Source organism: Rhinatrema bivittatum, chromosome 19 (genome assembly GCF_901001135.1).
Source record: "Rhinatrema bivittatum chromosome 19, aRhiBiv1.1, whole genome shotgun sequence".
Taxonomy (NCBI): domain Eukaryota; kingdom Metazoa; phylum Chordata; class Amphibia; order Gymnophiona; family Rhinatrematidae; genus Rhinatrema; species Rhinatrema bivittatum.
In genome coordinates this window covers 25370371-25494785 of record NC_042633.1, presented here as the reverse complement: position 1 = coordinate 25494785, position 124415 = coordinate 25370371, and the positions used below count along the sequence as shown (strand labels likewise).

At 48.0% G+C, this 124415-nt stretch overlaps 5 protein-coding genes across 10 annotated transcripts; 4 read left to right on the top strand and 1 right to left on the bottom strand.

Moving 5' to 3' along the window:
* The first annotated feature begins 16868 nt into the window (after positions 1–16868).
* BCL2L12 (BCL2 like 12) lies at positions 16869–36428 on the top strand. Of its 3 annotated transcripts, XM_029584563.1 has the most exons (7): positions 16869–17025; positions 21046–21222; positions 26512–27109; positions 27270–27413; positions 29361–29464; positions 35135–35404; positions 35842–36428. In XM_029584563.1, the coding sequence occupies exons 4-7, from the start codon at positions 27308–27310 to the stop codon at positions 35887–35889; spliced, it is 528 nt and encodes a 175-aa protein (XP_029440423.1). In that variant the 5' UTR covers positions 16869–17025; positions 21046–21222; positions 26512–27109; positions 27270–27307; the 3' UTR covers positions 35890–36428. The 3 variants fall into 3 exon arrangements, with proteins under 3 accessions (XP_029440423.1, XP_029440421.1, XP_029440422.1); XM_029584561.1 differs by lacking the exons at positions 27270–27413; positions 29361–29464; positions 35135–35404; positions 35842–36428 and having other exon boundaries at positions 26512–27111; XM_029584562.1 differs by lacking the exons at positions 16869–17025; positions 27270–27413; positions 29361–29464; positions 35135–35404; positions 35842–36428 and adding an exon at positions 17038–17420 and having other exon boundaries at positions 26512–27111.
* Positions 36429–38464: 2036 nt separating this feature from the next.
* On the top strand, positions 38465–45205 carry PRMT1 (protein arginine methyltransferase 1). The gene is made up of 10 exons (XM_029584560.1): positions 38465–38617; positions 39836–39937; positions 40062–40217; positions 42346–42409; positions 42497–42639; positions 42772–42859; positions 43085–43200; positions 43307–43457; positions 43637–43758; positions 44301–45205. The coding sequence occupies exons 1-10, from the start codon at positions 38588–38590 to the stop codon at positions 44382–44384; spliced, it is 1056 nt and encodes a 351-aa protein (XP_029440420.1). The 5' UTR covers positions 38465–38587; the 3' UTR covers positions 44385–45205.
* Positions 45206–63176: 17971 nt separating this feature from the next.
* On the top strand, positions 63177–74889 carry LOC115080120 (tetraspanin-4-like). 2 transcript variants are annotated; one of them, XM_029584155.1, is made up of 8 exons: positions 63177–63648; positions 69216–69295; positions 70176–70367; positions 70763–70837; positions 71352–71453; positions 72687–72815; positions 72939–73022; positions 74346–74889. In XM_029584155.1, the coding sequence occupies exons 2-8, from the start codon at positions 69227–69229 to the stop codon at positions 74412–74414; spliced, it is 720 nt and encodes a 239-aa protein (XP_029440015.1). In that variant the 5' UTR covers positions 63177–63648; positions 69216–69226; the 3' UTR covers positions 74415–74889. The 2 variants fall into 2 exon arrangements, with proteins under 2 accessions (XP_029440015.1, XP_029440016.1); XM_029584156.1 differs by lacking the exon at positions 63177–63648 and adding an exon at positions 67738–67857.
* A 246-nt stretch (positions 74890–75135) lies between these two features.
* AKT1S1 (AKT1 substrate 1) lies at positions 75136–84215 on the bottom strand. The gene is made up of 5 exons (XM_029584154.1): positions 83850–84215; positions 81372–81876; positions 80969–81043; positions 76274–76419; positions 75136–76062 (listed from the first exon to the last, which is right to left on the bottom strand). The coding sequence occupies exons 2-5, from the start codon at positions 81850–81852 to the stop codon at positions 75928–75930; spliced, it is 837 nt and encodes a 278-aa protein (XP_029440014.1). The 5' UTR covers positions 81853–81876; positions 83850–84215; the 3' UTR covers positions 75136–75927.
* A 133-nt stretch (positions 84216–84348) lies between these two features.
* TBC1D17 (TBC1 domain family member 17) lies at positions 84349–123313 on the top strand. 3 transcript variants are annotated; one of them, XM_029584153.1, is made up of 17 exons: positions 84349–84501; positions 84973–85071; positions 92549–92623; positions 92780–92900; positions 93161–93371; positions 93653–93764; positions 94953–95114; positions 95416–95547; positions 98985–99088; positions 99261–99355; positions 107253–107369; positions 109866–109966; positions 115596–115695; positions 116595–116692; positions 121342–121458; positions 121612–121698; positions 122311–123313. In XM_029584153.1, the coding sequence occupies exons 1-17, from the start codon at positions 84484–84486 to the stop codon at positions 122521–122523; spliced, it is 1962 nt and encodes a 653-aa protein (XP_029440013.1). In that variant the 5' UTR covers positions 84349–84483; the 3' UTR covers positions 122524–123313. The 3 variants fall into 3 exon arrangements, with proteins under 3 accessions (XP_029440013.1, XP_029440012.1, XP_029440011.1); XM_029584152.1 differs by having other exon boundaries at positions 84442–84534; positions 95419–95547; XM_029584151.1 differs by having other exon boundaries at positions 84448–84534.
* The last annotated feature ends 1102 nt before the right edge of the window (positions 123314–124415 follow it).

Genomic DNA, 124415 nt, shown 5'->3' with positions numbered 1-124415 from the left:
CTTCCTGTGTGCAGTGAAGGGCAGAGGCATCGCTAGAGAGAAGCAGCCTTTACTTAGAGCTCCCCTGTCTGCCTGGCCACCATCTGAAAAAGTCAAATGCCTTTCAGGGGGAGTAAGAGAATGAGATGTATAAACATGAAATTTTTTTCTTCTCTTTATTTTTTTTCCCCCTTAAGGTTGACCATTATCTTGTTATTACTAGAAATTAGGGAAAAGTTGCTTCCTGTTCAGCTTCTCCATCTGTCTCTTTGCATTGTGCACTGTGCAACTGAACCAGTGCAAAACAGGTGGAAGAGGAGTAAAGGGCCAGGAAGGGAAGAAGAACCACAGGCAAGGGGAGACCAGTTCAGACCCCTTTGGGATCTATTCAGTCCTTCTTCCAGGAGACAAACTGCAACCAAATACTGTGTTCTCCCATAAAAGGGGACATTCGGCTGCTATTCGATGTATTTTGAAATACCCCCAAAAATATTTAGCAGGACCCCAATAAAGATATTGGGAGAAGCAGGAGGCCCAGCCCACCTACACCCCCTCTCCCATTACTGAGCTCCTCTCCTGTCCTCAAGAACTATTCATCTAGAGATGTGGATTTTATTCCCCTCCCAGCTTAGAGCAGGAGTAAATCCAGACGGCCTCCCGTTTCCCCCTCTGCCTCCTATTATTTCCCATGGGAGGAAGCATGGACATTTTCTTTTCTTCAGCTCTCTTGGAAAAGGAGGGGAGCTGATCCTGGCCATGTCCAATAGACCCATTCATTAAGACATGCATGGAACTGGTAATGAAAGGTTTAGTTGAAATTGAAAAGCATAGTTCGAACAGGTTTAACAATTTTAAATATTCAGAATGGCAAGCTTTGAATCAATTAAGAGATGGTTAGAATCTAAGAATATACCCCAGTGGTCACATTTCAACCCTGTCTCCAACACTGAAGCCGAAAAAATGCTAAATAAAATAAATCCTGCGCGTCATGATCTTGACTCAATCCCGACGCGGAACCTCAAAGATATGGCACATATCATCGCCCCCACCTTAGCCGCCATCTTGAACAAATCACTAGAAGAAGGCGAACTCCCAACCGAACTAAAATCTGCAACCATCACTCCCATCCTAAAAAAGAAGAACCTAGATCCGTCTGACCCAAATAACTACCGCCCCATATCCAATCTACCCCTACTAGCCAAATTGACAGAAAAAGCTGTTTTATCCCAACTAAACGAACATCTTGATTCATACAACATACTACACCCGAATCAACACAGATTTAGAAAAAATCACAGCACGGAAACACTTCTCGTCAACCTATCTAATGAAATTCTAAGAAGTGCTGACATCAAGATTAACCACCTCCTAATACTCCTAGACCTCTCCGCGGCATTCGATACCGTAGATCACAAATCCTTCTATCTAGCCTCTCAAACATCGGCCTCTCCGGCATCACCCTCAAATGGTTCACCTCCTTCCTAAATACAGATCCTTCAAGGTCACTATGAACAACATCTCATCAAAACCCCTCCCTCTAGACACCGGTGTACCACAAGGTTTCTGCCCTTTCGGCCACCCTCTTAACATCTATCTAATTCCTCTCTGCCACCCTCATCTCCAGTCTTGGAATAACTTTCTTTCTGTACGCCGACGACATTCAGTTCATCATACCTGTCACCAACTCAATAGAAGACGCTCTTCGCACAGCTGCCAAACACCTAACCACAATTAGAAACATGCTCAACAAGTTAAAATTATGCCTAAACATGAATAAAACTGAATGTATCCTCATTGGAAGAAACGTCTCAGACCAAACCATCTCCCACAACTCTCTTCTAATCAACAACATCTCCATACCTCTAAAAAGCTCAACAAAGGACCTCGGCGTATGGATCGATAAAGATCTCAACCTAAAAACATACATAGCAGCCAAAACCAAGGAAGGTTTCTATAAACTTCATGTACTAAAACACCTAAAACCGCTCCTCCACCATCAGGAATTCCGAAAGTATTACAATCCCTGATCTTCAGCAGCTTAGACTACTGCAACTCAATGTTATTAGGTCTCCCCCAAATCCACCTTTAAAACCGCTACAGTTACTGCAAAATTGCCGCTGCAAGAGTACTGACCGGAAATAAAAAATCGGATCACATCACCCCAATATTAAAAAGTCTACACTGGCTACCAATCATTCAGAGAATTGAATACAAAACCCTGACGATCATCCACGACGCATTACACAATACAGTTAACTCCGCAGTCAGTAAAATGTTCCACCCCCACAACCTCAACGGAACACCAGAACTTCTGAAAACGTCTACTCGAAATACCCCACATATCCCATGGCTAAACTTACTAACACCAGAAATAGAGCTCTCTCCATAGCGGGGCCAAAACTCTGGAACGCCCTACCATGCTACCTCACCACTATCATCGCAACACAAATCATTCAAAAAAGAACTGAAAACCTGGAATCTTCAGCCAGACTTTCATTGATGATTTAAGCAATCCACAATTGTGATGCCTTAAGCCTTCCCATCCTTCTCCCCTCTTCTCTTCTCCATACCTACCCCTTCCTCCTTCCATTGCCTACCCCATCCTCCCTTTTTTCCTTCTTTTCCCCATTCATACTTTCTTGTATTCAGAGCACGAGTTTGTATATACCTTCCTCGTTTTTCGTTTCTATTTTCATTTTCGTTATTTGACTTAAGTTATTTTTAGTTATTTCCTGTTACAACCTACTCCATATGCTATTTGCATATACTTTTGTTTCTCAAATTGTTCTATGTATCATTGTTTCGTTTCAATGTAAACCGGGGTGAAGGCATGTGCTAAACCTCGGTATATAAAAGCATCAAATAATAATAAATAAAATGCCAAAGATCTAATTAGAAAAGCTGGGCCGATAAAGAGGGGAACGATAGACGTCTACAAAATCATGAAAGGGCTTGAACAGGTTAATGTAAATTGGTTATTTACTCTCTCACATAATAGAAGGACTAGGGGGCACTCCATGAAGGTAGCAAATAGCTCATTTAAAACACATCAAAGAACATTCTTTTTCACTCAATGCACAGTTGAGCTCTGGAATTTGTTGCCAGAGGATGTGGTTATAGCAGTTAGTGTAACTGGGTTTAAAAAAGGTTGGATAAGTTCCTAGAGGGAAAAAATCTATAAACTGCTATTAATTAATAAGGAATAATAAGGAATAGTAGCTTGTGATCTATCTAATGTTTGGGTATTTGCCAGGTACTTGTGACTTGGATTGGCCACTGGTGGAAAACAGGATTCTGGGCTTGATGGACCCTTGGTCTGACCCAGTATGGTATATCTTATGTTCTTATATTTTTATGGTATTGATTATACAGTTGAGATTGAATATTAGTTAAATGACCCCATATATTATGTATGTCTTGACCACAATCTTACTACTGAAATTGCTCAGTTAATTGAAATAGAAATAGACAGTGCAGTACAATTGGGATTTTCTCATGCAAAGAGAACAAACATTTTTGATTAAAAAAAAAGAGCTTTTCCCAAGATCCATAAAAAGATTGGACCGCCCTCCGGGACGCCCTATAGTGTCTTCAATATATTCTATTTAGAACCGTTATCAATCTTCGTGGACCTATTGCTAAAGGAAGAAGTTCATCAATCAAGATCTTCTGTTTGTGCCACAAAGCACATGTTGGTCAAAACTGATTCTATTCAGTTGGATCCGGAATCTATGTTATTAGGGTCTTTGGACATTCAATCACTTACACTAATATTCCACAAATGGATGCTTTAAAGATTGTGGATATGGTGCTAGACAACAGACCGAGACCGCAGCGAATACCTACATTTTTTATCACTCATCTAGCAGAGATTGCACACTCAAGAAATAACTTATTATTTCAAGAAAAATTCGGTCTTCAAAAACACAGTATTGCAATGGGAGCCACTATGGCTCCTAATGTAGCAAACCTTTATGTAAGTGCGTTCAAAGAACGCCATCTCTATAGAGCCTTTTGGTTTTAGTATATACATTTGTATTCCAGATGCACTGATGATATATATTTTTTGTGGACATCTGCTTTACAGGATCTTCAATTATTTATTCAATGGTTAAATTATCTGGATCAGAATCTAAAATTTACAATGGAGTATCATATAAATCAAATACCCTTTTTAGATATTTTAATCTACTCAAAGGGTCACAAGCTGGAGACTATGAGTTATTGAAAGCCTATGAATCGGAAGCAACTTTTGAGATTCGACAGTTTTCATCCAGTAAATATGAGGAATAATCTGCCAGTTGGCCAGTTCTTAAGATTACGCAGATTATGCTCCGAAAACCAGGATTTTATTTTTTATGCTAAAAATTATGCTCCAGACTTTACAGTGGGGATTATCCTATACGTGTAATAAAGCCAGCATATAAGCAGGCATTTAACGCACAGAGAAATTGGCTGCCTATTGGATAATCAAAAGAGATCAGACAACCATTAAAATATTCACACTCTTCTGAAGAAGTGGTCATTATCTGCTTCGGCATTGGCATATATTGAGTTTACATATAATTTTTTTCGGGTTTATCCACTCAATGGGGCGGATTTTCAGAGCCCTGCTCGCGTAAATTCCGCCCAAAACCGGGCGGATTTACGCGAGCAGGGCCCTGCGCGCCGGAAGCCTATTTTACATAGGCCTCCCGGCGCGCAGCAGAGACCCCGGGACTCACGTAAGTCCCGGGGGTTCTCCAGATGGGGCGTGTCGGGGGGCGGGGCCCGGTCGTCGCGGCGTTTCGGGGGCGTGTCGGCAGCGTTTTGGGGGCGGGTACAGGGCGTGGCTACGGCCCGGGGGCGTGGCCGCGCCATCCGTACCCGCCCCCAGGTCGCGGCCCGGCGCGCAGGAAGGCCCGCTCGCGCGCGGGGATTTACGCCTCCCTCTGGGAGGCGTAAATCCCCCCGACAAAGGTAAGGGGGGGGTTTTAGACAGGGCCGGGTGGGTGGGTTAGGTAGGGGAAGGGAGGGGAAGGTGAGGGGAGGGCAAAGGAAAGTTCCCTCCGAGGCCCGCTCCGATTTCGGAGCGGCCTTGGAGGGAACGGGGTAGGCTGCGCGGCTTGGCGCGCGCCGGCTATACAAAATCGATAGCCTTGCGCGCGCCGATCCAGGTTTTTAGCAGATACGCGCGGCTCCGCTCGTATCTACTAAAATCCAGCATACTTTTGTTTGCGCCTGGAGCGCAAACAAAAGTAGGCTATTCGCGCGCCTTTTTAAAATCCGCCCAATTGCGTATACTAGGGACGCAATCTAAAAGATATGCTTGTTCAGTCTTGCTATCCAATGATAAAAAACAGTCAAATGAAGAAGAAAAAGGTCATCACCCTTGTGGCAATTGTATGATGTGTAATAACACAGTCACGATTCATTCCTGGGAGGATCCTGGATCAGAGACTGTATTGAACATATGCAGTTCCACTAATTGCACTTAAAAAAAAATTGTTATTCATGCAGTTGAATGTCCTTGCAAGCTTTTATATATAGGAAGAACAAAGTTTATGATAAGAACACAGTTGACAGAACATAAGAGCTGTCTAGCAACTTGCAGACAGAATGCTTCATTAGTCCACCATTGTGTTGCTAGTTCACATACATTGTTAGACCTGAAGTGGTAGTTTATTGAACAAATACACATCTTCTAGGGAAGAAGAGTGTCAGTACAAACTTGCGTTTCATGAACAATTGTGGATTTTTACATTTAATACCGTCATTCCAAATGGGTAAATGCTGAGCTAGAGAAGTATTCATTGGTTTGAGTACTACTCGGTGATCATACTATGGATACTTCAGACGTCACATTGAAAAGAATTTGGTTTTGGTGATGCTTACCTCAGTTGATGACACAAAACATTAAAAAGATGGGGGTGTTTTAGTGTTCTTCTGACAGCAGGATTTGATTTCGACACCATGATTGACTTCCTTTCTTGACTGTAAAGAGGCATGTATACCTATGTCAGGTGAGCTAGAAGGTGTTTTCCATAATATATCTTAACATCATGTTCTTCTTTAGAGTAAAAGGATAACAAGAATTTAACAAATGATACCCCTGATGGCAGCGGTTGCTTCGAAACACGTGGTTTGTGTTTGTGTTCTGACGTTGATGGCACAAGATTGTGGTTTTGAGAACTAAGAAATGTATCACGAATAGATCTAAGTGCAAGCATGGATTTACTATGAGATAAGTAATCCATAAAATATTTCAAAGATAATTTTATTTGCACAACAAAAAAATTATAAACAAGAAACTTGGTATAACTAGGACAGATGATTAAATACAAAGCTATGAAGGTGATATACCGGTAAAGCATATTATGATGGTCCATTAACATTTAAAGTATATTATAAGAAGAAAATTCTATATTGTTTTGTATGGTTAACCCATAAGCTACAAGACACAATTGATCGAATCGAATGTTTGAGCTAAGCCCCATTGTGCCACTTGATCCCTGACTGAGCGTCCCCTGGGCTGCCAAGAAGCCGGTGTGGCTCCGTAGAGCACACCAGAAGCTCCCTGGCCCTGATGCCAGTGAAATCAGCAGCACGGTGTTCGTGGTGCACAAATACGTTACACAGTACTTCTGTATGGCAGGATCCTCCTTGCCCAGAGTCAGTAGTTGTGCAGGCAGGAGGAAGCTGAGGATGAAGAAGGGGGCCAATGACACAGTTGATGAGATTCTTTGTTCCTAGCCCCACTGTGACATTGCTGTGACCATTTTTCAAGAGCTTCTGTGTTAAAGGAACCTTGGTGTGCCATGCAGGGCCACATGGGGGGCAGCATAAGCAGTCCTGTCATGGGGTTAACTGGCTTACTCTTCTGATGACACAGCCATGCAGTGGCACCCACGAGAAAGCAGGCTATACTGCCACTATAGCAGCATCAATAGCATGAAGTGCTAGCACCCCCTTCCCTGGCAGTCTTATGTTTCTGAAAGATCACTGGTCTCAGCCCTGCAAAGCTGGAGTGCTGCAGCTTTGAGTTCATTTATTATTTTTATCAAGTTTTATATACCGTCATTCGGTTTCGCCATCATAACGGTTTACAAGTTTTGATCAGTGCAGAACATTTTAATGAAGTAATACAGTGATCATAATAAAAGTAAGATAACAGTTAAAGTTAGAAGGGTATAATTATGATAACATTTGATAAGAGTAAGCATAAAGGTATCATGGCTGAGGGATATGAGAACCCAGGGACCCCCCCCATCAAATCCAGTGACGGCAGAGAGGGGGTTTATATTCATGTTGGCTTGTAAAGACTGCAGATCATAACTCTTGCTGCCTTTCCAAGCCCTGGATGGTAGTTTGCCTTGCGATAAGCACTATGTTCTGTATAGGATGAGTGCTAGGGTTTTCTCTATTGTCTCTTATACAACTGACTTGAATTAATGTTTCAAAGGCAAATCAAGTGGTCTCAGCAGGCCTTTCTGACTTCTTGCCTTTAAAACCTGCTGGCATCATGGCCCAAACATGCTCAGGGCAGATTCTTCTCATTTTTCTGTAGGAGACTCGCGTCACCAGAGAGACTTTGCATGCCTAAAAGATGGACATGGGGAAATTAACCAGATTGGAGCAAGATGGGCTCAAAATGTTTCAGTATATTCCCCCCTTTTTGTTCCAGAAAGCTTCTGCTCTACCTTTGAAAAGAGATTAGTTTTACTCACTGCTCTGTCCAAATAGGTATTTGCCTTCATGCCCCCTCCCCTTCCTAGCCAGGGTCAACTGGGTGAATCAACATCTTTGTTTCTTATTTTGAACTTAGTCAAAGCCATTTTTAAACTTGACAAAAAAAGAAAAAAAAGAGTTTTGAACGGTGGGGACTGCGATAGAGCTGTGATTTGCAAGGGCTTATTACCCCCAGTATAAGACTCCTCAGTTTCTGCAACTGGACTTGGCACGGGGCAGCTGGATAACTATGGAAAGCAGGATATAGGGGCTCCTGGCGGCAGCCTCTCACATTAATGAAGGCAGCACCTGAATCCCCAGCATGGCCTGCAGATCTGGCATCTACAAAGCTCTCTCTTACGGGCCGATACAGTAAAGTCTACCTTTGGGTAGGCGCTAATTTCTGAAAGTAAAATGTGCGGCTTGGCTGCACATTTTCCTTCTGAATTGCACGGGAATACCTAATAGGGCCATCAACATGCATTTGCATGTTGCGGGCGCTATTAGGTTCAGGGGGGTTGGACGCGCGTTTTCGACCCCTTACTGATAAGGGGTAACGCTAGCGCGTCCAATCGCACGTCCAATCGCGGGTTTAACAGTGCGCTCCACTGTATCGGCCTGTTTGAGAGCCAGTGCTGACATCGCTTTGCCCTGTCTCTCTCAGTGGCAGACGATAAGGGCTTTCTATGCAAGCATGACTGGAAGGGGGTGGGGTCAAAGGGCTTTGATAGAGGTTACCTGGAAAAGAGATCAGGAAGGAACACTTTTATTTTACATAAGAACATGCCATACTGGGTCAGACCAAGGGTCCATCAAGCCCAGCATCCTGTTTCCAACAGTGGCTAATCCAGGCATAAGAACCTGGCAAGTACCCAAAAACTAAGTCTATTCCATGTTACCGTTTGCTAGTAATAGCGGTGGCTGTTTTCTAAGTCAACTTAATTAATAGCAGGTAATGGACTTCTCCTCGAAGAACGTATCCAATCCTTTTTTAAACACAGCTATACTAAATGCACTAACCACATCCTCTGGCAACAAATTCCAGAGCTTAATTGTGCGTTGAGTGAAAAGAACTTTCTCCGATTAGTTTTATAATGTTGCCCCATGCTAACTTCATGGAGTGCCCCCTAGTCTTTCTATTATCTGAAAGAATAAATAACTGATTCACATCTACCCGTTCTAGACCTCTCATGATTTTAAACATCTCTATCATATCCCCCATCCAGCCGTCTCTCTCTCCAAGCTGAAAAGTCCTAACCTCTTTAGTCTTACAGGTTTTTGATTTATCTTTCAATGGAGGGGCATACAATTTGACAAGATTCAGTTCCTTGCAAACTGATCTCAATGTGCATATGCCTTTTTCAGAACCTCTGACTACAGACGGCATCACACTGTCAGTGTGATGCTTTTACAAAGCCCTATCAGTAACTGCTGGTATTAGGGTTCAGGTTCTCTGCTGCTGGGGAACAGGTACCCTGACAGTAATGGCCAGGTACTCATGCTGGGTCCGTCAGTAAACACAGCTGCTGGGGCACAGGATTCTTGTCAGTGATGATATTTACCCGGTCCTGGATCCTGTCAGTAACTGCTGGTACTAGGGTTCAGGTTTTCTCTTAGTAAGAATTGCTACCAATATTGGTTTCCTGTCAGTAACTGCTGGTGCTAGAGGATGGGATTCCTGTAATGGCTGCTATTGGTGCTGGTTTCCTGTCAGTAGAGGTTGGTATTGGAGTTCAGGTTCCCCTTCGGTAATGGCTGGTACCGATGCTGATTTCCAATTGGTAACTGGAGGTAGTGGTTCAGATTTTCTGTTAGTAATGACTGGAATAGATGCTGATTTTCTATCAGTAACTGGTGGTATTGGGATTCAGATTTTCTGTCAGTAATGACTGGCACAGGTGCTGGTTCCCTATCAGTAACTGGTGGTATTGGGGTTTAACTTTTCTGTCAGTAATGGCTGGTACTGGTGCTAGTTCCCTGTCAGTAACTGGGATCCACCGCCACAGTGAAAGATAAGACTATACAGAAAAGGAACACTCCGGTACAAGATATTTCTGCTGGGGAAGATGCATTTATTTACAGGTGAATAATGAAGTGCTTACATAATTAAAGCTGGGCTTCAGCTTATCTGTCAGTAATGACTAGTCAGTTTCCCAGTTAGTAAATGCTGATACTGGAGTTCAGGTTCTCTGTCAGTAACTGCTGGTCATGTTCCCTGTCAGTAATGACTGGTATAGCTGCTGTCTCCCTATCAGTAACGGCTGATTCTGGTGTTCAGGTTCATGTTAGTAGTGGCTTGTGCTGGGATACAGGTTTTCATGTCAGTAATTGCTGGTACTGGTTCCCAGTCAGTAACTGCTGATACTGGAGTTCAGGTTCTCTGTCACTGTTGGTGCTGGGATACAGGTTTCATATCTGTAACTACTGGAACTGGTGCTGGTTCCTAGTCAGAAACTGCTGGTGCTATCTCCCTGTCAATAACAGCTGGCACTGGTGTTTAGATTTCATGTTAGTAGTGGCTAGTGCTGGGATACAGGTTTCATGTAATTAATTGCTGGTACTGGTGCTGGTTCCCAGTCAGTAACTGCTGGTGCTGGGGTTCAGGTTCCCTGTCAGTAATGACTGGTACAGGTGCTCTCTTCCTGTCAGTAATTGCCTGTACTGGTGTTCAGGTTTCATGTTAGTATTGGCTGGTGCTTGGATACAAGTTTCATATCAGTAACTGCTGGTGCTGGGAAATAGGTTTCATGTCTTTAACTGCTGGTACTGGTGCTGGTTCCTAGTCAGTAACTCTTGATACTGGGCTACAGGTTTCATGTCAGTAAATGCTGGTGCTGGAGTACAGGTTTCATGTCAGTACTGGTGCTGTCTCCCTGTCAGGAACAGCCGGTATTGTTGTTCAGTGTTCATGTTAGTAGTGGCTGGTGCTGGGATACAAGTTTCATGTCAGTATCTGCTGGTGCTGAGAAATAGGTTTCATGTCTGTAACTGCTGGTACTGGTTTCTAGTCAGTAACTCTTGATAATGGGGTTCAGGTTCCCTGTCAGCAACTGCTGGTGCTGGGATAGAAGTTTCATGTTAGTAACTGCTGGTACTGGTGTTCAGTTTTCATGTTAGTAGTGGCTGGTGCTGGGATACAAGTTTCATGTCTATAACTGCTGGTACTGGTGCTGGTTCCTAGTCAGTAACTCTTGATACTGGGCTACAGGTTTCATGTCAGTAACTGCTGGTGCTGGAGTACAGGTTTCATGTCAGTACTGGTGCTGTCTCCCTGTCAGGAACAGCCGGTATTGTTGTTCAGTGTTCATGTTAGTAGTGGCCTGGTTTCTGGGATACAAGTTTCATGTCAGTATCTGCTGGTGCTGGGAAATAGGTTTCATGTCTGTAACTGCTGGTACTGGTTTCTAGTCAGTAACTCTTGATACTGGGCTTCAGGTTCCCTGTCAGCAACTGCTGGTGCTGGGATAGAAGTTTCATGTTAGTAACTGCTGGTACTGGTGTTCAGTTTTCATGTTAGTAGTGGCTGGTGCTGGGATACAAGTTTCATGTCTATAACTGCTGGTACTGGTGCTGGTTTCCTAGTCAGCAACTCTTGATACTGAGGTTTCAGGTTCCCATTCAGTAACTGCTGATATGGGATTCAGGTTCCCTGACAGTAACCGCTGGTACTGGTGCTGGTTCCTAGTCAGTAACTGCAGGTGCTGGGATTCAGGTTCCCTGTCAGTAACTGCTGGTACTGGTTCCCAGTCAGTAACTGCTGATACTGGAGTTCAGGTTCTCTGTCACTGTTGGTGCTGGGATACAGGTTTCATATCTGTAACTACTGGAACTGGTGCTGGTTCCTAGTCAGAAACTGCTGGGTGCTATCTCCCTGTCAATAACAGCTGGCACTGGTGTTTAGATTTCATGTTAGTAGTGGCTAGTGCTGGGATACAGGTTTCATGTAATTAATTGCTGGTACTGGTGCTGGTTCCCCAGTCAGTAACTGCTGGTGCTGGGGTTCAGGTTCCCTGTCAGTAATGACTGGTACAGGTGCTCTCTTCCTGTCAGTAATTGCCTGTACTGGTGTTCAGGTTTCATGTTAGTATTGGCTGGTGCTTGGATACAAGTTTCATATCAGTAACTGCTGGTGCTGGGAAATAGGTTTCATGTCTTTAACTGCTGGTACTGGTGCTGGTTCCTAGTCAGTAACTCTTGATACTGGGCTACAGGTTTCATGTCAGTAACTGCTGGTGCTGGAGTACAGGTTTCATGTCAGTACTGGTGCTGTCTCCCTGTCAGGAACAGCCGGTATTGTTGTTCAGTGTTCATGTTAGTAGTGGCTGGTGCTGGGATACAAGTTTCATGTCAGTATCTGCTGGTGCTGAGAAATAGGTTTCATGTCTGTAACTGCTGGTACTGGTTTCTAGTCAGTAACTCTTGATACTGGGGTTCAGGTTCCCTGTCAGCAACTGCTGGTGCTGGGATAGAAGTTTCATGTTAGTAACTGCTGGTACTGGTGTTCAGTTTTCATGTTAGTAGTGGCTGGTGCTGGGATATAAGTTTCATGTCTATAACTGCTGGTACTGGTGTTCAGTTTTCATGTTAGTAGTGGCTGGTGCTGGGATACAAGTTTCATGTCTATAACTGCTGGTACTGGTGCTGGTTCCTAGTCAGTAACTCTGATACTGGCTACAGGTTTCATGTCAGTAACTGCTGGTGCTGGAGTACAGGTTTTCATGTCAGTACTGGTGCTGTCCTCCCGGTCAGGAACAGCAGGTATTGTTGTTCAGTGTTCATGTTAGTAAATGGCTGGTGCTGGGATACAAGTTTCATGTCCAGTAAACTGCTGGTCATGTTCCCTGTCAGTAATGACCTGGTATAGCTGCTGCTGTCTCCCTATCAGTAACGGCTGATTCTGGTGTTCAGGTTTCATGTTAGTAGTGGCTTGTGCTGTGGATACAGTTTTCATGTCAGTAATTGCTGGTACTGGTTCCCAGTCAGTACTGCTGATACTGGAGTTCAGGTTCTCTGTCACTTTTGGTGCCTGGATACAGGTTTCATATCTGTACTACTGGTACTGGTGCTGGTTCCTAATCAGAAACTGCTGGGTGCTATCTCCCTGTCAATAACAGCTGGCACTGGTGTTTAGGATTCATGTTAGTAGTGGCTGGTGCTGGGATACATGTTTCATGTAATTAATTGCTGGTACTGGTTGCTGGTTCCCAGTCAGTAACTGCTGGTGCTGGGGTTCAGTTCCCCTGTCAGTATGACTGGTACAGGTGCTCTCTTCCTGTCAGTAATTGCCTGTACTGGTGTTCAGGTTTCATGTTAGTATTGGCTGGTGCTTGGATACAAGTTTCATATCAGTAACTGCTGGTGCTGGGAAATAGGTTTCATGTCTTTAACTGCTGGTACTGGTGCTGGTTCCTAGTCAGTAACTCTTGATACTGGGCTATACAGATTTCATGTCAGTAACTGCTGGTGCTGGAGTACAGGTTTCATGTCAGTACTGGTGCTGTCTCCCTGTCAGGAACAGCCGGTACTTGTGGTTCAGTGTCATGGTTAGTAGTGGCTGGTGCTGGGATACAAGTTTCAGTCAGTATCTGCCTGGTGCTGAGAAATAGGTTTCATGTCTGTAACTGCTTGTACTGGTTTCTAGTCAGTAACTCTTGACACTGGGGTTCAGGTTCCCTGTCAGCAACTGCTGGTGCTGGGATAGAAGTTTCATGTTAGTAACTGCTGGTACTGGTGTTCAGTTTCATGTTAGTAGTGTCTGGTGCTGGGATACAAGTTTCATGTCTATAACTGCTGGTACTGGTGCTGGTTCCTAGTCAGCAACTCTTGATACTGGGTTCAGGTTCCCACTCAGTAACTGCTGATACTGGGGATTCAGGTTCCCTGACAGTAACTGCTGGTACTGGTGCTGGTTTCCTAGTCAGTAACTGCAGGTTGCGGATTCAGGTTTCCCTGTCAGTAACTGCTGGTGCTGAGGTTCGATCCCTGTCAGGAATGACTGGTACGATGCTATCTCCCTATCAGTAAACTGCTGGTACTGGTGCTGGTTCCTAGTCAATAACTGCTTGTGCTGGGATTCAGGTTCCCTGACAGTAATCGCTGGTACTGGTGGAAGATTCCTAGTCAGTACATGCTGGTGCAGGGATTAAGGGTTCCCTGTCACTAACCGCTGGTACTAGTGCTGGTTCCTAGTCAATAACTGCTGGTGCTGGGATTCAGGTTCCCTGTAACTGCTGATACTGGTTTCAGTTTTCATGTTAGTAGTGCCTGGTGCTGGAAATGTTTCATGTCTGTAACTGCTGATACTGGTTCTGGTTCCCACTCAGTAACTGCTGATACTGGGATTCAGGTTCCCTGACAGTAATCGCTGGTACTGGTGACGGTTCCTAGTCAGTAACTGCTGGTGCTGGGATTCAGGTTTCATGTCAGTATTGGTGCTAGCGTCTCCCTGTCAGGAACAGCTGGTATTGTTGTTCAGTGTTCATGTTAGTAGTGGCTGGTGCTGGGATTCAAGTTTCATGTCAGTATCTGCTGGTGCTGGGAAATAGGTTTCATGTCTGTAACTGCTGGTACTGGTGCTGGTTCCTAGTCAGCAACTCTTGATAATGGGGTTCAGGTTCCCTGCAATAACTGCTGGTGCTGAGAAAGCAGTTCCCTGTCAGTAACTACTGGTACAAGTGTTCAACTTTCATGTTAGTAGTAGCTGGTGTTGGGATACAAGTTTCATGTCAGTACTGCTGGTGCTGGGAAATAGATTTCATGTCTGTACTGCTGGTACTGGTCTGGTTCCTAGTCAGTAACTCTTGATACTGGGCTACAAGATTCATGTCAGTAACTGCTGGTGCTGGAGTACAGGTTTCATATCAGTACTGTGCTGACTCCCCTGTCAGGAATGGCTGGTATTGTTGTTCAGTGTTCATGTAGTAGTGGCTGGTGTTGGGATACAGGTTTCATGTCTGTAACTGCTGGTACTGGTTTCTAGTCAGTAACTCTTGATACTGGGATTCAGGTTCCCTGTCAGGAACTGCTGGTACAGGTGTTCAGTTTTCATGCTAGTAGTGGCTGGTGCTGGAATATGTTTCAAGTCTGTAATGCTGATACTGGTGCTGGTTCCTAATCAGTAACTGCTTGTGCTGGGATTCAGGTTCCCTGTCAGTAACCGCTGGTACTGGTGCGGGGATTCATGTTCCCTGTCAGTAACCGCTGGTACTGGTTCCTAGTCAGTAACTGCTGGTGCTGGGATTCAGGTTCCCTGTCAGCACTGCTGGTGCTAGGAAATAGGTTTTCATGTCAGTACTGCTGGTGCTGGAGTACAGGTTTCATATCAGTACTGGTGCTGGTCTCCCTGTCAGGAACTGCTGGTATTGTTGTTCAGTATTCATGTTAGTAGTGGCTGGTGTTGGGATACAGGTTTCATATCTGTAACTGCTGGTACTGGTTCCTAGTCAGTAACTCTTGATAGTAGGGTTCAGGTTCCCTGTCAGCAACGGCTGGTGCTGGGATAGAAGTTTCATGTTAGTAACTGCTGGTACTGGTGTTGTTTTTATGTTAGTAGTGTCTGGTGCTGGGATAAAAGTTTCATGTCTATAATTGCTGGTACTGGTGCTGGTTCCTAATCAGCAACTCTTGATACTGGGGTTCAGGTTCCCAGTCAATAACTGCTGGTGCTGGGATACAAGTTCCCTGTCAGTAACTGCTGGTACAGGTGTTCAGTTTTCATGTTAGTAGTGTCTGGTGCTGAAATATGTTTCATGCCTGTAACTGCTGATACTGGTGCTGGTTCCTAGTCAATAACTGCTGATACTGGGATTCAGGTTCCCTGACATTAACCGCTGGTACTGGTGCTGGGTCCTAGCCAGTAAATGCTGGTGCTGGGATTCAGGTTCCCTGTCAGTAACTGCTGGTACAGGTGTTCAGTTTTCATGTTAGTAGTGCCTGGTGCTGGAATATGTTTCATGCCTGTAACTGCTGATACTGGTGCTGGTTCCTAGTCAATAACTGCTGATACTGGGATTCAGGTTCCCTGACATTAACCGCTGGTACTGGTGCTGGTTCCTAGTCAGTAAATGCTGGTGCTGGGATTCAGGTTCCCTGACAGTAACCACTGGTACTGGTGCTGGTTCGTAGTCAGTAACTGCTGGTGCTGGGATTCAGGTTCCCTGTCAGTAAACCGCTGGTACTGGTTCCTAGTCAGTAACTGCTGGTGCTGGAGGTTCAGATCCCTGTCAGTAAGGACTGGTACGATGCTATCTCCCTGACAGTAACCGCTGGTACTGGTGCTGGTTCCTAGTCCGTAACTGCTGGTGCTGGGATTCAGGTTCCCTGTCAGTAACCGCTGGTACTGGTTCCTAGTCAATAACTGCTGGTGCAGATCCCTGTCAGTAAGGACTGGTACGATGCTATCTCCCTGTCAGTAACTGCTGGTACTGGTGTTCAGTTTTCAGGTTAGTAGTGGCTAATGCTGGGATATAGGTTTCATATCAGTAATTGCTGGTACTGGTGATGGAGTTCGGGCCTGGCTGTCAGTAACGATGGTATCGGGGGTTCTGCGTTCCTGTCAGTAATTGCCGGTGCTGGGGTTCGGACCGGCTGTCAGTAACGATGGTATCGGGGTTTCTGCGTTCCTGTCAGTAATTGCCGGTGCTGGGGTTCGGACTGGCTGTCAGTAACGATGGTATCGGGGTTCTGCGTTCCTGTCAGTAATTGCCGGTGCTGGGGGTTCGGACTGGCTGTCAGTAACGATGGTATCGGGGTTCTGCGTTCCTGTCAGTAATTGCCGGTGCTGGGGTTCGGACTGGCTGTCAGTAACGATGGTATCGGGGTTCTGCGTTCCTGTCAGTAATTGCCGGTGCTGGGGTTCGGACTGGCTGATATCGGGGTTCTGCGTTCCTGTCAGTAATTGCCGGTGCTGGGGTTCGGACCGGCTGTCAGTAACGATGGTATTGGGTTTCTGCGTTCCCGTCAGTTATGGAACGTGTTAGGGGGCGGGTACGTTCAGGTTTTTGCCTCGCGCTCGTTAAGGTTTCTCCTTCCCCGCCTCTTTCCTGACTGACACCGCCCACTAACGTGTGGCTTCAGCCCCGCCCCCTTCTGGGTGTCCGCAGCGCAGGGGGTTTCTGGTTGTTATCGCTGTTAGCTCCGCCCCCTTCCATCCCTATTATCCTTTGCACTTGGGGTATGCGCACCGAGATTATTCTTTTTTATTTTAGAAGTTGAGAGGGCGGGAAAACTGACGCCGGTGGGTTTGCGCATGCGTGGCGTTCTTCTCCGCTACCGGGTGCCGGCGTCAGAAGGCAATACGGGGGCGTGTAGGGGGGGTCGGGAGAACCGGCCTGGCAACAGGTGAGTGCCGGTTACCAAGCTCCGTAGGGGCCCTGATGCGTAATAAGTCAAATAGGAGACCGTCAGAGCTCCCTTCCAGGGATCAAAGGGGTCTCCCTCCCCAGCCCGGTAACGAGGAGAGCACCTGAAGCTCTCGTCCCTTCCCTGAGCTCCCCTCCCCAGCCCGGTAACGAAGAGAGCACTTGAAGCGCTCACCCCATCCCATACCAAAGGGATCGCCCTACGCTAGTTATCTCAAGGAACTTTCACCGACAGTGCAGGCTCAATTACAAAGTGGAATAACAACTAGAAGTAGAGCACGAGCGCACCTGCTCTTGCAAAGTAGCCAAGAAATCGCTGGCTTTGCGAGACCGTCTCAAGCCACAACAAGTGCACAGAATTGAACTGCCGTTAAGGTAACACCAAGCAACGTTGCTATGAGCATGGCGATAAGACTGCTGCTCTGTTGGTGAAAAAGAGACAGTCTCGTTATTTTAGCTGTATATTTAAATCCTCCAATGAATAGATTGGACTTTGATAACAAGAAGCTGGGGCCCTGGTTAGAGATTACTTAAAAAAAAAAAATACATGGCGCCTCCTGATCCTGTCTCACTGGATCCATTTTTAAAACTCTGTGCAAATTGCTGAACCCATTGAGGAGATGGCTGAGCAATTGAAGGCCCCCAAAACATAAATCATGAGAGCGATTGCTACTTTGCCCCGAGGCAAAAAACCAGGTCTGGATGGTTCCAAATACTGTAGATCTCTTCAAGAAATGTAAAGACCTTTTTGTGTTTTATTTTAAAGAATTTTTCAATTATCAGCAAACTGCCCTTCAGCTACAGTGGATTTAAATTCAGCCCATATTGTCCTTTTATACAAGAAAAAGGGAGGAAGTATATTGACTTATCTCTTTAATCAATGCTGATATCAAAATACTGGCTACAATTTTGCAATTACATTTGGTTTATGCCTACCATCATCCACCTGGATAAGTCAGGTTTTATTAAAGATAGGCAGTCTGTTAATATTAGAAAACTCTGCAATATCATTCATATAGCTAAAGATTTAAAAATCCTTAGTGCCATCTTGGCTCTCAATGCTAATAAGGCATTTGATTGTGTTCAATGGCTGTACTTATTCAGGGTGCTAATGGAATTCAGGTTTTCTGAGGAATTTAATTGTTGGATATTTGCTATGTACTCATCCCCAGGGCCTATATATTGGTTATTGGATGCTTGACTGACAGATTTTTTATTTCCAGTGGCACACAAGGTTGATATGTCTCCTCTTTTCTTTGCCTTAGCTATTGAACCCCTGGCTCAAGTTGTCTGGGAGTGGGTGGGGATTAGAGTTGATGGAGGAGAACATAAAAGGGGTTTCACATTGGCATCATAAATTCTAACAATATCAGATGGAACTTTAATCCCCAGATATTGCATTTCCTCTTCAACCCAGTGGAGGAGATGTCTAATACCTCAGATTTATCTTGGTTTATTTTCAGTCCCGTAAAGGAATCAAAATCCAGTTGATGATGTAATACTTTATGTAAAGACTCCAGTGGGTTTATAAGAAAGACAAGGACATCATTTGCAAAGGCTGCTATTTTAAAAGAATGCCCATCTCTGAATAGAGTCATCTGTCTTAAGTTTCCTGAGGAGAGGGCCTATTGATAAAATATATAGTAGCGGAGAAAGCGGACAATCCTGTCTCACTCCTTGCTATATCTGAACATCCTCAGATTTGGAACCATTGGTCTTGATGTTGGAAATTGGGGAATTATAGAGACAAGAAATATATTTTTTTAGAAAACCCATTTATTCCAAATCGTCACAGTGTTGAAAACCTATACGGCCAAGAGGACCCTATCAAAGGCCTTTTCCGAATCAAATCCTATTGCCACTGCCTTGATATTACTGGACTTGCATATGAGTATGTGCCAAAGCTAATTTCACTGTATGCGAGCAGGCCGCCCGACCCTTAACAAATCCTATTTGATTAGGGGAGATAACAGATGGAGCTTAATCTGTCACTAGGATTTTTGCAAAAAATCTTCAAATCACAATTTAACAAGGAAATGGGTCGATAAGAAGCTGGGGAGAGCGGATCCTTCCCCTCCTTGATCAATATTGTAATATATGCTCTATTGAAATTGGGGGGGAGGGGGTGTGTGAACAATTGTCTTTCAGAGCTCCCAAGAAAAAATTCCCCAATGATTCTACCAAATGGGAACTAGAAAGCTTGTAATAGTCATAGGAAAAACCATCTGGCCCCAGAGTCTTACAGGACTTACTCTTTTTAATAACGTGGAGAATGTCAGATAGTTGAACAGGCCTGTTCAGAAACTCTAACTGTTGGCTCGAAAGTGAAGGGATCGACAGATTCTGAAAAAAAATTGATCATCTCTGTACTGCCCCTCCGTATAAAGAAACTCGCAAAAGACCTTTAAACTGCACAGATATCAGAGTGTTTAGAGACCATGGGTCCCTTTAGGGCGACTTAAGCTTTACAGTAAAGGACCTTCCTCTCATTACCCGTATGGAATTAGCTAAGAGTTTCTCAGCCTTGTTACTGAACTGAAAAAAATTGTGTTCAGTTTTCTGTAACAGTCGTTGTGCCCTTTGATGCAACACAGTATTTAGGCTTGCAAGCACATTCCTATATTCCTCCTTACAATACTTGAACCAGTGCGTATCATCCTGTCTTTTAACAATTTTAATTTATGGTCTAATTGGAATATTAATTCATTCAATCTCTTAGTTCTGGCTATCATATATGTTCTCTGTAGTACCCAGATCAGTCCAGACTCCTGGGTTTTGCCTCCCCTCAAGCAGATGGAGACAGAAATTTTTACAGCCAATGGCATAAAACCTGGGCGTAGCACCTGCAGTCCTCTCTGTCTCCAGCAGATGAGGAGGTGCAAAACCTTCAGTTCTGAACCTCAAAAAAAAAAAAAAAAAAAAAAAAGCACTAGAAGTCTGCGAATCGTTAGGGTGCTGACAGAAGATCCCCTTCCAGGAGGTGTTCTGGTCCTGGTGGGACCATCCATCCTGGTTGTAGGGCTGAATGGGCAGGGTTTGGGGACGCTAATCTGCTCTTGGTGACCTGGTGGTCCAGTTTCCTGATCTCCAGGAGCCTGAGGAGGATCCCTCTGCCACTCTTCAGCTAAGCTTCTCTGAATTTTTCTGTTCTTTTCTGTGGCTGTTCATAGCTTTTTTTTTTTTTTCTTCCTTATAAAGTTAAAAAAAAAAAAAAAGCTGTACAGAGAAAGGTAGGGCTGATTGAGTTTCCTGGTTTCTCTTTTCAGTCAGGTTGGGACACGTCTTGGGGTTAGTTTATTTTTTCTCTTTCTTCTCCCGTTTGTTTCCTCTGCCTGTGTGGTCACCGCTGCAGGCCCGGTATGTCTCGTGAGCTCCAATGCTCCTTGTGCAGGCCGGTGAGTCCGATGCCTCACCGTTGGTGAGGGTACATCGGGGGGGGGGGGGTCACGACGGCATCTCCCCGGCAGCGCAAGTTGGGAGGATTAAAAGTTGCTTGGAGTGAGGCCGTGGCTCCGTTCCCCCTGAGTGCAGGAACGGTGGCCGTTTTGGGGACATTCGCGCTAAGGCAACGCTCGCAGCAGGAGGAGGGTATCACCCCCCCCCCCCCCCCCCCCCCGTGCTTTCACCTCCCAGTGTTTGGGCTGCACCCAGTGCAGTGTTTGCAGTGAGGTCTATTTCTTTGCATCAGCTAAAGCTAGAATTGATATCCTAAATGTTTTGTATTGTAAATGATATCAGGAGCGCTCTGCAAAGGCGGTCTTGATCCCCTATAATAGCATAAATGCAGGTTGTGATATTTTTTATTGGGATTATTTAAGAACTGTTGGAGACCACAAAGGTTCTTCAGCTGTGTCAAGAGCTCAATTGCCTTTATTTTGCTTCTACCCCCTCTGCAGGGAAGACTTTCATGTCTCTCTTTTTTTTTTCTTCCTATGGTTTTTACCTCTGGTCTCCTAGTGTGGCTCTTGTGTGACAGTCATTGGATGCTTTCTTTTTCTAGGTCTCAAGGTGGCATGGAGAACCATTGCCAGACATCTGATGAAATCCGTTTCAAGGTGAAGGAGGACACCAAACTAGTGCTAGAAGCCTTCCTGAAACATTCCTTGAGCACAGGCGCAGACTCCACTGTTGGCCATGTGGGACGCACTTACCATGACCCCAAAAAGTTTGCTCATAGGTAAGGGTGAATGACGTTCCCCACCCCCATCCCTGACTCCTGGGCTGCTCCCCTTTTCTGGGCATCACTTTCCATGGCCTTGAGATTGAGCGAAGCCCAGTATAATCTGGAAAGGTGCAGACTTCCCGAAGCTGAACCTGTAAAGAAGACTGTACAGAACTCCCCGGGCGGACCTTATTCTTAGCTGTTCCATACTTGCACCTCCCGAGAATCCTCCCAACACACGCACGCAGCTCTACCAATGCTCCCACGCTCCTGCTCTGCAGCATCCCACCTCTGCCAGTGGTACCTCTCTTCTGCCTTGCAGCACCCACTGTTGTTTCAGTACTGAGACCACACACGGGTGAAAAAGTCATTCTAAAGAGACTGGCATAATTCAGATTGGGACTGTTGGGGGGGGGGGGGGGGATTCAAGAATTTATGGGAGACCTGGCAAAGGCCATAACACTGTCTGGGGTATTACCTCTTCATGGTAAGAGGGAGAAAAGGCTCAGCCATATTAATGAGTTGACTGTTTTGGTTCTAACTTGATATAAAAAAAAAGAGGGCACGAGATATATTGGGAGCTAGGGCCATACATGGAACAATAAAAGGCATTCCAGTAGTGGCAGCCTACATCTGTCTGTGAAAGGAGAAAGATGGTGAGGGATTCAGATCATGTATGGATAGGTTTTCAAACTAGAGAGGAGTGGCAGATGAAAGCTGTCAACCCTGATGAACAAATGAAGACTCAACGCACAATTAAACTCTGGAATTTGTTGCCAGAGGATGTGGTTAGTGCAGTTAGTATAGCTGTGTTTAAAAAAGGATTGGATAAGTTCTTGGAGGAGAAGTCCATTACCTGCTATTAAGTTCACTTAGAGAATAGCCACTGCCATTAGCAATGGTTACATGGAATAGACTTAGTTTTTGGGTACTTGCCAGGTTCTTATGCCTGGATTGGCCACTGTTGGAAACAGGATGCTGGGCTTGATGGACCCTTGGTCTGACCCAGTATGGCATTTTCTTATGTTCTTATGTTCTTATGTAAAAAAATGATGAACTTGCTAGTCTACTATTGTGCAACAGGATAGATGAGGGGAGAAACTGCTGGAAGGCAAGAGCATAAAGACTCAGTCGAGGCAATACAATTCTTGATCTGCAAGCCTATCATGGTGGAGGCAGACCTGAATATTTGCTGGTATCATGGAAACATGACTGTGCGTCCCAGAAATGGAGTTCAGCCATACTGAGTTATAATCTGTTCAGGCAGGCTCTTTCATGTAAAAAATCAATGTCAAAGCTACTGAAATGGAGGGCACCATGTGCGGCCTACAGACCTCTGACTCGGTTGGAGAAACCGGACAGAGGCCTGGCCAAAGACTTCCAGAATGAATGAAGGGAGCAGTATTCTTGGTGGGAGATTTTAACCTCAGGATGTGGACTGGAGAGTCTGCTTGGTTGAATTGGTTAGAAGTAGGGAGATCCTGGGCCTGGAAACTCATGAGGGAAGGTGCGATATTGGACCAGTGATGAGCAGATTGTCTGGTCTGAGATAACAGCCAAGTGGAGAGGAATCACACACAACTCAAAGTGCTGGATTTGGTAAAATAGTCTACTTAAAGGAGATGCTGGCAGGGAGGGAGACTGTAGGTGACGTGAAACGTCTCTGTTTAGAAAGTAAGAGGAAAATGGTCTGGCTTGTATTTATTTATTACTTGCACTTCCAGAACGATGTACAGCACAAAATTACAATTATAAAATGCACAAACTATACTAAAAGTAGACAGAAAATGAAAAATGAGATGACACCTGGCTTCATACAACCAAACAAATCACAGAGCAAGAAATATTCAAAACTATAAATTACTCCAAAAATCTCTGCCCCTGGAAAGGAAGATCACTCTGAGGGGAGAGAGGTGCTGAGTAGCCTGCCTTCAGGATTAGTCCATTCAGTATCTCTGAGTGATATTGCAGAGGGATTAGAAGGAAAGGTTTCTCTTTGTGGGTGAAATAAAGATCAACAACAAAGTGGTTACCTACAAGGGGCTAGAAAGAAGGAAACATCGAAGAAAGCTCGAGGAATGGTTCAATGCTTGGCAGCTTATGATTCAATGCAAAAAGTTATACATTTGGGTTGCAGAAATCCAAGGGAGCTGAAGGAATGGGGGTGAGAAACTGATATGACAGAACAGAAAAGAGATCTTAGGGTGATTATATCTGATTTCAAGGTGGTGGCCAGAGCTGGATAGATGCTAGGATGTATAGCGAGAGGCCAAACTTGTAGGGAAAAAGAGGCAATTTTGCCTCTGTGCAGATCATTGGTGAGCCCTCATAAGAACATAATATATGCCTTACTGGGTCAGACCAAGGGTCCATCAAGCCCAGCATCCTGTTTCCAACCGTGGCCAATCCAAGTTACAAGTACCCAAACATTAGATAAATCCCATGCTACTAATGCCAGCAACAAGTAGTGGCTATTCCCTATTGATTAATAGCAGTTTCTTGTACATACCCAGATCAGTCCAGTCTCCTCAGTTTTACCCAGATAGAGACAGAGAGAGTTTCACAGGGCACCGTCTCTTAACCCGGGCGCCACCTGCAGCCCCTCAGTATTTCCCTGTCTCCAGCAGATGGAGGAGGTGCAAAACCTGCAGTTCTGTGCCTGAACAAAAAAAAGGAAGAAAAAGAGAAGGAGAATTTCTTCCCAGGAGGTTGCAGGTCCTGGTGGGACCATCCCTCCTGGTTGTAGATGTGGATGAGCAGGGATTGGGGACAGTGGCCTACATCAACCATCAGGGTGATACCAAGAGTGGAGTGGTGACTCAGGAAGCGGTTATTTACTCTCTCAGATAATAGAAGGAGCAGGGGGCATTTCATGAAGTTAGCAAGTAGCTCATTTAAAACAAATCAAAGAGAACCTTTCACTCAGCGCATAGTTAAGCTCTGGAATTCATTGTCAGAGGATGTGGTTACAGCAGTTAGTGTAACTGGGTTTAAAAAAGGTTTGGATAAGTTCCTAAAGGATAAATCCATAAACTGCTGTTATGGTAATTAATAAGCAATAGTAGCTTGTGATCTGTCTAATGTTTGGGTACTTGCCAGGTACTTGTGATTTGGATTGTCTATTGTTAAAAACAAGATACTGGGCTTGATGGACCCTTGGTCTGACCCATATGGTATATCTTATGTTCTTATGTACTAACTGCCTTAACCACATCCTCTGGCAATGAATTCCAGAGTTTAAGTGTGTGAGTGAAAAAGAATGTTCTTCAATTTTTTTTATTTTTTTTTTTATAATTCTTTTTATTGACTTCCAAACAACAAAACATAGAGGCAATCCAATAAACAGAGATTGAAAGAAGTCAGATCAACATATACAAAGTAGAACCCTTTGCCCTCAATGTTAAAAAAACAAAACAAAACCCAGTATCGTACATGAATGGCATATCTACAAAATAGTTAATAACTAACCAGTGTAGAGTGCTAAGTGTAAGAGGATAGTCTTCAGTTTGTTTTAAATATTCTACTTGCTAACTTCATGGAATTCCCCTTAGTCCGTATATTACCCAATAGAGTAAATAACCAATTCACATTTCCTGTTCATACCCCAGATCAGTCCAGACAGGTGGGTTTTGCATTCCTACCAGCAGATGGAGGCAGAAGAAAAACTTTTCAGGCACTGCTATATAACTGAGAGCGCCCCCTACAGTCCCTCAGTATTTCTCTGTCTCCAGCAGATGGTAGAGGTGCAAACCTGCATCTGAGAGAGATTAAAAACAAAAAAATGAGAGAGAAGGTATCAGAAGAAGTGCTCCCTGAGGTGTTAGACACCATCATGGGCCATCTCTCAGGTAGAGCCAGGCGAGCAGGGGGTTGATAATCCCTGTCTGGGATTACCAACATCTGGAGGGATTGATAGCCAGGGGTCCGGCTCCCTGTCTCCTCCCCAGTGCCTTCGTCCAGATTCAGGGAAGTTTGCCTCTTTAGTGAGGGTTTTTCTCTGAAAGGGAGCTGTGCCTTTTTTTTTTTTTTTTTTAAACAAATTAGTCTAGGCTTTCAGCCTGCAAGGCCTGTCAGAAGGTGTGAGACTTCAGCAGGAACTGATAGTGCCGTGGGGCATGAGATAAGAAAATGCCATACTGGGTCAGACCAAGGGTCCATCAAGCCCAGCATCCTGTTTCCAACAGCGGCCAATCCAGGCCATAAGAACTTGCCCTGGGAAGATGCAGCTAATTTGACTGAGGCGCGCAGTAGGAAGCAAGTGGATTCCGGAGGGGCTAGGGACTCCCCCGCCCCCCCCCCCCCCAATCAACAATGGTCCAAGCAGCAGCAAAGGATTAGGAACGTGGGGGGAGAGTCTGGCAGCACCCAGCCAAGGATTCAACGGAGATGGAAGATTTCTCAGCGGATTTTGTCTGCTCCTTCACAAGGCCTATTGGGCAAGGAAGGGGACAGGGAGGAAGCGGCCCCTAAATCAGCAACCGTGGTGCCCCTCTAAGAGAGCAAAGATGGCCCTAGCGGGGGGGCTCTGGGGGCTTGCTCAGATGTCTGGGTTTGGGCTGTGCTGCAGTTCATGATGAGGACAACTCTGATCTGCAGGAGGATCCGGGGGATAATGGTCCTGTGGATGATGGGCCACAGGGGGATCTGGATGCCGATCCAGATGTGTACAAGGACGCTGGGATATATCCTTGCAGTGTGGACAGGAATATCTGGGCAGATTGATGGGCTAGTTGGTCCTTTTTCTATTGCTGTATATGTAAAAAACTCTGTCAATGCACCTCACTCTTGCCCTGCAGCACCCCTGCTGTTCTAGTACTGAGACCCCCCATACGTAGCTCTCCCAATGCACCTCACTCTTGCCCTGCAGCACCCCTGCTGTTCTAGTACTGAGACCCCCATACGTAGCTCTACCAATGCACCTCACTCCTGCCCTGCAGCACCCCTGCTGTTCTAGTACTGAGACCCCCATACGTAGCTCTACCAATGTACCTCACTCTTGCCCTGCAGCACCCCTGCTGTTCTAGTACTGAGACCCCCATACGTAGCTCTACCAATGTACCTCACTCCTGCCCTGTGGCACTTCTTGCTGTTCCCGTACTGGGGCTCACCCCCCCCCCCCCCCCACACACACACACAGCGCTCTACCTTAGCTGGTGGTGATATTGGGACTGGCAGATAATTTAGAAGCATAAACTTTTTATCAGAATGTGGGGCAGGGGGGAGCTGGCAGGGGGATGTACCCATTTTTAAAGCAAGAGGGAACTTTAATAGCTCAGGAACACGCATTATTTTCTTTTTGTTTAGGTCATTGAAAGAGAGAGTTCCGGATGCCCCATTAAAATGGAGCAAAAGGTCCCCTGAGAGGAGAGAATTAAGGGAGAAGGGTGAGAAAAGACAGAGCCTGAAGCGACATGAAGGGAAACCAGAGGCCAACCTGAGCGGCAGCTCTCTGCGTGAAGAGATCAGCCGTGTAGAGGAGAAGAAACACGGCTTGGGGACCAGCATAAAGCAGCTGCTGCGCCAGTCCAAGAAGGCAGCACTGCCAGCAAGTCTCACGAGTCTATTGATGGGCAGCTGGAGGACTTGGGTAGGGCCTCGGGCAAAGCAGACTCCCTCAGGAGGCAGAAGGACCTTCCTTCTTTCCAGGCATCCACCCAGCCCGAGGCTCTGGAGGCAGCAGGGCAAAAGCCAGCAGATGAGAGAGTGGCCGCAGATGGGTATCCGGGGCCCGGGGCTCGCCGGAAACAAGGGCACACCTTTTCCTTCAAGAATCTGCTAAAGAAAAAATCCACCCACAAGGGTCAGGAGTACCAGAGGGATCGAGAGCAGAGTCCGCCCTCTCAGAGGCCCAGCAGCCTGCCCGTGACTCCCTGCTACCCCCAGGACGCTCCCGAAGTCACAGGTAAGAGGACCGTGTGCTGTCCCCTGAAAGAGGGCTGCTCCTGCCTTTGCAATTGGGCTGTTTTTCTGATCCAGTACTGTGCTGCACAGATGTGTTCTGTCCTCTGATCCAGGGCTGTATTGGATATACGGGACTTCTCCACGTTTCTTCCTTTCTCTAGGCTTGAAGGGGGAGGCCGATGACCCGGAGTTCTACCTCATGGCAGCAAAGAAATTGGATAAACTTATAAAGCAGCAGAAGCTGAAGTCCCCGGAGACCCCCAATGGATTGTTCCATGCAGGATCCAAAGAGAACATTCAAACTGGTGAGCTTGGGAAGGGAGCCCATCTCCGCAACACATGAGTTAGCAGGAAACAGGGGGGCCCCGACTGAGATCCAGCCTCCAAAGGTCTGCAAGCAGGGGCCATATACCCCGAAGATTGACCCAAGTTCTCCAAAGCCACCCCTTGTCAGCTCCTTAGAATCCCCCTTGCATGCATGTTCATGGGTAAATCTGTGAACTCGTTGGGGGAGGGGGGGGGCCTTGAGAGCAGCGGCATGACCTGCGTAGGCACTGCGCCACATAGTGAGAGAACATGTACGGGAGGGGCCATATACCCCGAAGATTGACCCAAGTTCTCCAAAGCCACACCTTGTCAGCTCCTTAGAATCCTCCTTGCATGCATGTTCATGGGTAAATCTGTGAACTCGTTGGGGGAGGGGGGGGCCTTGAGAGCAGCGGCATGACCTGCGTAGGCACTGCGCCACATAGTGAGAGAACATGTACGGGAGGGGCCATATACCCCGAAGATTGACCCAAGTTCTCCAAAGCCACCCCTTGTCAGCTCCTTAGAATCCCCCTTGCATGCATGTTCATGGGTAAATCTGTGAACTCGTTGGGGGAGGGGGGGCCTTGAGAGCAGCGGCATGACCTGCGTAGGCACTGCGCCACATAGTGAGAGAACATGTACGGGAGGGGCCATATACCCCGAAGATTGACCCAAGTTCTCCAAAGCCACCCCTTGTCAGCTCCTTAGAATCCCCCTTGCATGCATGTTCATGGGTAAATCTGTGAACTCGTTGGGGGGGCCTTGAGAGCAGCGGCATGACCTGCGTAGGCACTGCGCCACATAGTGAGAGAACATGTACGGGAGGGGCCATATACCCCGAAGATTGACCCAAGTTCTCCAAAGCCACCCCTTGTCAGCTCCTTAGAATCCCCCTTGCATGTATGTTCATGGGTAAATCTGTGAACTCGTTGGGGGAGGGGGGGGCCTTGAGAGCAGCGGCATGACCTGCGTAGGCACTGCGCCACATAGTGAGAGAACATGTACGGGAGGTCGCGGCTCTTGTTTGTAAACATTAGATATTTTTTACTTTTCCAAGCTAATGGGGTGAATTCCTATTACAATACGGCACAGTGAACAATCAACATTGGGAACAGGAAGGAGGGCATGTAGAGAGAAGATTGGAGATACAAGGGGATTAAATTGGTCATGTGGGGTGGTAGAAGGAATGGTGGCAGTATAGATCATTAGATGGATTAGGGAGTCGGGGTAAATGAAAGATGCAATAGTGTAGGAACCTAATATGATGGAAGAGAGAGAGTCTTTGATCCTATTTTTGGACTGGAGCCCATCTGCCTACCGTGCAGTGAGTCCAGAAGATAGTAAATTGTTTCTTGTAAAACATGAAAAAGCAAAGAGCAAATCCCTGAAAATGCCCCAAAGAGGCCAGTGAGGCCTGCAGGAATTGTGCTCCTCCCCCAGAAGACCTCAGGACCAGAACCTTCCCTCACTCTCGATCTTTGCTCTCATTCTGCTGTTTGAAGAATGTGCTCGCCTTGGGGCAGGGCTCTTTGGGGGTCCTCCTGATATGTTAAGGAGCTTTCAGAAGAGAGAGCGATGCAGTGCTGCACTGAGCTGAACGATTCCCTCAGTCGGTGCCTATCCTAGACTCTGGGCTTTGGTAGAGGAGCCCTGGATTGTCATGGGGTGGGGGAAGGGTGGCTTAAAGCCAGCCAGTCAGAGAGACTGGACAGACTCAGCCCCACCCTGCTCAGCCAGGCACATAGCCATGGAGAGTCCCAAGCAGAAGAAGGGGGTCAGGGCTGCACTGTAATTGACACAGCTGCTGGAAAGGTGTGCTTCATGCCTCTGCAGCTTGCCTTTTTGCCTTGCAGGTTCAGGTAGGCAGAGTTCTGTCTTGCTGTGGTTTTTGGCACCATGTGCATAAGGTCTTTCCTTTTGTTTTCCTTCCCTGTTAATGGCAGAGAATAATAATTTACCAGCGGAAGACAGCGCCCAGACAAAGGAGGAAATTATCCACAAGCTGGTGGCCCTCTTAAAGGAACAGGCCGCAGTCATCAACGAGCAGGTGAGAGGCACTGACAGGGGAATGCATGCCTCTTGGAATGAACTTCCACCTGTCAGTGCCTCAGCCAGAGACTGACAAAGCAATCTGTGCTGCCTAGGCAGAACCCAATGAAATCAAAAACTGGTTTTAATCTAGCTTCCTCTTCATCCTCCAGGCCAGTCCGTACGAATGGCTTTTTCACCAGCCCTACCAGCAGATGGAGACTTAATATTCAGTGTCGCCTGCACTTCCCTCTGTATTGCTCTGTCTCCAGCAGATGGTAGATGTGCCAAACTTGTCATCTCAGGAAAGTGTTTTCTATTTATAATTTTGGCTGGTTGGCTTTAACTAAAGTTACTTAAAAAAAAAAAAATCATGCAAAACAATTGTTGGTGGGAGTGAGAAGTGGCTGCCTCTCCTGTGGTGGGGGCCTGTGACGGGCTGGGTGTTAGCCAAGGAGAGGGTAAGTGGCATTGCACGGTGCTGCCATGGCTACTCCAGCTGAGCATGGGAAGAAGTGCCCCGTGGGCAGAGGTCGGTGCAGCTCAATCCTAGCCTCTGGTTTGTGTTTCTCTAGAGTCAGGAGAACCCCTCCCTGGATCCAGCAATGAGCTCTGAGTAGCAAGCAGGCAGCGGCTTCACTGCTTGGCTCTGCCAGGGGAGATCTTAGTGGAGTGGTGGCCATTTTAAGTTTTGCCAGTTATGAGGGAGAAGGCTCTGAGCTATTTGCAGACCCCCCCCCCTCCGCCCAATTATTTCCCCTTTGGAAAGACAGGGTAAGGCAAAGAATTCTGTTCTTTAGGAGGATTTGTAGTGGTCGTCTGAAGAGCCTTTATCTCCTGAATTTGTTGTACTAATGCATAAAGGGTTTTGGTTAAGAAATCAGGGGCTTCCGGGAGGTATTTCTTTGGGGAACCCTGCTGTCCCACCTCCTAAGCATCCTAGGCTTGAAAATGACCTGGATTTAGGCTCTCTCTCTCCAGGGAGAAATTCTTGGGAGAACGCTTCAAATGGAGTTCCTGTGTGGAGGAGGGTGAGCTCCCCATGATAGAGGGAGATGATCCTAGAGCCAGCAATTTAAGAGAAGAGTTGACAACCATGATTACTGAGGCACTTACTGAATTGGATATTATGGAGAAAAAAAGCAGAACTGGAAAGGAAGGGGAAGATCCCATCTTAGAGGGTCTCAGAATTCCTGCTAAAGCCTTTCCTAGGACAGGTAAAGCCCTGTTCCTCTGCACTCAGGCAGGCCAATCCGCACTAGTGGGTTATGCACTCCACCAGCAGATGGAAACAGAGTAAAGCTGACTCACTGACATCATCCCGCCAGTATTCTCCATCTCCAGCAGATGGTGGACATGCATCTCCCTTTGTGGAGATTGCTTGTGGTAAAGAACAAAAACTGAAGATTTAAGAGAAAATTCAGAGGCACTGCTTGAGCTCCTGAGTTGCCACCCATTTGGTCTCTCCCTTAGTTGAGCGCTTTGTCTGGAAGCCTGGCCAGGCTCTGGTCTGAAGAAGAGCGGTGAGAGTTCTGTTGGACAATGCAACCGCAGTGGCATATATAAACAGGCAGGGAGGAGTCGGGCAGTGCCTTGGAGGTGAGTATGCTATTCCAGCGGGCAGAACATCATTTGATGGCACTGTTGGCCTCTCATCGCTGGGATTTTTTATTTGTATTTTTTGAGTTATATTCCACCTTTCTGCACATGGGATACTACTATACCAGGATATAACTTATTAAGGAAGGACAGAGATGACAGAAAAGGGGGAGGAGGGCTCTTTATGTCAAAAACAATATCCAAGCATCCGAGCTGCAGGGAAAATGGGGCAAAGAAGAAGCTTTATGGACCGTCCTAAAAAAACAAACGATGGGGCATCTTTTTATTGGCGTGGTTTACAGGCCTCCAAATCAAATGGAAGTACTAGACAGAGATCTGATTGAAGACGTCCAAAAGATGAGTAAGAAAGGAGAAGTGGTGATTGTTGGAGATTTTAATCTGCCGGACGTAGACTGGAGAATCCCTTCTGCGTAATCTAACAGAAGTAGAGAGATAGTGGATTCCCTACAAGTGGCTCTGTTCAAACAAATGGTAACGGAACCCAGGAGGGAGGGAGCTATACTCCATCTAGTGCTCACTAACGGGGAGAATGTCTCTAGTGTCCGGGTGGGTGCCCACCTCAGCACCAGTGATCATCAGACGGTATGGTTTGATATCACTAATACGTTACGGAGAAGTCACACAAAGACCAGGGTTTTGTGTTTCAAAAACACGGACTTTGTTGAAATGGGGAAGAACTAGAAGGATGGGAGAAAATGAGAGATGTGGAACAACAGTGGGCCAAACTAAAAGGAGCAATTACTGAAGCGACTAATATACATGTAAGAAAAGTAAAAAAAAAAAAAAAAAAAAGAATGAAACCTATCTGGTTCACAAAGGAGGTGGCTGATAAAATAAAAGATAAAAGAACAGCGTTTAAGAAATGTGATCCTCCCTTTGGGATCTTTTATAAGGAAGAATATCTGATAAAACTGAGGGAGACTAAGAAAGTAATCAAGAAAGCGAAAAGTCAAGTGGAAGAAAGGATTGCCAAGGAGGTAAAGCGAGGTGACAAAACTTTTTTCAGATACATCAGTGAAAGGAGAAAACTCCAAAGTGGTAACGTGCTGGCGGCTCTGCTGCGTGACCTTTTCAATAGATCCCTGGAAACAGTGGTGCCGAGTGATTGGAGAAGAGCGATGGTGGTCCCTCTTCACAAGAGTGGGAGCAGAGAGGAGGCTGGTAACTACAAGCCGGTGGTGGGAAAAGTATTGGAGTCGCTGCTGAAGGAAAGAGTAGTGAACTATCTATAAGCAGCAGAATTGCTGGACCAGAGGCAGCATGGTTTCACCAAGGGAAGGCCCTGTCAGACGAATCTGATAGACCTTTTTGATTGGGTGACTAAAGAATTGGATCAAGGAAGAGCGCTTGATGTCATCTACTTGGACTTTAGCAAAGCTTTTGATATGGTCCCGCACAGAGGCTTGTGAATAAAACGAGAAGCTTGGGAGTGAGTGCCAAGGTGGTGGCATGGATAGCAAACTGGTTGAAGGACAGAAGACAATGTGTGATGATAAATGGAACTTACTCGGAAGAGAGAGCTGTGATGAGTGGAGTGCCGCAAGGGTTGGTGTTGGGACCGGTCCTATTCAATATCTTCGTGAGTGACATCGCGGACGGGTTAGAAGGTAAGGTTTGTCTATTTGCAGATGATACTAAGATCTGCAACAGAGTGCACACGCCGGAAAGAGTGGAGAGAATGAGATGGGATTTAAGGAAGCTGGAAGAGTGGTCGAAGATAAGGCAGCTGAGATTCAATGGCAAGAAGTGCCAAGTCATGCATATGGGGTGTGGAAATACAAAAGAAATGTATTCGATGGGGGGTGAAGGGCTGGTGTGCACGGAGCAGGAGAAGAGACCTTGGGGTGATTGTTTCGCTGACTTCAGATCATTAGACACTGTGACAAGGCGATAGCTAAAGCCAGAAGAATGCTGGGCTGCATAGAGAGAGGAATATCGAGTAAGAAAAGGAAAGTGATTATCCCGTTGGTGAGGCCTCACCTGGAATACTGTGTTCAGTTCTGGAGACTGTATCTCTGAAGGGACAGAGACAGGATGGAGGTGGTCCAGAGAAGGGCGACCAAAAAGGTGGAGGATCTTCATCGAATGACTTATGAGGAGAGATTGAAGAATCTAAATATGTAGACCCTGGAGGAAAGGAGGAACAGGGGTGATATGATTCAGACTTTCAGATACTTGAAAGGTTTTAATGATCCAAAGTCAACGACAAATCTTTTCCGTTGGGGGGAAAAAAAATCAACAGAACCAGGGGTCAAGTTTTAAAACTCCAGGGAGGAAGACTCAGAACCAATGTCCTCCAGTTAAAAAAAAAAAAAAAAAAAAAAAAAAAAAAAAGTCCCTGTATGGACTCTCAACTTAGTTTTAAAGGCCTTGTGTATGAGTCCTTTCAAGTCCATCAGAGAGGCATCTGTAAAGGATCTTACTCTGAGGACAACTCTTCTGATTACAACCTATTCAGTGAGGCGTATTTCTTATAGGCCTTGTCGTGCATACATCTTTCTTTCAAAATCTCTGAAGATGGTGTCTCAATTTGTATGGTACTGTCCTTTTTTCCTAAGGTGGTCTCTTCCTTCCATTTAGATCAATCTGTTGAATTAGAGAGTCAGGATCTGGGGATAAGTCTAAGGAGCTTCATGCTTTGGATGTTTGTAAAATTCCCCTGTGGGTATTTGAAGGTGACGAATGCTTTTAGGAGATCAGACCATCTCTTTGTGATGTTTAGAGGTCTTAAGAAAGGAGAGAGAGCTGCTAAAGCTTCTGCTGTCAGATGGATTAAAGAAACTATTGTTTCGGCTTATATTCGTGGTGCCAGAGGATCTACAGGCTCATTCAGCTTAGGGGGCAGGTGACTTCTTGGGCTGTCAGATGGTGTCGCCACAAGAAATCTGTAAGGCAGCAACTTTTCCAAACATTACAGATTGAACATGAGGGGCTTCAGAAGTGGTGGTTTTTGGAGCAGGTCTGGCAGGGTCCCTCTCAGTGTGAGAGTGGCTTGGGTACATCCCATTCATCTGATCTGACTCAAGGAAATATTTTCTTTCCTTGAGTCCTACCAGACTAGTCCAGAGTCCCTCCTGGTGGTCTGCAGACTGCTTTTATATGATTATATTTAATATTCAGAGATGTTAAATACTGTTGGTTTTCAATGTTTTTCAGCTTCTCTCAGTTGAAGGAAGTAAAGTCTGATTTAGGGTTCACTAGACAGTTTTGCATATCCTCGATCGTAGAAGGGTATTTGGTTAAGGTTTGATACAGGAATACAGAGGAACTGCAGGTGCCACAGTACATGAAATAGTTGATACAGTGAAGCTTTTATTCTGTCTCCATATGCTGATAGGGGAGAAAAGAAAAACATTTGTCTGCTCTGATAGGATTCAAGGAAAGAAAATTAACAGGTAAGAACCACTTTCTCCTTCTCCCAGTGAAATCAATCAACTAAGACTAATCTGAGAAAATTCTTTTTCACTCAACGCACAATTAAGCTCTGGAAGTTGTTGCCAGAGGATGTGGTTAGTGCAGTTAGTGTAGCTGGGTTTAAAAAAGGTTTGGATAAGTTCTTAGAGGAGAAGTCCATTAATGGCTATTAATCAAGTTTACTTAGGGGAATAGCCACTGCTATTAATTGCATCTTCTTAGTGTTTGGGTAATTGCCAGGTTCTTGTGGCCTTTGGCCTCTGTTGGACCCTTGTCTGACCCAGCATGGCAATTTCTTATGTTATTATGTTCTTAACTGCAGTAGGTTGATACCACTGCAGAGATGTAGGCAGTGCAGTATAGGTGTTGTATTTTTTTTATGGCCAGTGCAGATACTTCAATGGTAACATGAGCCTTGTAGCCAGCTGGAAATCTAGATTAAGGATGAACTACATGAGGGTTACTCCTTTCATTTGGGCCCTGACTGGGGCTCCCTCTACTCGCAGGGCTGGCAATTCCCCATCTTGTTGGGCTCTGACTGGGCTGCTTCACCATTGAGGTCTGAGTGGGGTTTCCCCCTCTCCCTTTAGACTATTGTGACAAGGGCTTGGGAGCATGAGGCAGATGGTTTCTAAGATGTCTCTACTTGTATCAGATCAGTGAGAATCCAGTGCTGAGGAATACATTGAACAGAATGTCCTACAGAAGCTTTACCAGGCTAGCTGAAGCCTTCACTAGCCAGGCTGACAAGACTGAGAACAGGGCAGAAGCTGCTGTCAGCCCCAAGCTCATCAAGATTGCCCTCACCATGGAACTGACCAGGAAGGTAGCAGGATTCAGTAATCATGCTGTCCATACGCTGATGGGCTACAGTCTGCAGTACATGGACATGTTCATCCCCTGGCTGCAGCAGCAAGGAGGCTGGGTAAGTATTGCAACCGTGGGCCATATGAGTGCAGCAGCCATAGGCAAGCTCTCAGGGATCAACCCAGGGGCACATGATAAGGTCTGCAGCATCCCCCAGCACATGAGCTAAGTGCTGCAGCCAGGTGCAAGGATATGGGGATTGTTCCTGGGCCATGTGCGTTGAAGTAGTTTTCCCTGTATGCTGCATGTGTTGTGCTACATCCAAAGAGCCTGTGCTCCGATATTACCTGTAATTCTCAAGTCCTGCATTGACTCGGGTGCAGAGCAGCTTGTGCCTGCCAGAGGACAAGAAAAATGTGCGTTTGGGGTATTGGAAGTCATGGCTAGTTTTGGCTGCATGGTTCCTGCTGTGCCATTTTTGCTTACAATTTCCTCCCTCCTGCTTTGCATATGCTCCTTTTTACACCACTGAATCTGTTCTCTCTTATGCAACAGGAGAACATCATTTTGCAAGAAGACATCCCAGATTTCCAGATTGATTAAACATGGAAAGTCAGGATGGGTTTGAGACAGAAACTGAGAACGAGCTTGCCTTCGGCTGGTAACCTCATTAGGGTGGAAGTGCTATCTGCTCCTCTGTCCCAGGCTAAGGTGCCTCCCCTGCACAGTGATAGAACACACAGGACCGGGAAGCCTGCAGTTGTCATTTCCTTAGGAGGGACAGGATGGAATGGACTGGCCCCTCGCATCCCTCAGTAAAAGCGGCTGTGCCAATTTGCGACGTTCACAGCCTCCTTACAGACTCTGTGCATTACACACAACCAACCTCTCAGGGAAAAAGCCTTATACAAACATTTTTAAAAATTATTTTTATACTGATCACTATGTGTAAGGTTTTGCTGCTGTGCCACAAAGGAAGGGTTACAATCTCTTACCCTTCCTGCTTCTCACCATATCCCCTGTCATTTATACTACTGCTAATTGTAAATAAAAATCCAACGAACAAATAAAAATCTTTGCTACTAAATGAGATGTGCTGATGTACTGGGGGATTGGCCTCTGGCTGTAGCCTCTCCCTGCCTGCTGATGATGCTGTGAGTGTGGGCTATGGCCTTTGGGCATTGCCTAGGCTGTCATATTTTGCTTTGGGTTGGCTGGGGCTGCTATGGAGATGTTTAGTCTTTTTTTTTTTTTGGGGGGGGGGGGGGGGAAGTGTCCTGGTGTGTGGCCCCCGGTAGGGACCATCACTGCAGTGACCAGATGAAAGATGGGAGGGATATATTAGGGGGAAAATGGTGCAAGGAGCTGTAAGCGGAGGCTTAGGTGCTTGCTCTTTTCCAAACAAGATTGATGGCTGCTGCAGGAGGCTCTTTTCACCCTATAGAGATTTATAAGCTGAGGAAACTGGACAACTTTGCTATTGGGTCAGGCAGCCACCATACTGGGCTTTAATGGAGCTGTAAATGAGTTAAATGAATAAAGGTGAGCCGGTAGATGTAGTGTATTTGGATTTTCAGAAGGTGTTTGACAAAGTCCCCCTGGAGAGACTCCTGACAACATTAAAAACTCATGGGACAGGAGACAATGTCCTATTGTGGATTCCAAACTGGTTAAAAAGTGCCACCTGCCTCTTGTCATTTTTGCTACAGCAGACTAACATGGCTATCTTGGTGAAGATCTGACCCATGTAAAGAAAAGTAACCCACACTATAGTTACAGGGCTTCCATATTAGGAATTAACACCCAGGAAGTGGATCTGGGTGTCTAAGTTGACAATACTTTGAAATCTTCAGGTTGGGGTGGAGTGGTCAAAAAGGCAAATGGAATTGAGAATAAAATAGGGAATGTAATACCTCCTTTATCATTCCATGGGGACACACCATACCTGAGTTTGTAAATGTTGCATCTCAAAAAGAGATATAGCTGAAGTGGAAAGGGTACAGAGAAAGGTAACCAAAATGATAAAAGTGATGGAATGGCTCTGTAGGGCACCCTGAAGTTAGTAAGTAGCACATTTAAAACAAATCAGAGAGAATTATTTTTCGCTCAATTCACAAGCTCTGGAATTCATTCCTGGAGGATGTGGTTATGGCAGTTAGCATAGCTAGGTTTAAAAAAAAGATTTGGACAAGTTGCTGGAGAAGTCAATAACTAAGTAGGAAAAGCCACTACTTATCCCTGGGTGTTAGCAGCATGGGATCTATCTACCGTTTGGGATCCTTCCAGGTACTTAACTAGATTGGCTATTGGAAAAAGGATACTGGCCTTAACGGACCCTTGGTCTGACCCTGTATGGTAACTTTTTATGTTCTTATAGTCCTGATAGGCAATCATTTTATAAGGGTTTGGATTTCTGATTATTTGCAGGCTGTGTGTGTGTGTGTTCCTCTCTCTACATTGTGCTTTCTGCACTTTGTTATAGTCTTGTTATTTTCAGCTTCTGCACTCTGCATTGCCGCGAGTATTTTCAAGCCCTGTGCTCTCTGTATTATGCTAATCTCTGGTATTTTTCTATTCCTATGTTTTCTGCATTGTGCTTTAGTGTCTGCTATTTTTAGACCTTACTCTCACTGCATTGTGCTACAGTGTCTCTGCTTTTTTTCAATCCTTGTTCCCTGTATTGTGCTATACTCTCTGCTATGTTTAGCCCTGTTTCTCTGCACTCTGCTATAGTTTTTGCTATGTTTAGCTCTGGTTCTCTGCATTGTCTTCTTGTCTCTGCTATTCTCACAGTCAACCATGCGCAGCACTCCCTGCTCTTTTTGACATTCCTGGCTCAGGTTTGCACTGCGCAGGCGCTGTATTTACCGGGCTAGGTCGGTACGGAAACGTATCCAATAAGAAGAGCAGTTTGGGAAGAGGGTGGAGCCTGTGCAGCTGCCCCTGCCATTTTCAACGCTTTGTCTTCAAATGAGGAAAGTCTCCGCCAATCGATTTCCTCCTCACAGGAAGGGGCGGGCGGCTGGTCACGATTGGCAGCCTCTACTCCCAACTGCTCGCATTTCCCACTCATCAAGCAGGTCGTTCGCTGTAGCCAATCCTGCATCGGGGATATGGACCAACGGCTGCATGAACCAATGGGAGGGCGGCGGGCGGGTAGTGTGTATTGATGGACATGCACTGGGGCCAGTAGAGCGGTGCGGCGGGGGCGGGCACGCGCCTTTTCTATATAAAGGGGCGGGCACCTCATGTCGCAGTTCTTTCAGACGGTCTCTCCTTGGCTTGGTGGTTGCTTCGCAAAATGGCGGAGGCCAGCACCTGTAACATGGAGGTAAGGTGTAAGTCGCGCGGCGCGGGATAGAGCGGGACGGTGAGGGTGCGTGGGAAGAGTGGCGCGCGCGCGGTTTCTCCCTGTCACGTGGCGGCGATTGGGTTCTATCTTCCCTCCCTCTCCCCCCCCCCCCCGGTTCTGGTGAAATCGTGCCCCAGATGGCAGTTGAGGGGGGGGGGGTTCCCCTTCTTCCTCCACCTTCACTCTGGGGGAGAGACTACAAAGAAGCAACGGAGGGGGTGGGGAGGGCAATGAGGGGCTGTAGCTGGGCGGCTGCGGAAGTGACGTCAGAGCGCGTGGCCCTGTCTCCGGGATGGGGAAAGGAGTAGAAAGCTTTTGCAGTTTCTTTTCCCAGCTCTGGGCTGGGAGTGTGGGGTATGTAGGGAGGGAGCGTAAAGGGTTTCTCTTGTGTGCAGGTGGTTAGGAGGGGGGTGCTCTTGGTGGGGTAGGTGAAAATGAGGAGGAAGTGTCATGTCTTGGGGGCTCCAGTGGATTCTGTCATTGTAGGGGTTGTGGAGGAGGGATGGATCGGTGTATTTGGAGAACTTGGCTGCGGCAGTAAGGGGGTTTCATTTGAGAAATGGTAAGAGTACCTATTCTGTGGGAGTGCCGGGGACAGGGGTCTGTCTTTAGCTCGGGGAAGAGGTTTGGCCTGGGCTGTGGATCGTGTGTTATTGGGAGGGAGGGCTCTATCTTTGATCACTGTGGTCTCTATCTTCTGCTTCACAGCATGCAGCATTATCCTTGCGTGAAATGCTGTGGTCCCATCCATGTCTGGTCCCTGAGTGTCCAGCTATGATGGGAGACTCTCTTAATGAACGCTACCTTTGGAACTGGAAGTATTGGCCTTTGGGAGGCAAGAGACTTCTGAGTCATTTTCATCAGGGCAGACTACCGCTGTTCATAGAGATGCATGCAGTGGGCATAGGAGCTGAGCACCAGTTCTGTCTATAAGAGATTTGACCGAGGGTGGGAATTTTCATTACTTGTGTGGCCTGCAGCTAGATGAAAGGAGAAAGTCAGCTGCTGTCTCATTGCCTTTTTCCGCCACTGAATCACTGCAGGTTTGCTGCAAGCTTTACCATATGCTGGTACCAGTATACTGTCCCTGTGACAAAGTATTCTATAGAGATGGTGTTTGGGATCCTCTAGTCGTCTAGTAAAGAAACATTCCTAAAGTTGGAAAGGCAAAGCAGAGTGAAATATCTTGTTGTTTAGGTGTCCTGCACACAGCCAGAGAGCACGCTCAAGCCCACAGTAGAGGAAATGACATCAAAGGATTACTACTTTGACTCTTATGCTCACTTCGGGATTCATGAGGTAAGGAGCTTGTAAACAGGATAGAAAGACTTGGAGAGGTTTTAGTGCAGGGACTCTGGGGGAATTTTTCATCTTCTGTACTGCCATCCCTGTATTTGTCACTTGACTCTTCCTCTTCCCACAGGAAATGCTGAAGGATGAAGTGCGTACCCTTACCTACCGGAACTCAATGTTTCACAACCGGCACCTCTTTAATGACAAGGTTGTCCTGGATGTGGGCAGTGGAACTGGCATTCTCTGTATGTTTGCAGCCAAAGCTGGTGCCAAGAAAGTCATTGGGGTAAAGTTTAAAAATTATAAAAACCAAAGTACATCAGCTGGAACGATGCTGACGAAAAAGTCCATCTCAGAAAATAAAATGCCTACTTACACTCATAAAAAGCAAATCGCTTTAACCAAAAAATCATTCTTTGCCAGTAAAATCCAATTTGCTAATGGCAATCATGCCGTCTTATTTAATATTGTTAAATCCATTACCAAAACTAAACCAAAAAACGGTGACTGTTTTGACTATAGTCTTTGTATTAAAATTGCTCAGCATTTCAAAACAAAGGTCAATAATATATGATTTTTCTCATGTACCCATTCTAGATTCAAACTTACTCTGTACCTCATGTTCCTGGTCTACTTTTGACAATATTGACCCATCTATCATTTCGCTGGTCTTATCCAAATTAAAGATTTCACATAGCCAGATTGAAGGGGCTATCTTTTTTACAAGCTTCTCATGACAACCTTTCTACGCACCTAGCTTTGATCAATCTTACTCAATTCTGGGTTCTTCCCAGACTCTGAGTACATCCATTTTACCAATTCCTAAGAAAAGTAACTTGGATCCCTTAGACTTAAATTTCTGTCCTCTTGCCTCTCTAACGTCCCTTGCAAAAATCATTGAATCTGTAGTCTTGCATCAGCTATCAGATTATATTACAGAAACTCCATTCTTCACCCCAACCAACACGGATTCTGAAAAGGTCATAGTACCGAAACTCTTTTATCCACTTTTGACACTATCATTCATAGGTTTGAGAGACACTGATTACGTTCTGGTTTTACTTAATTCTGCAGCCTTTGACATCATAGACCATCAAATTCTTAGAGGCCTACAATCGATTGGCATTTCAGATACAGTACTCAGTTGGTTCACTTCCTTTGTCTCTAATCGCCCTCAATGAGTTAATGTTGGCCATTCTCACCGTGACTGGTATACCATTGCCTCCGGCGTTCCACAAGGCTCGACACTATGTATTACCTTTGTCTACTGGATGGTCTCGGAGTTAATTTTAAAATCTACGTGGGTGACATTTTTTCATTTCTTATTCTTGGTCTTCTACTTTATCTTTGTATCCATTCTATTAAAATCTGGCTTCCAAACAATTGATTGAAATTAAACATCAGAACTGAAATATTACATCTCTGATACCATCATCACCATGTTGTCCTCTCATCTTCTAGTTGACAACTGTTCCATCCCAATGTCCACTAAGGCCCATCACCTCCGTGTCTTACTTGATTCAGAATTATAAATGACTCACCACATCTCCTCTAGTGTAAAAAAAAAAAAATAAATAAATTTTTTTTTTTACAAAATTCACCTTTTAAATCTAAAATCTTTTTTTACAATGATTGCCAGCTAATCCCTCCAACTTGAATTTCTTTTCTGGTTTTGATTATTGTAATGGCCTACCTGATTCCTCTCTTTGCCCTTTATAATTAGCACAAAATGCTGCAGCCCAAATTCTCTGATCGACAAAACCATGATCACATTTCCCCTGTTCTCTTTTCCTTAAACTGGCTTCCTACTCCTCTACATATTCATTACAAAGTTCTTTATTCATAGCTTAATCTACAATCATCGGCTATTTGGCAATGCACTCTTCTCAAGCTCTATCAACCCTCAAGACAATTACGATCATCTAACAAATGCGTACTTGAGGTATCACCTGTACCTCTGGCTAAATTAGACCGTACCAGACACTGAGCCTTTTCTGTTGCAGGCCCCTCATTGTGGAACTCCCTTCTGACCATCTCTGCCCATTATCTGACCTTAAGGAATTTAAGAAACAGTTAAAAATTCACCTATGCTTGCATATAAATTTATCTTTTCCTGCTTCCCTTTCCTTTTCTCCTTTATTTTTGTTTTAATGTATTGTGTGTATATTTTATAGTTACTTTGTTACACTGTTTTATGTATGATGTGTAAACTGCCTAGGCCTACCTGCATTAAGTGGGGTATAAAAGTTTTTTAAAATACAAGACTCTGTGGCTTGACTTTATCACGTTAGCTTCTCTCTGCTTAGGTTGGTCTGGTGCTGACTTAGCTCTGTGATCAGGTGCCTCTTGGCAAACTGGATGCCCCGGTGTGGACATAACATCTGACTCCTGGAGCTTTTTTTCCCCCTTTTCAGATCGAGTGTTCAAGTATTTCTGACTATGCGGTTCAAATAGTGAAAGCAAACAAGCTGGATCATGGTGAGTTCCCTTGCCCTTCTCGCTCCCACTGCTTTCTCTTAGCTGCTTCCTGGTGACTGATTGCTCCTCGGCTCTGTTTCTCTGCAGTTGTTACCATCATTAAAGGCAAGGTGGAGGAAGTGGAGCTGCCAGTGGAGAAGGTGGATATTATAATCAGCGAGTGGATGGGATACTGTCTCTTCTACGAGTCCATGCTCAATACAGTTATTTATGCCAGAGACAAGTGGCTGGTGAGTTTACCTCTGGAGTACTGTTTGGCAGCTGGGTAGAGCTTGGAGAATAGCCTGAACGTGGGAGCTGGGTTATATCGGTATATCTTATAGGTTCCTGACTGTGGTCTTAAACTGGGTCTTTTTTTGCAGGCTCCAGATGGCTTGATATTCCCAGACCGTGCAACCCTGTATATTACTGCTATTGAGGACCGACAGTACAAGGACTACAAGATTCACTGTGAGTGGTCCCATTCTCTCTTTGTAGTCTGGAGGAATGTTTCTCCTCCACGGAAGAGTGTGTGCTGTAACCCCATTCTCTGAAGCAGACAGTGGTATAGGGGAGTGGGGGTGAACTTATTCTCCTTTGACTGGGCTAGGGGTATGATGGGATCTGGGTATCTAATCTGCTTCTCTGACCAGGGGAGTGGGGGATACTGTATCTCATGCGTTCTCTTTTTGACAGGGTGGGAGAATGTGTACGGTTTTGACATGTCTTGCATCAAGGATGTGGCCATCAAGGAACCTCTGGTGGATGTGGTCGATCCCAAGCAGCTGGTGACAAATGCCTGCCTTATTAAGGTGAGGAGTAATGGTAGCACCTCCATGTGGTTTGAAAGATGGTGGAGTATAAAGTTGACTCCTGTAATATAACTTCCTTTTTTTTTTTCTTCTTCCTGGCTCTCAGGAAGTGGACATTTATACGGTGAAGGTGGAAGACCTCAGCTTCACATCGCCCTTCTGTTTGCAGGTGAAACGCAATGACTACATTCATGCTCTTGTGGCATACTTCAACATAGAGTTTACCCGCTGCCACAAGCGCACCGGCTTCTCCACAAGTAAGTGAGGGGGTGATGGGCATGAGGTGACAGCCTGGAGGGGTTAACAGGATGACCCCCCCTCTCTCCTATTGTGCCTTTTTTTTGGAGTGGGGGGGAGGGGGGAAGTTTGAAGCATCCTCCTTTAGGTTGTATCTTTGGGTAAGGGAGTAAGCTCTGTTTTGTCTTTTTTCTTGCAGGCCCAGAGTCTCCATACACTCACTGGAAGCAGACTGTGTTCTATATGGAGGATTATCTAACTGTGAAGACTGGTGAGGAGATTTTTGGCACCATAGGCATGAAGCCCAACGCCAAAAACAACGTGAGTCTTGGTGGGGGGAGCTGGGGGCTTTAACGGGATCCCTTTTTACAGAATCTGTGTTAGTGAGCACCAGTTTTCCTGATGGCTTGATTAGCTCACTCTCTGCCGCTCCGATTGCTTGATATTGTGCCGTGCAGGGGAGAGAACGGTGGCCTTTACCCAGCAAGCGGTTAGAGTGTAAAACTGTCTTGCAAAGAGTTGTGTACACAACCCTTAGCATCCTGTAACGAGGTCAGTTGGGGTGTAGTAATGGTGCTTTTTACCTTTCCCCCCCTCGCAGGACTCTCCTGCCTGTAGGAATGCTAATGCCGGAGGCTTCTTGCACACTGCCTCGCCTGCCGGCTGAGCATAAGCTGTTTTACAGCTCTGTTCCTTCCTGTGCCCCTTAGCGTTGGGGCAGCTGAGCCTCTGGTGCCCGGGGTGGAGCCTGGGTCTTGGTTGCTGGGTGCTAATGACCAGCCCCAGCAGGCGGAAAAGCCTTCATGTCTCATCACCACCCTCCTTCCCCCCCCCCCCCTCTCTTTTTTTTTCTCTCTTGCCAGCGAGATTTGGACTTCACTATTGACCTGGACTTCAAGGGACAGCTGTGCGAGGTGTCGTGCTCCACGGACTACCGCATGCGCTAGGGGGGGGGGGTGCCACCTCCAGGTTCCCACGGTGGGAGGCAGCCTGAAGAAAACTCAAAAGTCACTAACATTTTTTAGCTGTGTGGCAAACCATGTTTTAATCCCTGCTGCTAGCACCATTACAAGTGGGGGAGGGCCAGGGCAGTGTTACTCTCCCATCCTGCCTCCCTTCTCCATGGATTTCAGACACATGTCCAGTCCTTTTTCTAAAACCAGTATAAACGCACGCTCTGAGCCCTCGGCTATTACATGACCTTCAGTTTGTTTGTATTAAGGCGCTGTCATGTCCTTGGAGTGACCTCTGTTTGATGTGTTGGGTTAGTCCAGTCCCTCTCCCTCTAGGGGATACGTTCTGTTCCTGCGGTGGGTGTAGTCTTGCCCCACAGCCTTGTATCCCCCCTACTCTGCTGTGTTCTGGGAGTGGGGAGAGGTGGCTCTGTTACACCCATCCTCGTGGCCCTGCTATACTGATGGTACGTCCTCTTTTCTTTTTTTTTAGTGAGGTAGGACCTATTGCCACTTGTCCCTACCTGGGCCAAACCCTTCACCTCATTGAGGCCTTCAGGGTATTTTTAATGAAGGTTTTAGCAGGAAAACGGTGGGAGCAGAGCATGAGGTGATGTCGGGTTTTTTTTTTGTTTATATATATTTTGTGTGCATAAACCATGTGTCTTGGTTTGAGAAGGTCGACCAGGTTTTGTTTTTTCCCTTAACCCGTTTGATAGCTCCGAGGTGCTGGAACATTGTGACTTTCATAACTTATGTTTTTTATATGGTTACATTCATGATGAAATAAAGTGAACTCTACATTTGCCTTTTTATTCTAGAGTCTGGGAAGGGGCCTGATCTTGTTGGTATCCAGGAGGAAGTTCCAGGATTTTCTTTTTTTTTTTTGTGGGGGGGGGGGTGAAGTTACTTCTCAATCCTTGCTATCCTGCCTTTCCCCAGAATAGTGGATTACAATGAAAGGTACAACTACTATCCAATGGGTACATAAATCATATGAGTTCCACAGGCAGTTGCTCTCTGCGTTAGCCAGCAAGTTGACCTGGCTAACTAGTGCTGTATATTTAGCAGCTCTGCCGCACCACTGAATAGACCTGGTTATCTTAGCCAGAAAAGGTTGGCTTGGAAGTCTGAGGCAGCCTTTTTAACTGATTTTGTGCTAGGGACGCGCACAGCTCTTTTTTGGCAAAGGGCTGTTGGGGGAAATGGTCCTGTTCTAAGCCTCCCGTGTCTGAACAAAATCTGCCACCTATCCAGAGGGCCCCTGCAGCATGCCGCTTTATTTAAAATAAGACCCTACACCTCAGTTGGGCGGAGCAGGAGTCTGAAGTGTGCAGGCTCCAAAAGGGCTTAGATCCTTTCTGACTCTGCCCCTGGGAAGGAGATCACCCCAGAGTCGTCTGGCTCTGCTGTAGGGAAGAACTATTTCCCATGTTTGGCCAAGCTTTAAAGGAGCTTGGGGTTAAGGAGGATTGTGGAGGGCCTCTGGCTGTGCCACCAAAAGCTTTTCCCTTCTCTGGTCCAGCTAAGAAGCTGGGTCTTTAGGGAGTGCGCCAGGTTTGAAGGTTGGTAGAGCGATGGTGAAACTTTTACCCAGTGCCGGAAGCCATGTTGGAGCGCTTGAAGCTGCGCAAGGTGCATTTCCCTGTACGTACCCAGATCAGTCCAGACTCCTGGGTTTTGCCTCCCTTCCAGCAGATGGAGACAGAGAAAAACTTCTAGCGTACTCCCTCTTTAGGTGATGTGCAACCTGTACAGTATTTCTCTCTCTCCAGCAGATGGAGGTGGGGCAAAACCTGTGCTTCTGAACTAATCTTCAAAAAAAGGAAAAAGAAGACTTGGCTGTCAACCACAGGGGCTTGGCAGGTTCTGGTGGGACCATACCTCCTGGTAGCAGGCTTTAATGGAGCGGGGCTTGGGGACCCAAATTGTCTGTGTGCTGGGGCGGCGGGGGTGACAGCTTCTGGCCCTGTTCCCTCCCCCACCAGCAAGGATCTGCAGGAGCCTTTGCACTTGGGTGGGGTGAGTTTTAATCTTTTAAAAAAAAAAAAAAGCCAAACTGTAAGGACTGCTCGGAGCATGGAGCTTTTGAGCGGGGTGGCAGGCTTTTTGCTGGACAGTGGGCGGAGTTAAGCAGTGACAGTCCTGTGGTTTTCAGCTGCTTCAGCCCCATTGTCAACAACCGGCGCCTGGCGTGCTCCGTTATGCACGGTGGTCATGCTGCATGCCTCGTGCTGTGAGACTCCCCCCGCTCGGGTCTTGCCCCCGGTGGGGAGGGTTTTTCAGACATGGCCGTCAAGGCAGCTGGGAAGCAGCGTGGTGCAGGGAAGCTGCAGGCTGCCCCAGAGGATAAGGCTGATCCTGCTGAGTGTGGGAATGGCAGCCATCTTGAAAGCTTTCCATGAGGCTGAACAGAGAGGCAGGGGCTAAAGGATCTCCCACCAGACCTGTCCCCAGCGGATTTGAGCCCTGCAGAGTCTCTCCAAGAGCACTCTGTGGATGATCCTGATACGGGATTTCCGGGATGCAGTTGGTTTCTCCCCTGTCTTTGTGCTCGTGAACCCTTTTTGTGAATATCAGACTCTAGAGTGTCGTTCAGAATGGTTCCTTTCTGCTGAAGGTCGTGTTTAGTTTTTCGAAATCAGTAGGTGGAGCTTCTGACTTTCTCCATTTTTGACAGGGAGTCGCCATATGCTATAGAATTAGATGGCAGGAGGGTTCTGTTGCAATATCTCGAGGTCACTAATAGTTTCTGGCTGCAGACCATCTTTCGTGCTCTGGAGTGGTGCTAAGAAAGGCGTCAAAGGCCGGTTGAAAGAGGTGCTTGCTTTGGTGTATATCTGTCCCGGTTGGCCTGTTCCAGAGGATTTGAAGGCCCATTCGATGCATTCGTAGGCCACTTACTGGGCAGAATGCCAGTTTGGTTTCTCCACAAGAGATCTGCAGGGCAGTGACCTGGAAGTCCTTGCATACCTTTGCCAGACACTCTTACAGTCCCACCCCAGATACGGAAGCTCAGCAGTCTGGACTGATCCGGGTACGTACAGGGAAAGGAAAATTGGTTCTTACCTGCTAATTTTCATTCCTGTAGTACCACGGATCAGTCCAGACTCCTGCCCAATATGGTGGGTGAAGGGTCATTGAAGGAGTATTGGAGAGTCTGCTCGTATTTGGCTGATCACTGTATTACTTCAATGTAAAGGATATCTTCTCCTGTTCATGTAAGGTAATTATAAGTTGGGCTTGGTATTCCCTGATACGTTTTGAGGTTTTCTGCTTTGGTAATGTTTAATACTGAATAGATACAGGTTGCACGTCACCTAAAGCAGGGGGTACACTCAAACATTTTTTTTTCGTCTCCATCTGCTGGAAGGGAGGCAAAACCCAGGAGTCTGGACTGATCTGTGGTACTACAGGAACGAAAATTAGCAGGTAAGAACCAAGTTTCCTATGTCTGTCTTTGTTGTGACCATGAAGACTTCCATTCGGGTGGCAGGTGTGACTGCTGAAAGATACAAAAGAGTGGAAGATGGAAATACATTAAAATGTTTCAGCCTTGGCCATGTGGGCTGCTGTGTGCTGTAGTTTCACGGTATGGACCTGTTTGTGCTGAGTATAGCTCCTTCAGGTAGAGGGGGCAGGAGCTCCCCTTTCATTGAAGCAGGTGGAGCATTTTGAATCGGGGCTAGCTGATATCCCAGATGCTTTGTATAACTTGTGCATTTCAGCCTGCAACATGATCGCTGCTGTTTTGGTAAGAGATTCTTAGGGTTGTGTAATTGGTTGGCAGATGTCTGGGCTAAGTCACAACTTGGCAGTCTTCCCTTCAAAGGCAAGCCTTTTGTTTGGTGAAGCATTGGCATAAGTCCAAGGGACAATAAATACCCGACAATAAGCCTATGGGAGCAAGAAGAGCTCCACCTAGAAGACAAAGCTACCGGAAGGCGAGAAGGTATTGGCTGGGTAGAGGAGCTTCTGCTGAGGCTTCTGCTAGGCCCCAGTCTTCAGTGAATCGCGTAAGCAAGAATCTGGCCAAGAGCAACTACGAGTATGTTTTGACATCAAGCTGGGCAAAGTATTCCTCACAGAGGAATGTGAAGTTGCGAACACAAGTTCACACTGAGGCTTCCGAAGCGTGGAGTCGGGCATTATTTGTGGTGTCTAATGCTAGATCTGGTTCCTTGGGTGTTTTGTGCATACATCTTCCCTATCGAAGGCCCTTTTTTCCTGCTGGAATCCTCAGGATTTTCAACTGTTTGCTGAACTGGGATAATGTTCTTAGTGCCAGTGGAGACTATAGCATCAACGTTGGGCACCTTCAACAATACTCTTTTGGAAAAGGATACAAATCTGCCATGGCTCTGTTTGCTTTCAGGCCTGTCTTGGGAGTATACCCTTCTTTAAAAACTAAAGGCGATTAAAATGAAAAGGCCTTAATGGGAACTTTAAGCCCCTCCCCTAATGGGATTCTCCTCTTCCTCCATCTATTCTTCCCTTTTCTACCTACTTCCAAAAGCATCCGCGTGCTGGTGGGCAATGGTTTCGTGACTCAAGCCTGCATGGATTGGGCTTAGATCCCAATAGCAAATTCTGATGAGGCTCCTTCGGAGCAGGAGGCAGAATGCCTGGTATCTGGTCTGGCTTTTCTTGCAGTTGTATTGGATGATTTACTGTGCAGAGTGGCTAGATATCTGTAATCCATGGTAACTGTGTGACATCTCTTTTGGTTGTATAATTGGGCAGTGGATCTATGGTCCAAGTCCTAGCTTGGTAACTTCTCCTATAGAGCTAAACTGTTTTTAGGGAGGAGTTGAAGAAGCTGGTGAAATGGATGGGGGAATCTAAGACTCTTATGTTGCTGGTAGGATTCCTGCAAAACCTTTCCCAGTAGGCTGAAGTTTCAGGAGACCTGGAGTTATGTCCCTGAGAACGAGTTCTTCACAGAGGCAGTATCAGACTAGTCTTGGTCCTCTTCTAACTCTTTATTTTGTGGTGCCACAAAATCTTATAGATTTAAAAGAAGGTAAATGCATACTTGTATGGAGACTCTTCCCTTCAGTCATTGTAGTGGTCAGGAAAGGAGAATTTCTAGAATCCTTGGTGCACATCTAGTTGGAAGGTTCCAACAGTTTCTCAGATTTGTAGTATTGAGTGGGCATTTTAATTTTCAAGCTCTAGCCTTTGACCCTGGTGCTTGCTTATACATTTTTCAAGGCCATGGTGGTTGTAGCAGCAACTCTTCACCAAGGGATTCATGGTACATCTTTCCTTGGATGATTAGCTGATTTGGATGAAGTTTGAAAGAGAGGATGTTGGCATGGTGCACAAGGTAGTTGTCTGCTTGTGCCAGTGTCCCTTCCCAGATTCTGGAATATCATGCTCACTTCACGATGCAGATGGAGATAGTTCCTTACAGGAGTAAGAAGTTGAAGAGTTGAGATCATCTCAGTTGAGTGTTGGCGGCTGAAGATTCCCAGGGTTTGGGATTGTTTTCAGGTGCTGGGATCTAAGGTATCCACTCTCTTGTCCCTTAAGCAGCAGTTCAAAGAGGCCCATTGCAGAAGCCTCTTCTCTCCCACTGGCATCTCTGGTCAGAGGTTTATGAGAGGTTGTGTCTCTTTCCTGGTGCCTTTTGCAGGACAAGCCTGTCGAAAGGTATAGAGTAATAGATTCGGGATTGGGTGATAGTGACTGTAGCTGCTAGTCTGAGCCGATGAGGAGCCATTGCTCAAGGATGAATGGCACAGGCTCCTTCAATGGTAGCAGAAATTTCCTGGTCCAGCAATCATTTGGAAGCAAGGGCAATCCAATGGTGCTGGGGTATGAATTGGGCAGGTGCATTTTTTTTGAGTAGCCACAGTCTGGTCCTTGTTGAATGGAACTGGCATAAGCAGAGTTTGCGTGTTCCTGGGCCTCCGCAGTTGATTTTGAGGGCAGCAAGTTTGACTGCCAGGCTCCAGGGGTTTTTCAGTCAGAAACAACATCGGATGTCTTGATTGCCTAGTCTCGGCCATGGACTTGAGACGTTCTACCCAGGGCCACACAGTGCTGTAGACCAGAAGGGTTTGAGGTAGGGTGATGCTGGTAGCTCCAGTGTGGCCTAGATGCCCATGGTTTGTGGATTTAAGTAGGCTGAAGAAGTCATTACTATGTTGTGGCAAGTTAGAAAGACATCACCTTCCTTGGCTTAGGTACAAGTCTCAAAGGAGTTTGGGTCCTGCAGTCAGTAGTTGGGAGTTTCTCCTTTTCAGGTTCCTGCTCCAAGCTCCTGTGGACTACTGTGTACAATGCTGGAGCCTGCATCTTCAACAGGCTCTAAACAAGATGGAGTCCAGCCAGAATGTGGCCACTAAGAAGGTTGATGACCTTTGTCCTAAAGCATATGTGGATAGACTTAAATATCCAAACATGTATACCTTTAAAGGAAAAGTGAGAGGGGGAGAAAAATACCTCCAAGGTTTCCATGCACAGGAGCTGACCATCTTTCAATGGAAAAGAGACTTTAGTACGAGGGGGCATGCAATGAGGTTGACAGAGCCTAAATGCAGAAGTAATCTTAGCAAATGTTTCTGCATGGAGCGGGGGGTTGAATGTATGGAATAGGACCCCAGTGCTGGAGCAAAAACAGTATCTGAATTCAAGAAAACTGTGCTTAAAGAGGGAGGCTCTCTAAAACAGGGATGGGAATGGTAAAGTAGTATTGATTGGCTGGATGGGCTACCGCATGATCGTTTGCTGTATCTTAAAAACTCTAATCTAAAATATGTAAAACAAAAACTAATCAGGGGTGTTTGTGTCCAGTTTGGGAAGTAAATTTTCAATGTCATTCCCTAATCCTGTAAAATCCTATTTAAATCCTTCAATTTTCAGTGTCTAGCATATTTCTCAATTATGCAAAGTCTTATCTGACTACCCTAACAAGGGCCCCATGTTTCCCCACTACTGTGGTTTTGGCAGGGTGTAGTGCATGTGGGCCTGCTGTGGCCACAGGAATATGAGTGGACCAACTTCGTTATGATGCAGATATTAATTTACAGTGCCTCAAGGATTCAGGCATCAAGATTGTAGCTCACTTTTTGGGCCAGGCACAACTGGCATGCAATTGGCCACCGTCTGGCTATAGTGTGAGGTGCTACTGGCTCCCTGGGCCCTCTCCCAGCTTTTTCTAGGCCTGCGTTCCTATGGTATGGGAATGGGACCCTCCCTTCCTGTGTATCTGGAATCCAAGCAAGCTGTAATGAGTCATATATCGGAACGCAACTTGGGATGAACTAAGCATTGGAGCAGGATTGTAAATGTGTAGTATAGCATTATTTCCAAGCAACTTGGGAGCCATCATTGCTATCTTGTATTTAACTTTCCATGGGTAGCCAGTGGCGGTTGTGTACGATTGGTGTAATGCAGATTCTAATGCCTAATCGGAGCAGCTGACTGCTGTGGCATTTGGAATGCTCTTAAAGCATTGCCTGGCATCTTCCTAGATGCTGGATTAGGGTAATCCAAACTGTACCATGCCAAAACCTGTAGTATAGTTCAGCAGTTTGCAGAGTCAAGTAATGGCCTGAATGTGTGCAGTAGGCACAGTTTAAAGAAGTCAACCTCTATTGATTGAACATGACTACATAGTGTCAGGTTGGAATCTAATATGACCCCTAGGCTCTTCACTCAATGAGACAGTGGCTAGCTCACTCCTAAGTGCTGGGCCATTTTTTTTTTTTTTTTGCAAAATACCCATTGTGTCACCATAGACAAACCACTTGAAACCAGTTCAAATGTTGCTACCCAACCTGGTGCTATAGTGGTGAATTGTAATATCGTGTATATCTGATAACCTGGACCAAGACCAGCACGCAGTTGCCAAATTTGAGGCTATGTGTATATTGAATAAAGTGGCAGACATTAACCCCCTGACAATGGGATGCCAGCTGTGAATGGAGCCAATGCTGAGGTTTTGTATTCTTCTATCACCAGAGAAGCTAAACCAGTCCAAAACCCCTTCCTACAGTGTTCGACTCTCTCAAGAGCTAGATTAAAAGTGGGAGGGTACTGTTTCAAACCCAGCAGCTAGAGTGAGTAACACAGAAACAACTGTGCCAACTGACTAAACCTCTTCTTTATGGCAACCAGATGGTTGGTGCTTAAGGTCTCCTGCAAAGCAAAGTGATACTGGGCATGGATGGAATGGGGATGAAGTCATTTAAATTTTATTTTATTTATTTGAGATGATTTAAATTTAAATGATGCAACACTGCTGATTCAATAATTCCTGAAAGAAAGAGGAGGTGAGATGATTAGTTGCCGAGGTTAACATGATCTAGTGCCAACTTTTTCAGTAATGGTTGAACAGAGGCTCGCTTTAACATGAGATGGTAGACTCCCGTTGCCAAGTGAGAAGTTGACTTTTTTTTATTGTTGTTAAAAGTGTCAACCTTACTAAAGGCTTTCAAAAGGACCATAGTGGCATAAATTTAAAGAACACGCAGATGAATGCATGGCTGCAGGTGCCAGGCTGATGTCAGTCTCCACAGAGAAATTTCTCAGGTCTTGTCAGCACCTTCAAAAGAGGCCAGAGCTCTGTTGGTATTGGTTTAAAAAAAAACAACAAAAAACTGCACCAATGTTTGCAATTTTATCTATAAAATATTGGAAAAAGGCATCCTAATGAGACTGTTGAAATGGAATCATGAGCTACGGGTGCAAGATATGGTGGACAGGTCTGCTAGTCTACCAAGTGCAACAATGCAGACGCGTTAGTTCCAGTTTGCTGGAACTGTGAAGCACAATAAGTCTCTTACAGCAGAACAAGGGTTGATAGAGTGAGATGGGGCTATTCAGCCAGCTGCAAGGCTAGTAGTTGTGGCAAGAAGTAGCCTATGCACTGCTTTTTGGCCCACCTGTTTGTGGTGGATAGAATCGGCCAGAAACTCTCGTGCTAAAATGTGCTTGCCTGGGTGAAGAAATAGAGAATTATGGTGCAGATCTTACATAAAGACGAATGTTTACTGTCCACCCTTCTGCCTTATTCCTTATGAGCAGCAGCAGTAGGCCTCGTTCATTCAGTTATTGGATTTATCTTCTGCCCTTATAAAGAATAAAACAGTCCTGTGCACCGACAATAACCTACAGGTAGAGTGTACTATGGAAATAAAGGAATCTGTGTTCCATCCATCTTTTAATTTTTTTGTAAATCTTTTTATTAACATTTAATCGTGCACAGAAGAACATGAATAAAACCAGATCAGATGGATTACAAAGGAAACTGTGCAACATTTCACAAAGCAAGTTTGATTTATAATACAACTTCTGTCCCCATTTAAAATGGGGTGGGGGAAAGCAAAAAGAAGTTTAGCAGCCACCCAAGCAGTGTTAAAAAAAAAACATATGATCTCAATCTCTTTATAGGCGTTCACACAGCTTTATCATAAAATGTTTCCATATGAGCTCCCAGTACCGCTATATGCGTTCGCACAGCTTTATCATTATGAAATGTTTCTAGATGAGTAAAGTCTGAAAAGATAAACTTTTTACCCTAATACATCAAGATACACTTACAGGGATATTTTAAGACAATGGTTGCAGCCAGTGAGAGGACCTGTTTCTTAAGATGTAGAAAAGCTCTCTTCCTCAACGGGGAATATTTGTACCCTTTGACCACACAACATCTGCTTCTTATTTTTTACAGATTGCATCAAAATGAAATCCTTGTTGTAGTCTAGAGCACAAGTGATCATTAAGGTAGCTCCAAATGTAATTATGTCTTGTGAATCTGGAAGAAAAGCAGTAAGATCAGAACTCAAATTGTGCTAGAATAGCTAAAGCTCTTCCACTGCAGGGTTTTTCTTCATGTCAGGCACATGAAAACATGGGGAGAGCTGAATTTGTTTCTCTTGAGTCAAATTGCAATATCTCATGGAAATATATTTAAGTAAATCTATAGCAGGTAGTAAGCTTGTTTTTGGAAAATCCAGTTTTCTATTCTAGCATGTGATGAACTATCCTTCATGCCTGGTATGACAGCTCCTTGCAAGTTAGGGGGAAGGACTTGAGCTTCAACTGCTTCCAATCTGTGCTCGATATCAGACAATTTTGCCACAGTTCCAGCAAAAAAACCTCACACTATTGAGTCACTGTGTGGGCTAAGGAGATCTCGGGGCTCAAGGTGATGTCAGCTGGTTCAGAAATATTCTCACCAGCCTGCAACACTCCCAGGTTCTGTGGAGAAGGCACAGCTGGGACTAATGCGCTGGGATCTACAGCGCCATCATCATCAGCAGATGGAGACAGCATTCTTGCTTGATTTTTACTCAACGGGGGAATAATAGGTGAGGACCTCATGGCTGGATGCTCTCCTTCATCACCTTCTAATAGGCCCAAACTAGATTCCCCAGGGCCTATCTCAACAAAGAGTTCCTCTCAAATCTTACATGGGGTAGAGGTAATATCAGGGCATTGTGCCGATGCGTCTTCACTAAATTTACCCAGCACGGGGCCATTTGGACCTGTAATAGGGGAAGGTAAAACTTTCCCATTCTTCTTTCTTCCCATTGATCCAACGAGTGTCAATTTGGCACAAAGGAGCACATCCCTTTAGTGCACTTGCAGTTGCACAGTGCAGGGTGCTCACTTTAATTGCTGGAGCTAGAGCAATCTCAGCTCTCCTGCCAATGAACCTCCTCCAGGAGAGAGACTGTGCGAGGCCTCGGGACCTCTGGAAAGCACGGATGGTGCAAAAGTTCTGTGACTTCCCCCTGTGTCCCATAATTGTAATCATTAATAAAAAGTAGTGAGAAAAGGACAGTGCAGTAGCAGGCCAACATGGGATCAAGATGTCATGGCTGCATATTAGAGAGACAGGTTAGGAGCTCTTCCATTAATTGTTTTCTTTCTTTGAAGAGCTTCACCCTCTGTTCTCGTTCACTCCAGGCTCTAGCCAAGTTAACCACCTTGAGGCCTGCACAAATGCATAATTATGAGCCTCCTGGAGAGTTAGGCCTAAATGCTTATGACCACCCATAGATAGGGAAGCCTGGTTTATGGGAAAGGGGCAAGAAGGAAGCCACTGCTGAAGAAAAGCCATATTGTAGTATTTGCAACAAAACATTTATTTATAAAATGTATAGCCCACACTATCATCACTCTTAGGTGGTTTTACAAATAACATCCATAAAACATTGAAATAAAAGACATCATGTTAAAACTAAACCATAAAACCAATTAAAAATGTTACACAAAACTGTTAATAACTGCAGCAAGCCCTACTGAACTCTAATAAATAGATAAGCTTTTAGAGACTCCTAAATCTTAACATCGAATGTTCTATACGCAGCTCAAAAAGAAGTTCATTCCACCATGTTGGGCCCACCGCCAAAATAAACGTTACCTCATTACACTTAATCTAACTTAAGAATATGTCATACTGGGTCAGAGCGAGGGTCCATCAAGCCCAGCATCCTATTTCCAACAGTGGCCAATCCAGGTTACAAGTACCTGGCAAGTACCTAAACATTAAACAGATCCAATGCCAGTAATAAGCAGTAGCTATGCCCTAAATCAGTGGTCCCCAACCCTGTCCTGGGGACCCACCAGCCAGTCGGGTTTTCAGGATATCCACAATGATTATGCATGAGAGAAAATTTGCATGCTATTGGTGCCATTGGTCGGCCCCTGTCACATGGTAGCAATATGGTGCCGGCTGTCCATTGTTCCTACCATGTGACAGAGGCTGATCAATAACACCGATAGCCCCTGTCACATGGTAAGGGCCATCGGTGCCATTTTGATTAGTGGCAGCCGACGGCCTGAGAGGGGGAAATCGCTCCCAGGACCCTGCTGGACCACCAGGGACTTTTGGTAAGTCTTGGGGGGGGGGGGGGGGGGGGTTTGCAATTAAGTTTGAAGGGTTGGGATGGGTTTGGGTTTTGTTTTGTTTTTTAAATCTGAAGGGTTAGGGCAGGTTTCGGGGGGGCAGACGAAATAAAATTGGCCTGAACTGTGGGAAAACAAAATTTCCCATGGTGGGCCGATAACGAAAGCCGAATCGAAAGGTTTGGCTGAATCACATCTCTACTAATCGTCATTTTATTCCAGCCAGGAGCTTTATGGCTCTTGCATGTCCTGATGTTACATTTACCTGGTCAATATTAGGGTAATTGAAATCTTCCTTTAATACTACACTGCCAAATTGGTTAGCTTCCCTGATTCCTAATAGCATTTCATCATCCGTCTCATCATTTTGATCAGGTGGATGTTAGTATACTCCTATCACTATACTCTTATCCTACACACATGGGATTTCTACCCATAAAGATTCAGTTGTGCATATAGTCTCATGCAGGATCTAAATCTTGTTGGACTCTATGCCATCCCAGACATAAAGCACCCCCCCCGCCTCCAAGATTGTCATTGCGATATAATTTGTACCCAGGTATAGCACTATGCCTTTGGTTATCCTCTTTCCACCATGTCTCTGAGATGCCAATTAAGTCATCATTCCCTGCTTTACACTCTAACTCTCCCTTCTTAGATTTCTGGCATTGGCATACAAACATTTCAAAGTGTGTTTTTGTTTGTATTAAAAGCCTGCTTTTCAGTTGCCAGGGATAATTTGGAATCCTTTAGCTCAAGGGATTCGCACATGACTACTTTCGCTTTTATTGGAACCTCTCTTTTGGGATGCCCTATTTCATTAGCATCCTTTGATACCTCTCACCGAACCATGCACTGCTGAGCTTTCCTCCTTTTTCTAGTTTAAAAGGTTTTCTATCTCCTTTTTAAAAGTTAGCACCAGCAGCCTGGTTCCACTATAGATAAGATGGAGCCCATCCTTTAAGAAAAAACTCCCACAAAAGGTGTTGTGTTTGTGGCATCTTGTGGACCCTTAGTTGCTGTGGAGATGACTCCTCCCATGGGGAGGGGCCCCGTGGGGAACCACAGCGATAGGCTAAACTCAGCAGACACTGGTAGGTGGAAAGCTTTATTGTACTGCTGAAGATAGATGGTATGAAGCAGGAAGGCAAGGCACTGAAGTCCGCAAGGTGCCAATACGTTCAGACAGTCTTGGATGTAGAAGTCTCACCCAGATGTTCCAGATAGGGCCTGCAGTGCGGGCAAGGCCTGAGCCTGGTGGGTGGAGTTGGAGCACCAGATCGTAGAGGTACTCACTGGAGTGTAGTGCAGGCATCTTCCTGGCAATTAAGATGGTGGGACCGAAGGTCCATGGTGCAGGATACACGGACTGGTAGGCCCTCGAGGAGTGAGTACCTGATAGTCCAGAAGATCTTGAAATAAAATATATATAGAGAGAGACCTCTGAGGAGCGGTTGTCTAGTTAATAGAAACCCCAAAGGGTGGTTGGAAGCGAGATACCCCCAAGGAGCGGGTGCCTAGAGCTTCATAAGGAGCGAGATTCCCAGAGGGTAGCAAGGCATGTAAGCGTGCAGCTTAGAGTGGTCAGAGTAGCTAAACCAAAGTCTTTGCTAACTCAATGATGATAGCGTAATGGAGGCTTTAAATACCCGGAGGTATTGACGTCATGCGGTGGGGACGCCCCCGAGGTTTCCACCTTGATGTGTATTTGAGCGTAGGCAACATGCGCATGCGCGCACTAGGAGGCCACAGGACGAAGCATGGCAGACTGGAACACCCATGCTGAGCTGGAGATGCCGAGGCATCCATCCTGCCCAAGGAGGAGGAAGAGGGAAGAAAAGAGGTAAGGCAGAGCAGTCGCAGCTGTCTGCGACCAACGGACGCAACAAAAGGTTGCTCAGTTCCTTATAAAACTGAATCCCTCTTCCGTGCACTGTCGTCTCATCCGTGCATTGAGAATCCAGAGCTCTGTCTGCATGTGGAACAGGTAGAATTTCAGAGAATGCTACCCTAGAGGTCCTGGATTTCAACTTTCTACCTAAAAGCCTAAATTTGGCTTCCAGAACCTCCCTCCCATATTTTCCTGTGTCGTTGGTGCCCACATGTACCATGACAGTGAGTTTTTTCCCAGTACTGTACTAAAATACTGTCTATGTCACACTAGGCAGGCAAGTTACCAAGCGATCCTCAAGCCCACCCGCCACCCAGTTCTCTACATTTCTAATAATCGAATCATCAACTATGATGGCTGACCTAACCCTACTACTACGGTACTGTAACATAGTAATGATGGCAGATAAAGACCAGATGGCCCATCCAGTCTGCCCAGCAAGCGGCTTATGGTAGTATCTGCCACTCCGTGCAGGATACCCCCATGTCTCTCTCAAGGGTGGTAACTGCCACTCCATGCAGTTCCCCCAAGCCTTATGCTAAGGGTAGTAATACTTACAATCAATCAAAACCAAGCAACTGTCAAACTCATAAATTATTGCTAGCAACCTTTTTCCTGGTTGAGGAGCCATCTTGATAATTCAAGAGTTCTCTGGAAAGCATTTATAAGCTAAGTTCATGTTTATTGTAAACCGATGTGATACAGTGAATGTCGGTATATAAAAACGTTTAAATAAATAAATAAATTCAGACAATTCTGCTTGGCGTTCTTTGCTTTGGGACTTGGCCACAGAAGCCGTCCCAATCTTTACTGTTCAATGGGTGGAACACATAGCGGCTGCTGTGAAGCGGATCTCGAGGGATGCCTCGGCTCATAATATGTTACCATAGAAGAAAAACATTTAGGCGCCATACCGTGCAGGACCTTAAAAACTTAACAATAACCTTAAACATAACCCTATACTTAATTGGCAGCCAGGGCAGATCCTGCACCACAGGTGTCATGTGTGTCCTCGGAGTAACACCAGTGACCACCTGCAGAGTGAAGGGCAAACCGAGGCAACTCCATATATAAAACATTACAATAAAACACCACAGAAGTAGCCAGAGCATGGATTACAGTTTTCAAATCTTGTGTGAACAAAAAGGGTTTTAATTGGCGCAACATTCTTAATTTATAATAAGATACCTTCACTACATTCCTCGTCTGGGATATGAAAGCCATTGAAGAGTAGTATTACACCAATATTACGTGCCTTTGCTATAAGAACTTAATATATGCCATACTGGGTCAGACCAAGGGTCCATCAACCCCAGCATCCTGTTTCCAACAGTGGCCAATCCAGGCCATAAGAACCTGGCAAGTACCCAAACAAATAAATCTCAAGATACTATTGCTTATTAATTAATAGCAGTTTATGGATTTTTACTCTAGGAACTTATCCAAACCTTTTTTAAACCCAGTTACACTAACTGCCGTAACCACATCCTCTGGGCTGAGTGAAAAAGAATTTTCTTCAATTTGTTTTAAATGAGCTACTTGCTAACTTCATGGAGTGCCTGTAGTCCTTCTATTATCTGAGAGAGTAAATAACCGATTTACATTAACCTGTTCAAGTCTTTTCATGATTTTGTGGACCTCTATCATATCCCCTCTGAGTCGTCTCTTTTCCAAACTGAACAGCCCTAACTTCCTCATACGGCAGCCGTTGCATTGGTTGCCCTTCTCTGCACTTTCTCCAGTGCCGCTTTGTCTTTTTTGAGATGCGGTGACCAGAATTGCACACAGTATTCAAGGTGTGGTCTGTTTTCCACCAACCATTCCTTAATTGCTTTTAAGCAACAAGTTAATTTCTCCAAATGCCTCAGAGACCGATGAACTTGCAGGAATTGGAAATTGAAAATCATCCGCATATACCCAAAAATGAACCCCTATATTTGCCAATAATATACATAATGGCAAAACATATATATTAAACAGGGTCGTGGATAATGCTGAGTCCTGCAGAACTTCTGTTGTAAGGGGAAAGAGCTTCGAACTTTGAGAATGCACCTATCAGTCTCGGTGGGCGAGAGGAAAGAAATGACTTAAACCACTGCCACACTACTGCAGACAGGCCAAGTTGTTTTAAACGCATGAGCAGTACTGCATGATCAACCAAGTCAAATGCATGCATATAGAGTCGGTTTTGTGGTCTGTTGAGACCAAAGTAGAACTTTTGTGTGTGTTTTACACCACGATTATTTGTGGTATAAAACACCCACACAGCACAGCACCCCTTCTGACACCATCCCTACAGTATAGCATGCGGTGGCAGCATTATGTTGTAAGGATGCTTTGCAGCAACCGGGGACAGGGAAGCTTGTGAAAATAGAGTGAAAGGTGATGGCACAAAGCACAGGCAGATCCTGGAGGACAACCGGTTCTGGTCTGCCAGAGACCTGGAACCAAGGAGAAGAGTCGCCATTCAGTGGGACATTGATCCTAAGCACAAAGCAAAAGCAAAAAAGTGACTCAGCAAGAAAGTGAATGTCCTTGAATGGCCCAAAGCCCAGACCTGAATACAATAGAAAATCTGTGGAATCATGCTGGTGGAATTCTGTTCCCCCCCCCAAATTTTGGTGCTCTAGGCAACCACCTAGTTTGCCCAATGGAAGCACCAGCCCTGTGCCTTTTGATTTGTATTTTTTAGACAGCAGAATGTAAAGAATGTATGAGAGGCTGTAGTCTTGTGCAAGGCACTATATCTTGGGTTTTGGAGGCGAGGCAGTAAGAGAACGACTCTGAATCCAGCAGGGCGGACACTGGTGCCTTGAGTGAAAACTCTGTTTCCAACCCCGCTCCTCACTTTACAGTCGGGTCAGCCATGAACTGTCATGACCCCGCCACGTATCACTGTAAGTCTTTTATATAAGAGAGAGAGGCAGAAGCGGTGCTCTGGTGATCTCTTCTTACTTGCTGCCCGCGCTATCCTGTGTCTGCCAGATCCTGCTAGGAAAACTTCTTAACCCCCCTCGCTTGGAAAATTAAGGCACCCCTGTTCTGGGTGTGGGGCAAGAGAAAGTGACTAAAAAAATGTGACTATAGTTCCTTCTCTATATAAAATATGCTTAGGTCCCTGCAAGTGGCATCTGTTGGGATTAGTGTTGTGCACATGCTCGCTCCCTCTGCTGCATGCACCAGGCTGGCAGAAGACTCGGGCATTAGCCTCCAACCCATGCCGGAAATCTGTAGCCCACAGCTGTGACAGGTAGATCCGTTTACGTGCTTTGGAGGAGGGGGACAACAGCAGAGTAGTATGGGGGATACTGAAGGGAAGGGGGACATACGGATACTCATTCTCCTGCAAATGTTTAGTGGGTGCCTGCTCGTATATGAGAATTCTATGTAATTATCGTTCATAAGAACGTTAAGACTTGCCATACTAGGTCAGACCAAGGGTCCATCAAGCCCAGTATCCTGTTTCCAAGAGTGGCCAAGCCAGGTCACAAGTACCTGGCAGGATCCCAAGGGATAGATAAGATTCCAAGCTGCTTATCCCAGCGATAAAAAGTGGATTTCTGCAACTCCACCTTAATAATGGTTTATGGACTTTTCTTCCAGGAACTTATCCAAACATTTTCTAAATGCAACTATACTAACAGCTTTCACTACATCTTCTGGCAATGAATTCCAGAGCTTAATTATGAGTTGAGTAAAAAGAATTCCCTTCCAGTATTTTATCACATGATACAAGAAATAAAGACCAACCCCAGGCATTTCAATCCCTTCTATCTCACAGTATTACACGGTGCAGGGACTACAGACCATCCCCAGGCATTTCTATCCCTGCTATCTCACTGTATCACACACTTCAGATAAAAAACACCATCCCCAGGTGTTTCTGTCCCTTCTATCTCACTGTATCACACGGTCAGGGAATAAAGACCATCCCCAGGCATTCCTGTCCCTGCTATCTCACAGTATCACACGGTGCAGGGAATACAGACCACCCGCAGGCGTTTCTGTCCCTTCTGATTCATTGTATCACATGCTGCAATAAAAACCATCCCTAGGCGTTTCTATCCCTTCTACCTCACTGTATCACATGGTGCAGGGAATAAAGACCATCCTTAGGCGTTTCTATCCCTTCTACCTCACTGTATCACACGGTGCAGGGAATACAGACCATCCCCAGGCATTTCTATCCCTGCTATCTCACTGTATCACACGGTCAGGGAATAAAGACCATCCCCAAGCATTCCTGTCCCTGCTATCTCACAGTATCACACGGTGCAGGGAATAAAGACCATCCCCAGGCATTTCTGTCCCTTCTGATTCATTGTATCACATGCTGCAATAAAAACCATCCCTAGGCGTTTCTATCCCTTCTACCTCACTGTATCACATGGTGCAGGGAATAAAGACCATCCTTAGGCGTTTCTATCCCTTCTACCTCACTGTATCACATGGTGCAGGGAATAAAGACCATCCCCAGGCGTTTCTATCCCTTCTACCTCACTGTATCACATGGTGCAGGGAATAAAGACCATCCCCTGGCATTTCTATCCCTTCTCTCTCACTGTATCACATGGTGCAGGGAATACAGACCATCCCCTGGCATTTCTATCCCTTCTATCTCACTGTATCACACAGTGCACAGAATAACGACCATTTCCAGGCATTGCGAGCTCATCTATCTCACTGTATCACACAGTGTAGAGAATAAAGACCATCCCCGAGTGTTTCTATCCCTTCTATCTCACTGTATCACACGGTGCATGGAATAAAGACCATCCCCAGGCACTTCCATCCCTTTGTTTCATAATACACTGAGTAACCAGCCAAAACTGGTCTGCTGGAAAGTGACTTTCTGCTCTAGCAGCCTCTGCAGGAGAACTGTTCCCTCTTTTTCCCATCTGGAGAAGTAAGGCTGTCACTTCCTTAACAAGCAAGCACTGCCCTAGAGACCTTCCTCCTGCTCACTGCTGCCCCTTTTACAAACTTTCAGTCCTGACCGAAATTCACTGCAACATATTTTTCACATTATTGGCCCCCACCCCCTCTTCCTCCTCAGCAATCTCCTCCCTTCCCTCCAGGACTCCCCCTCTCCAGCTCACATGACCCCTCCTAGAAGCACCCCAGCAGAGAGAAGAAGGATCCCGAGCAGAATCTGACTGAGCAGCAGAGACAGACGGAGAGAGCTGGAGCAACCCAAGTCTGGGCAGGGAGGGAGGGAGGAGGGACAGAGACCCCCAGTGAACCGAGACCACCCTTCTTGGTGCCTATCCCAGCAGTAGAGGCTGGCAGACAAACTGCATTCTAGAACCCAGGGATCCAAGCTCTGGAAGTGACTTACGCTGTTCTACCCTCGGGAACCTGGTTATCCACACTCCGGAATACAGTGATCTGCGCTCCGGAATCTGGTGATCCACCCTCTGGAACCTGGGTATCCACACTCCGGAATACAGTGACTTCCCCCTCCTCTGCAAGAGCTCAGAGTTTCCTGTACAACAACAGGGGGTGAGTAATTGCCCCTCCTTTCACAACTTCTTCTACTTCCAGTGATACTGTTACTGGTATGCAGGGAGGCTGGGAAGCAGTCTGAGGAAATATTACTTTATTGAGAGACGTAGCAACCAAAGCAGTCATAGAATACTTGGGATATAGAGGGTTAGATGTATTCAATTATTTTTCCCATTGACATGGGAATGTCAATGGGAAAAATACTTAATCTGACCCTATGAGAGGGCACTGATAAGCCTGGGGGCAGAGGGGGGAGGAAGAAAACAATAGAAGATTGGATAGGGTATCTGGATCGATTGAGTGGGCCAAGAGATGGCCATATATTGACAAACAATGTCACTATGTCCATACTGTGAGAGTATAGACAGCACTGTATATATGGATACCAAGAATGAATAGCACTGAGTGTACACAGTGCTATAAACAGCATGCACAGAACGTGTAGTACAGAGAATGTACAGAGCACTGTACACAGCATGCAGAGATTGTATAGCATTGAGACTGTAGACACATAGAATGTATAGCATTGAAAATGTACATAGCATGTACAGATTGTATAGAACTGAGTGTACACATAGCTGTACCCATCATGCACAGCACTGAAACTGTAAGGGAGTATGCAGAGAACGAATAAGCACTAAGAGTGTACACAGTGCTGTACACAGCATGTACAGAATGTATAGCACTGAGAGTGTACACAGCACTGTACATAGCGTGCACAATGTATAGCACTGAGAGTGTCCTCAACACTGTACACAGCATGCACAGAATGCATAGCACTTGGACTGTAAGGGAGTATGCACAGAATGTATAAGCACTGAGAGTGTACACAGCATACACAGAATGTATAGTACTGAGTGTACAGAGCAATGTACATAGCATGTACATTGTTTAGTACCGAGACTGTACACAGCACGTACATAATGTATAGCACTGAGAATGTACAGAGCATGCATAGATTGTATAGCAATGAAAAAAAAACATGGAGAAGATAAGGAATACATGCATACAGATACAAAATAAGCTAAGCACCAGAATATGTGAGTGGAATCAGATGGGTGGAAATCTTGGGGAACTCCTGGTCAGAAGAGTTGGGGTTGTCAGGTGACAGTGGGAAGAGTCTCTGCTTTGGAGCCTAGGAGATGGCCTGACTAGCAGCCAAGCTTTGATTGTTTGGGGGTTTTTTTTGGTTTTTTTTGCATATACAGCACTGTACCTGGTATGCAGAGAATGAGAGAGCCCCTTTCAGGGTATGACACAGGAGGCCACACATCACCTTCATTGTGGGGTTCTCTTCTTACCAGAGAACTCCAAGTGGAGCTGTTAGCATTTCAGTTTATAAACCAGCTCACTTGTTGCTTTCTCTCCCCTCAGCAGTTCCTGTATCTCTGGTTATTGCCCTTGTTTTTCCCCTCCCTGCCCCTCTATTCCCCCCTCATCAGTTCCTATATCTCTGGTTATTACCCCTGCTTTTCCCCTCCCTGCCCCTCTATCCCCCCCTCATCAGTTCCTGTATCTCTGGTTATTGCCCCTGCTTTTCCCCTCCCTGCCCCTGAATCTCTCTCCTCAGCAGTTCCTGTATCTGGTTATTGTCCTTCCTTTTCCCTGCCTCCTTGCTCTTCTTTCTCATCAGCAGTTCCTGTATCTCATTATTACCCCTCCTTATCCCTTCCCTACCCCTCTCACAGTTACTGTATCTCATTATTGCCCTGTTTTTCCTGTGCCTGCCCCCCCCCCCCCCCTCATCTCAGCAATTCTTGTATCTCTGGTTATTGCCCTTGTTCCCCTTCCTGCCCCCACTTTCCTGTATCTTTGGTTATTACCCCTGCGTTTCCTCTCTCGGGCTCCACTTTCATGTATCTCTTGTTATTGCCCCTGCGTTTCCCCTCCCTGACCCTCCTTTCCTGTATCTCTGGTTATTATCCCTGTTTATCCCTCTCTCTCCCCTCTCACAGTTACTGTATCTCATTATTGCCCCTGTTTTTCCTGTGCCTTCCTCCTCTTTCTCCTCGGCAGTTCCTATATCTCTGGTTATTGCCCCTTCTTCTCCCCTCTGTTCCCCTGTCAGCACTTCCTATATCTCTGGTTATTGCCCCTGAGTTTCCCCTCCCTGCTCCCCTTCCCTATGTCTCTGATTATTGCCCCTGTCTTTCCCCTCTTTGCCTCCCCTTTCCTCTATCTCTGGTTATTGCCCCTGAGTTTCCCCTCCTTGCTCCCCTTCCCCATGTCTCTGATTATTGCTCCTGTCTTTCCCCTCTTTGCCTCCCCTTTCCTGTGTCTCTGGTTATTGCCCCTGCGTTTCTCCTCCCTGCTCCCCCTTTCCGGTGTCTCTGGTTATTGCCCCTGCGTTTCTCCTCCTTGCTCCCCCTTTCCTGTGTCTCTGGTTATTGCCCCTACGTTTCTCCTCCCTGCTCCCCCTTTCCTGTGTCTCTGGTTATTGCCCCTATGTTTCTCCTCCCTGCTCCCCCTTTCCTGTGTCTCTGGTTATTGCCCCTGCCTTTCCCCTCTTTGCCTCCCCTTTCCTCTATCTCTGGTTATTGCCCCTGTGTTTCCTCTTTGCCTCCCCTTTCCTGTGTCTCTGGTTATTGCCCCTGCGTTTCTCCTCCCGCTCCCCCTTTCCTGTGTCTCTGGTTATTGCCCCTACGTTTCTCCTCCCTGCTCCCCCTTTCCTGTGTCTCTGGTTATTGCCCCTATGTTTCTCCTCCCTGCTCCCCCTTTCCTGTGTCTCTGGTTATTGCCCCTATGTTTCTCCTCCCTGCTCCCCCTTTCCTGTGTCTCTGGTTATTGCCCCTGCCTTTCCCCTCTTTGCCTCCCCTTTCCTCTATCTCTGGTTATTGCCCCTGTGTTTCCTCTTTGCCTCCCCTTTCCTGTGTCTCTGGTTATTGCCCCTGCGTTTTCTCCTCCCTGCTCCCCCTTTCCTGTGTCTCTGGTTATTGCCCCTGCGTTTCTCCTCCCTGCTCCCCCTTTCCTGTGTCTCTGGTTATTGCCCCTGCGTTTCTCCTCCCTGCTCCCCCTTTCCTGTGTCTCTGGTTATTGCCCCTGCCTTTCCCCTCTTTGCCTCCCCTTTCCTCTATCTCTGGTTATTGCCCCTGTGTTTCCTCTTTGCCTCCCCTTTCCTGTGTCTCTGGTTATTGCCCCTGCGTTTCTCCTCCCTGCTCCCCCTTTCCTGTGTCTCTGGTTATTGCCCCTGCGTTTCTCCTCCCTGCTCCCCCTTTCCTGTGTCTCTGGTTATTGCCCCTGCCTTTCCCCTCTTTGCCTCCCCTTTCCTCTATCTCTGGTTATTGCCCCTGTGTTTCCTCTTTGCCTCCCCTTTCCTGTGTCTCTGGTTATTGCCCCTGCGTTTCTCCTCCCTGCTCCCCCTTTCCTGTGTCTCTGGTTATTGCCCCTGCGTTTCTCCTCCCTGCTCCCCCTTTCCTGTGTCTCTGGTTATTGCCCCTGCGTTTCTCCTCCCTGCTCCCCCTTTCCTGTGTCTCTGGTTATTGCCCCTACGATTCTCCTCCCTGCTCCCCCTTTCCTGTGTCTCTGGTTATTGCCCCTGCCTTTCCCCTCTTTGCCTCCCCTTTCCTCTATCTCTGGTTATTGCCCCTGTGTTTCCTCTTTGCCTCCCCTTTCCTGTGTCTCTGGTTATTGCCCCTGCGTTTCTCCTCCCTGCTCCCCCTTTCCTGTGTCTCTGGTTATTGCCCCTGCGTTTCTCCTCCCTGCTCCCCCTTTCCCGTGTCTCTGGTTATTGCCCCTGCGTTTCTCCTCCCTGCGCCCCCTTTCCCGTCTCTCTGGTTATTGCCTCTGCGTTTCCCCTCTCTGACCCCCTTTCCTGTAGCTCTGGCTATTGCTCTTCCCTTTTTGTCCCCTGCCCTTCACTCTTCATTTCTTGTATTTGTTCATTGCCCTCCCCCTGCCCCCAGCTCCATCTTTTGCTGCCTGTTGGGGCACGAAGGAGGTGGAGAAACAGGGCAGTGTCTTGAAAACAGGACGTGGGGTGCTGGGGTCAGGAAGTGACGGCTGCTGCCCGGTGCTATTGTCTCCCTGCAGGGTGAGGTGTGGCATGTCTCTGCCTATTCTGCAGTGATGCAGGGAAACCTCAGCTTTACCATAGCTGGGGAGACAGCAGTCAGAACACCTCTAGACTGCCCTTACAGAGGAGAGGAGCCTTAGACTGCACCCGCTGACCCTTAGATAGGAGGGGAAACAGAGCCCAGGGACTCTCGGGTAAGAAAGGGAGAGAGTATTTAGAATATTCTTAAAGAGAAGGAAAGACAGTCCACAGGGGACCCTTAGAGAGAAAAGGAGACAATGCCCAGAGGAACCTAGAGAGAAGGCGAGACAGCGCCCAGGGGACCTCTAGAAAACAGGAGAGACAGCACCTAGGGGACCCTAAGAGAGGGGAAGACTGCCCAGGGGACTCTTAGAGAGGAGAGACAGCACCCAGGGGACCCTAGAGAGGATCCTTAGAGAAGAGAGACAACACCCAGGGACCATTAGAAAGAGAAACAGCACCCAGGGGTACCCTAGAGAGAGGGCAAGACTGCGCCCAAGGGACCTCTAGAGCTAAGGAGATAAAGCGCCCAGGAGACCTTAGAAAAAAGGGGAGACAATGCCCAGGGGATCCCAGAGAGATGGAGTGACAGCACCCAGGGGACCCCTAGAGAGGAGAGACAATGCCCAGAGGACCCTAGCAAGAAGGAGAGAGTCTCTGGCTTCTTTCTGTGTCTTTAATTATTTGGGACTCTCCGTCCTGCTTTTCCTTTTGACTCTTCTGCTCAGGAAACAAATTCCATAGAAGAATTATTTTTAGCCCGTACTGAAGAAATAGGGAATGGCTTATTGTATACTGAGAAAGTACGTATGAACTCGCTCCCCCCCCCCCCAGAATCCCACAACTGCACACACACACTCACAGCCCTAGTGACCCATGAATCCAGACACCCCCTCCACCCCCTTCACATCTCTCAGACCTCGCCTCCCAGAAATCCATACCTACACACACAGATTCACACCTGGAGAACAGGTACACCCCCCCCCCCCCCCCCCGAAAGCCACAGCTACACAGTCACTCAAAGACATAGAGACAGAAGGGCCCCCACACACAGATCCACTTAATTAGACTTCAGACTGCTCCTGCTGTACCAGAAATCAGACTCCTGTTTCTCCCGGGTCGAGCTTCTGACCCGGCTTTGTGGGCCCTTGACTCTTCTTTCCCCAGAATGACTCCCTGAGACCTAAGACCAGAAGTGGGGTCTGTACTGGAAACGAGATTCTCTATGACAGGCACCACAGTGGCCAGGAGCGTGCTGTGTTTTGGAAGCAGAAACCCCCCTGTGGCAGTGGCTGGGCAGGTCCCAAATCTCCCAGATTATTAAGAATGGGCAAGATGCAGAGCTCCAGCATTACTGACTACAGCCGGAGTCTGAGTTTTCCTAGCCCGTTACACTCCCTGTGCTGTAAGGGATGGATGGCGCATACTGTACAGCCACAGGCAACCTGTCTTTCCTAGAGGAGGACTCTAAAGGGGGCTAGGAATAGAATGAAAGTGCTGCATACAGTCTTATCCTTTCTTCTTTTCCTAGAGCTGAGCAAGATGAGCACAAACCGTGGTTGCCTCCTCTGTATCAAGATCAAGATGTTCATCTTTAATCTCATCTTTTGGGTGAGTGCAGGAGCAAGTCATCACTGCATGGCGTGTAAGAGATCCTAGAGATCACCCACATGGCAAGGAACACATCATCATCACCCATCGGGAATTGCCTATACTGTAAGGGAGAAATCATTACTGCATGAGGCATAGAGAACCTACGGTAGGATCACCCACAATGCAAGGAATGAGTCATTACCATATGGTATGGAGAGACTCCAGGGATCCTGCGAGGGACAAGCCAGCATTTTATGGAGTATAGAGACTCCAGAGATCCTCCATAATACAGGGGACTAGTCATTACCATATGGTGTAGAGAGACTCCAGGGATCTTCTATAGAACAAGGGACTAGTCATTACCATATGGTGTAGAGAGACTCCAGGGATCTTCCATAGAACAAGGGACAAGTCATTACCATATGGTGTAGAGAGACTCCAGGGATCCTGCGAGGGACAAGCCAACATTATATGGAGTATAGAGACTCCAGAGATCCTCCATAATACAGGGGGCTAGTCATTACCATATGGTGTAGAGAGACTCCAGAGATCTTCCATAGAATAAGGGACAAGTCATTACCATATGGTATAGAGAGACTCCAGAGATCTTCCATAGAACATGGAACAAGTCATTACCTCATGATGTACAGAGATCTTCCATAGTACAGGGGACAAGTCATTACCTCATGATGTACAGAGACTACAGGGATCTTCCATAGTACAGGGGACAAGTCATTACCTCATGATGTACAGAGATCTTCCATAGTACAGGGGACAAGTCATTACCTCATGATGTACAGAGACTACAGGGATCTTCCATAGTGCAAAGAGCAAGTCATTATTATTTGTGGCTAGATGTTGTATTTTGGGTGCTGGTTCTCAATGCTTTCTCTTCTAGTTGGGTGGCTGTGGTATCCTGGGTGTTGGAATTTGGCTGGCTGTCACTCAGGGGAAGTTTGCAACGCTCTCCTACTCCTTTCCTTCACTCTCTGCTGCCAGTCTCTTCATGGTGACAGGCTCCATGATCATGGTCGTAGGGTTCATCGGCTGCCTCGGAGCTGTGACTGAAAACCGATGCCTTCTGTTGACAGTAAGACACATGAAGAGGGGTCTGCTTGTACCACAACCAAAATGCGCTTGCTAACGCAGGAAACAGGCAAAGTAATACATTCAGATGTCCCGTAAACATTTCGCTCCATAAGGGATATTAATGTTTCTGGACTGGGCTAGGGAAGCAGAAGAGCAGTCCCCAACCCTCTCGGAAGGCTGCTCCTGAATAGGGGAAGGTCTCTCACCAACCCCCAAAACCAGGACTGAGATATCTGTCTCGGACACCCCCTTCCAGGCTTGTCCCTGGGGCGGAAGAGACCTGTCCCTGACCATTTCCCAAGCCTTTACCTGGGCCGTTATCCCATTTGCAGTAGTGGCTGGTGGAGGAAGCCCATTCTGTTCTTTATAATCACAGCTTTTCTTCCTGTCTTACAGTTTTTCATTTTGCTTCTCATCATCTTCCTTCTTGAGATTATCACCATGCTGCTATTTGTCACGTACAGGGATGAGGTGAGTCCGGGCTGAGGGTGGGACTGTGCTGCCCCTAATCTAAAGCAGAAAGCTGCCCCCACCCTGCATCACCGGTATGCAAATTGAGCTCCGCCCCTCTGAAGTGTCCAATGCCCTTGCTGCTACCACGCAGTACACCTGGCCTGCACTCTCTCTGACCACACATCTCAGTTAGGCACTTCCTACACATCATAGTATTTCCCCCGTCCTCGGCCGGGCTTTTACTACGAGTAACTGCATAATTTACAGAAAAAATAGAAAGGGGTGTGTATGTGGCGGGGGGGGGGGGGGGGCTCTCGATACTGGAATAGCAGGGGGTGCTGTGAGCAGGCACAAGGTGCATTGGTAGAGGTTTGTGTGTGTGTTGGTGGTGGCTCAGTACTGCAATATCTGAGAGCTGCAGAGACAGGTAAGTGTATAGGCAGCACTGTGAGTCTGTGGCTCTCGGTAATGGAATAACATTTGGGATTATAATGCTTCTGTCCCTGGCCTCTAATGTGCTTTCTTTGCTCAGTTCCATAGCTACGCCCAAGAAGACCTGAAGAAAGGGCTCAGGCTATATAAGACAGAAGGAAACCTGGGGCTAACCACTGCCTGGAACACTGTGCAGACCGAGGTAGCTCCTCTCTCTTAATCCTGAAGTTCTACAAAGTGTAGTGTTCAAGCACATTCCCTTCTACCCAGCACCTCCTGCTGGGAGAGGCTGGGACTGCAGGAGCTGTGACTCATCCACACCCAGCACTCAAGCACCATTCCCTACAGTGCCTCCCGCTGGAAGAGGCTGGGACTCCCCCACCCCAGCACTCCTGCACCATGCCCTACAGCGCCTCCTGCTGGGAGAGGCTGGGACTGCAGGATCTGTGACTCCCCCACACCCAGCGCTCCTGCACCATTCCCTGCAGCGCCTCCTGCTGGGAGAGGCTGGGACTGCAGGAGCAGTGACTCCCCCACACCCAGCGCTCCTGCACCATTCCCTACAGCGCCTCCTGCTGGGAGAGGCTGGGACTGCAGGATCTGTGACCCCCATACCAGCGCTCCTGCACCATTCCCTACAGCGCCTCCTGCTGGGAGAGGCTGGGACTGCAGGAGCTGTGACTCCCCCCACACCCAGCGCTCCTGCACCATTCCCTACAGCACCTCCTGCTGGGAGAGGCTGAGACTGCAGGAGCTGTGACTCCTCCACACCCAGCGCTCCTGCACCATTCCCTACAGCGCCTCCTGCTGGGAGAGGCTGGGACTGCAGGATCTGTGACCCCCATACCAGCGCTCCTGCACCATTCCCTACAGCGCCTCCTGCTGGGAGAGGCTGGGACTGCAGGAGCTGTGACTCCCCCCACACCCAGCGCTCCTGCACCATTCCCTACAGCACCTCCTGCTGGGAGAGGCTGAGACTGCAGGAGCTGTGACTCCTCCACACCCAGCGATCCTGCACCATTCCCTACAGCGCCTGAGGCTGGGACTGCAGGAGCAGTGACTCCCCCACACCCAGTGCTCCTGCACCATTCCCTACAACGCCTCCTGCTGGGAGAGGCTGGGACTCCCCCACCCCCAGCACTCCTGCACCCTGCCCTACAGCGCCTCCTGCTGGAAGAGGCTGGGACTGCAGGACCTGTGACTCCCCCCCCCACCCCTCCTGCACCATGCCCTACAGCACCTCCCACTGGGAGAGGCTGGGACTGCAGGAGCTGCGACTCCCCCTCCCCACATCCAGCGCTCCTGCTGGGAGAGGTGGTGAATGCCCCTTTCTGAGTGTTGCACTAGCTGCACTGAAGGAGTTGCTGAGGTGTTTGTATTTGGTTTTGGCTCCTGTTTGATTCCTTGTCCACGGCTGTGTGTTTCATCTCTGTAGTTCCGGTGCTGTGGGGTGAAGAATTACACAGACTGGTTTGAGATGAGGAATGAGACGGAGGTGCCGGATTCCTGTTGCCTAGAGTACAGCCCCACATGCCAGTCTGACCCCAACACCTGGTGGAAAGATGTGAGTGAAGAGGGTCGGGAGGGTGTGTGCATGGGATTGCATGCCTAATGGATGGGGTCACTGCATGTGTACATATTTCCATGTGAAAGAGTAATACATATAGATTTGGGCTCTCTCTTCCAGCCCTGCTATAAGAAGGTGAAACTCTGGCTTGGGCAGAATATTTCATCCCTTGGAGCCTTTGCGATCTGTATTGTGGTCATACAGGTGAGCAATGCTCTACCAGACAGATGCTGACATCCTCTTACCCCTACCCTTCCTTCAAGTCCTGTCGGCTAGACTCTTATGTGTTTTTCCATCATGCTGCCCAGTTCCCAGCTGTGCCCCTTGCTCCTCTACCAAGGATCCTTTGTGCCCATCCCAGGCTTTACCCCTCACTTCTCTTCCACTGAGGATCCTCCCTCCCTCGAGGATCCTGTGTGCGCCGGCCCAAGCTTTACCCCTCACTCCCCCACGCCTGAGGAACCCCTGTGCCCCTCCCAGGCTTTACCCCTCAACTCCCCCACCTCTGAGGATCCTCTGTGCCCCCTCCCAGGCTTTACCCCTCACTCCCCCACCCCTGAGGATCCTCTGCACCCCTCCCAGGCTTTACCCCTCACTCACCCACCCCTGAGGATCCTCTGTGCCCCTCCCAGGCTTTACCCCTCACTCCCTCCACCCCTGAGGATCCTCTGTGCCCCTCCCAGGCTTTACCCCTCACTCCCCCGCCCCTGAGGATCCTCTGTGCCCCTCCCAGGCTTTACCCCTCACTCCCTCCACCCCTGAGGATCCTCTGTGCCCCTCCCAGGCTTTACCCCTCACTCCCCCGCCCCTGAGGATCCTCTGTGCCCCTCCCAGGCTTTACCCCTCACTCCCCCGCCACCGAGGATCCTCTGTGCCCCTCCCAGGCTTTAGCCCTCACTCCCCCGCCCCTGAGGATCCTCTGTGCCCCTCCCAGGCTTTACCCCTCACTCCCCCGCCCCTGAGGATCCTCTGTGCCCCTCCCAGGCTTTACCCCTCACTCCTCCCACCCCTGAGGATCCTCTGTGCCCCTCCCAGGCTTTACCCCTCACTCACCCACCCCTGAGGATCCTCTGTGCCCCTCCCAGGCTTTACCCCCTCACTCCCCCACCCCTGAGGATCCTCTGTGCCCCTCCCAGGCTTTACCCCTCACTCACCCACCCCTGAGGATCTTCTGTGCCCCTCCCAGGCTTTACCCCTCACTCCCCCACCCCTGAGGATCCTCTGTGCCCCTCCCAGGCTTTACCCCTCACTCACCCACCCCTGAGGATCTTCTGTGCCCCTCCCAGGCTTTACCCCTCACTCCCCCACCCCTGAGGATCCTCTGTGCCCCTCCCAGGCTTTACCCCTCACTCCCCCACTCCTGAGGAGCCCCTGTGCCCCTCCCAGGCTTTACCCCTCACTCACCCACCCCTGAGGATCCTCTGTGCCCCTCCCAGGCTTTACCCTTCACTGTCCCACCACAAGCTTAACCTCTCACTTAGAGATGTGCACAGCTTTCTAACTAACCCTTGTGCTCTCTCGCTGCAGGTTCTTGGCCTTGTCTTCTCCATGTTCATGTATTGTCAAGTTCTCAGAGCAGAGAAATACTACGAATGAATCCGGACTTGGGCCAATGAAGAGACGATATCTGAGACTGTCCTGCTGCCCGTTATATCCGAGACTGATCTGCTGCCTTCTACATCCGAGACCGACCCCGCTGCCTGTTATATCCGAGCCTGACCTGCTGCCTCCTACAGCCAAGACTGCCCCTCTGCTTCCTCTATCCGAGACTTTCTGGCTGTCTCTCTCTGCGCTGGAAGTTGCCTGCCTGCTAATTTTGAGACAGCCTGTGAGTGAGCAGAGGCAGAGAGGCGCCCTTATGTCCCAGAGGATATGTGCTCACCTCCTGCCATGAGTAGCTTCTCCCCTTCCTGTGCAGGAGGCTCTACGAGAATATATTATTATTATATACTTAAGCTCCCCATTGGAAAAGGTGTGGAGACCAGAGCGAAAGGGCGTGCCCATGACCAAGCACGTCACTGCAATGTGTTAGGATTCTTCTTTCCAAATAAATTTAAAAAAAAAAACGGCAGGATTTGCATCTGTAATCTGGTGTCACCTCATAGCGCTGAGCAGCCGCTGGTAGGCAGCCTCAGTCCAGACGTTCTCTGTTCTGCAGGGATCGGAGCCCAGCGAAGGAGACAGAAACTAGGAAAGTCCCAGGCAACCAGGTCACAGGAAGAGGCAAATCTGTGTGGAAAGCCAGCCAGCCAGCCAGCCAGAACACAGCCAAAAGTCCATCCCCACCATCCGCCAAACAGGAGAGCACAGGCTGCAGTTAGTCAACAGGCGGCTTTATTAACTGAGATGCAAAGGACCAAGCAAGGGCCCCGGGGGTCACAGTCTCATCTTACACCTGTTTCTGTACAATAGAAAAATCCCCCCCCCCTCCCCCCATCACTGCAGGCAGATCAGCACAAGCAGGGGCCTGCAAGCCCAGATCTTCCAGGCATGGGGGGGTTACTGGTGAGGCCCTGCAGGGAGTGCTGGTGTTAGGGGGCCCCGCATCGGTTGACTGGGAGTGGCTCCTGCAGTGCTTCACTGGGTAAGCTGGGGGGGGGAGGGGGGGGGGGTCTGTGCTGTCCAAGGTTCTTCCTCCCCCCTCCCCCCTCAGCCTGCGCAGCTCAGGTTAGGGGGTTGCGCTCTGAAGGCAGGGGACGATGCTAGGATTACAAAAAAAAAAAAAAAGACTGAATTTCATCTCCAAAGCCCCTGCCCTCAAAGGGGGGGGAGGGGATTCACAATTGCTGCTGCCAGCAGGGGGAACTCCCCAAGCACAAAGTGAATACAGGAGACGTTTAGCTTGGTTTGTTTGGGGAGGGGGACGGGGGGGGTGGTTATTATTAAAAGTTCATAGTGACTAATCCATAGTGAAACGGCAGCTGGGAGGGAAGGGAGGTGCTCCTAACACAGCCACTGCAGCCCCCCCACCCCCCGTGGGGGTCTCTCGGATGACAGCAGCCCCACCCTCTCCTGCTCCGAGCAGGCTTTCCCGAGGTGGGGGTGGCTTTCGCTCTGGTGCTGGGAGCCTGTAGTGTTCAGTGCCCGCGGGAGCGGCGGCGAGGGCGTCTCAATACTTTCGATAGGATTTCTGGAAGTCGCCGGTGTTCAGCCGGGGCCGAGGCAGGTCTCCAAAGAGCTGATTGTGATCCACGGCCAAGGCCCGCATGCTAGCCGCGATCCGGTCCAGGTCTGGGGAGGGCAACTAAAACACAACAGAGGGGGAGGGGGGGGGGGGGGAGGGGAGAACATGATTGCAGTGTAAACAATAACACCGCCCCCCCCCCAAGAGCAGCAAGTCCCCATCAGGAGGGCGCTGGAACACCGCTGGGGGGAGGTCCCGGGCAGCGGTCGTTGGCGGGTGACGATCTCTTGCACAGAAGGCTGACACGAGCACGACCCTTCTCCGCCCTTACCTTGCCTCCTTCGTCGTCCGAGGTCCGACCGTGGTGCCGCCCTTTGAATTCCCAGAGCGGCACCGTCACGGGCAGGGACTTGGCATACTGCTGGAAGGCCCTTTGGGAGGGAGGCTGGCCGGGGGCATCCTCACTCAGACTTCCATCTGGAGGGGGGGGGGGGGGGGGGGGGGTAAAGACAAGCAGTAAATATCCGCATCCCGGGGCAGAGAGAAGCGGGAGGGCCAGTTTCAACCTCCGAATTCTGCTACAAAAGAAGACGAAAACTCTAAACCCCAAATGATAAAATAGGCCCTAGGAGGGATGAAGCCAATGAACAGTTCAAACCCACTAATCTCACTGGGAGGCCATGTCCAGACAGTAAGGGGAACGAGTGGGACAGACTTCCACGATGCAGCCTTATCCTCTTTTATGGAGGTTGCCCACAGATGGGCATCCAACACAGCCGTGGCCTTAACGGTTATGGACCTTGGCATGCCCCGGAGGGAGATGCAACCTGCGATCCAGTTAGAAAGGGCGCCCTTTGTTACCACCATCCCAGGTCTATAGGATGGCCTCATTTCAAAGTTTACTCCGCTCCAGGCAGAAGACAAGAGCTCTCTTGCAATCCAGGGAGTTGCGGCCATAAGAACTTGGGGTGCGTGCACAGCCCCACCACCCTGCAATGGTGAAAAGGTCACTAGGGTCTGCAGCGCACTGACTTGACGGGCGGACCAGGCCAGGTAAACTTGTGTAGTGCCTCGCAGGGAGCTTTCTCCGGCTGGGCAAGAACCACGAGGCTGGTCCACACTACCGAGAGGTGCCAACTGAAGCAAACCCCGCATGAATCGGACAACTAGAGGTCGTACAGAGAAGGGGTTTGCTCTGTATGAAGGGGATAAGCGACAGCGGCACTGTGCGAGCCCTCCCAGAGCTGGTTCTGAGACGCTGAAAGATGTAGAAGGTCACTGAGCAGTTTTGGCGGGCGGCAAACCTCCACTTAAACCCATAATGCTCTTTGATGGACTCCGGTCTAGAAGGAACCAAGAGCCCTGGCTGCAGAACCCAACTCAAGGGCTGATTCAATAAGCCGAGCGATAAAACGGGCACCCGTACTGAGCGCCCGTTTTCCTAACATGCGTACAGCCATGCCTCCTGGGCGCCCGAGGCAATATATAAATGAGTTGCTGCGTTCAAAGGGACGCACTAGGGATGAATTCTGCGTCCCTAGTGCTGAAATTCCTCGGGCGCCCGGGAGACGTGCAACAGGCACTCAATACAAGGGTCTGTTTTATCCTGCCTCAGTTGATTTTGCCCAATATACATGCACAATGTAGGAAAATTCGTCCTTACCTGCTAATTTTCGTTCCTGTAACACCACAGATCAGCCCAGACAAGTGGGTTTTGCCTCCCCACCAGCAGATGGAGACAGAGAAACAAAACTCTGAGGAACTGCTACATAAGAGTGCCACCTGCAGTCCCCTCAGTATTGACCTATACCCAAGATGTAACCCCAAAAACTGGAGCCCAAAACACTCCCAAAAACGAAATCTGAAAAACCCAAACCATGATCAACAACTGCCCAAATACCCTGAAAGGCAAACCAACTTGAACCACCAGTTGGCAAAAAACATGAGCCAATTGTCCAAGTACGGATGAACCAGAGCTCCTTCCTTGCATAGGGCCGCAGCCACCATCATCATCATCTTGGTGAAGGTTTGTGGTGCCGTCGCCAGCTTGAAAGGAAGGGCCCGAAACTGAAAATGCTGACCCAGGACTATGAAACGAAGAAACTTCTGATGGTCCATCTGAATCAGAATATGAAGATTTGCCTACATCAAGTCCAGGGACTCCAGGAACTCTCCTTTGCTGACTGCTGCTGAAGGGCCCTGTTCACCTTCTGCAGGTCGAAGATGGGATGGAAGGTACCCTCCTTCTTGGGAGCCATGAAGTAAATGGAGTACCTGCCCTGCCCTTGTACCTCTCCCGCGGCATGGGCACTATGGTACATAGATTCAGTAACCTTTGCAGCGTCCACCACACAACCTCCCGCTTGCTACGAGAGACCACGCGAGACTCGGGAAAGGCCTCCCTAACCGGGCACAAAAATTCAAAAGCATAGTTGTCTCTTATGACCTCTAGCACCCAACGGTCTGAGGTAATCCTGGTCTACTCCACGAAAAAGCTGCCCCCTATGGCTTCTATGCAGGAATGGGACACCCTGGCTTCCTTGTGCTGACTTTCCACCACTGGCCCCTTGACCGGCACTATCCCTGGAGCCTTTACGGCCTCCTTGAAAGGACTGCTGGCGGTTGCCCGTCGGATTCGCAGACGCGTTGGAGGTGGTCTTACCAGACCGAAATCTCCTTGAATCCCTGAACTGGGTTCGAGGCGGGAACACCTTCTTACTAGCGCACTTATCCTCAGGCAGCCTGTTCCCCTTAGATTCCCCCAACGTCTTGATCAGCTGATCCAAATCCTCCCCGAAGAGAAGCTTCCCTTTGAAAGGGAGATTACACAGCTGACCCTTTGAGCACATGTCCGCTGACCAATGGCGCAGCCACAAAAGCCTGCGGGCCGCCATGGCCAAGACCATACTCCTAGCTGACGTGTGAACCAAACCATAGAACGCATAGGCTACATAAGCCACCCCAGCCTCTAAAAAAGCTGACTGCAGGGCACCATCATCTGTCGAAGCTGGATCCTGTGCTTTCTGCACCCCACACAGACAGGTTCCCTGCATCAAGCTGGCACAAACGGCGGCCCAAAGACTCAGCATGGGGACCTCAAACATCCACTTTAGGTGAATCTCCAACTTGCAGTCCTATACATCCTTCAAAACGGTAGCCCCCGCCACCAGGATGGTCATCTTTTCAGTGACTGGTAACACCACAGCATCCACCTTAGGTACCCGCGGTATCTCCAAAGTCTCCTCCATCAGATAATCTACAAACAGAACTAACAAACATAGACCTATCTAATGCAGAAAACGCCACCTCATCCTGGCTCAACATCACAAAAACAATAGCAGACAAGATAAAGCCCACGATAAAGAAAACAATAAAAAACCCAAAACACCAGAACCAATGGTACAACGAAAACATCAGATCAGCCAAACGCGAACTCCGAAAAAAAGAAAAAACCTGGAGGAACAACAAAACAACTATGCTACTGAACGCCTACCGATCACACTTAGCATACTACAAAAAACTTATCCACAATGCAAAAAAAGACTTCTACTCAAAAAAAAAATAAACAAATTCCAACACAACCCAAGAATGCTCTTCAATATCGTACATTGCCTAACCAAATCCTCCAATGACCAGACATCACCAACCTCCAAGCAAAAACTTTGCAGACTTCTTTAACGAAAAAATAAAAAACCTCAAACAACAACCTCAACAACAACATGCAAGACCCAAAAATCCAAATCAAACACCAAACTGGCCCAACTTTGATTCAGCATCATCACTGGAAATCCAAAATATCATCAAAAAAATGAATCCAGCTAAGCACCCTATCGATACCCAAACAGACAATCAAAGCCATTGAACCATCAATAACTAAAACATTAACTGACATCGTGAACCTATCCTTCACAGAAGGAAACTACCCCGACTGCCTAAAATCAGCAATTATCAAACCCATACTGAAAAAGACCAACCTTGATCCAGAAAACCCACTAAACTACCGACCCATTTCAAACCAACCATTCATTGCCAAAATTATTGAAAAAATCTTCCACTCCTAACTCAGTGACCACCTGGAAAGGAACAACATCCTACTTCCCACGCAATTTGGCTTCAGGAAACAACTAAACACAGAATCACTACTCCTATCATTGAACGACACCGTGCTCAAAGGATTTGACAACGGCCACAGCTACCTTCTAGTCCTACTAGACCTATCAGCAGCCTTCGACACGGTAAACCATTCAATGTTGATTGACCGTCTCTCCGAAATCGGTGTAAAAGAAAAAACCCTACAATGGTTCTCATCCTATCTATCACAAAGGACCTACCAGGTGTCAATGAACGACACCCTCTCAAAGAAAATAAACCTTGACACTGGAGTTCCCCAAGGCTCCGCACTATCAGCGACACTCTTCAACATTTATCTTCTCCCGATATGCCACTTCCTCTCAAACCTTAAACTGACTCACTTCAGATATGCTGATGACATCCAAATACTTATACCAATACACAACTCTCTGGAAGACACCTACAAAAAAACAGCCAACTACCTCACCAAAATAAAGCAACTACTAACTAACAAACATTGATAAGACAGAAATAATCATGTTGGATAGAAATAATAACCCTACGCACATACCACCACTCAACATAACGAATCAAAAAAGTCATGCCTCAAAGTTTTGTTTCTCTGACTCCATCTGGACTGATCTGCGTACGTTCAGGAACTCTTGACTTACTCCTTCCACAGTGGCCGCCATATCATTGGCGTAAGTCTTTCTCTAAATCTGGTGCTGGATAAGATTCTCGCTGCAGAGTTTTGGAGAAGTTACAACGTGCAAATGAGCTTTCTGGGCAACTCTACCAGAAGTTCATTGCAATAATCTCCAGCTCTGCTTGCTGATTAGTCACCACTGCAGAAGTGTGTAAGGATATCTAAAGCAGCAAAAAGGGGTTCTAATCCCCACCTCAAGCTATCACCACACTGCGCACACAGCAGGAGCTGCGGATCCAGGGAACTCACCATCAGTGCTCTCTTCAGACTCAAAGAAAGGAGGGTACTCAGTTCCGGGGGAGTCCTCATCCATCACAAAGAGACCTGTGGGGAGAAACCACAGTTACACACAAAGGCAGAAGCCAGTGACACACCTGCAGGGGCAGGAGCCCAGTGCTACACCCACAGAGGCAGGGATGGGGCAGGAGGTCAGTGGGAAGAGGTTGTGGGAAGCTACAGTTGAGACAGAGTCCTTCAGTTGAGGTCCAAGGTTGCTGCTCGTGATGGACTAAGGACTGGGGTTGCAGTAGGTGGAATCTAGGGGTACACAAGGTGGGAACTGGGGGCACTGCAGGTGCCATCTAGAGGCTGGGCATAGAGGTGCAGTGGGTGAATTCTAGGAGGGCCTAGAGGTGCTGTAGATGGGACCCACCAGTGGTGTCACTGGGGTTTTCTTGCTCGATGGTGTGATCCAGGCTTAGGCTATTATCATTGTCTTCGTCCTCCTCCTCCTCCTCCTCCTCTTGTGGCTCCAGTGGGGGGCTGCTACTGGGGGCCCAGAGGGGAGGGGGTTGCTTGGCCCGCTCGCTGTCCTCACTGGCATAGATGGAAGGGTAGCTCTTGGAGTATGAGTCCTGGCCCATGGCTGGTGCCTCGCTGCCACTGAAGGTGCCCATGGATGTGGGCCGGGCAAACACCGTGGCCTTGTGCATCACCGCAATATCCTCCATGTAGCGATGTGCCGCATCCAGGAGCGCTCCCCTGCCGTGGGACGCGTAAGCGAAGCCCGCCTGGAAGTGAGGCTTGTATGCGGTGATCAGCACCACGTCGTGGCCCGTCTGCAGGCGGTACCGCTCCGCTGCGCTGATCAGCGCCTCCCAGCTCTCCTTGTGATTGTCAGCCATGTCCGTCATCGTGGCTTCCGGCTGTCTGCAGGCCTGGGGAAGAAAGAAAATGAGAACTTGGACCTGCGATACGGGCAGAAATGGATGCAGACCCAGGCTCCAATCCCACTTCTAGCACCAACTTGCACCCCGTTACCTAGTGTGGGCACCAGCAGACACAGGCCTATGGAGCCCATCACATTCCTGCAACACGAGGCAGCAATATGGAGGACCTTCACTTTAAATGCAGCGCTGGCTCACCAACTGTGCAAGCCCCTATTATAGCGCACTCTGCCCCCGTATCTAATGAACGTATCCTGCACTGGGATCAACTGGAGCCTACCCCTACAGGCCTCCCTTCTGTGCAAAGAAAATCATGCCCAGAGCAGACCCCTTTTCTGCAATACAAGGGGGTGAGTATCTGCAAACCTCCTCTGCAGAGAGCTCTGAGACAGGGGAGACTGCAGTTTGTGGTGTCCTGTACAGGCCCAATGCGTATAGTGTGGCCAAAATCCAGCAGGCTGTTCATATGCAGAACCGTTTTTTTTTTTTTAAACAGGCTCATGTCCTCGCCTCCCGGGCACCTGCGCTAAAAAGAATGTGTCAGAGATCACTAGTACGCCCCTAGCGTGTCCTTGGCATCGAGTGCCCGGGAGAGGTGGCTGTGCACGGGGTTAGGAAACTGGATGCATGTAAATTGAGCATCCTTTTTCCTAACCTGACCGCTGTCAAAACCTTTTTTCCCCCCCTGATGCTACTTTCTGTGGTTCTTCCTACTTAGTATTATTTATTTATTTAAAATCTTTTCTATAACGTCGTTAAGTTATTTACCATCACAACGGTTTACAAGAAGGCACATATAGTATCATTAAGTATTTAAACCAGGTAAAACGTTATAGAAATGCTAAAAATGATTCAGTAACAAAGTGTATTCTAATATACAATTATATGAGTTTGTTTGTCTTGTCCTTTTGATACATGTGTCAACCCTAACCACAATATTAAGTAGGAGGAACCACAGAAAAGCAGTATATTTGGATTTTTTGAAGCAGCTTGGAGCACATGAAGACTTAACACCAGCTCCAGGACTGGCGTTAAGTTTTGCATGTTAAAAACATGTATGTCAAGCGCACAGCGATTTTTTGCAGCGGGGGTAATTGCTAAAAGTCTCATTTACATTTGATGATCGCTATTAGCTACGCAAGTTTTGGACACACTAATCCCATTATTGCATTCAGAGTTATTCTAGCGCACAGTATTGCACTGACCCCCATGTGTAAGACATGGGTCCAGTAGCAGTAACCTTCCATGGGGGAATGGGTGGGAGGGAGCAAGGCATAGCAGGATTTCCAGGAGGAGGAGAGGAATACGTGTCAAGGTGTCCGCAGGGAAGATGGTGAGGGGTAGGCAGACGTTTGGGGAACTTGTCTTGCTTGTAAGCTCCATGCAGTAGGGACTGTCTCTTAAGTGCCTGTGTACTGCGCTGCATATCTTTAGTAGCACTGTGGTAATGTTAAGGAGTAGTAGCGGGATGAAAGGGAAGGGTGGTGGGGCAGCTTCAGGATTGAGGGGGAGAGGCAGGAGTAGTGGGGTATCGGGAGGACAGGAGGGGGTATCGTGGGGGAGAGGTGTAAGAGTGACAGGGTATCGTGAGGGGAAGGCGTAGAAATAACTGGGGATCATGGGGCGATATCGGGGGGGGGGGGAGGAGTGGCGGGGTATCGGGAGGTAGGGGAGGAGTGGTGTGGTATCGGGGAGATAGGTGTAGGAGAGGATGGGAAGGAGTAGCGAGGTATCGGGGGAGGTGTAGGAAAGGAAAGGAAGATAAAGGGGTATCGGAGAGGTGTAGGAGAAGATGGGGAGTGACGGAACCGTGGGGTATCGGGGGAGAGGTGTAGGAGTGACAAGGAATTTGGGGGGGGGGGGGAATAGTTTCCTAGTCTAGGGGTGTTAGGTGGAAAACAGATAAGGGACCTTCCTAGTCTGGGGGGGGGGGGGGGGTAGGTTACACTCGAGCCGCTCTTTACCTGCAAAGCCTCCTCTCCTACTCCGGCCTTGCTCTCCCCGACCCCCTGTTTACGTCACAGTCTGACCTCCGACCCTGTCACTCCCCCCAACTCTCCTCGAGGCGGAGATTGGGGAGGAGCAAGGCTGCAGCGCCGAAAGAACCGCCCCGCACAAAAATGTCGGCCGTGAGATAACGGCCAGGGAGCGCTTGTCTAGCGGTCGGGGAAGGGTGGGACGACAGCAGAAGAAGAGATCTGAGCAGCGCTCCTCCCACGTGGCGGCTCTGTGACCAAGCTTGGCGGAGCCGAGAAGGTCCCGGTCTAATGATGCCGATCTCTTCTCGTCACCCGATCTCTGCCCCTCACAATGATGGCAAAGCCTGAAGGACTGGGGAGGGGCTGTAGAGCTCAAGAAGGCGTGTAGAAGGGCTCACTGGGCGGGGCTGGAGAAACGTCATGAGCCTAAGGGCGGAGCTTGAGCACGGTCCAGACGGTAGGGGCGGGCCCGGGAGGAGCGTAGGACACGATGCTTGAAGGGGCGGGGCTGACGGCGGAACGGCAGGAAGTTGTCGTTGCCATGACAGAGCGCGTGACCTTCTCTGGCGGTAGTTGAGGTGGAAGTGACGTGAGGAGGCGCTGTGGTGGTGTTTTCGTGATGGACTCCTCTGAGAAGGTGAAGAGGGGAGGAGAGACTCCGCGGCTTGGAGTGAGGAGAGGATTGGGGCTCTCAGGGTGAGGGGAGGAGCGGAGCCCCCGGGGCCCGGAATGAGGCAAAAGCTACAGAAGGAGCCCAGCCCCGTTTCAGGAATAAAACTACAGAAATTAAAACAACCCCCCCATCCCACTCCCTCTTTACCCTTCTCCCACCCCTTCACTCTCCTCCTCCTCTCACCTCCACCTTTCCATTCCCACCCTATGCAAATCACTGAGTGGGGAATGGGGTGGCCGGGCCATTGGTTATTTGCTGAATAAAGAGTTACTTGAATGTTTTGGGAGAACAGGATGAAAGAAGCTTCCAGCATCCAGTGAGACAACATTTGGTGTCAGCTGACAGGGAAGGAAAGCATCTTCCCAAGTTTAAAGGTTCATTTCCCTCAATGCTGCCATGCTGCTTCATCCCATCTTCTTGCCTTTCTGTTTTTAGGTGGCTTTTGAGAAAGATGGGGTGTTCCTCCATACCAGTGCAAAGAGGCAGCAGGACCAGGACTCGCTGATCCCTGGAGTTATCCGCATTATTGAGAAGGTAGCAGCAGTCTATCATCTTCTGCTTTCCCAGGCTGAGACTTGTACTTCCAGTTTAGTAGTTGCTTCAAAGCTAGGTTAAATTCCAGGCCTAAACTCAGACTTGGATATGATGGCAGGTACCATAATTACTACCAGTCAGGAAATTTAGAAAAGGTGATTGGCATGGAGCTAGAAGGCATATGTAGATGTAGTTCAATAAATATTTCCCATTTCCCTGTATGTACCCGGATCAGTCCAGACTCCTGGGCTTATGCATCCCTGCCAGCAGATGGAGACAGAGAAAGTTTCACTGACACTGCTTCATAATCCCCAGCGCCACCTGCAGTTCCTCAGTAATGATCTGTACCCACAGTGGCAGGGATGAATAAACCCAGGAGTCTGGACTGAGCCGGGTATATACAGGGAAATGGAAAATATTTATTGAACTACATATGCCAATCACCTTTTCCAAATTTCCTGACTGTAGTAATTATGGTAGCTGCCATCATATCCAAAAGTCTGAGTTTAGGCCTGGAATTTAACCTAACTTTGAAGCAATTACCAAGAGAGATGGAGTGAATTGGAGTGTAATGGAGGCAGTGCATGCAGAAATTCCTTATACGCATTCATTATGAATATTCTGAAAACCAGACCTGTTTGTTTACTCCTTGCCTTTATAAAACTGTGTGCTGACCTCCTCGGCTTGGGACACACCTCTTTCCCAAGACTTCAGGACCACAATTCTGTGTCTGTTTCCACAGGTTGGAGCTTTCTTTTACAGAGGGAGATTGTGTTAGACAAATCTAATTGATTTCTTCGATTGGGTGACCAGAAAATTAGATCAAGGGAAAGCATGGGATGTGGTTTACTTGGATTCAGCAAAGCTTTTGATACTGCCCCTCTTAGGAAATTCATGACTAAAATGAGTGTTTTAAGAGTGGGACCCAAGGTGGTGGACTGGATTAAAAACTAATTGAGAGATAGACGACAGAGGTGGTAGTAAATGGAATTCACTCAGAGGAGAGGGTGGTGATTGGTGGAGTGCCTTAGGAATCAGGTCTAGGGCTGGTTCTGTTTAGTGTCTTTGTGAGTGATTTGGAATGGTCAGGGTGAAAAGCTTTGCCTTTTTCAGATGTTCCAAGATTAGCAAGAGAGTAGACAAAATAAGTGATCTGAGAAAGATTAAGGAATGCTCAGCTATTTGGCAGCTGGGTTTTAATATTGAAAAATAGTGTTATACATTTGGTGTGCAAAAATCTAAGGGAATGGTACACAATAGGGAGTGAGATACTGATGTTCACAGAGCAGAAAAGAGGCCTCAGAGTGATTTATTATATCTGATGATTTCAAGGTGGTGAAATAATGCGGCAAGGCAGTGCCCAGAACCAGAGGAATGCTAAGATGCATAGTAAGAGGCATGACTTGTACAACAATATCATCACTTCCTTTCTTCTACAAGTTGTTTGTGAGACCTCATGTGGAATATTGTATATTAATCTGGAGGCCATCCCTTCAGAAAGCTATAGATAGCTTGGAGGTGGTCCAGGGAAGGGCTGTCAAAATGGTGCTGGGTCTGCATCAGACTATATCTAAATATTTATACCCTAGAGGGGAGATATGATAGAAATCTTCAAATATCTCAGTGGTATCAACCAAACACAAGAAGCAAACCTTTTCCTGTTGATAGCAGGGCTGAATTAGCCATGCTGTCATGGGAACTGTCAATCAGGGCCCGGGAGGCAGAGCTTCCATAGAGAAAGACAGAGCTTTGTGCAGCTGCGCGTGAGTTCCCGCGCAGGAAATAGATCTCTCCTCAGTCTGACCGATCGGGGTCTAGCCGCAGCTCCTACCAGCAATCGGGAAAGAAAACCGGAGCCGATGAGCTGACATGGAGCCACAGTCGATCAGAAGCGCCGGATGTGCCGAGATCGAAGCCTCCTTCGATGCGGAAGCGATCGACGCTTGCGTCGGCACCCGACACAGAAGAAGAAGCATGGCGTCGAATCAATTCCGCCATCGAAGCATGACACAAAATCGATACCATTGACGCATGGCGAGGGACTGGTGCACACATCGACGCACAGCACAGGATCGAAGCAGCTTTCGACGCATGGCGCAAAACCGAAGCCACACTCACTGCTCGGCGCGGGATCGACGCCAAAAGCAAAACACGGCGCCGAGAAGATACATAAACAAGTGTCGTCGACGCATCCACCTACATCGACGCACTCAACATCCAGCCCGACGCACGGTTCTGTCAAACCAAAGCACTCGACTATTAAAGCGAAAACTCAAGAATTTGAGTCAAAATCGATGGGACTGGGACCAGTCTACCACAAAAAAGCAAAAGATCTCATTCAAGAGAACGTGAACTAGGTTCTCTGTCTAAAACTAAGATTCCAAGACAGCAGAGCTCGCCCACACCGAGCACTCAAATTTCCAGGCCTTCTACGTCAACGATGAAGGAACATACCCCAGCTCATCGACTGACATCTGACGATGAACTGATAGATGTTTCTTCTCATTCCGCCTTGTGATTCCGGAGAAGCCAAGTATACTCGGATTTATCATCCATCTCCAAACACCAGGAAAGGGCCCAGGTTCTACAAGAACCATTAACCAAAAAACGAAAGATAATCGACTTACGTTCACAAAAACATCCAGTGGGTAGAGATAATTCAGACTTCTTGTGTGTGGCGATCTCCCCAAGACACGGACAAGGGGTAACAAAGCCTCGAATGCCACCAAAAACACAACAAGCCTTCTCCCAATTATCAAAAGCGCTATCGGGATTCTTTCAAACATTGCAAAGTACGTTCACCCTCCCTCCTTCCCCGGTGGGCAGTTCACCACATTCCACTCCATCAAGGGAGCCAACCCCAGAGCCCGTTCCGATTACCCAACCACACAGTCCAAAACTCCCTGTTCCAGTACTTCCTTCTCCTGTTCAACCAGGATCACCTTATTCATCCCCGGATACGTCAACGGGATATCCTTCCGACGCACCAGAAGATCCTCCAGAGCCATACTCACCACCGGAGGACTTGTCCTACCCCAAATTTCTGGAAAAGGTAGGCTCCATCCTCCACTTGGACGTTCAAAAAGTACCGGACCCAAGGGCTGAAACTTTAGACCTTCTAAAGATATTTGACTTACCAGCAGAGCCTACTTCCTTGCCCTCTCACAAGGTCCTAGATGCCATCTTGGAAAAATCTTGGGAAACCACGTACACTGGGGCTCCAATGTCTCGCAAGGCGGACTTAAAGTTTCGCATGAAACAGTCGCCCTATTACTTCCACACATTTCCATCGTGGTGGAACCGGCCATGCAGAGGGCTAAGAAAACAAAACTACATGCCTCTGTACCCCCAGGGAAGAACCATCGCTCACTGGATGAATTCGCAAAGAAAACATTCCAGTCTGCAATGTTATCAGCACGCATTCATCAACACCAATTTTATATCGTGCAGTATTTGTACGAATGCGTGCAGGTGATAAAAGGTCAGCTGTTTACATCAGAACTAACTGAACCAACCATGTCCAAACCGATCCAAGATATTGAGGAGGGGATTCGGAACCTACTCAGGATGGTGTTTGAGGCCTTTGAAACCGCAACCAGGTCTTCCGCAACGGCCATAGCGGCTCATTGAATGGAGTGGCTGAGAGCGAGCGTGATCTGAGAGGACGTCCACGTCAAACTAGCAAATTTACCGTGTAAAGGGGACAATTTATTTGGACCTCGTTTTCAGGAAACTGTAGCAAATCTGAAGGAGCAATCCATGGCTGTACAATCTTTGACTGTCCCCCCAGCATATGCCGCACTGCGACGCTACTTCACGGGAGGGCGTAGACAAGCATATCTACGTAGACCCTTCCGACCTTACTCCTCCTATCGGCTTCCCTCTTATCAGCCGCAACAACGCTCGCAACAGCAACAATCTCACAGGGGAAGAGGACGCCCTAGATCCAATCAGCACCAGAGCCAACAACCTGCAGCTCCAGCCAAACCATCTCAGTGTTTTTAGAGATTCATTCGCCATCACCACGGCTTACTCCACCGGGAAGACTAACAGCATGTTTGACAAGCTGTAAAACCCTCACCTCCGACCGTTGGGTTCTGGACATAATACAGAATGGGTATCAACTCCATTTCTTGGAAAAACCCCCGCTCCCATTTCTGGCGGCAGGGGGTCCCAAACTACACCAACCCCAGTTGGCGACAGAAATAGCATCATTACTTCAACAACGGGCCATTCATTCAATCCCCCTATTGGCCCGCAACAAGGGGTTCTATTCTCCATACTTTCTAATTCCCAAGAAGTCCGGTGACCTACGACCAATCCTAGACTTCTGGGAATTGAACAAGTATCTAGTAAAGGAGAAATTCAAGATGGTATCGTTAAAATCAATTCTACCACTCCTCCAACCCAACGATTGGATGTGCTCAATAGATTTGAAGGATGCTTACATGCACATCCCTATCCACCCGTCCTCATGGCGTTACCTGTCTTTCCAATTCCAGAACAAACATTACCAGTATACGGTTCTTCCTTTTGGCCTATCGTCAGCCCCAAGAGTTTTCACAAAATGCATGGCGGTGATGGTGGCATCCTTCCAGCAGAGGGGCATGAGGAGTTTTCCATACCTCGACAACTGGCTTCTAGTGGCATCAAATCCCTCCTTACTCTTAACGCAAGTAGGTCAGTTGACCAAGAGCTTGGACCAATTGGGATTAGTCATCAACCACCAAAAGTCAATTTTCATCTGCCATTTTGATGCCCAATTTTCCAGTCTCACAAGGTCTTTCTGCAATTTATCACAATCTGCTTATGATTTAACTACTCTGAACAATTTTGTATCATCTGCAAATTTGATTATCTCACTCGTCGTATTTCTTTCCAGATCATTTATAAATATATTGAAAAGTAAGGGTCCCAATACAGATCCCTGAGGCACTCCACTGCCCACTCCCTTCCACTGAGAAAACTGTCCATTTAATCCTACTCCCTGTTTCCTGTCTTTTAGCCAGTTTGTAATCCACGAAAGGACATCGCCACCTATCCCATGACTTTTTACTTTTCCTAGAAGCCTCTCATGAGGAACTTTGTCAGACGCCTTAGACTTCTGGCATTAGCATACAAACATTTCAAAGTTTGTTTTCTGTTTGTATTTTCATTCTGCTTTTTAATTGATAGGGATGTTTTAGCTCAGGTGAGTTTTTAGTTACAGGCACTTGGACTACTTTTCTAATTATTGGAACCTCACTGTCGAGATGCCCTAATTCTAATGCATCATTAGTATCCTTTGAAGATACATCTCTCTGAACCATGCGCTGTTGAGCGACTGTCGGCTTTCCCCTTTGTTCTAGTTTAAAAGCTGCTCTATCTCCTTTTTAAAGGTTAGCACCAGCAGCCTGGTTCCACCCTGGTTAAGGTGGAGCCCATCCCTTCGGAAGAGACTCCCCCTTCCCCAAAAGGTTCCCCAGTTCCTAACAAAACTGAATCCCTCTTCCTTGGATTGTTCACCCGAATCTCTTCTAGATTACCTTCACATCTTTTACAAAGCTGGCCTAGCAACTTCGTCTCTAAGAGTTCATCTCAGCGGTTTTTCAGTCTATCACAGGCCACATCGGGGCCAGCCTATTTCACTTCATTCCTTGGTATCTCGCTTCATCAAAGGTCTCAAGAATTAGACCGCCTATATCCAAACCTCGAGTACCATGGAACCTAAATCTAATTCTGGAACAGCTTATGCTATCGCCCTTAGAACCAATGGACTCGGCCCACATAAAATACCTCACATGGAAGGCAGGCTTCCTTGTAGCAGTGACATTGGCGCGCAGAGTTAGTGAGTTACAAGTCTTGGTTCATTATAGCCCCCATCTTCAATTTTATCATCATAAAGCTGTCCTACGAACTCATCCATCGTTCCTTCCAAAGGTGGTTTCACAATTCCACTTAAATCAATCAATCGAACTTCCAATGTTCTTCCCTAAGCCACATCAAAATGAAAGAGAACGTGCTCGGCACACCTTAGACTATAAATGTGCCTTAGCATACTATAAGGAGAGGACACAATCACAAACACGAGCTTCACGGTTATTTGTCTCTTTCAATCCTAATGCACCGGGTATCCCAGTCACTAAACGAACCATTTCTAGCTGGATAGCACAATGTATTCAGTTCTGCTACAGGAAATGGAAGCTCTCTCTTACATCGCACCCAAATGCTCATCAGGTACGAGCAATGGCGACCTCCATAGCTCATCTGAGAAATGTACAGCCCATAGACATTTGCAAGGCGGCTACCTGGTCCTCCCTTCATACCTCCATGTCCCATTAATGCCTAGACCAACAATCATCAGGCGATGCCAGGATGGGGAAAGAAATTCTTCATTCTGTGACATCTCAATAACCTGGTCGACTTTCCACTACAATCAAATACATAACAAAGAAATACACAGACACACAGCGTGATGGGGAGCTATGGACTCCCATGACAGCATGGCTAATTCAGCCCTGCAATCAACCCGTGGACAGCAGGATGAATTAGCCATGCTGACCCACCCACCTCCCTGGAAAGTCGACCTGGCGTACCTTATGTTCATCTACTGCTTAATCTCAGACTGAGGAGAGATCTATTTCCTGCGCGGGAACTCAAGCGCAGCTGCACAGAGCAAAGCTCTTTGGAAGCTCCTCCCCCCGGGCCCTGATTGACAGTTCCCATGACAGCATGGCTAAGTCATCCTTCTATCTACGGAAATACCGTTTACGGTAAGCAAACTTGCTTTCTTCAATGGAAAGGCCTAGATGAAGGGCTCATGCTAAGAAGATTTGAGAAGCAATGTCCAGAAATAGTTTTTCACAGAAAGAGTGGTGGATGAGTGGCACGACCTCCTGGACATGGGCTAAGCAGAGAGGAGCTTCGATCCCAAAGAATTTCTGAAGAGAGAGTGAAAGACTTGATTGGCAGCTGAATCTGGCTGACAGGCTGCTGGTAGGGAGAGAACTAGGAGGTCCATATTCGAAGTGATTTGCCCAAATAACTGGAAAGTTTTCCAGACAAAACCCTGGAATTTTAACATTTCCCCCTCTCCTCAGCTGAATTTTACCTGGGTAAAATTTAGCCAAGCAAGTAGCACCAATATTGGATGCTACCTGGCGAAACAGACTGGTCAGATAAATGATCTCCTGCTCCTGAATATGAATCTCCAGAAGTCCTAGCGAGAATGCCAGTGCTTATGCAGCTGGCTCTGTCTGGCAGGCTGAGTGCCCCTCATGTTGCCTAGTCTGGATGGATGCAGCAGTTGGTGGTGGTCCCAGGGTTTTAGAAGGCTGGATGTTCGAGTAGTGGCTGTGCTGATGCTCGTGGCTGTGGAACCTCACAGTTGGAAGGGGAGGGGAGCTAAAGTGGGCCTGAAAGTCCTGGACTGCTGTATCTGGGGCCCTGAGTGGGGCTTGTAATGCCATAGTCTTCCTGACTGTTTCTGTGCACACAGATCTCGGACGTGGTCGTTCAGTGGACGCCGGTGGAAGAGCTCGGAGATGCTCCCCAGATTGTCTACTCCAAAAAGGTGATGACACAAATCAGCGGGTACAAGTGCCTTATGCTAATCCCAGTCAGGTTTGCTTAGATCCCCTTTACTTCCTGAAAGTCTTTCTCCTTAGTGCCTCTTGATATTGCAGTGTCACTGTACTTTCTGATCACGTCAGTGCGCTTACATCGGCAGGAGTCTCCGGGGAGTGTGGCATGCCGGGCTGAGGAAGACCTGTATGATCCAGGCTATGAACCGGACTGGGCTGTGATCAGTACTGTAGGAACCAGGACTCGAGCCCCAGATGAGGCCCCAGGTAATTAGAAGCTACTCGAGGTGTTGGAAGGAATTGTTTGCAAGTCAGCAAATTGCACCAGAAATGAATTGAAAATCCTGGAGAAGACTGAATTCAGTAGGCGCTGATACGCAGGATGTGCTCCTTTTTATTAAACTGGTAGATTAAGGGATTCTTTCTAAGGAAAGGCCATCGCAATGAGAGCTGGTTTTGTGTGGTCCTGTTGTATCAGAGGCATGCCTTCTCATTTTTGGGTTTCTTGGTCTATTCTGTGTTTGCAGCTCCAGCAGTGAAGGCTGGGCAGCGGGGGAAGTGGTCCTTCTCTCTCAGCCTGTCGGAGCTGACATCCATCCGGAAGAGCAAGCCAGGACTCGGCTGGTCCTATCTTATTTTCATGACCAAAGATGGCGTGTCCATTCAAGCTCTGCACTTCCATCATGGTGGCACAAAGGCTCTTCTGAAGGCCCTCTGCAAATATGTTATCCTGGCCACGTGAGTGAAGGAGAAGACATGACCTAGACGTTTATAGACACTGCTGGGAAAGAGGAGGCAGGCATGGCATGGCTGGGAAGAAAACTGGCACAGTCAGAATGGCAGGAGGCAGCAGGGCTGGCTCTGAGGTGGGGGGGACAGTTGTGCATGCGGGCACTGTGGCAAGGGTGATCACAGAGAGCCTTCTCTGTTGGTGTCTGATCTGGTAGTGACAGGGGCACTCTTGTGAGGAAGTTCTCTGGAGCACATGGCCAAAGCTGAGGGTCTGTTTATTTCCACAGCTCTCCCAAAGATTCCCGCCTGTACCTAGTCTACTCGCATGACTCCTACGCTCTTTCTCATTCCTTTGATGAGCTCCAGCTCTTTGATGAGAATTCTTCCCATCTGGTGTCTGTAAGTACACGCGTCTCTGCTGCCTGAGCTCTGGCCCAGTGCCTCCTGGGGGGGGGGGGGGAATTCCGTGCAGTGCAGATTTTATATTTTGGGCTGGGTCCAGGAAGCAATGATGATGGCATCGGCCCAGGCAGGCCAGAGGGGAAGAGGAAACGTCTGCCCCTGCCTGCTAGAAGAAGGTGGTGGTGGTAGCTGTTGCTGCTGTGGCAACATTGTCTCTTGCGGGCTAGGATAGAGGGGGGGGAGGGCTGGGGGGAGGAAGAAATAAAGCTAGGAGGTTAAGTCCAGGTGGCTGGGTGGGGAGAGAGCTCAGACTTCCTCTATGGGGAGGGTCAAGCCTGGAAGAGAAGAGAGCTGGATGGGGTGGTGAAACATGGAGAATTTGAGATGGGGGGGGGGGAGGGGGTGTCAGAGAAAATTGGTAGGGAGGTGTTGAGCCTGGGGGAGAGAGAACTGTGGGGGGGGGGGGGGGAAGGGACCTGAGGGCAGTTAAGCCTGCGGTTGGAGGTGGGGGATAGAGGGTGGTTAAACTGAGGGGAGTGAGGTGGGGTTTGAACCTACAGGAGGAAGAGACTGCGTTGTGGGGAGAGGGGTTATCATGTACTTTTACAGTACTCCTGGGGGAATTCTGCACTCAATATTCTAAAACTCAGCAAACGTCTGCCTACGTTATTTACCAAACTACCACAATATAACCTTTGTAATAAGTAAAAGTGCAACCCAGAGCCTTTTTATTTTGGGTCCGAATTCCCTTGCGTGCACCCCCATACCCTCTCTCACACACACACTGTGCATGCTCCCTTCTGTTAAGTTTTCTCTGCTCATCATGCCAGTCTCAAACAACCGATGAGAGACCCGTAATGGCGGCAAAGAAGCCCTGAAGCAGACGTTTTCAACATGCGGATCCATGTTGGGGATTGCAAGAAGCAACGGGACTGTGTTTAGAAATAGTTGGGGAGTACCACAAATAAGAACTCTGCAAGTGACTGTTAGGTGTTTGTTCATTTTAATTGCATATATATGAAAAGTAGACTAAAGGGTGGTATAAGTAACAGTGAGTTGCATGAGAGGGCTGGCTATGTTACAGCTAATGAGACAGTGGAGAGTTTATTTTGAACACACGTGGTTTATTGGACCCCATATTGTGAGTAACCTCCATACAGCACCTCGTCTCTTCTTTGGCCACAGCGCTTCTTACAAGACCCCTACTCCGCTACCTTTGGAAGCTTCTCTAAAGTCACCAACTTCTTCCGTGGAGCCCTGAAACCGCATGAGGGCCCGCAGCACAGGCCGCTCTCGGAGATGGCGATGGGGTTAGAGGATGAGCCAGGCTTTGAGGTCATCACCTGTGTAAGTGCCGGGGGAAGGCAAAGGGTTAAGGAGAGAGGTAGCATCTAGCATGGGGGGGGGTGTGATTGAACTTGGATGTTGTGAGAGGGCACTGTAGTCGAGCATTGAAGGGGCTGGGATGTGCATCCTGGCTGTATTGGGCCCCTCGTGTTGTGTCATGGCGAATCCTCGAGCTTATCCATGTCGGCGCACAGATCCAAGACAACTTGATTGGTATGACTGTGTGTGCTGCTCAAATAATATGCACAACACTACTCCATTACCGATGTGTGCTTTAATGGCGTGTCCACGTGCATTGCAGCAGGCAGACCTGGGCGACAGGCCGAATGTTCAGCGCCAGCCGGTGGTGACTGAGCAGGAGTGGGAGAAACACCTAGACTTTGATGGCAGAGTCTCAGGCATGGAGGACTTGAAGAAACGCATCTTTGCTGGGGTAAGCATAGATCTCCTCGCTCTTCCTCCCACTCCACACCCTGGGAGTGAGCCACAGATCCCTTCTCTTTCTCAGACTGGAGCCTACGTTATATGCCCCAGGAGGGAGCCATGGATCTCCTCTCTCGGCTTCTGGCCTCCCTTACAGGGGGTCTCCTCCTGGCCTGCCCTATGTGTCCTGGGAGTGAAACACAGATACTTTTTTCATTCTCTGTACGTTCCCAGATCAGTCCAGACTCTCCTGGGTTTTGCCTCCCTTCCAGCAGATGAAGACCAAGAAAGTTTCACTGACACTGACATATAACCTGGTGTGCCACCTGCCGTCCCTCAGTATTTCTCTGTCTCCAGTGGATGATGGTGGTGGTGCAAAACCTGCAGTCGTAGATTAGTTAAACATTTTTTTTTTTTTTAAATTTAATTTTTTAGTCGAGAAGAGTTCCTCCCAGAAGGTTGCCAGGTCCTGGTGAGGCCATCCCTTCTGCTTGTGAGGCCAGATGCGCCCATGATTTATCTCGCGACTGTGGAGGGCCAGCGACTGGTGAGGCACCTGTGATCCTGTTAGCATGCCGGCGGGAGCTGGTTTCGGCACGGCAGTGGTCACGAGGGCTTTGTCTTGTGCGGCCTAGCTGAGTTGTGCGCTGCGCAGTGAGCCATAATGTCGCCAAAGCAGAAAATGGTGGCATGCCGCGCTTGTGGCTTGTATGCTGCGCAGCTGGATGCCCGGGCCTTCTGTGTGGAATGCAGGTCGGGTCAGGAGAGTTCCTTGATTGGGGGGGGGGGGGGGGGGGGGGGCGTGGAGGGAAACAAGGCCTCCGTTCGGCCAGGCCCTCATCCGACCCTGCAGGGGATGCTGACCAGGAGATCTTGACCACGAGAAGTGGTGATTCTCCTCCTCCCTTTTCCCCAGTGGGGCAGGGAGTCTCTAATGGGGAGGGGAATTTGGATGTCGGTCCCCCAGAGCCAGGGGACGATAATCCATGGGATTTTTCCCTGGAGTTTGTGCTCCTCATGCACAAGGCCTTCCTAGCAAGGAAAGGTACGGGCGGGGGGAAGCAGGCCGCAGAGTGGCCGCTGCTCCCCACTAGTAAGAAACCCAGGGTGGCCTCAGAGGGGTCTGGAGATATCCCGCGGTGCCTGGATGGGTTTCCCAGGGATGGTGAGGATTCAGATGATCCACGGGAGGACCTTCTCGATCAACACGGGGCGGATCCGGATGCGGTGCCAACCCCCAATGCGGCTGATGGCACCAAAGATGACCCTGAGCCGGATGAGTTTCCGGTACATGAAGGGGACGACCCGAGGGTGGTGCGCCTGTTCAAGCGAGAGGAGCTACGGCCTCTTATTCCCCAGGTTCTGGAGGAATTAGTTGTGAAGGTGACTCAGGAGGAGTCGGACAATGAGGGAGTTAATCCGGTCCTGGACGGGCTGAGAGGGCCAACAAGTGCTTTTCCTTTACCAAAGAAGATCCGGAAGTTGGTGAACCGGAAATAGGACTTCCTGGATATGGATCTGAAGGTGGGCAGAGCAATGGCTAAGCTTTACCCCTTGATGGAAGAGACTGGATCTCCTGAAAGAACCGAAGGTGGATGTGGCAGAATCGGCATTTACCAAGAAGTCTACCGGGAGAGCTGATTCTGGTGGCGCCAGTGTGGCCTCTGCAGCCATGGTTTATGGATTTGATCAATTTCGCCTTGGACGGGCCGCTGTGCCTCGCTCATCTTCCTAACCTGTTGCACCAAGGGCCCATATTTTTGGATCAGGCAGATCGCTTCTCTCTCGTGGCTTGGCTTTTGAAAGGCAATATCCGGAGGATGTCATTTCCTCTCTATTGCAAGCTAGGAAGTTGTCAACTTCTTTGGCTTATGTGCAAGTGTGGAGAGTTTTTGAGGCTTGGTGCGAAGAGTACGCAGTTGTACCTACGCGTGCATTGGTGGCGTATATTTTGTCCTTTTTGCAATGAGGGTTGATGAAAGGGTTGGCCTTTAACTCTGAGAGTCCAAGTGGAGGCAAAGGGCAGCCTTAGCTGTGCATCTGTATGTGGTGCGTTTTCTCCGAGGGGGCGAAGCATTTGCAGCCTCTGGTGCACAAGGTTTGTCCCCCCTGGAGTCTTAACTTTGTGCTCAGAGGTTTGTGTACGGCTCCGTTCAAACCGCTGCGTAAAGTGACTCTGAAGGACCTTACCTTGAAGGTTGTTTTTCTGGTAGCAATTTGTTCTGCTAGAAGGATTTCGGAGTTGCAGGCCCTTTCTTGCAGAGATCCTTTTTTTAAGGTAATGGATGCCGGAGTCTCTTTGCGTACAGTTCCATCTTGTCTTCCAAAAGTGGTATTGTCTTTTCCTTTGAATCAGATGATGGAGCTGCTGGCCTTTCTGAGTTTAGACGCTGCGGTGCCTCTTTCAAATGAATTGAAGTCTTTGGCTGTAAAACGGGCCTTGTTGAGATATCTTAAGGTCACTAATTCCTTTAGACTCTCGGATCATCTTTTCGTGCTATGTGCTGGCTCAAAGGGGCATAAAGCTTCAAAGGCCACCATAGTATGATGGTTGGAGGAGGCGCTAGGTTAGGCATATATCTGCCAGGAGCGTACAGTCCCTAAGGGTTTGAAAGTTCATTCTACGTGGTCACAGGCGACATCCTGGGCCGAATGTCAACAAGTGTTGCCACAAGAGATTTGCAGAGTGGCTACTTGGAAGTCGTTGCACACTTCTGCTAGACATTATTATGTGGATGTCCAGGCTCCAGATGCCATGGGCTTTGAAAGCGTGCTTCGAGCGGGACTCTCCAGGTCCCACCCCAGATAGGGAAGCTTTGGTACATCCCAGGAGTCTGGACTGATCTGGGTACGTACAGGGAAAGGAAAATTGGTTCTTACCTGCTAATTTTCATTCCTGTAGTACCACAGATCAGTCCAGAGTCCCTCCCATTAGGAGAAAGTGGATTGGAGAGTCCGCTCAATCTGTTGTTGTAAATAAACTGAAGAAGGGCACAGGTTTTCCTTTGGTTTCTCTTCTGTTATTAATGTTGGAAAGGATTGTTCTCATTAGGGGTTTTTTCCCCATCCTTCTGTTCATTTGGGGGAATGTGTTACGTGGGATGTGTTTGTTTAGTTTCAGTGGTATCTTGGCTTGGGTACAGGTCAATACAGAGGGACTGCAGGCGGCTCACCAGGTTTATATGCCGGTGTCAGCGAAATTTTCTCTCTCGCCATCTGCTGGAAGGGAGGCAAAACCCAGGAATCTGGACTGATCTGTGGTACTACAGGAAGAAAATTAGCAGGTAAGAACCAATTTTCCTGTCTGTGGCTGGCTGACTGTTGCTCAGGCAGGGTCTTACACTCAATCTTGCCTGTCCCTTGGACATATGGACATCTCGTTTTTGCCATGCATTCCCTCAGGAGCAGCAGGGCTGTGTGACACAGAGGTGTTTGCCTTCTTCACAGGGCTTGAGTCCTGGGCTGCGGAAGGATGTGTGGAAGTTTTTGCTAGGCTACTACCCCTGGGAGAGCACATCGGAAGAGCGGAAAGCCCTGCTGAGGAGGAAGACGTGAGTTCTGACTGTTTCCAGTGCGTGTCTGCAGGATTTCTGGAATGGGTGTCTGCTGGGCCCTCCTGGGGAAGAGTGTCTGACCCCATGCCATTGCAAGGTTCTTGGATGGAGTGTTTGCATTACAGGGGTAGGTGTGTCCTTCTCACATGTCGCCATGCCTCTCCCATAGTGATGAATACTTTCGCATGAAGCTACAGTGGAAGTCGGTGACTGAAGATCAGGAGAAAAGGAACTCATTGCTTCGAAGTTACCGTAGCCTTATAGGTGAGTGAGAGAGAGGCTGTTCTAAGAATCACTGTCAGCGCTGAGAGCAGGGCATCGGCACATCCCCATGGGTAAATGGGGGAGGAGCAGGCCCAGGGGATACTCTAGGCACAGCCTCAGGTGAGGGAGGAAGGATCAGGCCCAGGGGTTACTCTCTGCTTTAGGTGAGGGAGGAAGGAGCAAGCTCGGGTTACTCACTGCAGCCTCATAGGTGAGTGAAATTTCAGACTTATTAGTAAAAATTTGTGACCTATCATTAAAATTGTCCAATGTACCTGAAAACTGGAGGGTGGCCAATATAACCCCAATATTTAAAAAGGGCTCCAGGGGAGATCTGGGAAATTTGTAGACTGGTGAGCCTGACTTCGGTGCCGGGAAAAATTGTGGAAACTTGTAAAGAATAAAATCACAGAACGTTTAAATAGACCTGGTTTAATGGGACGCAGCCAGCATGGATTTACCCAAGGGAAGGCTTGCCTCACAACCACCTACATTGTGATAAAGGGGTGAATAAACATGTGGACAAAGGTGGACCGGTAGTTTCCTGTACATATCCAGATCAGTCCAGACTCTTGGGTTTTGCCTTCCCTCCAGTAGATGGAGACAGAGAAAGTTTCGCTGACACTGGCACGTAACCTAGAGTGCCACCTGCAGTCCCTCAGTATTTTTCTGTCTCCAGCAGATGGGTGCAAAACCTGCTGTCTGAGGATTAGTTAAAAAAAAACAAAAAAATAGAGGCAAAGTTTAGGAGTGAAGAGTACCTCCCAGAAGGTTGGCAAGTCCTGGTGGGGGCCATCCCTTCTGGTTTGGAGGTGGATGAGCAGGGGCTTGGGAACCTTTGTTGGCTCAGTCCTTTTTGCCGTTGGGGGGTGGAAACTGGTGGTGCTAGCTCCCCCCCCCCCCCCCCCCCAGGAGGATGCCCAGAGCCTGCTATAAGCTTAGCTTAAGGAAAGTGGTCGATTGCATTTTCTCTTAAAGTTTTCGAGTGGGGGGGGGGGGGGGCGGCGTCCTCCAGCAAAGGAAGCTGAAAGTCCTCCGAAAGCGGATCCCGATAGGATAATAGAGCCCTTTGCAGAGGACACATGTGAGCAAAAGCCCATGGAACCAATTCCAGCAAGGAAGCCATTGAACCCAGGACCTGTAAATAATCCCAGACCCTGGGAACCAACAGACAGCCGAAGGACCTGACTCTGCAACTTGAATTACCCTCTTCATAGTCAGAAGCATCTTCCCTATCCGGGTATCGAAGCGTGTCCCCAGATATTCCAGTGACTGGGCTGGCTTCAAATGACTGCTAGATTCGTCACCCAGCCCAATGAGTCCAGGAGGCGCAGGACCTGCTGGACGGAGCGACAACAATCCACTTCTGACTTCGTCCGTACTAGCTAATCATCCAGGTACAGATGTAGCAGAATATCTTCCTTCCTGAGTGCTGCCGCCACTACCACCATCACCTATGTGAACATGCGCGGTGCTGTTGCTATTCCAAAGGGAAGGACCTGAAATTGGAAATGCTCCCCCAGGACCATGAACCTCAGGAACCTCCAGTGTTAGGCCCGAATGGGGATATGGAGATAGGCTTCCGTCAAGCCCAACGACGCCAGAAGCTCCCCTTTGCGCACTGCTGCTATCAAAGTGCGCAACGTCTCCATCCGAAAACGCGGCACTCGGAGGGCAGCATAGACCTTCTGAAGATCAAGAATGAGCTGAGAGATCCCCTCCTTTTTGGGCACCGGTCTCCTGAGGGGGCACTGGAACAATGGCGCACAGGAGCTGTAGCCGTTGCAAAGTATCCCTCACCGCCTTTCGTTTGTACTGGGAGAAGCAGCAGGAGACTACAAAAGCATCACTGAGCGGACGAGAAAATTCTAAGGCTTAGCCACCTCCAGGACCCATTGGTCCAAGGTGATCCTGGTCCATTCCTCGTAAAAGAGGGTCAGCCTCCCTCCGACAGCCATCGGAGAGGAGCGGACCAGCCTGCCTTCATTGATCTATCTTACTTCAGCTTCCCTCCTGGGGGCCACCATCCCTTGGAGGTCTGCATTGGGCTCAAAAGGACTACTCTCTGCTCGAATTCTGTTTTTGTGCCGCCAGCCCAGGGCTTCTGCCAGGGCAAATTCTCCTCGCCTTTCGAAAACGAGCTCACGGAGGGAAAGACATCTTGGGGGTTTTCCTGTCCTCCGTCAGCTTATTGCCCTTCGACTCCCCCAACTGCTTCATGAGGTGCTCCAGATCCTCTCTAAAGAGCAGCCTGCCCTTGAAGGGGAGGTTAGACAGCTGGGCTTTAGGCCACACATCCACTGACCAATTTCATAGCCATAGGAGTTTCCGCAATCGCAGAGGCAATACTCCTTGCAGAAGTGCAGATCAGGTCATAAAGGGCATCTGCCACATAAGCCACTCCCGCTTCCAAGTGGGCAGCATGAGCCACCTCAACAATAGTCCCCAATCGCTTATCGTGTACCTTCTGCACCCAGCACAAGCAGCTTCTCTGCATCAAGCTTCCACACACCACCACATGAAGGCTCAAAGCTGAAACCTCAAACAGCCTCTTAAGTAGAATTTCCAGCTTCTGATCCTGGATATCCTTCAGAGCGGCCGAACCTGCCACCGGGATGGTCGTCGTCGTCGTCTTGGTAACTGCGGAAACTGCCGCATCCACCTTGGGAATCTCCCATGACTCCAAGGTCTGTTCCGGCAAGGGATATAACTTAGCCATAGCCCTTGCTACCTTCAAGCCCGCTTCAGGAGATTTCCACTCCTGATCCACCAATTTCTTCACCTTCTTAGGCAATAGAAAGGCCTTAGGGGGCCCTCGTAATCCCTCCAGGACTGGGTTTACCTTCTCATTATCCAAATCTTCCTGAGACCATAATCTCCAGCTCCTCAAGCCCCTGGGGAATTAGCGGGCCCAGCTCATCCCTATGGAACAGGTGGACTACCCGAGGATCGTTCCCTTCCGCAATCGGAACCTCGTCCAGATCATGCAATGAATCCCCCAACACAATAATAGGATCCTGGTCTGGCTCCTGCATCAGATCCTCCAATATGTCAGCAGGGTTCTTGTCCAGATGCCCCGAACCTTCCTGCATCTGATCTGGATCATTTGTCTCCTCTGACATGTCTTCTTCCACTGCTGACCTCTTGAGACCCAAGGCCTTCAGGATCCCTTTGGACTCTGCATGACTACGATCCCCAGGCTTTTTAGCCGCCCGGGACTGCCTGGGTAAAGACCTCTTGGTCCCTGCTTCCTTCCTGGTCAAATAGGACTTATGGAGCAGAAGGACAAAATCTGTTGAAAAAGCTTCCGTATCTGAAGAAAAAAGGTCCGGATCTGCGTCCCCGTATGCCTCTTCCCTTCCCCTACCACCAGCAGGGTTTTGCTCTGTGGGAAACAGTGTGGGAGGGGAGTCCCAAGGCTCTGAATCAGCAGCCTGACTCCAAGCACCTGCAGACAAAATGGCTGCCGGCTCCTTCGACTCCCCACCCCCGGGGCCTCCAGAACAGGTCCAGTCGACCTTGTGAGCTTGCCACCCCCAGGGGGACCCGCAGAGGTCCCAGCCCCTCCGGAGACATTCCTGGAAAAATGCAGTCGAATTAAGGCGAGCTCGCCTTGAACCGCAGCCACGACAAACTTTGCTGCGCTGTGTAGGAAGCGGCATGCCAGTGCGATCGGGCCTAAAAATAGCCCCTGCCAGTGCGAAGAGAGAGAGGCGCTGTCCAGCGCTGAAATGGCTCCTGGGCCCGGAGAGGATTTGGATCAGTTGATGAAGGGGAATAGATTGCTGGAGGACAAGAGGCCCAGTACAAAAGTGTTTCCACCTCGTGCCCGGTTTCAGGATTCACGCGGGTTTAGGTCTGGCAAGTTCTCTTCTGGCACCTCTGTGAAGCAGGGAGGTGGGCGCCAGCAGTCCTTTCGCGGAGCCCGCAGGTCGGCCAGAGATGGGGCCAGTCAGGGCACCGGAGGTGGAAAGTCAGCGCAGTGAAGCCAGAGTTCCCCACTTCTGCGTAGAAGCTGTAGGAGGCAGATTGTCCAGCTTTTGCGAGGAGTGGGAAAGGATTACCTCGGACCAATGGGTTCTGGAGGTAGTAAGAGGGCTATGTTATAGAATTTTCATGTGCGGTGAGAGGCTCTTGTAGAGTCCCCTGTTGTCTCTCGCAACAAACGAGAGGCGGTGTGGGGACGCTGCAGAGGTTGCGCGACCTAAAGGCCATAGTCCCTGTCCCATTTGCGGATTGAAGGGAGGGAAGATATTCCATTTACTTTGTGGTTCCCAAGAAGGAGGGCACGTTTCACTCCATTCTCGATTTACCGAAGGTAAACTCGTCCATTCAGCTTCCACGTTTTCCCATGGAGACGCTACGCACCGTAGTGGTGGCAGTTCACCCGCGTGAATCCTGAAACCGGGCACGAGGTGGAAACACTTTTGTACTGGGCCTCTTGTCCTCCAGCAATCTATTCCCCTTCATCAACTGATCCAAATCCTCTCCGGGCCCAGGAGCCATTTCAGCGCTGGACAGCGCCTCTCTCTCTTCGCACTGGCAGGGGCTTCCTTGGACCTGATGGAGGCGTACCTGCGCATTCCTATTCGGAAGGAGCATCAGAAGTTTCTGTTTCATGGTGTTGGGTCAACATTTTCAGTTCTGGGCCCTTCCTTTTGCCTGTGCCACGCACATTCACCAAACTGATGATGGTGGTGGAAGTGGCCCTTCGCAAGGAAGGAATTTTGGTACATCCGTACCTGGACGATTGGCTCATTCGAGCAAATTCAAAGGAGGAATGCGAGAGTCTCTTCAGAGAGTGAAGAACACCTTGCGGTTGCTGGGTTGTGCCAAAGAGTCACTTGGAACCGACCCAATCCTTGGTGTATCTGGGGCCCGCTTTGACACTCAGAAGGGGGTAGGGTCTTCCTGGTAGCGGACTGGATAGTGAAGTTGCAATCCCAGGTGAAGCAACTTGTTCAGTTGGCGGTTCCGAAAGTGTGGGACTATTTGTAAGTTCTAGGGTCCATGGCTTCCATATTAGATTTGATTCCCTGGGCGTTTGCGCAAATGAGACCTCTGCAACGTGCGCTGTTGTCCAGGTGGAGTCCATTGTCGGAGGAGTACCATCTTCCCTTGCTCCTTCTACGAGAATCCAGGTCCAGTCTCTCGTGGTGGCTGTCTCGTCACAATTTGGGGAAGGGGATGGATCTGGAGCCTCCGGACTGGGTGCTGGTTTCCACGGACGCCAGTCTATCGGGTTGGAGGGCAGTATGTTTGGGTCAGTCGGCCCGCCCAAGATCTTTGGCTACTAGGGGAAGAGTCCTGGTCCATCAATCGCCTTGAGATGAGGGCGGTCTGACGAGCCCTGGAAGTTTTCCTGCCCCTGGTCAGGGGGAGGATGGTTCGGGTGTTCAGACAACGCGACAGTGGTGGCGTACATCGATCGGCAGGGCGGTACAAAGAGTCATGCCGTGGCGCTGGAAGCTCGACGATTGTTTGCGTGGGCGGAGCGCCATCTCGAAAGCCTAGCAGCGTCACATGTAGCAGGGGTCGACAATCTGCAAGCAGCAGCTGGATCCAGGGGAATGGTAGTTGTCCCATGAGGCTTGGAATCACATCTGCGCCAGGTGAGGCGTTCCCCAGCTAGATCTTATGGCGACGCAAGTCAACTTGGACTGAGAGATTTTTCAGTCGACAAAAGGAGGTTGGCTCGGTGGGCCTCGATGCTCTAGTGTACCCTTGGCCGACAGGAATTCTACTGTATATGTTTCCTCTGTGGCCTCTCATCGGTCGGGTCCTGAGACGTATCCCGGAAGTGTGGTACTGGTGGCACCAGAGTGGCTGCGTCGGCCATAGTTCGAAGATCTGGTGCAGCTCGCGGTAGAGGGATCTCTTAGGCTAGATCATCTTCCAGGGTTGCTGCATCAGGGGCCCATATTCTCGTATCAGGAGGATCACTTCTGTCTCGCGGCCCTCCCTTTGAGAGGTGGAGACTGCACCTGAAGGGATATTCTGAACAGGTCATTTCCACGCTTCTGCAGGCTAGGAGGCCTGCTACGTCCCTAGCGTATGTTAGGCTCTGGAGAGTTTTTGAAGCGTGGTGTCTTCAGCGACGGTTGGACCCCCTGGCAGTGGATGTTCCCTATAATTTGGAGTTCTTGCAGCAGGGGTTGTCCAAGGGTTTAGCGTACAGCTCGCTTCACGTGCAGGTTACTGTGTTGACTTTGCTTAGAGGCAAATGTCGTGGTCGGGCGCTTGCCGCTCATCTGAATACGGTTAAGCATTTGCGCCCTCCAGTTCGAAAGATTTGCCCAGCTTGGAGTTTAAACTTAGTTCTTCGCATCCTTTGTGGAGCCCCGTTTGAGCCTTTGAGGAGGGTGACCCTAAAGGATTTGTCACTGAAGGCGGTGTTTCTGGTGGCCATTTGTTCTGCTAGGCAGATTTCGAAGCTGCAGGCCCTGTCTTGTAGGGATCTGTTTTTGCGGCTTTATAGTGACAGGGTTTCGTTATGCACAGTGCCTTCCTTTTTACCAAAAGTGGTGTCTTCTTTACATGTCAATCAGGCGGTGGAGCTACCGGGGTTTATGTAGTGGTCGAGGGATTCCCCTCAGGAACAGAGTGTTACATCTCTTGGATGTGCGGCGGATGCTGTTACTTTATCTAGAGGTTTACGAACGATTTTCGCCGGTCAGATCATCTCTTTGTCTTGTACAGCGGAGCGAAGAAAGGGGACAAAGCCTCTTAGGCTACTGTTTCACGTTGGCTGAAGGAGGTGATTTGTTCAGCGTACATCTGTAAAGGTCGCCAGATTCCTGTGGGTTTGAGAGTGCATTCCACAAGGGTGCAGGCAGCGTGTCAGCTCCTGTCACTCCAGGAGATTTGTAGGTCTGCGGTGAGGTCCTCCATTCATATTCTCACCAGACATTACCGCTTGGATGTAAGGGCGCAAGACGAGGCCTCCTTTGAGAGAGTTCTGCGTGCGGGTCTTTCGGGTTCCCACCCAGTGTAGGGATGCTTGGGTACATCCCACTTGTCTGGACTGATCTGGGTATGAACAGGAAAGGAAAATTTGGTTCTTACCTGCTAATTTTCATTCCTGTAATACCACGGATCAGTCCAGAGACCCACCCCTTCAATGCCGAAAGACTGAATTTCCTGCCAAGTTGATACTCAAGTTTTATATTAAAATAAAAAAAAAAAAGAGGAATCCTTTTTGGGCAGGATCTACAGTGTTCCAGTTCCAGTGTGTTTTAGTTTGTGGACGAGTAAAGTCTGCAGTTTTGGGGGGTTTCCAGCCCTTTTAGATCAATTTGCCCGTGCAAGCTGTTTTAAGATTTATCTTGGCTTGGGTCCTGGTCAGTACTGAGAGGACTGCAGGGGGCACTCTCGGTTATGTAGCAGTGCTTCAAAGTTTTTTGTTCTCTGCCTCCACTGCTGGTAGGGATACAAAACCCACTTGTCTGGACTGATCGTTTCTGTTCATACCCAGGTTATTTACTCTTTCGGGGATATTCCATGAAGTTAGCAAGTAGCTCATTTAAAACAAATCGTAGAAAATTATTTTTCATTCAATCTATAATTAAGCTCTGGAATTTATTGCCAGAGGATGTGGTTATGGCAGTTAGTGTAACTGGGTGTAAAAAAGGTTTAGATAAGTTCCTAGAGGAAAAATCCATAAACTGCTATTAATTAATAAGCAATAGTAGCTTGAGATTTATTTAGTGTTTGGTTACTTGCCAGGTACTTGTGACTTGGATTGGCCACTGTTGGAAACAGGATGCTGGGCTTGATGGACCCTTGGTCTGACTCAGTATGGCATATCTTATGTTCTTATGAGGGAGAGGGGACAGACCCAGGATTACGACTCATTTTTTTTGGTGTTCTCGTCATCCTTCCCTCTTGTGTATTTTAGAGAGAGATGTTAGTCGAACGGATCGTAATAACAAGTTCTATGAGGGAAGCAGTAATCCTGGCCTGGTGCTGCTCAACGACGTGCTCATGACATACTGCATGTTTAACTTTGATCTGGGTGAGTGATCCTTTATCTGCTTCCTCCTGTCATGGATAGAGATCGGCCTTGTATCGGGCCTATGTAGAGAAGTCTGGCCTCGCAGTAACGAGGTGGAAGTGTGCAGGGTAGGGTGAGGCCCCCTCCGTGTCACAGTGGGCAGTAGTTTGATTTGAATCTTTTCTTTCCCAAGGGAGATCCCTTCAGCCGTCTTCATCAAATGCTCTGGATCTGACAGCTTGGCCTTCGGCTCCATGAACTCCTTACTGCAGAATACGTAGGGACCATCGTTTTCAGTTTATATTTTATTTTGCCTGGGAATTTCAGTGTTATAATAGAAAAAAGTCAATGGAAAAATTATATAACACTTTTTAAAAATATATCCGAAGCAAGAAACCTGTGAGGGAGTCGGTTGGACCATTAGATGACCGAGGGGTTAAAGGGGCTCTTAGGGAAGATAAGGCCATTGCAGAAAGACTAAACAAATTCTTTGCTTCCGTGTTTACTAATGAGGATGTTGGGCAGATACCAGTTCCGGAGATGGTTTTCAGGGGTGATGACTCAGACGAACTGAACGAAATCACTGTGAACCTGGAAGATGTAGTAGGCCAGATTGACAAACTAAAGAGTGGCAAATCACCTGGACCGGATGGTATGCATCCTAGGGTAATGAAGGAACTCAAAAATGAAATTTCTGATTTATTAGTTAAAATTTGTAACCTATCATTAAAATCATCCATTGTACCTGAAGACTGGAGGGTGGCAAATGTAACCCCAATATTTAAAAAAGGCTCCAGGGGCAATCCGGGTAACTATAGACCGGTGAGCCTGACTTCAGTGCCGGTGAAAATAGTGGAAACTATTCTCAAGATCAAAATCGTAGAGCATATAGAAAGACATGGTTTAATGGAACACAGTCAGCATGGATTTACCCAAGGGAAGTCTTGCCTAACAAATCTGCTTCAATTTTTTGAAGGGGTTAATAAACATGTGGATAAAGGTGAACCTGTAGATGTGCTGTATTTGGATTTTCAGAAGGCGTTTGACAAAGTCCCTCATGAGAGGCTTCTAAGAAAACTAAAAAGTCATGGGATAGGAGGCGATGTCCTTTCGTGGATTACAAACTGGTTAAAAGACAGGAAACAGAGTAGGATTAAATGATCAATTTTCTCAGTGGAAAAGGGTAAACAGTGGAGTGCTTCAGGGATCTGTACTTAGACCGGTGCTTTTCAATATATATATATATATATATATATATATATATATATATATATATATATATATATATAAATGATCTGGAAAGGAATACAATGAGTGAGGTTATCAAATTTGCGGATGATACAAAATTATTCAGAGTAGTTAAATCACAAGCGGATTGTGATACATTACAGGAGGACCTTGCAAGACTGGAAGATTGGGCATCCAAATGGCAGATGAAATTTAATGTGGACAAGTGCAAGGTGTTGCATATAGGGAAAAATAACCCTTGCTGTAGTTACACGATGTTAGGTTCCATATTAGGAGCTACCACCCAGGAAAAAGATCTAGGCATCATAGTGGATAATACTTTAAAATCGTCGGCTCAGAATGTTAGGAATTATTAGGAAGGGAATGGTTAATAAAACGGAAAATGTCATGATGCCTCTATATCACTCCATGGTGAGACCGCACCTTGAATACTGTGTACAATTCTGGTTGCTGCATCTCAAAAAAGATATAGTTGCGATGAAGAAGGTACAGAGAAGGGCAACCAAAATGATAAAGGGGATGGAACAGCTCCCCTATGAGGAAAAGCTGAAGAGGTTAGGGCTGTTCAGCTTGGAGAAGAGACGGCTGAGGGGTGGATATGATAGAGGTATTTAAGATCATGAGAGGTCTTCAACGAGTAGATGTGAATCAGTTCTTTTACACTTTCAAATAATAGAAGGACTAGGGGGCATTCCATGAAGTTAGCAAGTAGCACATTTAAGACTAATTGGAGAAAATTCTTTTTCACTCAATGCACAATTAAGCTCTGGAATTTGTTGCCAGAGGATGTGGTTAGTGCAGTTAGTGTAGCTGGGTTTAAAAAAGATTTGGATAAGTTCTTGGAGGAGAAGTCCATTACCTGCTATTAATCAAGTTTACTTAGGGATTAGCCACTGCTATTAATTGCATCAGTAGCATGGGATCTTCTTGGTGTTTGGGTAATTGCCAGGTTCTTATGGCTTGGTTTGGCCTCTGTTGGAAACAGGATGCTGGGCTTGATGGACCCTTGGTCTGACCCAGCATGGCAATTTCTTATGTTCTTAGGAGAAAAATCAGTGGAAAAGTCATTTTCCACTTATTTCATTTTTGTTCTAATATAGAAATTCCCAAGCCAAATAAAATAAAAACTGAAAATGAAGGTTCCTAAGTATACACTATGAGACATTAGTGTTGAGGGAAATCTCTGCAATCCCCTCCCCTCCCCTTGGATTGTAGGGCACTGGCACAGCCACAGACTCCATGGCTCTCATATGATGACTTTCCATGCAGGGTACGTGCAGGGAATGAGTGACCTGCTCTCGCCTATCCTCTACGTCATGCAGAATGAGGTGGATGCTTTCTGGTGCTTCTGTGCTTTCATGGAGCTAGTGGTGAGTGGCCTGGGGAGGGGGGCATGCATTGTTCTGGGGGAGGGGGAGTTTGGGGGTGGGGGGAGGTGCAGTGCTCTTAGTATCTGGACCCTTTTATCTATGATAGAGAGCAATGGTACAGTCCCTTCAGGGTATGGATGTCACCTAACATCTTAGCGCTACCCTACCACTTAGGATTAACTCATTGAGTCACTTGTAAGATCCCACGAAGTACTGCTCAGGCCTTGCCTGCATCTGCCCACGTGTCTCTACACTAGCATCCTCCAGCCTGCCAACAAGTTTTCTCCTTGCCTCTGGGAAAGGATCCTGCCCCACAAGCTATTCCTTTGTGATGTCTGGAGACTTTGCAATGCCCACAGAAGCCATTCCCTGTACGTACCCGGATCAGTCCAGACTGCTGGTTTTGTCTCCCTTCCAGCAGATGGAGACAGAGAAAGTTTGAAAGGCACCGTGTCTTAACCTGGTGTGCCACCTGCTGCTCCTCGGTATTTCTCTGTCTCCAGCAGATGGAGATGGTGCAAAACATCCATCGCTCCGACTGTGCAGCGGTGCCTGGTCGCTGCTTTTGGTGCCTGGGGAACTTTTGGGAGCGAGGTGGGGTTTTCTTTCCTCCCGCTTGACTAGGCTGCTAGCAGCACTTTGTCAGGCTGCTGTGATCATTGCCTCCCCGGTGGGGAGGGCTCTTCTGGCGCGTCCGTGGGGGCAGTAGCACAGCAGTCTAGCCCCGGGAGGTTGCTCACTGCTCAGGAGCTCCTGGCCGATCCATTCCCCCTGAGCACGGGAACGGCAGCCATTTTGAGCGCATTTCGTGCCGCGGAGGAGAGAGCTGTGGGGGGCAGGGGTCTTCCCCCAGCGCTTTCTCCTGCCAGTGCCAGCCCTATGGAGGCCCGAGGCACCGTAAGGAAGCTCCATGATGAGGATCCCGTTTCCCCAGAGGGGAATTTCATGGGTCCTGCAACTTTCTCCCCCGAGTTTATTCTTCTCATGCACCAGGCCTTTTTGGCCAGTGGTGCTCACAAGCGGGGAGCCCCCAACCTCCAGAGGCCCACGGGTCCACCAGGTAAGACCCCCAGGAAGGATGTCATGGCGACTAGGATCTGGAGAGTTCAGGCCCCCATGACACGGGGTTGTCACCCGGGAGGCCTCCTCGGAAGATTCAGACCTGGGGGAGGGGCCAGTGGACCTCATTCCGCCCCCTGATGCTCCAGACCTTGATGCAGGGCCTGACCATTTGCCCTCAGTGGAGGGGGATGATCCTAAAATTGTACAATTATTTCAGCGCGACGAGTTGACACCTCTGATTCCTCGTGTCCTTGCGGAGCTAGGAATTGCGGAATCACTTTTGGAGCCGAGCCCCGACAAGGTGGATCCTGTTCTCATGGGCTTGTGCGAGCCCGCTAAGACCTTCCCTTTGCATGCCATGGTCAAGCAGATGATGCTCCGGGAGTGGGTACCCTGGGGATGGGACTCAGTCAGCTTGGCAATAGACAAACTATATCCCTTGCCTAAGGATGTCTTGACGCTGCTGAGGTTTCCTAAAGTGGATGCGTCCATTTCGGCGGTCACCAAGCGGACGACTAGTCCTGTGGCAGGAGCAGCAGCTTTGAAGGATCTCCTGGATCGCAAATTGGAGGGTTATCTCAAGAAGATATTTGAAGTTTCTGCCCTGGGCATTCATGCTGCGGTTTGTAGCAGTTATATGCTCTGGGCAGGCCTACGCTGGATACAGCAGTTGCAAAGCACCAAGGACCTTGCTCCCCCAGAGGCGAAACAGGCTGAGCGCTTGGAGGCAGCGGTGGCATATGGCGTGGATGCCCTCTATGATGTGCTTCGCACTTCTTCACGTACCATGGTCTCTGAGGTGTCCGCTCACAGGCTACTGTGGCTCTGGAATTAGGCAGTGGACGTTTCCTCCAAAGCTCAGCCAGGGGCGCTTCCATTCAAGGGCAAGCTCCTATTCGGGGAAGACCTGGAGCAGCTAATCAAGCATCTGGGTGAGAATAAGGTCCATAAGCTCCCAGAGGATAAGCCAAAAAGGACAGAGACCCTTCTCTTCCTCCTGCTTTCGTGGCCAAAGGCAGTTTCTTCAGAGCAGGGCCCAGAACATGGACCAAAGACAAGCCTCGGGGAGGTTCTAGTCTTGGTCGCGGTCCTATCGTGGACGTCGAATGGCCTGGGACGGCGCAGGACAAGGGTCCAGCAGGGCCAAGTCTGCACAATGAGTTGTGACCGACCCACTCTGCGACTCCCATCATAGGGGGCCGGCTGACCCTCTTTATCGAGGAGTGGGTCAAGATCACGTCAGACCAGTGGGTTCTCAGCATGATAGAACACGGCTACGCATTAGAATTTGCTCGTCCGCTCCGAAACCTGTTTCTGGTGTCCCCCTGCGGGTCTCCAGAAGAAGATTTCGTTGTTCGCCAGACCCTGTGTTGGCTCTGAAGTCTGGGGGCCATCGTTCTGGTCCCACAATCAGAGCACAGGGCGGGGTGTTACTCCATTTACTTTGTCGTCCCAAAGAAGGCGGGAACCTTTCGACCCATCCTGGATTTAAAGAAGGTGAACGTGGCTCTCAAGGTGCCCTGTTTTCGGATGGAGACGCTCCACTCTGTCATTGCGGCGGTACGAAAGGGTGACGACCTGACGGAAGCCTGTCTCCACATCGGGAGCCACCAGGACCATCAGAGATTCTTCAGATGTATGATCCTAGGGCAACATTGACATGGTAGCGGCGGCCCTAAGGAAGGAGGGGATTCTAGTGCATCCCTACCTGGACGATTGGCTTATCAGAACGAAGTCGGAGGTTCTATGCTTGCAGGCAGTGGATGTGGTCTTACGCTGCCTGAGGTCCCTAGGCTGGGTGGTCAACCTCACCAAGAGCCATTTAGTCCCCTTCCAGATCCTGGAATTTTTGGGAGCGCTCTTCTATACATGAGTGGAAAAGGTCTTCCTCTCAGAGGACAGAATTCGCAAGCTGTGTGGGCAAGTCTGGAATCTGCTACAAGCCTCGGAACCCAGAGTCTGGGATTACTTTCAGGTTCTTGGTTCCATGGCATCTACGTTAGAGCTAGCCCCGTGGGCCTTTGCGCATATGAGACCTCAACGAGTTGCGTTGCTGACCCGCTGGAACCCACTGTCCGAGCAATGCCATCTTCTGCTACCACTTACAGACACTGCCAGGTCCAGTCTTTCATGGTGGCTTGCCCATGGCCATTTGGAGCGTGGGGTGAATCTGGAGATACCCCAGTGGATGGTGGTGACGACAGATGCCAGCCTGTCCGGCTGGGGGGGGGGGAAGTGAGTCAGTCCCGGGTGGTTCAGGGCCGGTGGTCGCCAGTGGAGGCATCCTGGTTGATCATTTGCCTCGAGACAAGGGCCGTTCGACTGACTCTGGAGAGCTTCCTCCTCCTACTGCACAATCAGGTGGTCAGAGTTTTGTCGGACAATGTGTCGACTGTGGCCTATATCAACAGGCAGGGAGGAACCAAGAGTTGTCCTGTAGCTCTCGAAGTGAAGATACTGTTGTTCTGGGCGGAGCAACATTTAGAGATGTTGGCAGTGTCTCACATAGCGGGATCGACCAAAGTACAAGCAGGATATCTACAATGAATATGCATGAATATGCACTGCGCTCCCCATCTGGACTTGTTGGCGTTGCGCCGCAGTGCCAAAGCGAACAGATTTTTCAGTCGCAGAAGAGAGTTGGGAGCCAAAGGAATCAATGCTCTGGTACTTCCGTGGTCAACAGGTATTCTGCTGTACGTGTTTCCTCCATGACCTCTTGTAGGCCGAGGGTTGTGACGCATCGAAAGGCATCTGGGCAGGGTGGTGTTGGTGACACCGGAGTGGCCTTGGTGTCCCTGGTTTGTGGATCTGGTTCATCTCACCGTGGACGGTCCCCTCAGATTGGCTCACCTACAGGGACTGCTCAGACAGGGACCTATCTTCTTGGATCGGGTGGATCGCTTTTGTCTCGCAGCTTGGCTTTTGAGAAGAGATGATTAAGATCCAGAGGATATTCAGAGGCTGTGATCACGACGTTACTTCAGGCTCGGAGACCCTCCCCATCGCTTGCTTATGTCAGGGTGTGGAGAGTGTTTGGGGCCTGGGGTGTGGAAAGGCACTTAGATGCAGATGCTTTGCGGGTGGATATTTTGCATATCTTGTCCTTTTTACAACAGGGATTGTCAAAAGGATTTGCATTTAATTCCCTTCGCATACAGGTGGCGGCCCTAGGATGCTTTCGAGGGAAAGTTCAAGGAAGGCCCCTGGAGACTCACCCGGATATTGTGCGTTTTCTCAAAGGAGATAAGCACCTGTGACTGCTGGTTCAGAGGGTTTGTCCTGCATGGAATTTATACTTGGTGTTGCGGGGTCTTTGTGGGCCTCCGTTTGAGCCGTTGTGGAAGGCGTCTTTGAAGGACCTTGCTTTAAAGACTGTGTTCCTAGTAACTATTTGTTCAGCTAGACGGATTTTGGAGTTGCAGACCTTGTCCTGTAGAGAGCTGTTTCTGCGAATTTCGGATGATGGGGTCTTTCTGCAGACCGTTCCCTCGTTCCTACTGAAGGTGGTCTCAAGTTTTCACCTTAACCAGTCGGTTAAATTTACCGTATTCCCAAACTGGGAGTGGGAAAGCCGACTAGAGAAGGATCTTCACTGCTTGGATGTACGGCGGCCGCTGTTGCGTTATCTTAAGGTGATGAATTCCTTTCAGTGGTTGAGTCATCTTTTTGTCCTGTTTGATGGCTCAAAGAAAGGGGACCAAGGCTTCTAAAGCCACTATAGCTTGTTGGTTAAAGGAGACTATATTTTCTATCTATCTGTGTAAGTATCGTGATGTCCCAAGGGGGTTGTGGGCTCACTCAACCAAGAACGCAAGTGACCTCTTGGGTAGAGTGTCAGTTGGTGTCACTGCAGGAAATTTGTAGGGCGGCCAGTTGGCTGTCTTTACATACTTTCACCAAGCATTATTGTCTGGATGTCAGAGCGCCTTAGGCGCTATACTGAACCTGAAAGACCCCTATACTGTGCGGGTCTTTCAGGTTCCCGCCCAGTATAGGGGAGCTTGGGTACATCCCACTTCTCTGGACTGATCTGGGGTATGAACAGGAAAGAAAAATTGGTTCTTACCTGCTTTTTGTTCCTATAGTATTACAGATCAGTCCAGAGACCCATCCCCTCGTTTTTTGGTTTTCCAAAAGACAGCATAACTATGAGTGGTATTTTCTAAAGAATTTACAGTTGTATATAGTTGGGTTCTAGGATCTGTACGAAGTTGGTTTTCTGTGGCCTTGGATGCGAGGGCTTCAGTTCAGGGGGCTCCAGTCAATCTTACTTGTTCACCGTGGGAGGGATATTATTTGTTGAGATTTTTTTTGGACTCTGCATTGGCTTGGGTACAGGTCAGTACCAAGGGGACTGCAAGTGGCACTTTTGGTTAAGTAGAAGTGCCTGAAAAGTGTTTAGTTCTCTGCCTTCATCTGCTGGTAGGGATGCATAACCCACATGTCTGGACTATCTGTGGTACTACAGGAACGAACATTAGCGGGTAAGAACCAATTTTCCTTTTCGCTACAGTGGGCCCCTGTAACGTTTTGGGGTAACTGGTTGGACTCCCTTTCTTTTCAGCACCATAACTTTGAAGAAAGTCAGGAAGGAATGAAGAAGCAGCTGCTTCAGCTGGGTCTGCTGCTACGGGTGCTGGACCCAGCACTGTGTGACTTCCTGGGTAAGTGGGCCACTCCCACAATAACCAGCCTCTCCCTATGTGTATCTCCACACGCCAGCCACCTCCACCTCGAATCTCCTCCATGTGGTATCTGCATACATCAACCACTCCCACACTAAGCTCCTTCCAAGCTCTTTCCTCTGTCTACCGCATACACCAACCATTCCCACATTAATCCTCAAGCTCCTCCCTCTATGTACCCCATGCACTAGCCACTCCTACACGAGCCTCCTCCCAAGCTGATCCCTCTGTGTCTACCCCCAGACAACCAGTCAGTCCCACACTAACCTCCTCCTAAGCTCCACATAAGAAGTTGCCTTACTGGGTCAGACCGAGGGTCCATGAAGCCCAGCATCCTGTTCCCAACAGTGGCCAATCCAGGCTACAAATACCCAAACATTAACTAGATCTCAGCTCCCTCTGTCAACCCCCATACACCAGCCACTTCCACACTAACTTCCCCCAAGCTACTCTGTGTCTACCCCCATGCACCAACCTCCCTGCCCCCGAAGCTTTTTCTTCTATATGTAACCCCCCCCCAACACATCTGCTCCCACACTAACCTTCCCTCCCAAAAGCTTCTCCCTTTATATCTACCCCTGTGCACCAGCCAAGGCCACACTAAGCTGCCCCTCCTGAAGCTCCTTTGTGTGTACCCTCGCTTGCTGCAGCCACTCCATCATTATCATGCTTCCTCCCCTCTTCCCCCAGCTCCTCTGGGTGCATCCTCATACACTGGCCTGCCCTATGCTTGCCACCAGCTCCTCCCACACTCTCTCTCCACATAAGCCCCCTTTCCCCTTTTGTGTTTCTCAGCATAGAACAGCCACTTCTACATCCCCTGCTGTAATGGCATTCCCGTGTCTTGGATATTAATTCCTCACTTGCTCTTTCCGCAGATGCAAAGGAATCGGGCACGCTCTGCTTCTGCTTCCGCTGGCTGCTCATCTGGTTTAAGCGGGAGTTCTCCTTCCAGGATGTCCTGCAGCTGTGGGAGGTAACGCATTCAGCATTGCTTTCTGGATGAAGCAGGAAGGCGCGAGGCTCATGATTTGCTATTAGATTGAATTGCTCTCCTTTTACCAAATCCAAGCTCCAGGGGCGTTGCGTTCCCTGTCCCCAAAGGCCTTACAATCTAGGCTTGTACCTGAGCCAGTGGAGGATGAAGTGATTTGCCCAAGGTCATGAAGGAGCATCAGTGGGAGAAATGGGATTTGAAGCCTGGCTTCCTTAGTTCTCAGCCTGCTGTGTGCCGTGGGATATATAGATGGGTACCGGGCCTTTTCTGTTGCAGGACATTATACTGGAACTCGCTTCCTTTGCATATATATTCTATAAAGAGCCTTTAAAAACTTCTTTATGTAAACAGAATAGCAGTGTACAATCAATTACAAGCACGCGATTTTCGGCTCTTGGCAGTGACATGGATGTTTTGGCTTAGTCACCAGTTATGGTTGTTTTATATCATTGTGATTTCCGAGCGAGTAACCAGATGGACTCAGGACCCAATGGGTTATGCTCCCCTGCCAGCAGATGGAGACTGAGTCAGATTTCAAAGCTGAAGTCACCCTACTTTTATTAGCCACTCCAAACCCTGCAAGAATCCAAGTCAGACATATCTTTTTACTATCTATGTTTTTTTTTTTATATAGTTCCCCCCCCCCCCGTTCCTTCCCCCCTGTAGCTACAACTCCTGTTTTTAATATATCTGTGTTTTCTGTAAAGCCACAGCCTCTGTTTTAATATCAATGTGTTTCTTGTAAAGCATTTTCTTTCTACTGTTATGTTTTTAATGTAAACCGATATGATGTTTCTAACGAATGTCGGTATAGCAAAAACTTTAAATAAATAAATAAATAAATAAATAAATACAGCCCTGCAGTGACCCCCATCCCTTCAGTATTTCTCTGTCTCCAGCAGATGGTGGATGTACCTCTCCCTATGGGGATTGCTGTACCTTTTGGAAGGAGAAATTCTACATTTAATTTGGAGATTGAGCCCCGCTCTCCTGCGGTGATATCTAAAAGTCCCTTCCCCAGTTGAGAATTCCTGAGGCGATTTCCGAGATCCCTCAGAGGTGTGCCTTGGTCCGGTAGCCGGTTCCCAGCATGGACTTTGCTGCTTAAGCAGCTGAAAGTCAGCAGGTGCAGGAAGCCAAGCGTAGCGGTGATGGCCAAAACCCTTTCCCCCCACAGCTGGAAACTGTCTCTGTACTCAGCTGGTAAGTGTTGAGTCCAGGAAAGTAAAAAAAAAAAAAAGAAAAAAAAAGATTTACCTCTAGATTCAGACATTTAGAGGGGTTTTTGGTAAGACTTCCTCTGGTCTCCTTGCTCGGCACACTACCGATGCTGTTCCCGATCCCGTTGGGGTAGAGGGACGTGGGCTTCCGAGCGGGTTAAGCGTTCAGTGAACCAGGATCGGAGTTCGGTCCGGGTTGGGATGTCCGGATGCAGTGCCCCCGGAGGCTGATCCTCCTGTGGTCCAGGCCCGGAGCTCGAGGCGGCCGGTTCAGATAATTCATCCCGTCTTCGGACGGGAGATCTTCAGCAATTCTACTAAAAGAAAACTGCTTAAGATCGGCAGCTCTCTTCCGTGCAGTCATCCTAACTTCTTCCCACACTTAATCGCCAATCTTGCAGGTAAAAAGATCCTGATTATCTGCTAAATAGCGGCACAGTTAGAGAGGTTGGGAGGGAGCAGATGATTTATGCGGCCATCCTGCAGCGCTGCTCAGTAGCGCCCCCATCTTAATCAAGCTTTTTAATTAGTATGTCCACAGTGGCTTTTGAAGAGAATACTGAAGGGCTAAGGTCACTGCAGGGATGTATCTAGGGTGACGTCAGCTGACTCCGTCTCCATCTGCTGACAGGGGAGCATAACCCATTGGTCCTGAGTCCATCTGTCTACACTAAGGAAAACGAAATTATCAGGTAAGTAATTTCTCCATTTCATTCTTTGTTATATTATACCCCATCATGAATGCTTTCAGAGGTGAGCAGGTTACGGATTTTTTAATTAAATAGCAAATCTCTGAATCTGCAAGGCCCCTTCTCTTCCTGAGATATCACAAGGAAAAGGTTGTCTTAGAATAATTAGTGTTTGCTTTATTATTCAGAACATGTTATAAACAGAGCTAGAAGTGCAGAGAGAGAGAGTTCTACATGTTGTATGATATTAAATGACAGATTTACATGTTCTAATTTTCCAGGCATGGTAACAAACTAGCAAATTAGCAACACTCATTGATCTGATATTGAATAGAAATTGGGATAATTATGTCACAGTGATTTAGTCTATGGTGCTGTCTGCTGGATGCAGCTTGCATAAGGGCAGAGAAGTTTTTGGATACTTTGCAGAACCCTAGCATAGCTTATATAACGAGAGGAGCTCAATGTCTTGTCATTCCTCTGCACTCAGGCAGGCTAATCCACACCGGTGGGTTATGCACTCCTACCAGCAGATGGAGACAGAGTAAAACTGACTCGCTGACATGACTGACATACAGCCCTGCCCAGACATCGGCCTACCAGTATTCTCCATCTCCAGCAGATGGTGGACATGCATCTCCCTTGTGGGGAAAGCTTATTGAAAAAGAGTGAAAGAAGAAACAGATTTGAACGCCTGCAGTGAATCCAATCTGGGGCTCTCCCTCAGTTGAGAGTTTGAGCCTCTGTGCCATTGCCAGGTTTAGGCTCAAAATAAGGAGAGCCATGGGGGAGCTCCGTGCTGAAAGCTTGTGTCCTCTCCCACTGTAGCCACCAGCTCAGACATGATTTCAGTGGAGATCTGAGATTGGGTAAAAAAAATAAAAAGAGGGTTCTTTCTTTCCTAGTGGGCCAGCCATTTCTCCTCCCCCCCACCAGCACTCATTTACCCCCCTTGCACCTCTGATTTCCGAAGGATGGAGCAGTGTGGCAAACCAATGCCATTGGTTTGGCTGACAGACGTGCTTCTGGGCTCCCGCACCACCGTTTATGTATGTCAGCCGCAGTTGCTGTAGCTGGGTTTAATATCTGAGAAGGACTGGGATTTGATATATATTGCGGCGTACAAGTGCTCCATCTCGGCAAATATACAAGAAAGTTGTTACAAGCTACTATACAGATGGCACTATCCTCCAAGTCAGGCCCACAAATTTGCTCCAAGGTCTTCGGACCAATGCTGGAGAGCATGTGGAGCAGTGGGCACGTACTATCATATGTGGTGGCAGTGCCCGAAAATACAAGCCTATTGGTCTTCAGTCCTGTCTTGAGTTTCTTCTCTTCTCAAATTGGATATTACAGCAGAACCATGGCATGTGCTGTTGAATCTACCTCTGGACAATCTAAATAAAGCCACACAGCGTTTTGTACAGCAACTCTTTATTGCAGCAAGGTTAATTTTAAAGATAGCACGGCACCTAGTCTAGCCATGATGCAACTTAGATTACATTTTCTGTTTCAAATGGCTCGTCTGCCAGCTACTCATCATGATCGTCTGCCAGCCTTCCTCAGGATCTGGTCTCCATACCAGACTTGGCTAGCAGAGCAGAGGTGACCAGTTCGATTCACGCTTGAGTACCTTACAATGCGGGACAGTAGTTGAGGTGCCCATTGTTTGATTCTTTCTACTCCTCTCTTGTTTTGCCAATGTTCATGCTAATTGTTTAATACCTTGTTTTGCTCTAGCTGTCAGCAGGGGTTAGGAGGGTGGGGGATGGGGGTAATTCATCATTCATTATTTGCTGGATTTACTGTTTATAAAATCTGTGTTGGGGCAGACAGATGCTTTCTATTTCTGTATGTTATATTATCCGTAGCGCATCTTCGTATGGCGCATTTTGTATCTTGTATACTGTATCTTGTATTTGAGTTCCCTTTATCTTACGGATCTTATAGTGTTTCTGCATCCTGTTTGTTCTGATAATAAAAAAAATGTTTAAATTAAAAAAAAAAAAAAAAAAAAGGTTTGGATAAGTTCATGGAGAAGTCCATTACCTGCTATTAATCAAGTTGACTTAGAAAATAGCCACTGCTATTACTGGTGTCAGTAGCATGGGATCTACTTAGTTTTTGTCTGCTGTTGGAAACAGGATGCTGGGCTTGATGGACCCTTGGTCTGACCCAGTATGGCAATTTATTATGTTTTTATGTTCTTGTACACTCGCCACCTCACCTCCCCCCCCCCCCCCCCCCCCACACACATACCCTCTACAGACATACACAGATTATGCATTTATAACCAATTTTACATGAAAAAGGCACTTGGAACTCCTATGGAATCAGACTTTTTGTAATGTGTGTTGGGTGTGGGCTTGATCCTCAGAAAGCCATGAATAAAGGGAATTACCATTACAATATAGTAAAGCTCCCATACCCAAACACCCCTAACTGCCAGCACTTCCACACCATGTGCTTCAGATGTCAAACAGTCTTGTAGCTTCTTGAGCACGTTTTCTGGCCCGTGTTTTTCCGTCTGCCGTTGTGCTGCTTTTCCTTGAAATCTTGTACAATGAGATAATCTTTACAGAAGATGGAGAATACCTTACCTCCTGAGTATGCAATTCTAGGTTGCAATGATACTAGTTTACTGTGCACCATTGTCATGTGCTGTGAATTGTTCTCTGCAGTCTTTTCTTGGCTTTGATTCTCTGTGTATCATTGACAGGTTCTCTGGACTGGTCTCCCTGGAGCTAACTTTCACCTCCTGGTAGCTTGTGGCATTTTGGACTCTGAGAGAGATGCTCTGATGAGCTCTGATTATGGGTTTAATGAAATTCTGAAGGTAAAGAAACTGCAGAATACTCAGTGATTTGTTATCCCCCCCCCCCTGTACCCCTTTAAGCTGCTCTGGGATTGCCCTGTGACCTGTGGTGCCCTTCCCTCAATATTTTGGGTTTATGTCTGTGATTTGTCTGCTTCCTTTCTGTCTGTGTAGCACATTAATGAGTTGACCATGAAGATGAGCGTGGAGGATGTTTTGTGCCGTGCTGAAGCTCTTCATCAGCAGTTGATAGCCTGTCAGGTAGGTGCCTTGTATCTCCCCACAGTCTCCTCCCTCACCATCAGTCCCTTCCAAGCTCCGCTGTGGGGGGGCTTTATATGCAGGACTCCCCTAAGAGGGAGCAGACTCGTTTTGAAGACTTTACACGGTGATTTCCACGTTTTAGCTTTTTAGTATCTGTAGGGAATCTGGCAGAATAGGTGAAACCCAAGCTGAAAAATAATTGCAGGATGGATAACAGAGGATCACAGATTTACATAGCTGGGTGGTGCGATGAAATAGGACTTTATTTGCCTTTGGAATTCTCTATTTCCATTTTGTCCTGCTACACTGGTCCAGTAATTCCAGACGGGAGGATTGTGTTCCCCTACTACCCGATGTCCTCCTGGACATCCTCACCACTGCATAGAAGGTGGTGCAGGACTCGCTGGCAGTGCAGCACTGACACAGCTAGGGTCACGACCTTGGTATGTCCAGGTGAGCTCGCTCACCCTAGAGATTCCTAGTCCCAAAGGAGACTTGGTTAAGCCACAGGAGGGGGGGGGAGGGGGAAGAAGTCTTGAAATCTAGCCTTTGGGCAATGTTTTTCTCTACTGTTTTCTTCTTCTCATTAAACATAAAATCAATCCACAGGAATTGCCTCATAATGTCCAGGAGGTTCTGGGCCTTGCAAAGGTCAAATTCCCAGCCTCCAGTTCAGAGAGTGACAGCTCCCCGCAGCCGCTGTCTCCCGGCCAGACTCAAGAGCTGGAACTGACCGACAGTGTGTCCCCCAGCCAGCCTGACAGCAGCATCGAGATCCTACCCACGGAAGACACTGCCACACCACAGAGCCTGTCCCCCTGAACCTCCCTGCCCATCCTCGGCCCTCCTTCCCTGCTCGCTCCCCTTCAGCGTCATTACAGTACAAAAAGCCTGCCCACAGAAGACCCTGCTGTGCCACAGAATCTGTCATCGTGGTCCCCCTGCCTTCTCTTGGCCGCCTTTCCCTGCATAGGAGTGGACTGTGGACTTTCGCTAGCAAAGCAGCTTGCCTGGTAACATCCAGCAGACAGTGAGCAGCTGGGCACAGAGAGGAATGCGAGTGGGCTAGCCAAGCCAGTGTTGATGCCTGCATGCTAGAGGCAGAAGGACCTGGGAGACAGTACGCCCCTTAGTAACTGACATTCAGTGTGATACACCTCAGAAGGCAATCTACATGGGACCGGCTCTGCCTGAGCCACAGCTCGACAGCTGGAGCCACCCAAGTGGATTTCACCTTCACAGCACGCAGTCTGGCCCATGCCGCCACTAAAGGGAGACACTTGACTGGATTGACCTTTCCTCCCTTTTCTTGCACAACACTAAATGCCTTTTCTGTTTGTTTCTGGTTCAACATGTATTAATTTTACTTTAAAAATGTGTGTATGTATGTGTATATATATATATGTTTGTGTGTGTGTGTGTATACGTTCTCGTCTTGTTAATGCTTATAATGATACGAGTCTCGCCGGCTCTGCTAGTTATAGTTTGTGGTAGATAGACATGCTCACCTTTGGTTTGGTGCAGGGTAGCAGAGCTCTGACATTCAGGCTATGATCCTGGAATCTGCTTTCTTTGTATTCGGTATTAAAGACAAACCCGTTTTTAAACTGCTCTCTTCTGTGGATTTGACCAGTTTTATTTAGACAGATAGAATCATGCATTCCTTATTGTACACCAGACCTGTCCAGACAGATGGGTTTTTCTCTCCTACCAGCAGATGGAGACAGAGAAGAAAAGCTTTACTTAAGGCACTGCGCCACCTGCAGTCCCTCAGTACTTCTCTGTCTCCAGCAGATGGCAGAGGTGCCAAATCCTGCAGCCGAAGGTTCTGCTGGACACATTGCTTCCAAGGATGGCTAGGTCCTTTGAGAGCTATCCTGGTCTAGTAGGGATGAGCAGGATGGTCAGTGACATGTGGCTTGCGCCTGGTTAAGAGGGAGATGGTGGGTAGGGAATCTGAAAGCCAATTGTGCTAGCTTCCTCTCTTCCCCCTCTCCTTTCCTGTTTCCCTTCATGGCTGAATCAAGAAAATATTTTGATTCTATTTCCTTTGGGGTTCTGCTGCACTTCCCTTGAGTTTTCTTGAATTGTGTTACTGTTTTTGTCTACTCCACTCCCACTACCCTTACTGTGAAGAAATAGTTCCCTATGTTCCGAAATCTACCCCCTGGAGTATTATATCATGACCCCTTGTTCTAGAACTTCCTTTGCAATGGAAAAAGTTTGCTTCTTGTGCATGAATATTGTTCAGGAGTTGGAAATATCTCTATCATATTCCCCTCCTCTCCTGTAGGGTGGACACTGAGCTCCATAAGTCTCATTTCATAGGGCTTTTGGTGTCACGGCTTACCCTACTTCTGCTCTCAGTGTCTGTTTTGTGCCATGGTTTACACAACTTTGAATTATTGTTTCATAACTCATAATAAAAACTTTTAAAAATATATATCTGAAGCAAGAAACCTGTGAGGGAGTTGGTTGGACCATTAGATGACCGAGGGGTTAAAGCCATTGCAGAAAAACTAAATTAATTCTTTGCTTCTGTGTTTACTAATGAGGATGGTGGGGAGATACCAGTTCCGGAGATGGTTTTCAGGGGTGATGAGTCAGACGAACTGAACGAAATCACTGTGAACCTGGAAGATGTAGTAGGCCAGATTGACAAACTAAAGAGTAGCAAATCACCTGGACCGGATGGTATACATCCTAGGGTACTG

Coding starts and splice junctions, on each gene's coding strand:
- BCL2L12 (XM_029584561.1), top strand. CDS start 16,934: ATGCGTGGCGTTCTTCTCCGCTACCGGGTGCCGGCGTCAGAAGGCAAT. Junction 17,026..21,045: donor GAGAACCGGCCTGGCAACAG/GTGAGTGCCGGT, acceptor TTCTTTTTCTAG/GTCTCAAGGTGGCATGGAGA. Junction 21,223..26,511: donor CCCAAAAAGTTTGCTCATAG/GTAAGGGTGAAT, acceptor CTTTTTGTTTAG/GTCATTGAAAGAGAGAGTTC.
- PRMT1 (XM_029584560.1), top strand. CDS start 38,588: ATGGCGGAGGCCAGCACCTGTAACATGGAG. Junction 39,938..40,061: donor CTCACTTCGGGATTCATGAG/GTAAGGAGCTTG, acceptor CTCTTCCCACAG/GAAATGCTGAAGGATGAAGT. Junction 42,860..43,084: donor CAAGGACTACAAGATTCACT/GTGAGTGGTCCC, acceptor TCTTTTTGACAG/GGTGGGAGAATGTGTACGGT.
- LOC115080120 (XM_029584155.1), top strand. CDS start 69,227: ATGAGCACAAACCGTGGTTGCCTCCTCTGTATCAAGATCAAGATGTTC. Junction 70,838..71,351: donor TTGTCACGTACAGGGATGAG/GTGAGTCCGGGC, acceptor TTCTTTGCTCAG/TTCCATAGCTACGCCCAAGA. Junction 73,023..74,345: donor TCTGTATTGTGGTCATACAG/GTGAGCAATGCT, acceptor CTCTCGCTGCAG/GTTCTTGGCCTTGTCTTCTC.
- AKT1S1 (XM_029584154.1), bottom strand. CDS start 81,852: ATGACGGACATGGCTGACAATCACAAGGAGAGCTGGGAGGCGCTGATC. Junction 81,044..81,371: donor AAACCCCAGTGACACCACTG/GTGGGTCCCATC, acceptor TTCTCCCCACAG/GTCTCTTTGTGATGGATGAG. Junction 76,420..80,968: donor GTCTGAAGAGAGCACTGATG/GTGAGTTCCCTG, acceptor CCCCCCCTCCAG/ATGGAAGTCTGAGTGAGGAT.
- TBC1D17 (XM_029584151.1), top strand. CDS start 84,484: ATGGACTCCTCTGAGAAGGTGAAGAGGGGAGGAGAGACTCCGCGGCTT. Junction 93,765..94,952: donor ATTCTTCCCATCTGGTGTCT/GTAAGTACACGC, acceptor CTTTGGCCACAG/CGCTTCTTACAAGACCCCTA. Junction 115,696..116,594: donor AGCACTGTGTGACTTCCTGG/GTAAGTGGGCCA, acceptor CTCTTTCCGCAG/ATGCAAAGGAATCGGGCACG.